Source organism: Schistocerca cancellata, unplaced genomic scaffold, assembly GCF_023864275.1.
Source record: "Schistocerca cancellata isolate TAMUIC-IGC-003103 unplaced genomic scaffold, iqSchCanc2.1 HiC_scaffold_426, whole genome shotgun sequence".
Classification (NCBI taxonomy): Eukaryota; Metazoa; Arthropoda; class Insecta; order Orthoptera; family Acrididae; genus Schistocerca; species Schistocerca cancellata.
The window spans coordinates 1239401-1344223 of record NW_026046443.1 but is presented as its reverse complement, the minus strand read 5'-3'; the positions used below and the strand labels follow the sequence as shown (position 1 = coordinate 1344223).

Below are 104823 nucleotides of genomic sequence, written 5' to 3'. Positions count from 1 at the left end.
TTGTAAAATGCATTTTAGACAGGTACGTGCCGAGTAAAACTGTGAGGGACGGGAAAAACCCACCGTGGTACAACAACAAAGTTAGGAAACTACTGCGAAAGCAAAGAGAGCATCACTCCAAGTTTAAACGCAGCCAAAACCTCTCAGACAAACAGAAGCTAAACGATGTTAAAGTGAGCATAAGGAGGGCTATGCGTGAAGCGTTCAGTGAATTCGAAAGTAAAATTCTATGTACCGACTTGACAGAAAATCCTAGGAAGTCCTGGTCTTACGTTAAATCAGTAAGTGGCTCGAAACAGCATATCCAGACACTCCGGGATGATGATGGCATTGAAACTGAGGATGACACGCGTAAAGCTGAAATACTAAACACCTTTTTCCAAAGCTGTTTCACAGAGGAAGACTGCACTGCAGTTCCTTCTCTAAATCCTCGCACAAACGAAAAAATGGCTGACATCGAAATAAGTCTCCAAGGAATAGAAAAGCAACTGGAATCACTCAACAGAGGAAAGTCCACTGGACCTGATGGGATACCAATTCGATTCTACACAGGGTACGCGAAAGAACTTGCCCCCCTTCTAACAGCCGTATACCGCAAGTCTCTAGAAGAACGGAAGGTTCCAAATGATTGGAAAAGAGCACAGGTAGTCCCAGTCTTCAAGAAGGGTCGTCGAGCAGATGCGCAAAACTATAGACCTATATCTCTGACGTCGATCTGTTGTAGAATTTTAGAACATGTTTTTTGCTCGAGTATCATGTCGTTTTTGGAAACCAAGAATCTACTATGTAGGAATCAACATGGATACCAGAAACAGCGATCGTGTGAGACCCAACTCGCTTTATTTGTTCATGAGACCCAGAAAATATTACATACAGGCTCCCAGGTAGATGCTATTTTTTTTGACTTCCGGAAGGAGTTCGATACAGTTCCGCACTGTCGCCTGATAAACAAAGTAAGAGCCTATGGAATATCAGACCAGCTGTGTGGCTGGATTGAAGAGTTTTTAGCAAACAGAACACAGCACGTTGTTATCAATGGAGAAACGTCTACAGACGTTAAAGTAACCTCTGGCGTGCCACAGGGGAGTGTTATGGGACCATTGCTTTTCACAATATATACAAATGACCTAGTAGATAGTGTCGGAAGTTCCATGCGGCTTTTCGCGGATGATGCTGTAGTATACAGAGAAGTTGCAGCATTAGAAAATTGTAGCAAAATGCAGGAAGATCTGCAGTGGATAGGCACTTGGTTCAGGGAGCGGCAACTGACCATTAACATAGACAAATATAATGTATTGCGAATACATAGAAAGAAGGATCCTTTATTGTATGATTATATGATAGCAGAACAAACACTGGAAGCAGTTACTTCTGTAAAATATCTGGGAGTATGCGTGCGGAACGATTTGAAATGGAATGATCATATAAAATTAATTGTTGGTAAGGCGGGTACCAGGTTGAGATTCATTGGGAGAGTCCTTAGAGAATGTAGTCCATCAACAAAGGAGGTGGCTTACAAAACACTCGTTCGACCTATACTTGAGTATTGCTCATAAGTGTGGGATCCGTACCAGATCGGGTTGACGGAGGAGATAGAGAAAATCCAAAGAAGAGCGGCGCGTTTCGTCACAGGGTTATTTGGTAACCGTGATAGCGTTACGGAGATGTTTAACAAACTAAAGTGGCAGACTCTGCAAGAGAGGCGCTCTGCATCACGGTGTAGCTTGCTTGCCAGTTTTCGAGAGGGTGCGTTTCTGGATGAGGTATCGAATATATTGCTTCCCCCTACTTATACCTCTCGAGGAGATCACGAATGTAAAATTAGAGAGATTAGAGCGCACACGGAGGCTTTCAGACAGTCGTTCTTCCCGCGAACCATACGCGACAGGAACAGGGAGGTAATGACAGTGGCACGTTATGTGCCCTCCGCCACACGCCATTGGGTGGCTTGCGGAGTATAAATGTAGATGTAGATGTAGAAGAGACACTTAAAGTAGTGAAGGAGTTTTGCTATTTGGGGAGCAAAATAACTGATGATGGTCGGAGTTGAGAGGATATAAAACGTAGACTGGCAATGGCAAGGAAAGTGTTTCTGAAGAAGAGAAATTTGTTAACGTCGAGTATAGATTTAAGTGTCAGGAAGCTGTTTCTGAAAGTATTTGTATGGAGTGTAGCCATGTATGGAAGTGAAACATGGACGGTAAATAGTTTGGACAAGAAGAGAATAGAAGCTTTTGAAATGTGGTGCTACAGAAGAATGCTGAAGATTAGATGGGTAGATCACATAACTAATGAGGAGGTATTGAATAGGATTGGGGAGAAGAGAAATTTGTGGCACAACTTGACTAGAAGAAGGGATTGGTTGGTAGGACATGTTCTGAGGCATCAAGGGATCACCAATTTAGTATTGGAGGGCAGCGTGGAGGGTAAAAATCGTAGAGGGAGACCAAGAGATGAATACACTAAGCAGAGTCAGAAGGATGTAGGTTGCAGTAGTTACTGGGAGATGAAGAAGCTTGCACAGGATAGAGTGGCATGGAGAGCTGCATCAAACCAGTCTCAGGACTGAAGACCACAACAACAACAACAACAACAACAGTTCCTACTTCATATCTAAGAATTCATCTATTGAGTAGGAGTTGTCATTCAGAAATTCTTTTAATTTGCGTTTAAATGTTGGTTGGCTATCTGTCAGACTTTTAATACTATTTGGCAAATGACCATAGATTTTTGTGGTAGCATAATTCACCCCTTTCTGTGCCAAAGTGAGATTTAATCTAGAATAGTGAATATCATCCTTTCTTCTAGTGTTGTAGCTATGCACTTCGCTGTTATTTTTGAATTGGGATGGGTTATTAATGACAAATTTCATAAGTGATTATATGTATTGAGAAAGTACTGTGAATATCCCGAGTTCCTTAAATAAAGGTCTGCAAGGTGATCTTGGGTGGGCTCCAGCTATTATTCTGATTAAATGCTTCTGTGCAATGAATACGTTCTCTTTTAATGACAAATTGCCCCAAAATATGATGCCATATGAAAGTAATTAATGAAAAGGCATAGTAGGCTAATTTACTGATACGTTTATCACCAAAACTTGCTGCAAGAAACTATTGTTTCACTAGAGTCTCATAGTGAATAGGCAAGTGGATGTTTACAGTGTCATGGTTATTATTATTGAAGAAAAAAATGGTTAAGAAAATCAAAAAGAAAAAAAATGTGTGTGTGTGTGTGTGTGAACAAATAATAATGTATACATACATAAATTATCAAGAAACATTACTGAATGAACAAAAATCAGTTGACTTCACTCAGATTAAAAACTTTCTGAGAATTTCGTATGCAATGTCCAAAAATCTCTTGTCTATTTTACAATAAAATATTTGAAAACAGGACACAAAAATACTGCAAATTGTATCACCAAGAGATCACCTTTTACTTATTCTTAGATTTTTACAATCAACATTTATTACTTTTATTACAAATGTAATGCACTCAAAAACAAGATACCAAAATTTTGTGATCTGTATCACCTTGGGATCACCTTTTAATTACTCTTTTATTTTTGCAAACAATATTTATTACTTTTATTACAAATGTAATTTCATTTGAAAACAATATACAAAAATGCTGCAAGCTGTGTCACCAGAAGAGCACCTTTTAATTACTCTTCAATTTTTGCAAATAGTAGTTATTACAAACGTTTATGTTCATGCTTAAATTTAAAGATGACTATACTGTCATTTTACGTCCCCTTCTGGTGAAACAAATTAATCACTAGATTCATTTTGCACTTTTGTGGCTGACAGTTACCAATTATTTATGTTTCGTGGCTCCTATAGTACATTTCTTTCTGTCTATCTGTCTTTGCACCATTCTCCTTTTGACACTGACACTTTTATATTGCCATTCAACACACAAAACTTTTGCAAGATTGAGAAAAACTTCCAGAGACTGACCTGTTTGGCAGGCAGTTGCAGCAACAAACTAGGAAATGTTTCCATTAACTTGTGGAACCTAATTCTGCAAGTAGATGAAACTTGCAGAAGTCAACTTGCTGGGGGAGTTTCAACGTCAAACAACTTGCAGAAGTAGCTCCTACAAGTGGCTTGTGGAAATTTACTTGCTAGTGGACACCTGCTCTAAGAATCTTGTTTCCGCAGGTATTTGCATTTAGTTTTTGCAGTGTGTAGCTGGAGTAAGCCCAACAAATACTGCTGATCATGTCTTTCATGAACACCATAAAATTATTTTTAAAGTAGAATTGTATATGCCCTCTCAATAGAGTGGTCCCAAATTAGTCTGTCTTGATATTTGTTTAATCAGTATGTATTAACAGTGCCAGTGGAACATGAAGAAAAACCAGCACTCCATCAGTGACATCATCACCCTGGCCCACACTGACTGTCACTGCCATGCAACAGCACCACTTAGTTGCTGTTGGAGTAATGGTAATTCTTCACATTATGTGGTTCCTGTTAATAAATATCAATAAAAGAAAAATCACACTAGAATAATTTAGCACTGCTCTATCAAACTCACACAGAAAATACCACTTTAAAAATTATTTTGTCTGTAATAGGACACAAAATGAAGCTTTTCATCAGTGCTGAGTGTAATACATACTGATGCTACTGTACATACCCGCTACTAGGGCTGCTGACATTTTAATTAAAAGTATTGGGAACCCAATAAATCAATATTTAAAAAAATATCATTATCAGCCCTTGATATATCGGAAACAGTTTCGATACAGCGATGAAAAAAATTTGGACATACCGTCTTATAAAAATATTGGCTGCACATTGTAAACATACTGCTGGTTTTAGAGCTGCATATTTAAATATTGATTTATTATTATATATTCTGTACAACAACAAGCTAGCAGCCTCCTTATCTACCATAGAGCAAGAATTGAAAGGAAAATGTGTAGCAATAACCACTTTGCTAACATGTTAGTGGCACAAGAAAGGGTGTCCAATGGGTCTGTCATTCGGTTTCATCACATATCCAGTTTATTCAGAACACTTCATGTCAACATCCCTGTTTTTTTCATTTCTGCGAAATGTTGTGTGAAAATTGCATGGTGAAGGCAAACGAGGCAGTTTCTGTTAGTAGCGCCAAGTGCCAATTACATCAGCATTTCCCCTCTCATGTATCCACCTACCGCAAAGACCAATCTTGTCATTTAGATTTTTGTTCATCATTTCCAGCATTTCTTTGAAGAATGCCAAAGAGAAGAAGTAGCACACTAGTTGCATTAAAAACTGTCTCTTAATTCAAATGATGTGCTATTTCTTCACATCAGAAATCTTGTTATTCGATTACCACTGCCAGCCCCACCTCCACCTTCACCCCCACCCACCCCCACACCCCCACAGGGCACCTATACTTGCCACCTATACTTGCTCCACACAATCAAAGAGGGAGAGACTGGACATGATGATAGCTCAAAAAGTAGTAAGAAACATTCCACGAAGGAAAAATATATCTAAAAACAAAGATGATGTGACTTACCAAATGAAAGTGCTGACAGGTCGACAGACACACAAACGAACACAAACATACACACAAAATTCAAGCTTTCGCAACAAACTGTTGCCTCATCAGGAAAGAGGGAAGGAGAGGGAAAGACGAAAGGATGTGGGTTTTAAGGGAGAGGGTAAGGAGTCATTCCAGTCCCGGGAGCGGAAAGACTTACCTTAGGGGGAAAAAAGGACGGGTACACACTCGCACACACACACATATCCATCCACACATATACAGACACAAGCAGACATATTTGGTCTTTCCTTCTATTATAACCATATATATGGTTATATCCCCCTAAGGTAAGTCTTTCCGCTCCCGGGATTGGAATGACTCCTTACCCTCTCCCTTAAAACCCATATCCTTTTGTCTTTCCTTCTCCTTCACTCTTTCCTGATGAGGCAACCGTTGGTTGCGAAAGCTAGATTTTTTTGTGTGCATGTTTGTGTTTGTTTGTGTGTCTATCGACCTGCCAGCGCTTTTGTTTGGTAAGTCTCATCATCTTTCTTTTTAAATATATTTTTCCCACGTGGAATGTTTCCCTCTATTATATTTATATATATATATATATATATATATATATATATATATATATATATATATATATATATATATATATATATAGTTATAATAGAAGGAAACATTCCACGAAGGAAAAATATACCTAAAAACAAAGATGATGTGACTTACCAAATGAAAGTGCTGGCAGGTCGACAGACACACAAACGAACACAAACATACACACAAAATTCAAGCTTTCGCAACAGCCTCATCAGGAAAGAGGGAAGGAGAGGGAAAGACGAAAGGATGTGGGTTTTAAGGGAGAGGGTAAGGAGTCATTCCAGTCCCGGGAGCGGAAAGACTTACCTTAGGGGGAAAAAAGGACGGGTATACACTCGCACACACACACATATCCATCCACACATATACAGACACAAGCAGACATATTTAAAGACAAAGAGTCTTTAAATATGTCTGCTTGTGTCTGTATATGTGTGGATGTATATGTGTGTGTGTGCGAGTGTACACCCATCCTTTTTTCCCCCTAAGGTAAGTCTTTCCGCTCCCGGGACTGGAATGACTCCTTACCCTCTCCCTTAAAACCCACATCCTTTTGTCTTTCCCTCTCCTTCCCTCTTTCCTGATGAGGTAACAGTTTGTTGCGAAAGCTTGAATTTTGTGTGTATGTTTGTGTTCGTTTGTGTGTCTGTCGACCTGTCAGCACTTTCATTTGGTAAGTCACATCATCTTTGTTTTTAGGTATATATATATATATATATATATATATATATATATATATATATATATATATATATATATATATATATATGGGAAAAATATATTTAAAAAGAAAGATGATGAGACTTACCAAACAAAAGTGCTGGCAGGTCGACGATAGACACACAAACAAACACAAACATACACACAAAATTCAAGCTTTCGCAACAAACTGTTGCCTCATCAGGAAAGAGGGAAGGAGAGCGAAAGACGAAAGGATGTGGGTTTTAAGGGAGAGGGTAAGAAGTCATTCCAGTCCCGGGAGCGGAAAGACTTACCTTAGGGGGAAAAAAGGACGGGTATACACTCGCACACACACACATATCCATCCGCATATACACAGACACAAGCAGTGTCTGAATTTTGTGTGTATGTTTGTGTGTCTATCGACCTGCCAGCGCTTTTGTTTGGTAAGTCTTATGATCTTTCTTTATATATATATATATATATATATATATATCAAATCAATATTTTTGAGAAAAAATATGAATATATCAATAGCTTATCAACAGCTGTATCCACAACACGTCAAGGAAGAACAAGATGCGAAGCATACGCCACTGGCTGACAATCCTTGATATAGGATCTCAGTACTTGAGTACCAGCTTACTAAGAAGCCTCTCCAGAAAGCTGCATGATAGTATACATGACACTAACTTTCCAAAGTAACTCAGAAACTATCTGATGGAAAAGGAATTTTACGGTCTTAAGGAGTATCTATTAAGTCAAATTTGTGTATATTGTTCTTTGTAATTAATGGTGCTAGTTAGAGTAATGAATCTGGTTGCACTTTAGGATTATTTCCTAAGGTGCAACTGTTTTGATTACACTACTGAGTGTTTTCTGTGTTCAGTATGACGTATATTACATGCATACTTGCTGTTCATAATATTTCCTATAGTATCATATAAAATTAAATTCAACTGAAGGTCATTCATGAACTAAATAAATACAGATAAATTGGATATAGGAGACATAAGTTGACAATACTGGACAATTATTTTGGATGTTCATAAATCATGTATTAAAAATTTTTCAGTTATTACAATGTGCTAAATTAATACAGTTTATCAGACAATCTCTCAATCGAAAGTTTTAAGCAAAGACATGTATAAGTACTGGGTTTCTATTCCTATTATATAAGTACATCAGTGTACTCTAGAGCTGTCCTGAGCAGTTCTGTTCACCAGTCTCTTTCTTCTGGTTTCCTATACTTAAAGTCAATGCAGTTAAAAATGTCCTCCTCGCTAGTAATGGGAATCGGTTCACCAGCCACACCTGGAACAGTTAATTTATTCACTAGCTAGCTACAATAACTCAAGGAAACATCAAAGCAGCATTAGTGTTACATATTCTTCTAACCTCACAGACTGAATCTCATTCAAAGACATTACGTATGTACTTGAACGTTTCTTCCTAGATAAACTGGGAGTATGTACATCAAAAGAATTAACCTGAGCCTTTAATATTCCTCATCAGTTTTGAGCCATGAGACAGTATAGTTGCCACGGGTCACATTATTCATTAATGAGCTTACAATCCCAATCAGTCAGTAATTAATCATCTTTCACTGCCCTACTAACAAGCAAAAGTGGTGATAACAGTTTACATGAACTTGGAATTATTTATGAATGCTTTTTCCTTTTGAATATAAAATTCTTGAATGGCATGCTACTTGCTTTCAGAGAACAGGGGTCAGTTTGTGAGTTATAGTCACGCTAAGCTATTAATTATTTGTTTTATTTTGATACAGTGTTTCATCAATTCCCACAATTTGTGGCATCTTTTTGGACTTTTTGTATTCCTACCAGTTTTTGGCTTTTGTATTGGTATTGGCATTTTATGTTGAGCTGTACAGATTAGGTGAGGTTTTTGATACTACATTTCATTAGGTCTTGTGATATTTCACTATGTACTGGTCATGGGCATTCAAACATTTTTGAGGAAGGGAGATGGGGGAGGTGGCAAGATTCAAAAATTTCTATTTACGATATAAATGAGTTTCACTTATTACCTAAAAGAGTTTGTCAGTTTTGATACGTGTCATGCCACAACTACTAAATTTTAGTTACACAAATAACTTGTTACATACTACAGAATTGATGGTTATCCATGCACATCTTGAAGCATGTGAGAATCTGGAAATGAATAGAAAATTTATGCTTCAGATCCCAGAGGAAGGATTGGAAGTGCCTCTTTTTTCCCCTCCTTACAGACACATATGGTATTTGTATCATTTTTATACCATTTTTATACTGATATTGGTTTTTGGCTTTCTGTATTGTTATCAGTCTCTTAAGTTGAGCTACATATGTTAAGTGATGTTTTCAATACCAGTTATACACTGGAACACCAAAGAAACTGGTATAGGCATGTGTATTCAAATATAGAGATATGTAAACATGCAGAATACAGCACTTCGGTCGGCAACACCTATGGAAGACAAGAAGTGTCTGGCGCAATTGTTAGATTGCTACGATGACAGGTTATCAAGATTTGACTGAGTTTCAACATGGTGTTATAGTAGGCGCATGAGTAATGAGAGACAGCATCTCTGAGGTAGCAATGAAGTGGAGATTTTCCCTTGCAACCACTTCACGATTTTACCCTGAATATCAGGAATCCGGTAAAACATCAAATCTCCGACATTGCTGTGGCTGGAAAAAAATCCTGCAAGAATAGAACTAATGACAACTAAAGAGAATCATTCCAACATGGCAGAAATCAATCCTTCCACAAATTGCTGCAGATTTCAAAGCTGGGCCATCAACAAGTGTCAGCATGTAAACCATTCAATGAAACACCATCGATATGGGCCTTTCAAGCCAAAGATCCACCCATGTACCCTTGATGACTGCATGACACAAAACTGTATGCCTCGCCTAGGTCCATCGACACCAACATTGGACTGTTGATGACTGGAAACCTTTGCCTGATCGGACGAGTCTGATTTCAAATTGTATTAAGCGGATGGACGTGTACGGTTATGAAGACTACTCACGAATCCATGGACCCTGAATGTCAGCTGGGGACTAATCAAGCTGATGTAGGTTTTACAATGGTGTGGGGAGTGTGCAGTTGGGAGTGATATGGGACCCCCGATACGTCTAGATACGACTCTGACAGGTGACCCATACATACGAATCCTGTCTGGTCACCTGCATCCATTCATGTCCATTGTGCATTCCGATGGACTTGGGCAATTCCAGCAGGACAATGCAATACCCCACACATCCATAACTGCTACAGAGTGGCTCCAGGAACACTCTTCTGAGTTTAAACACTTCCACTGCCCACCAAACTCCCCAGTCCTGAACATGATTAAGCATATCTGAGATGCCTTGCAACATGCTGTTCAGGAGAGATTTTCACACCCCCATACTCTCACGGATTTATGGACAGCTCTTCAAGATTCATGGTGTCAATTTCCTCCAGCTCTACTTCAGACATTAGTCGAGTCCGTGCCACGTCATGTTGCAAAACTTCTGCGTGCTCACAGGGGCCCTACACAATATTAGGGAGGTATACCAATTTCTTTGGCTCTTCAGTGTAGTTGGTTTGCATTACTTTTGTGTTTTTTGCGTCTTTCAAATCAGCCATGGTTTTGTGTTTCCCTTCTTGTTTTGTTTTGTGTATTTTGCTGCATCATGATTTTGTGGCTGTTATTTTAGATATTAGTTTGTCCTTGTTCAAAAGTGCTAATTTCTTATCACTGCCCCATTAACTTCAATATTTTTTTATGTACATTTTTGGCACAATGGGAGCATGTAACACCCTTGGCCAGCATTTAGAAATCGTGTTTGTGCTGCATCTTGGGACTTGTTATGACATCACTGGTCAAAGTCAAGGGATGGTATCTAATGCTCTGGTTTATCCTGTTGATCCATTACCTGTCTCCAAACTAGCATTAACAGAGAGAAATACAGGTCTCTGACTTCCATAATAATGGGCAATTACTAGACTTCCATATGCCTTGAAGCATGAGCATGTCAGAAACATGATTCACCCTATTAGGGCACTGGAAGTGATGGGCAACTTTACTGATAAGTCCCACACGTGAAAAAGTAGTGACTACCAATGAGACTTTTCTTACAGTTGCAGGTTGATTACAATAGATGTACTTATCATTCCTGTAGATCCATAGTGAGGGGATCCTCTAGGATGTAGAACATGTCAGGAAACAAGACTACACAATAATATTTACAAAAAAAGTATGCTTTTGTATATTCCACAGATTCTAAATTAAATGATTTTCATAGAAGTGCAACTATGTCAAAAACCTTACACACATATACATTTAAAAGTTAATGGCAAATTTGCCACAAAACATGTAGATGTTCAAACAAAGGTGCATATGACAACTCTTAGGCTATTGTAGCCACACATCATCAAATAGAAAAATCATTTTACAACACTTATTTACATTGATCACATTACTGCACTGAAGTTGTTCAGATGTCACATTGTACATAATGCTCCCATTATTTGATATTAATAATAGCATGTACACATCACTTGATTCTGCTAAGAAATTTATCAACGGAGAAGGAGGAGATGGCCATCAGTAAATCCTTTGAGCTTCTCTACAACTGCATTTTATTAGTACAGTAGTTAAACGTTTTATGGCTGCTGATAAGTTATTGAAAATGTGTATTCCTGAATAATGGACACCCTTCTGGACCAAAGTAACTGACTTTAAATCTTTGTGAAGATAATTCTTCTTTTTAGCAATGATGCCATGAAATGAATTGTTGGTTTGAAAAATATATTCCATTACGGAGTAAAGATATAAAACTGTAGTTGGTATTTGTTTTCAGAAAATTCTAGACATTAAGATACTAGCAACACAATACAAAAATAAATCCAAATTATACAATATGTTGGGCTGGAATTTATCCATAAGCTTCTAAAATCAAAACATGCTTCCACCTAAGTAAGAAATGGAAGCAACAAGAATTACTGGACCAACAGAGAGCTGTCTCCAGACAACCTTTCCTTGTCTACAAAAGAGAAAAATTCATAAAATAAGTGTTCAGATAAATTCAAAATGATTATAACAACTGCAAACAGCTATAACTATTTAACACATACTGATGTATCAATAACAATTATAGATAGTAAAAAAAAGATAAAAAATTTGCTTGTTGTGCAAGCACAGTAAATCATACACTGGCACGTGCAGAGTGATTCAAATGTGGAAAGTTAATATCATAAGTGATAATGGTGGATACCACACAGAAGGTATTCTGCATGTTAAATTCTAACAGTTGTTCTGTCATCATAGTGCAAAAAAGGTTTCAACAGCAATGCTATCAAGCATCTCCAAATAGCAATAACCTCCACAGATGGCATCAACAGTTTGAAGAAACAGAATGTTTGTGCAACTTGATGACACTGTATTCTGCTCTTGGCCACGTAGATCTCCAGACCTGAGGCAATGAATTTCTTTTGGCGGGTTACATAAAGGTCTTGTGCCTTCTTTGTCAAAATCAACTCCAGAACTCAAAATGTACATTTCTAACGACCCTCGCATCAGTTACTTCACATGTTTTTTTTTTTTTTATGATGGAGTGAAATAGATTACTGTTTAGACAATGTCCATGTGACCAAGAGTAGTAGTATAGAAATCCTATAAAGTATTTTTTTTAAATGAACTTTTTTATTCTCTTTAATACTTATCACTGTGCATTAAATAGTTATAGCTGTTTGTAATTGTTATATACATATTGAATTGTCCTGGGACTCTTGGTTGGAATACAAATAATGGAAGGTCAAAAGGTACACAATCACTGTATAGTTGTAGCATTGAGTGATCAACAGGAACATAAACAAGACTGAAAACATTATCCAATGCCTGAAAGATCAACATCATTTTCATTCCTTTTTATATGCTTGTCAATATCCCAACAAATTAACTATACAGAGAGTGATTACCACCCTCACACCTTCTATTATTCATTAAAAAATTAATGTGGTTATCTAATAACAGTTACATTAGGAGGTACAAATTGTGTGCTGCCACTAGGTGACAATCTCTTTCTTCTACCTTCTCAACCACTATTGATGCAAAGTGAGTATGCAGTCATTACTATCACCTACCATAAGAGTTGTGTGAGAAAAGTAATGAGACTTACTTTTTATCCTTTTTTTTTCTTTTTCTTTCTTTCAAACAACACTATTGCCCCCTTCAAAGAAGTTCCCTCCAGCAGCTATCACTGGCAGAGTCATTGTTCCCGGTCTTGGTAGCAGCACTGAAAGGCGTCAACTGATAGCACCTTTAAAATGTCACTCACATTCAATTTCACCAACACAAAAAAGTCACAAGGACTCAGACCAAGTGAATGGGATGAGCTGTGGAACAACAGGAATGGCTTTTGGGGTCAAAATTCTGTGATGGAAGTAGCCATGTGACATGGGGTGTTGTCCTGATGCTGCATCCACTTGTTTGAAATGTCTGGTCTCACTCAATTCACCCTTTTCCTTAGCCTTTCAAGGAAATCTTTGTAAAACACTTGGTCAACAGTTTGTCCTTGAGGAATAAATTCTTTACGCATGATGCCCATACTATAGTAAAAGCAAATCAACATTCTCTTGATCTTTGATTTGCTCATTTGAGCTTTTTTCGGTCAAGGGGATGTCTCAGTGTGCCACTTCTCATTTTGCCACTCTGTATCATACTCAAAAATCCAAGATTCACCACCTGCGATCACAGGACTCAACCAATCTTCTCCAGAATATCAACATGTTTCTTTGACTCTCCTGCTGCTCAGTCAGGAGACTTTTCGGCACCATTTGGACACAGGTCTTTCCTATGGGCAAAACTTTGGTCAAAATTTGATGTATGGTGAGAGTGTCTACATTTAAAAGTCACCCATCATCTTTATTGTCAAATGTCAGTCTGATCTCACAAGAGTATGCACCTGTTGGACATTTTCATCAGTTTTTGAAGATGATTACCCACAAGCTTGTTTCAACTTTTCAAAGACTGTACTTGTATATTCCCCAAGTTTAACACAAAACCTGATTGCATAACATTGCTCTAAATTCTGCTGTTCCATTTTCATAACATGCAACTTCACTGATGTCATTCTCAAAAGTCACATGATACTTGAACAGAGCATCTAGACGAGGTGAACACATTGGCATATTCAAGTAGAACAACATAGCATTGCCAGATCACTTGCACTGTTGTCAGTCTCGTTACCTTTATCACATACATTGTGGACAGTTAAGCATGAAGAACAACACTAATGTATCAATAAATCATTTGTGAATTTTCATTGAGTTTCTTTCATGTACAAATTTATAAAAAGAAAACTGTAACTCAGTTTGTATCTAAAACTGGACATGTTTTATCAAACTTCTCGAATGCACCATTCTCCAAATATTTTCTGTGTTGCCACAAACACACAGAAAACTTTAGGTTTTAGTGTCGCATAATTGTTTCTTATCCATTGCTAAAAATAAATTCACCATAAACTGAGATAAATTGCAAATCTGAAAAGAAAAAGATCAGTTGCATCATAAATGAATTGGCTACAGAAAGTAAACTTCCAAGTTCCATTTTAATTATGCATTATTTCTCCTCAAACTACAACTAATTTTTAATTATCTCTTACTGCCTTTCACTACAACATGTTACTATATATGTGACTGATGACCACATCTCATACTGAATATGTGACATTCACAAACTGAAAAATGTGGATGTTACCTACATTTTTGGGTTTATTTCATGAATATTCACTGAACCTTTTTAATAATAAATTATGCTTTGTTTTTATTCACTCAGGGGAAGACGAGCATTGAAACATATGGATTAACATACAAGCTGAGCTCTGAAAGCTATAACAGCATCAGTAGCAGGCTATTAACTATATTAAAAGCGAAAGAAAGAACCAAGTTGTCAATTCCCGCTACTATAACAGAACAAAAAATAACACGTAACTGGTGCTTTTCCTCCAGAATAAACTGTATACACACTACACTGAAACACAGGTTTTTCCATTCACCTGACAGAGGTAAGAATAATCAAACACACAAAGGGAAAGTTTAGAGTAATGTACTCTCTTAATATAAAATTATTCCTTACTTTAGTTCCTTCAATTCCTACTATCATTACCACAACTGTATAGACTTCTTTTACCTGACACTCCAAGTTGCTGGATGTCCTGCAGTGCCAATATTTCTTATCACTCCCTTCCAACTTATAATCCCACGCATGCTTTTACGTGTCACATCCCACAGTACACAGACATGTCTAGTGGTGACAAGCCACATATCACTTCTCTTTTCTTACTACTTTCACCTTGACTGGCTACAAAGAAACAGTTTTGCACAGGCCAACAAGAGAGGACATCTTCCTCGCCAACAACAGAGGACATCTTCTTTTTTCCAGATTATTGATTAAAAAGTTTTTGAAACATTAACTGTTTTAGGCTAGTTATAAACATAATTGTAAAATATTAGTTTTCCTGTCCACAAACTAAAATAACTACAAGACAGAACTGAAGAAATTTTGTAATGAGTATTGCTGTAATATATAAATATCATCACTACTTAGTGACGATGTTGTAACTAATATACCTGTGCTTCCAACAGGACGTAATGAATATTCATTCAGTGTAAAGCCCTTTGACAGAGCATGTGTCCTCATCTCTTTGTTGAACAAGTCTGAACCTGTGAAATACAGGATAGCACAGTAGAACTGATCATATGGTATAAAACGGATGTCCAGTCGTCTCACTGGTGTCTCTTTGGATGTCTTTTGAACTCCAGACAACCTGCATGCGCCCTGTAGAAAATACAGACATCTATTACAGCATCAGTATAAAAAACTATAACTACATAAACATAATACTGTAGTCATGAAAAGACCTATTTCCAAGATTTATTTCATTGTAAAGTTTTTGAAACACAAAATTAATATGATTCTTAAAGTAGATGACAAAATCATTTATTGTTGTGAAGGTTCAAAAGTTTACATTTGATGTGAAAATACTGTGTCTAATGACCAATACTTAGAGATTAAATATTGTTTTGTGTTGCAGCAATTAAATTGTGGTGATATTTAATAAATTCAAAGGATTCTTCATAGAAATTAAACTCTAAATAGTACACAGTAGGGAATGATCTTTGATCACTACCTTTAATCTTAGTTAGTTGGAAAAATCCAACAGTGTATTTATGGTCATTCTACTGTCAAATATCACCTACTCTTTGAAACTCAATGAAGAAACAGGTCAGGTACCTTTATCTGATATACTGGTTAAGAAACACGCATCCTGGACAACAATGTATGTAGTAACCTATGCAGGTAAACCTTTCACTCCATGTCTTGAGCCAATTACTATCACTCATGGGGAAACGTCAACCTTAAGTTCCTGGTCCATAGAGCTCATGAACTGTTAGACAAAAAGTGCCTTGTCAAAGGATTTCTGTTCAAACATTGTTACAAGTACACTACTACATTATGTAACTTGCTAATGGCTGCGAGTATTACATCATTAAACGGTCTCTGAACATAATTTACTGGTCATGGATTACAGATTGAAACTGAAGAATCTGCAGAAAGTCAGGAAATTAAGAAGATATGACAATGATAAACCTACTCATTCAGAAGGAACTGCAACATTTCTGTAGTAAACATTAGGTAGGGGCAAAAAAATTTGGCTTGCGATAGCACTTCCTGAAGCATTGTACAGAAAAGTATGCACTATTTCAGCAGGTTTCATTTCCAACAGGTTTCCAATTATAAAGGTTTCCTCCTGGCACACTCTTATTCTGTACAGGAGCTCCTCACAATAGTCGAGGAATTTCCTCTATAATGTCTAATTTATTCGCAAACTCTCTCACAATTTTTTTGTGTGTTATTAATTCTTTAATTTTTTTGTTTATGATCAGCCTCCTGTAAACTATGTATTTACTCCTTCCATTATGAAGTAGCTTTGGACTCACATGGTCCTGCGGCACATGATAGATAGATAGATAAATAAATAAGTAATGGATATGAAAGTTGCTGAGATTTTCAAAGGGGCCATTACACAAGTGACTGGATGAAACAGAGAAAAGGAATACGACAGAAGATGAATGGACAGCTTTGAGAGATGAAATAGTGAAAGCAGCAGAAGATTAAACAAGCAAAAATATAAGGCCCACTACAAATCCTTGGGTAGTGTACAAATTATTGAACTGAATGGCAAAAAAGAGGAAATATAAAAGTTGAGTAAGCAAAATCAAATATAAACATATAAAAATAAGACTGGCAGGATGTGCAAAATGTTGAAACAGGATAGACCCAATGATAAATGCAAAGCCTGGGGGAAATCAATGAGCTACCTATAGGAAAATCAAAGAAATTTTTGAATAAAAGAGAAATGGTGATATGAATATCAAGAGTGCATATCGAAAGCCAGTAATAAGCAAAGAATGAAAGGTGAAAAAGTGGAAAAAATGTATATAAGAGCTATAAAAAGGAAACATACTTTCAGACAATATTATAGAAAGGAAGAGGAAATAAATGAAGATGAGACCAAAGATATCATAGTATTTGAAGCATTCAATGGAGCACCACTGAACCCTGAGTCAAAACAAGGTCCCTGAAGTAGACAATGTTCCCTCTGAATTACTGAGATCCTTGGACAAAACTATTCTATTTGGTATGCTAGATATATGCAACAGGCAACATACCATCAGGTAAATGTAATAATTCCCATTCCAAAGAAGATGGGTGTGAATATTACTGAACCATCAGTTTGATACATCATGGTTGCAAAATACTAATATGAATTTTATTTACAGAAGAACAGAGAGAGTTCTAGAAGCTCACCTTGGGATTCGACAGAAATGTAGAAACATGTGAGGCAATACTGACTCTACAACTTATCTTAAAAAGAAAAATCAAAAAATGGAAAATTCAGGATGGAATAATTACAATATTATGAAAAAGATATATAGCAGAAATGCTGAGTCGCAGATAGGCACAACAAAAAAAACTGTCAAACAAATTAGCTTTCAGTCACAAAGGCCTTCTTCTGAATTAGACAACATAAACATGCACACTCACACAAACACAACTCACACACACGACCACTGTCTTTGGCAGCCTATCTGCAACTCAAAATCTCCACTATATGGTGAGTAGCAATCTATCCTTTTCATAGTATTGTCATTATCTTAAAAAAATATTTTTGTAGCAGTTGTAGAATTAGAGAAAGCATTTTACAATAGTGACCAGAGTACACTCTTTGAAATTCTGAAGGTAGGATTATAGCCTCCCCCCACCCCCCACCCCCGCCCCCACCCACCCACACACACACAAAATTGTTCAATCTGTAAACTGAGCAAGGAGACTAGTGGTAAATAGAGGAATTTGAAAAGGAAATTAAAGTTTAAGAGGAGAAAAATAACAACTCTAATGTTTGCTGATGACATTTTAATTCTTTCAGAGACTGGAAAGCACTTAGAACAGTTGAACAGAATGAAAATTGTCTCGGAAAAAGGTTAAAAGATGACCAGCAACAATATTAAAACAAGGGTACTGGAATGCAGTCAAATTAAATCAGGCAATGATGAAGGAATTACATTATGAAATCTGAATAGTACATTATCAGTTCTCCTACTTGGGCAACGAGATAACTGACAACACTGAGAGTAGAGAGGAAATAATATGACGACTGGCAATAGCAAAAACAGTTTCTGAAAAAGAGAAATATTTTCTGTGGCATCAATGAATAGCCAATTTGGTAATGAAGGAAGTATAGTGTGTAAAAATAGAAGAGATAGATCAAGATTTGACTACAGTAAGCAGGTTAGCATGGTCAACAACCTCATACTCAAATTTTAACCAACAAATTACAGTTCCTTGATATATATGTTTTTCCTAGTCTCGCTGTCAGTATTTTCTGTCTCAAGTGTACCTACAGCACTGCAAATGGTCAATATTCATTCTTCTATTATGTCTTGCAACTTGATTTTCAAGCAGTATATCAACTGACATAAAGTGGAATTTTTCTTGACTCAGTTTCTCCTGCAATTTTGATAGGTTAAACCTATTCATAAAGATTGCACCACAAGCTGTAGTTAATAGTTGTGAAGACAGAAAAACACATCTGGGCATCAATACTAGATGTTACCATAAAAATCTACTTCATTTGTATGGAATAAGCTGCTTAAAAGATAATGTCCTTTCACAAACAACACACTATCATCATTCCAAGCTTTTAATATGGATAAATTCATTCTGGGATGCCATATGAACTTCACTGACAAAGCTCCTAATTTTGAATGAACTCTTTTTCATGGTAGTGGAAGAATTAACACTGATCTGAAACATTCACCACTCCAATGCAAAATACAGTCAGAAAATAATTTTGTGCAAAACTGCAGTATTCTTTTGAACAAAGATTGCTCACTTTTTTGTCCAAATCATGGGATAAATATCAATGAAGCAATAAAGTTTGTCAAATCCTATGTGTTTCTCCTTTGGCAAAAGAGAATGCAGGCTAGCATATATATCTCGGTGCACTGATTACTTTCAGTTACTTTTAATACCATCAGGTACTGCAACGCAGGTATCACAAATATATATGAGTGTCATTTTATTAGTGAAAGTGTAATGTATTTTATCAGTGTAGTGTCCCCCCATAAACCATGGATCTTGCCACTAATAGGGAGGCAATACAGGTAGGTACTGTAGCTGCAACCACAACTGCATATTTGTTAAGAGGCCAGACAAACACGTGGTTCCTGAGGAGGAGCAGCAGCCTTTTCAATAGTTGCAAGGGCAACAGTCTGGATGAATGACTGATCTGGCCTTATAACATCAACCAAAACAGTCCTGCTGTGCTGTTACATCAAACAGCTGAAAGCAATGGGAAACTACAGCTGTAATTTTTACTACGGCATGCAGCCTTACTGTATGCTTGGATGATGATGGATGGCATCCTCTTGGATTAAATATACAAGGGGTAAAACAGTCCACCATTCAGATCTCCAGGTGGGGACTGCTCAGAAGGATGTCATTATCAAGAGAAACAAAAGTGGCATTCTATGGATCAGGGCACTGAATGTGTAACTGGCAAACTGCTACAGAACAAAAGTGTACACAACTATAGTACCAGAAGGGAAACAAATATACATCAAAAATATCACAGAACAACATCAAAAATATCACAGAACAACCACCTATCAGAGGAGCATAATTAACATTGGTGTAATACTACACAATAAGATACCAGAGGAAATAAAAAATACTACTCATCCAATATTTAAAACTAAACTAAAGGCATTTCTAATAAAGCACTGTTTCTATTCTGTCAGAGAATATCTGAATAAGTAACAAAATTAATTGTAGTTGATACCCAATTTTAATAGCTAATACTGTGTATTATTGTAAGTTATCTTTGACCTGTCCAATATGAATTGTACAATTTGTGCTATATGATAAAACTGGACCAATAAAAAATCAAATCAAATCAAATCAAATCAGAGTCCTTAATTGGAAAGGTAGATTAGAAAACTTAAAAAGGGGAATGGGTTGGTTGGCTGGTTGATTTGAGGGAAGGGACCAAACAGTAAGGTTATCGGTCCCATCGGATTAGGGAAGGATAGGGAGCGAAATCAGCCATGTCCTTTCAAAGGAATGATGCTAGCATTTTCCTGAAGTGATTTAGGGAACTCGTGAAAAACCTAAATCAGGATGGCCGGACACTGGTTTGAACCACCATCCTCCTAAATGCAAGTCCAGTGTGCTAACTACTGAGTCACCTCACTTGGTCAAATGGATAGATTAAAGTTAGATATAGTGGGAGTTAGTAAAGTTCGGTGGCAGGAGGAACAGGACTTCTGGTCAGGTGAATATAGGGTTCTAAACACAAAATCAAAAAGGGATAATGCAGGAGTAGGTTTAATAATGCAGCTACCTTGAACAGTGTAGTGAAAGCATTATTGTAGCCAAGATAAACATGAAGCTCACATCCACTACAGTAGCACATGTTTATATACCAACTAGCTCTGCAGATGATGATGAGATTGAAGAAACCTAAAATGCGATAAAGGTAATTATTCAGATAGTTACAGGAGACAAAAATTTAATAGCCATGGGAAACTGGAATTCAATAGTATGAAAACAAAGAGAAGTAAGTGGATATGGACTGGGGGAAAGGAATGAAAAAGGAAGCCACCTGGTATAATTTAGCACAGTGCATAATTTAATCATAGCTCACAATTGGTTTAAGAATCATGAAAGAAGTGGAAGAGACCTGGAGACTCTGGAAGGTTTCAAATTAATTACATAATGGTATGACAGTGATTTTGGACCATATTTTGAATTGTAAAACATTTTCAGGGGCGGATATAGACTCTCACCACAATTTATTGGTCATGAACTGTAGATTAAAATTGAAGAAACTGCAAAAAAGTAGGAATTTAAGGAAATTCGACCTGGATAAAATTGAAAAAAACTATAGGTTCTAGGGTGTTTCAGAGGGAGCATTAGGGAACGATTGGCAAGAACAGCTGAAAAGAAAACAGTAGAAGAATAATGAGTAGTTTTGAGAGATGAAATATTGAAGGCAACAGAGGATCAAGTACATAAAAAGACAAGGCTTAGTAAAAATCCTTGGGTAACACAAGAGATACTGAATTTAATTGATGAAAGGAGAAAAATGTAAAAATCCAGTAAATGAAGCAGATGAAAGAGAATACAAACATCTAAAAAATGACAATATACAAGAAGTGCAAAATGGCTAAGCAGGAACAGCTAGATGACAAATGTAAGGATTTAAAAGCATACATCACTAGGGGGAAATAGATGCAGCCTACAACGAAATTAAAGGGACCTTTGGAGGAAAGAGAATCATCCGTATGAATATCGAGATCTCAAAACAAACACCAGTGCTAAAACAAAAAAGGGAAAGCAGAGAGGTGGAAGGAATATATAGGGAGCTATACAAGGGTGATGTACTTGAGGCAAGATAATGGAAATGGAAGAGGATGTAGATGAAGATGGGATATGAGATATGATATTGAATGAAGAGTTTGACCGAGCACTGAAAGACCTACGTCAAAACAAGGCACTGGGAGTAATTAACATTCCATTAGAATTACTAATAGCCTTTGGAGAGCCAGCCATGACAAAACTCCTCCATCTGGTGAAGCAAGATGTATGAGGTAGGCGAAATACCCTCAGACATCAAGAGGAATATAATAATTCCAACTCCAAACAAAGAAGGTGCTGACAAGTGTGAAAATTATCAAACTATCAGTTTCATAAGTCACTGTTGCAAAATACTAACACGAATTCTGCACAGAAGAATGGCAAAACTGGTAAAAGCTGATCCTGAGGAAGATCAGTTCAGATTCTGGAGAAATGTAGGAATACACAAGGCAATACTGACCCTACAACTTCTCATAGGCAATAGGTAAAGGAAAGGCAAACCTATGTTTTTAGCATTTATAGACTTAGAGAAAGCTTTTCACAATTCTAAAGTAGGCAGGAGAAAAATACAGGGAGCAAAAGGCTATTTAAAATTTGCACAGTAACCAGATGGCAATTATAACAGTTAAGTAGCATGAAAGGCAAGCACTGGTTGAGAAGGGAGTGAGATGGGGTTGTAGCCTATCTCTGACATTATTCAATCTGTACACTGAGCAAGCAGTAAAGGAAACCATAGGAAAATTAGAGTAGGAATTAAAGTCCAGAGAGAAGAAATAAAGGAATGGACAGCGTCTTGAAAGGAGGGCATGAGATGAACATCAACTAAAGCAAAACCAAGATAATGGAATGAAGTAGAATTAAATCAGGTGATGCTGAAGGAATTAGATTAGGAAATGCGACACTTAAAGTAGTAGATGAATTTTGTTATTTGGGAAGCAAAGAGGTCAAAGTAGAAAGGACGTAAAATGTAGACTGGCAATGGCAAGAAAAGTGTTTCTGAAGAAGTGAAATTTGTTAACATCGAGTATAGATTTAAGTGTAAGGAAGTGTTTTTTGAAAGTATTTATACGGAGTGTAGCCACATATGGAAGTGAAATGTGGACAATAAATAGTTTAGACAAGAAGAGAATAGAAGCTTTTGAAATGTGGTGCTACAGAAGAATGCTAGAGATCAAATGGATGGATCACAAAACTAATGGGGAGGTACTGAATAGAATTGGGGAGAAAAGGCATCTGTGGCACAACCTGACTAGAAGAAGGGATTGGTTGGTAGGGCACATTCTGAAACATCACAGGATTACCATTTAGCACTGGAGGGAAGTTTATGGGGTAAAAATTGTAGATGGAGAGTGAGAGATGAATACAGTAAGCAGATTCAGAAGGATTGAGGTTGCAGTAGTTACTCAGAGATGAAGGGGCTTGCACAGGATGGAGCAGCATAGAGAGCTGCATCAAACCAGTCTTCGGGCTGAAGACCCCTTCCCTCATCACCCTCACAAACAACACAAACACAATACAATGCTATACACTACCTGCAAACATCACCTACAGTGGACAATTGCACATACAGAAGACATTTAAATTACCATGAAAATGCTTGTGCACTGCACAGTACGGTAAGTTTGAGCTCACTGGCACGAACTTCCTTCCTGCAGAGGAAAAGATCTGTTCAACAGCCAGAGCACACAGGACTTCCCTATTATCACTGTGCAATGTTGCCTAATGTTTCAGTTTTGTAATACATCACTAAAATTAATCAAATAAAGTTGGGCCACACAGTGTGCCAAAGTGTCTTTTTACACTTTGTGAAAATACAAGAGAAATGACTGAGTATTTGGCAAGATTACATGGATACACTTTCATTGGTAGCTCACATTTTAAGATAGCGAAGGTTTTCTGTGTCCCACGAGATTAAAACAAACACTGTATCTTAGACAAACCAAACAAAAGTTTGTCAACGTGGTGCTCAGGTCCTAGTGTACAATCAACAGAATGTGAGTCCTGTGAACTGGTGTTCGTGTTAGAGGCCACAACCACTAAACTGTGGTGGATTAGCTGGAAAACATACAGATTACATCAGGAGTCCATAACTGCCTGGAGATGGGGTTGAGTGATGTCACAGGATACGTAGAGAGCTAACCATTTGTAAACACAGCAAAATCAGTCAACAGTAGAGTACAAGCTGTCCAAAGAGAAATCCAACTACACAGTGAGGTCATCAGTACTCAACTTCCTATAGCTGAGTTATCTGCTCTGACATACATTGTGGTGGAATTTATAGGCTGTTTGATGGCACAGGGTTCCACAGCACAGTCAGCACCTGCAATGGCCTCTTCTGACTCGACTCCCAGCAATACGCCTATGATGGTCACATTGACATCCTCATCAAAAAGCAGTAGATATGTAGATATTGTATCTCTGCTGGATGAGAACGCAAGGAGTTCCTTTTAGAGAATTGTGGGAAAGTTGAAGATACAATCTAATAAGAAAGACAACCCTCCTGGATTAGACTCATCTCTCCATCAGCCGTAAGTCAAAATTAGTGAGTACGTGAAAAGTTTGTGGGGAGTTCATTAAGAGGGACAATTTATCACACACCATATGATGGCTTGCAGAGTACAGCAAAAAGAAGATCAGAAAGCTGGGTGAAATGTATTGGGGGGAAAAGCAATATTAGGATCCAATGTTCTGGTGATGAGAAGATCCTCAGGGATGGAACACAAGCTTAAATTGGAGATGGTAACTGGTCATTTCCATCTCAGAGGAACCATCACAGTATTCTGCTCAATTAATTTAGGGAGACTACAGAATACCTAAATCTGGATGACCAGACAGGAATCTGAACCCAATCTTCCCAAACGTATGCCCTGTTCTTTAAAACTGCACCACCTAACTTGGTTCCAATCTTCTGGAGTCCTTCGGAATTGATGAAGGGTACTGTAAAAATTAAATTACATCTGTGTGAGTGTAAATTGTAACAAGTTGCTACAGTCAACAGTAGTATACATCCAGCTACTGCAAAAATTAAATTACATGTGTGTGAGTGTAAACTGGGACTAGATGTCAAAGTGAAGAGTATCTTATTTCCAGCTACAAACATCTTTTGAAAACAATGATGATCTAACCCAAAATCAAAAACTACTAATTTACCTTGAGATATGCAAAGCATTATTCATTAAGATTTGATTCTTTTGGAGCAAAGTCATGACAAGCAGTTTTACCAACAAGAATGTCTTCCGAGACAGGAAATGAGTTCTTTGGATGAGTGTGGAACGCACCAATAAAACCGCTTGCACACAATACACCATTACTTCCTTTTTTTTAAGTGAAAATCAGCACTTCTGTAGTATCTTAACCTCTACATTCTCCTGATCAGGCACTACATGGTTTTTTTCCTCTTTGAAAAATTGAGAAGTTACTGAAGTATATCTTTTTGGCAACCTTCAAATGTCATATTGAAAGCTGTGACAGACCAATTGAAAACTTACTACACCTGCTACCTCCAGAGATGCTTCATAAAATCTTAGTGACCTCTAGGCGTGGCATCTGAAGGCAAGTGCCCGGTTACTCAGGGTATCTAGTAAGATACTTATCGCATATGCGGACAAAGTTATCAAAATGAGATACCGCCTGCTAGGTATGCAACACACCTGATGTCAGGGTAACGCAGTTATAATCTTAACTGACTAAAGCTACTAGGAAAAATACCACTACTGACACTAACTTCAAATACGCTATGGTACTTTCACAACTCGAAACAAAATAGACAGATAAACAAATAAAAATGAGTTTCAACTCGTATTGGTAGTACCAGTTACACCTGCCAGGACCTCAACAAGCATGTGAAATGGACAGTCCAATTCTGTTAAATACCTATGCACCATTGCTGGTCAAATCATTACCATTTATGAAGTTAATAGTTTTGGCCATAACTATCTGCTGACGAACATCGTGCTTATGTATTTGGATTTCACATCAGATGATACTGGTCAGCACAGCTCGCAACAGCTATGGCAATCTCACACTTTCTTTGAAAGTTTGTGACTTGGACTTAGTTTTAATTGTGCTGCAGTCTGAAGTGTCATTTTCTATATTCGGGGATTTGGTGTACCTGCAGAGACACAGAAGTTTGATGCCACGGACTGTAACCTGCTTGCATTATGGACAAAAATTTCTCAATCAGTGGCACTAGCGATTAAAGTTGTAGCAATAACAGCAGTGTCATCTTCAGCAGTAGTTATTGCACCAGTGGGTACAACAGAAGCTATAACAGCAACAAATGCTCTTGTCCCAGCAGCAATTACAGTGACAAAAGACATACAGCAACAAATGGTTCAACAAAAGGATTTGGCATCTGCACTCCATATACATTGTTCAACAGTTTTGATGAGTCTAAGGGGACTTGGGATACATATTTACGCAATTTCCTCCAACGTTAATTAGGTTATTGGTACTTTCTCTAAGAATACTCGATCACTGTCATGGTGTAGTCAGTCATACAAAGTGATCCAGAAACTAAGGCCACTCTAAATTCAGGTATCTTGGTAAAATGTTGATTCAATCGTATGATTGGCAAACTCACATTGTGACAGCTCAACTGCACTTTAACTCATGTGCTACAGAAATCAGTTAATCACATGCATGATGAATTGCCAACCTCCAGGACCTCAATCACATATATAATTCTGCTTGTTATGAGTGGAAGGCATCATATGCAGAATTGCTGATCTGAGACGTTGTGATCCGTCAACCTCCCAATGGTGAATTTCACACCAAAAGTCAATTTATTAGCGCAGTCAGTTGGAAATAAGGCATAATCAAAATAGGGGTAAACAGCAATTGTAATGATAGTGAAGAGATATGATACTTAAATTGTCAGGCAAAGGATGATTATTGTGAAGGAGTGGGCAGTAGGGAGCAGGAATGTTGCCTTTGAGACAGTATGAAACCTTTCAGCACTTAAAGAGGATTTTATAGGCAGTATGGTGTTGGGGTTCGAGCATTTTATTAAATGACTTCAGAGATCTCACTGAAGCTAAAATGCACTAACATATAGAATGAAAATAGGGAGCTAAAGGTAACCACTCACTGTATGGCTGTGACACTGAATGGTCATCAAGCACATAAAACAGGAAGAAATCATTGCTAAGCTTTTGGATAACACCCTTCCACAGAGTTATTTAACAAAACTACACACATTCAAACCCATGTCTGTATCGTCCCTGCTGCAGTGCTGCAGAGTACGCGTTGCACAAAAATAACTAACATACTCACTACACCAGCAGCAGCTGATAATTTGCCGTGTGAGCCCTGCCCTTGCTCTATAGCACAACAGCACTTCGCCTGGCTGCACACTTTCTCCACTAACACGGCATGCTTTCTAAGTGGGATGAGGGGGGAATGGGGGAAACTGTATGTTGTGACTCGCCGATTATTCAAAGTGCCGCCGCGCAATTACGCACGTCCTCTACGTGCGGCGCTGTCTGCCAGCCATGCAGCAGCTGCGCCACCTAAGCATCCAGCCGAGCAGCGGCCGCTAGACTGAGACTCAGTGTTTAATCGAATGCCGACTTGTACACAGGTCAACTTACTCAGTGACTTATATGTGTTGTTGTGTTGTCCGAAATATGTGTCAAATTTGACGATTTAACAATTGGCTCACAGGGTTCCATGGCTACCATCGAGCAGCTCTTGCAAAATCTCCTTGAACAGCAAACGCTTCTAACAGCGGCGATTCGCGATTTCGTCGCGGCGTCAAATGCGGGGCGTTTCTCATCGTTGGCTGTACCTCCTTTTCCACCTTACGACGAGACGGCGAAAGACGTCTGATTATGAAAAACGTCTTCGACAGCACTTCTTGGCATTTCATGTCACGGACGAACAACCATGTAAGTCTCTGTTCCTTTCCTGGATTTCACCTCAAATGTATCGGTTGTTGTCGCAATTGGCTCCTTTGAAGGATCCTGCATCTTTGTCCTTTGCTGAAATGTGCTCCCTTCTGTCTGTCTATTTTCAAAAGCAAACGTATGTGGTAGCCTCTCGTGTTGCCTTTTATCGTTGTCAAAAACAATCTAATCAGTCCTATCGCGCTTGGGCTGCTGAACTTCACGGCCTCAGTCGAAAGTGTCAATTTGTTACTGACGTTCACAAAGAATCCTATGCCGATTCCATGGTAGGGAATAGCAAATAGAAGCGTGGGGTGACGTCAGGGAAATACAACCTCTGTGCGCTGTTGACGACGCGTGCGGCGCGTCCCCGCCAGCCGACGTGGCCGTAGTATGCTCCCAAGCGCAGCCTCGGCCTAGCCGTAAACAACCCACTAAGAAACTGCAGCAAAATCCCCGGCAACTTCCTTCATGTCCGCGGTGTTTTACGAAACATTCACGCGAGGATTGTCCCCAACGTTGGGCTGTGTGTCACAATTGCAAAAAGAAAGGTCATGTGTCTTCCGTTTGTAAATCCGACCGCATGCACGATGTTCATGAACATGACACTGATTCTGATTCTGTGTTGTCTGTCAATTGCACTTCTTCCCTTTCAGGGAAGTTATTCCTCACTGTCCAAATCCTTGGTCGAGATGTTCGCATGCAAGTGGATACCGGTTCTGCTGCCACTATAATTAATTCTCAGACGTATCTTCAGTTGGGTTCTCCACTCCTTTCCCCTGTCACTCAGCAATTACGGACGTACAATAAACAGAAGATTTCTCTCTTGGGACAGTTTAATGCTGAGGTATCTTACAAATCCGTCGTTCGCACTGTTCCCATATTTGTGGTCGACCAGAGCAATGCAGAAAATCTTTTTGGTTTCGATGCCTTTCGCATTTTTGGGTTGTCCATAGATGACTCTGTCAATATTGTCTCTGATGCTATTCCTTATGCTCAACTGAATTCCTTGTCGACGACATTTTCGTCCCTTTTTTCTCCTGGGTTAGGCCGTGCAAACGACTTTGAAGCTCATATCACGCTCAAACCCACTGCTCGGCCTAAGTTTTTTCAGGCTCGGCCCATTCCTGTGGCCCTTCGTGATCGGGTAAAACGGGAGTTGGATCGTCTCACTGCTTCAGGGGTCTTGCTTCCTGTCACTTCCAGTGAGTGGTCCTCTCCTGTCGTTGTTGTTGCTAAGCCCAATGGTGATATTCATCTCTGTGGCGATTTCAAAGCCACTGTAAATGCTCAATGCCTCATCGACACTTACCCTATGCCCCGTCCTGAAGAACTGTTCACTAAACTCGCTGAAGGACAGTATTTTTCTAAAATTGACCTGTCGGAAGCTTATCATCAACTTCCTCTCGACGCTGCTTCCCGGCAGTTTCTGGTCCTTAACACGCCTTTCGGCCTCTATCAATACCAACGCTTGCTATTCGGGGTTGCTAGCGCCCCTGCTCTTTTTCAGCGATTCTTGGAACAATTATTGCTCCCTGATCCCGGGGTGTATCAATTACATGGACGACATAGTTGTCACTGGCTCCACCACTGAAGAACATCTTCAAAATCTCCGCACACTTTTTAATGTCTTACAGACTGCCGGTCTTAAGTGTAATCTTCAGAAATTACAATTTTTTCAGGCACCTATCACGTACTTGGGGTTTCAACTCTCTCGGGATGATATTCGTCCACTTCAACACACTGTTGCTGCGATCGATGCCCTTCCTCGCCCTACATCTGTTAAGCAACTGCAGGCCTTCTTGGGGAAAATAGCATACTATCACAAGTTTTTACCGTCTGCGGCGTCGGTGGCTCAGCCGTTGCATCGCCTGTTGCATAAAACCGTGCCTTTTCACTGGTCCGCGTCATGTGACGCGGCTTTCCGGAAATTAAAGACTATGCTGAAACAGGCCCCGGGCCTGGCTACTTATCAACCTGGCCAACATCTTGTTCTTGCCACAGACGCCTCTCAATACGGGGTCGGTGCAGTCCTTGCGCACCGTTTTTCTGACGGTTCGGAACAACCCATCGCTTATGCCTCCAAAACGCTCACGGATGCCCAACAGAAGTATTCTCAAATTGAGAAAGAAGCTTTGGCCATCATTTATGCTCTTCATAAGTTTGGTGTTTTTCTCTATGGCTCAAAATTTAATCTTGTTACGGATCACAAACCACTTGTTTCCTTGTTTCATCCATCAACGTCACTTCCCGACAAGGCTGCACACCGCCTCCAGCGTTGGGCTCTTTACTTGTCCCGTTTCAATTATGAGATTCATTTCCGGCCAACAGCTCAACATGCGAATGCCGATGCTCTGTCTCGCCTTCCCATGGGTCCTGATCAGGCATTCGATAGGGATGAACTTTTGTGTTTCCACCTGGATGTTGCCGAGCAGCGGGTTGTGGACGGGTTCCCCATCACTGGGGACAGGCTGGCGGCTGCTACGGGTTCTGACCCTACCCTCTCCCGGGATTTACGTTGTATTCAGAAGGGTTGGCCAGATCGCCCGTCCGCTAAGACTTCTGATCCGTTGCGGAACTAATAAACTTTGCGCTACCGCCTCACGGCTAGCGATGGTGTTATCCTCCTCTCCACTGACAATGCTTCGCCGCGTGTTGTGGTACCTGCGTCTTTGTGTGCTTCGGTCTTGCGCCTCCTTCACCAGGGGCACTGGGGTGTGTCTCGCACAAAATCTCTGGCGCGCCGTCATGTGTACTGGCCTGGCATCGACTCTGAAATTGCACACATGGTCGCTGCCTGCGGCCCTTGTGCGTCACAGGCCGCTGCCCCAAAGTCATCTTTGTCACCGTGGCCTTCGCCTGAGAAGCCCTGGGAGCGCATTCATGCTGACTTTGCGGGACCCTTTTTAGGTACTTATTGGCTCCTCGTAATTGACGCCTACTCTAACTTTCCTTTCATTGTCCGTTGCACGTCACCTACCACCGCGGCAACCACCAGTGCTCTCGCCCGCATTTTTTCTTTGGAAGGCCTCCCCTCTACTCTTTGTTACTGATAATGGTCCGCAATTTGCCTCTTCTGACTTTGCGGATTTTTGTGCTCGTCACAGCGTTACGCATGTCACGGCCCCGCAGTTCCATCCACAATCCAACGGTGAGACTGAACGACTGGTCTGCACATTTAAGGCTCAGATGCGGAAACTTCTGACTTCTTCTGCTGCTGATGATGCGCTTCTCCAGTTCCTGGCGTCTTACCGTTTCACCCCCATGGGCGATCACAGCCCGGCTGAGCTCTTACACGGCCGACAGCCCCGCACGCTACTTCATCTTCTGCGGCCTCCCACCTCACGGCCTCGGGTGCCTTCACTTGGCTGGTTTACCATCGACGACCTCGTCTGGGTACGGGGATATGGCAGGCGGCCAAAATGGAGCCCGGGCCGCATCTTAAGACACCGTGTCAGACGCCTGTATGAAATCCAGACAGACACGGGTGTTGCAGTGCGTCATTCGGACCAGCTTCGGCCTCGGGTGCCAGCAACGCCTGTTCCGAATGCCGCCACACCACCTTCAGCTCTACCTGATGCTAGGGATCTTGGCATCTCTCAATACTCACAACGCAGCCCTCTCACCGTCATCGCGATGCCAGCACCAGAACGGACGCCACCAGGAGACGTGCCCATGCAAGAACCAGAGGACCATCCTCTGTCCCTCTGTCAGAGTACATCTACCCGCCTCCTCCTCCAACGGACGCCGACACATCGCCCATGTCTCCTGTCATATCAACTGGACTTGCCACAACTGGCGGATTGGTGCATGGGGCCCCAGCAGATTCGACCCCTATGTCTCCTGTCATCTCGACCCATTATCATCGGGGACACTTCCGTCCGTATGGGAAGCCTCCTCCTCAAGACTTTACGGCGAGTCAAACAACGCCTATGGACGTTAGCCATCTCCAGGACACCTCCATCAAGACCAGTGCAACAATTTCAAAGGGGGGAAAAGTGTTGTGACTCGCCGATTATTCAAAGTGCCGCCGCGCAATTACGCACGTCCTCTACGTGCGGCGCTGTCTGCCAGCCATGCAGCAGCTGCGCCACCTAAGTGGCCAGCCGAGCAGCGGCCGCTAGACTGAGACTCAGTGTTTAATCGAATGCCGACTTGTACACAGGTCAACTTACTCAGTGACTTATATGTGTCGTTGTGTTGTCCGTAATATGTGTTAAATTTGACAATTTAACACTGTATTTAGAGGGCAATACACTCACACTGAATATCACCTGGTTTCATATTTGTCAACAACATAAAACACAAACAAAACAAATTTTCACTATTATTTAATTATTTTTGATGCACTGAAGAAATAATATAATTTTCAGCTGGTACTAATTGTTGGAATACGTACACACACAGACATTTCACAGATTTTCGCACTCAGGTTGCCACACAGTCGTGACTTATTTGGTTTCATAACAAAAAAAAAAGCCTTTCACACATATATGTTGACACAAATATTAAAGCATGTTTGCCACCTAACTATGAGGACGTGGAAACAAAGTAGTTATCCTGTATAGTGTAAAAGTATTTATCTTTAAAGCAGGAACTACACTGCACATCAATCTGCACATGCACAGGGCCCTTTCAACTGAAATGGCAAACGATTTCGAAAACAGCCCGAAGACAGATGTAAGAATTGCAGTGTCCTCAAAACATTTAAAAAACTAATCCTTGTAATTCTTCCAAGGTTACAATGAATTCTTCCAACCTCACATCTTCTTTGATGCTAGTGAACTTACGGAACTGGTCTGTGTTTGTCAGAATTTGTCCATTATACAATTCTTTTTAAATGCATCCCATCAAATCAGAAATAAGTTGTTTCTCACCTTGCAATGTCTTACTGTGGGCAGTGTGCAGTCACGTCCACTTAGAATGCAAGCTCTGCAATCCATTCTTAATGTTCTAATTTTCGTTCCTGCACTTCTTTTTCCTTCACAAATTCAACAGTGGGTTTAAAATCAATCCCTTTGACTTAGCCAACATACTCTGCAGTAATACAAGATTATCACAAATGACTGAAGTGGTTTCATAAATTCACTGTTGCTACATTATCCTACATATTATTAGAAAACTCACCACTCCCCATAGAACAGGCTGTTCCAACCAAGCTCCAGGGAGCCGGAGCGCTCCGGAGCGCTCACTGTGGCAGCTCGGAGCCCGCGTGGAGGGGGAACGCTAACTCACTGCCCCCTGGCCGCATGCAGCCGCAACTGACGCAACAATCTGTGTTCAATGACAGTTATGACTAAGTGGAGTAATGAAAGATGTCGTGAAGTTTGTGGATTTTGTGCAGTGTCATGGTATGGATCTTCGCCAATTCAAAGGATTCCTGAAAGATATGGAAGCGGAGTATGAGGATATACCTTACCACAGTACAGTTCGTCGGCTGAGTCGGGGCAAAGTTCTTGATGTTTTCTTTGCTATTCGTGAGGAAATATCCCTTTTTCTCGAAATGAAAAGGGAAGAAATGTGTTCTCTGAAAGACATAAAATGGATATCAGACCTGGCATTCCTAGCTGACATAACCATGCATCTCAATAATTTAAATCTGTCATTGCAGGGCAAAGGGCAGCTAATTGTTGACATGCACGACCATATCAAAGCGTTCATGGAAAAGTTACATTTATTTGAGAGGCAGATGTTCAATCGTCCTGCTTCTTTAAAACTACCTGAAGGTAGTACTTTGGGCGATTACCAAGCAAAGTTAAAGCAGCTCATCACATCGTTTGGAACACCGATGACTTGTCATCGTCACTTCAATTGGAAATTACTGATTTGGAAAATTCAACTTTGTTCAAAGAGATGTACTACAACATGTTGGATTTGACACGATGGTATCGTTCATTACAGCAAAAAACATTTTCCAAGCATCCACCAACTGCCAATTCCATTAGGTGATGATATGTGCAGTTTCAGGCTTCAGGACAGCCCTGAATTGGTCACGGTTGGGTTGATAATCATCAATTTAAGTCATATCCTTCACACTCTCCTGTCCTAACTTCATATGATTCTTTTGTGTGGAGTTATATGAAAGATTCTGTATTTATGGCTCCCCTACCAACGAACCTACCACAATTGCGAGTTCACATCAAAGGTACTTTTGGACTGATTGATCAGAACATGCTGTGCCAACTGTGGGAAGAACTTGATTATCAACTTGATATCTGCAGAATCAGTGGTGGGGCACTTACGGAGCACTTGTAAAATGTGAAGGGAAACAAAAAAAAATTTAGTTTTTGTATTTGTTTGCTAAGCCCTGTGGCAGTACGTCAAATAATACAGCTACAGAAAATCTGTGAAATCACTTCAATCGTTTATTATAAAAGTCTATATATTCTTCTTTCAATGCCACTCAGATCATGTGCATGTTTAGATCTATGTATTGTTGTGAGCAGCTTTTCTCAGCAATGAAAAGAGTAAAAGTAAGGAACGATCGTTTCTTCAGGATGCAACAATGAAGGCCATCCTCGGCATTAATGCTGCGAACACTTTAACGCCTGATATTTCCAATCTTGTAATGAAAAGAAAATGTCAAGCTACAGAGGCCCAATAAATTTAGTATGCAATTTCTCGTAAAACAGTTGTTTCTTATTTATTTCCTGAACATCGTATTTCCTGGTGCAGCATGTCACGATGTCTTAGCAGCTAAGAGTATGAGGTTGTCGGTATTGTACGACACAGCTGGCACATCAAAAAGCTTGCCTTGCCACCTGCCTCAGCCAGCTGTGCCACGCACCAGCGTGCCGGCCCACTTGAATGGTCACAGCGAGCAACACGGCTCCCTGGAGCAGGGAGCGCTCTGCGGCTCACAACAGAGCCGACGAGCTGGAACAGCCTGCCATAGAAGAACACAAGACGTTTGGTACTACTGCAGCTGGACTTCAGATTTCTGTCATGAGAGTGCAGCAGTGAGCAGTTAGGCAAGATGGCACTGAGAAACCACTTGTTGTGCTTGAAATGCATTCACGTCTGTCTGCCATAACATTGAAATGATACTCCAGAAAGAAGTTCAACAAACATCCACCAACTGCCAATTCCATTAGGTGATTATATGTGCAGTTTCAGGCTTCAGGACATCCCTGGATTGGTCACGGTTGGGTTGATGATCATCAATTTAAGTCATATCCTTCACACTCTCCTGTCCTAACTTCATTTGAGTCTTTTGTGTGGAATTATATGAAAGATTCTGTATTTATGGCTCCTCTAATAACGAACCTACCACAATTGCGAGTTCACATCAAAAGTACTTTTGGACTGATTGATCGGAACATGCTGTGCCAACTGTGGGAAGAACTTGATTATCAACTTGATATCTGCAGAATCAGTGGTGGGGCACTTACGGAGCACTTGTAAAATGTGAAGGGAAACAAAAAAATTTTTAGTTTTTGTATTTGTTTGCAAAGCCCTGTGGCAGTACATCAAATAATACAGCTATAGAAAATCTGTGAAATCACTTCAATCATTTATTATAAAAGTCTATATATTCTTCTTTCAATTTCACAGGAATAATGCATGAGACTTTGGAAATTTTACTATATATACCACCTACTTCTTCACGTGCTACATGCCCACAAATTTAGGACAAATGGTTTCTGATATAATGAACGATGAATCCCATCTGTGCTCTTTCACTGTCAACTAAATCTTTAAATTCTTTCTGCATGGTACTATAATGTCAATTATGTGACTGCATAATACATACTGAGAATTATCATCACTTTCTTCTGTCAGTCCCATTCATTGTTAAAGACTTGTGACAATAGACTGCTGGATTGCCTCTTTTTGTGTAAACAGCCATTAGATCTGTGAACATCCTTCATACCATGAACAAATACCAAAGGGAAAACAGTGGTGACACCACAATTCAGCTGAAATAAAGAGAACCATGCTGACCAAAAAATGCCACTTTGGGATACTAAACGGATGTTGTGCTGTACCAGATACTTCTGAGGAGGACTGAGCAAAGCAGAGATCAATAATGAAGTCACCACATATACCTAATTTTTGGTACTTCCTATAAAGTGAATCAAGAATCCTCTCTAGCTTGAACAGAAATGCTCTGAAGTAAAAGTTAGGGGACCTATAAACAACAAAAATTAGAAGTTTAATTTCACTAAACTCAACTGCCCTGCACAACATCCAAATATTTGTTCAGTGCAGTGCCGTGATATGTCTATGGACTCAAACAGAATACTGTTTTTTATGTACATGGCCACTCCCCCACTCCGCAAGGAACTCCTCGAAAAACAGCCAGCTAATCTGTATCCTGGTAAAGGAAGACTCTGAATTGTCATATTATTTAAGTAGTGCTCTGATATACCAATAATGTCATCTATAAGTAATTCACTAACTTCATCTCTAATACCTCTTATATTTTGATGAAATATGCTAATTCCTTCTCTACTAGGATACCTGACCTCCTCTGAAGGTGATTCCTTAATTAGGAGGACTGCCTTTAAGCAGGTATACCTAAAGCTGACTTCAATCTAAAAGACGTGCAGTTCTAACACCAACTACTACAGGAATTTTCCAATGAGTGATTCCACCACCGCCCACTACACTGTCACCTATAAGCTTTGCCAGCCTTCCCTTCCCATACCTATTGAGGTGCAGGACATGCCTAGCGAAACCTGGTCTACTGATAGACTCAACTGGCACCACTGCATTGTGACCCATGCCCTCTGCCATCAGTGCCTTCTCCAGCCCCATGTTAACACACCAGCACCCGCATTACGATAAGGCCGTTCGTGATGCTGAAACAGTTGCATGAAATGCACATTTGTACCACCAGTTTGAGTAGCTATCTTTACCAGGTCACCACTTACATCATGTTCCCCATCCCTATCAATACTATTCCCAGCTCTTCCCACAATCACTACCTGATACTATTTCACAAAATTCCTACAATAACTCTTGCTCGCATGCTGTCAGTCACCTGACCCAGCCCTGCACTAGGCTTCACAATGCTGGCGACCTGGTACTCACTCACCAACACTTCCTGCAACTGCTGGCCCCACCTCTACCATGTGGACTACCTAGCAGCAGAACCTTCTTCTTTCTGTGACTTTGCAACTGCTGAGGACTGCTGCATGTTTCCTACATCTACAGCTGCAAGAGGATCCTCTCCATTCAACTCTAACAGTTGGTCAAATCTATTGCAGATACACAAAATACAACTGTCTGAATATCTCCTCCTCCTAGCTGCCTTCTTGCCAATTGCCGGTTCCCATTCTCCAGCATTCTTTAACCTCCTCAAACTATCTAGTTCCTTCTTTGCGTATTGTAACTGCACCTGAACGGTGCAGATCTTATGCTCCTGCTCCTCTATCAACTTATTTCTACTACAGATTCTGCATTTCCAAGAGAGTATCTTGCTAGAATGCCCACTGGCTTCCCCACTGCATTCCCCCCAATGAAAATACTTTGAGCAAATCCCACACTGTAACCCACTACTCATAAACCTACAACAAATCCCATACTTCTCACTTACAGTAAAATTTTACATTTACAGAAAAAAACTAAATGTCTATTTTACCTAACTTCAACTACACCAGCAGAACTAACAATAGTGGTCTCAAACTTCCCCCTCTACTAAGAAAGCAACAACTTTCATTAATGCTATTCAACCACAAGTAATATCAATACTAACAAAACCTCACACATGTTACTAGCTAAAACCAAAAATCCAAGCAGCTACTGGAACACTCACTGAAGTTAAAACAGGAAATGAAAATTTTACGGAAATATTTCACTATAAACAATAAGAAACATCAGCCGAAAACTGCTGCATGAAATTTACGAAATGCTTCAAAACACAGAAAACTGTAAATAGACAGTAAGCGAACATTTCCAAAAGTTTGGTAAACTGTTATTTCGACACAAACAGCACAAGACACTGTTGAAATCTATTATATTTAATAACAGTATAACAGTGCACAAACAACTTTGTCAGAAATTAACTTAAGAACCACTACAGCTGCAACTGCATGCCGCAAAATGTAAACACACTGCTACCATTTGGACGAACAATTGAAAAATACTAAATTTAATATTTGAATACAGTCCACAAAAAAATTTGACAGAACTTAGCTTTATAGCCGCTACAGCTGCAAACACGCGTCGCAAAATGTGTGTTATCACACAGTGAGGTTGATCCTGCACTAAATAAATGCATACTGCACCTTACAACATGCAGTCACTCCAATATTTTGCTTCATGTTTTGAAAATGATATTTACTAAGTGTCATTTCAAGATTTACCACAATATTCTTAGGCAGAAATAGCCCATTGTGTTTTTACAATATGTGCATGGATGTGTGGGTGTCTCTCTCTCTCTCTCTCTCTCTCTCTCTCTCTCTCTCTCCCCCTCTCCCTCCCCCCCCCCCCTCCCCACTCCAGTATGTATGTTGTTTCTTCAGATAAAAAAAAAGGTATGAGTGTGATTTGCTTACACTTTTTTAAAGTTTACCTCAAAGAAGCAGGCAGACAAATCTGTCCATTTGGGAGCCTACAAAATGTCACCTTGTATTGTGCCAGTCAATCCAGAGAATATGATGATGATGATGATTGATTTGTGGGGCGATGAACTGCATGGTCATCATCGCCCGTAGAAAGTCACAAGTTTTTTCACATTCAAATTTTTTTCACAGTCCAAGCCAGCCACTGTCACAAATGATGAGGATGATGACGATGATGATGAAATGAGGAGGACAATACAAACACCCAGTCCCCGGGCAGAGAAAATCCCCAACCTGGCCGGGAATCGAATCCAGGACCCCATGATCAAGAGGTAGCAATGCTATCCACTAGACCACGAGTTGCGGACGACATGTCTAGACGATGACCAAACTAGTTAGCTAATAACGCAACCTAAGAAATACTGACAGTTGAGCTGACTGTGAGATTTTCACAAGAGAAAGATACCGTTGCCAATATGATTGAAGGCACTGTCTCATATAAGTTCTGTTATGTGTTCTGTAACCTCTCTCAAATCCATAACATTAACCCATTAGAAAAGCTTCTCATATGGTATTTAGTGCTGTATTGAGATAAATAGTTAATTCCTGGTACTAATCAAAATTCTGACCATTTCTCAAAATAATGAAAAGTGAGATACACAACTGCATTCTTTTATGAAGCTGTACAAAGATCCCATACGTCAAAACAGCAATGGGCACCTGTACTCTGCAAACTGCAATATGTGCTTTCAAGGATGGCATTAAGAGTAAAACTAGGGGTAAACTATCAATGACAATGTTTGAAAAGACAAGCTGCCTCAAATAATAAAACACTGAAAATATTTTAAGCAAACGAGTGCAACAGAGTTCCACAGCTGACATTCCTTAATCAAGCAATAGTTGCAATGTTGGCCTACAGGCAACAATGTTCTTGCTGCACATTGCACACTGCATTGCAATGTATCCCTTGTGGCACAGCTTATGAACTGTGAAATGCAACTGTTTCACGTAGTACTTCAATACAAAAGTTCTTGAGTGACTTGTGCTGGCTTTCAAATATAATCATTCCATATTAGCTAGTACCTCCAATCCAGCATATTACACCTATCACATGCTGCTCTTACCACACTTAAAAACATTCTCTGTTATGTCTTCAGGCCTATACAGGATTAATATCTCAACAGCAACATTTACTTTATCATGCAGATTACTGGATTTTCTTAATGGCATCAAACACAATTCCATGATGTATTTTTTTCTTAAAAGAAGACAATTTAATTGGTTCAACTTTTGGTTCTAGGTGAAACGTCGTATTGTATTAACCAAACAAAATACCTTTTTAGCCTTGTTTCACAAACTTTATTATTACTTTACAACATGTGTTACATATTATAAGTCCATTTCTTAATACATAATACACATGTACTAATACGTAACTACTAGGAAATGGGATTATAACCAGAAGCCTAGGTCAACAGTAACAATAAAGTTGTGGAACAAGGCTAAAAAAGTTTTTTGTTTACTTAATACAACTAGGCTTCTTTTTAGGACAAAAACTTGTATATGAAAAAAATTGTAACAATTACAGATATCTGTAGAGTACCCACCATGAATTTACTGTCACCTTGTGAAATGGTATCAACAATGAGACCACATTTCTCCAGAGATGCAACAACATCTTTGAACACTTTTGATTTATTGTGGCTCTTATCTCTGGTGGTGTACATGTAGTCAGTATGAGTCACTAGCACATCAATGTCTCCACTATCTGCCTTTCCCCTCCTGAAATAAATGGGTTTTCATAGTCAAAATTTGAAAATTTAACCACAAACATATACAGAGGCATAGAAAAGAATATGTAGGAGAACAGGGGGTCTAATATAGAAGCTAAATGCCTATGTAAAATTTCATAAAAGTTTCTACCTGTAACTTCCACATATAGTTGCCACATACTTTTCATCATTGTCAGCAAGTTGTTTCTTAATTACAGTTTCAATCTGTTGGATCTCTTCCCTGGGTATTCTCTTCTCAAAGTCTTCTAAGTACCTGAGCCAAAATATAACAGTATGGTACACAACAGAGCAGGACGGTGAAATATTTGAGGAAGTCTATTATTCTCTCTCTAAAACATGGCATTGTTATCACAGAAAATATGCTGACATCTAATAGTTATAAATTTTTGATTATAAATGTAATAGCATTTTCAAGAAAGCACATGCCGTTTTACATTTAGAGAGACTGCGCCTTGTAAAGTTACTTGTTCGCGCTTCTCTCTGTCATAGGCACAATGGACTGAGCTGCGGTGAATTCCTTTCACTGTCTTTCTTTGATCTAATGACATACCAATGCATTGCATACTCCTTGTCCTCTGGTCAGCAACATATTCATTCAGCCCCACCTATGATACTACGGAGAAAACCAGAGGAAGCACACTAATTGGGAACTCCAATTTACCCAGCAGTTAATCACATCCACTAATCAGGTTTGACATTCCAGGCAGTCTGCTTCTGAAGAGCTACACAATAGGTTAAGACATTAAAAATATGTATTAGAAACTAAACACTAAAAACATCAAAACATATGCATAGACACTAGTGACTAATAACATATGATATAAATGTATTAATAATGAAAATAGACAGATATTGATGAGGACAGGTGTATAAATAAATAAATGCTGAAATGTTTGGGTGCACACATAAACAAAAGGAAGGAAGGAAACAAAGAAAGAAAGTAACCATGTTTTGCAAAAGACAGATCTTTCAATACTAAGTTTGGCTGAAAACTATCCCCCCCCCCCCCCCCCCCCCCGCAAACAAGGTCATCATTTGACAGGCAAGAGTTTCAGTATTATACAGATTTCTAACAAGTATCACAGGATCCTAGGATCAAAACAAAATGTTCCTTTTGACATATATCACACGACATATTGTTATTCAGTTGCATGCTAAAGTATAATAGGAGGTACAGTGGTCACATTGCAGGAGATAGCACTGAATATGTGGCGATGTCTCAACATGGACTGGTTATGCCATTCACGATATCCAGGTTCTGCTAAACAGCTACACAGATATTGTGGATATCCTACTGCAAATCACTCAAGTTATTAACTGGAACAACATACACCAGTTTCCATGTGTTTCCGCTGTCAAAATTTCACATTAGTGCACCCAAACAACCATGTGAATAGTGTGCCTTACCAACCATGGATTACATGGTGGGGCAACTGTTGGTGCAAATATTCCATTACTAAAGACAAATTGGGCTTCAATAATGTCAAGGTCTAACACATGACAAGCTAGCTGCCCTGTTGCACCACTCAGTTCTCATTCTCCTGAAAAACTGTGTCATCCCTCCAAGAAACAATACACTGTTAGCATGGATGACCATAGATGGCTTATGCATATTAATACACAAACATATTTGTTTTTTACAACAAATGTATCACTGTAGTATGCTGCAGTAGCAGTTCATGATACAACATGCACACTGCCCACAACTCATAGCAAACCATCTGTACGACAAATGTTCATACGAATTGTTGTCTGTTTCTGATCCTAGGAATCATGCCCCTAATGTCTGGTACAAACATTTGCAGGAACTCTGTAATATGCTCATGTGTAAATCTGATCTAAAACTATCTACTTTGCAATATGTGTTTTATTGTTGTGGTTCTCACTTTCTTTTATCTTTAACACATTACATTTCCTATTTTGATTATATTTTCCTTTCTCTGATTTATTTTTATTACTTTCACTTGTCTTTCTCTTATACTACTATAGTGTTGAGCAAATAAAACTGGCTCATGTGAGTGGATACGACTGGATAAGAATGTATGCATATAACCACATCCCGTGACGTGCACACGACATGTACGCATGCCAAGTGGTCCACACCAGTTCAGAGCGCAGTGCGGGCTGTGTCAGTCTGAGTGGAGCAGTGCAAATGGGATTATGGTACTCACAGTGAAGCAGCAGGTGTTCATTAAGAAAAGTTATGTGACAACAAAGTCATGGAAATAGCATGGTCATTTGTTTGCTGAGAAATTTAATGGTGTCAAAGTGCCAGCAAAGAGTGCCATGCAAAGTTTAGTCTGAAAGTGGTGACAGACAGAATCTGTCTTCGAACAAGTCAAAAATATTCCAAGACACGCCCATGCACCACAAAATGTAGCTGCAGTTCATCAGAAAATGCTTCAGAGTCCTACCAAATCAAGTCAATACCTGTCACAAGAAACCAGCATATCACATCGATCACACAGACAAATACTACACCTGGGACTGCATATTCATCCCTCGAAGAGTCTGTTGTATATGTCTTAAAACCAATAGATGCTCCTCAGTGCCTCCAGTTTTGTGAGTGGCTGTCCACTGAGATAACAATGAATAGCTTGTACATGGATCTGTTCTTTATGTCTGATGAAGCCTGGTTTCACCCGAATGGTTGTGTCAACTCACAGAATAACTTTTTGTGCAGTGTTAGAATCTGCTTAACTTCCACAAAACATTATGGCATGGTCAGAAGCTTAGGGGTTTGATGTGCAGTATCTGCATGCTGCATCACTGGTCCCACCTTCATTCATCAGACACAGTTCAGCGCATTACATTTCCAACATTTTGAAACCATTTGTGGCAGCATTAATGTAGAAGGAAAAGACCTACAGTTACTTCCAACAAGATGGAGCAACTGCCCATACAGCCAGCCGAATGTTGGAGGACATTTATAAAATCTTCACAACCGACAAGAGTTGTTAGCTGAGGTCAGTCTGGCCGTGGCCCACCCTAGATGGCCACCCACGTCACCTGAGCTGTCAGTGTGTAGTTATTTTGTATGGGGAGCTCTCAAGTCTAAGTGTATTGCAACAAACTGCAGCAATTCCAGCAGCCCACCTTTGATATGCCTTCAGCAACTTGCTGACCACGGCCCACAAGTACAAAGAGATGAATAGTGGTCACTTTCAACAACTGCTATAGTCACATTAGCAGTGTATTTCCTTTCCTCTGCTGTGTTTGTAGGTACCCTGGAACTCTGTTCTCTGGACCACTTTTACTTGCTCTACCCTGTACATACAAGTCAGCACTGTTAATGTGCCATGTGTGACAATACCACCAAATATTAAAAATAGTGCAGCTCCAGCATACACTTAGACAATAACAATAAGTAATGCATTCCAAGTTTACAGCTATTAACCAACATTTGTGCTGTAGATTGGTATCGAAGACAATAAAATAACTGTATGATGATTACAAAACAAATATGGCTTTAGTCAGTTATACTATCAAAATAATTTTATAACTATTTATGATTACATTTTGCTCATATACTGATCTATCATTCTCTGTTAATGCACCTGTTATGCAAACATTTTACATAGGAGAGAAGCACATATATACAGATACAGACAGCTGCACATATAAGAGAATAGTTCCTGTCAACATCAACTATGTCAACTGAAACTAACTACTGTACATGGCATATTAATTTATTTTCAGATACTTGCTCACATGTGATTTAACAAAAAATATAAAACCTGGGAAGTGCACAATGGAATAACAACAATATGGAAAGGATGGATTGCTACTCACCACATAGCGAAGGCACGAAGCATTGAGCTAGACACACGCACAATGAAAAAGAATGCTGGAAGTAGTTCATTTGGACAAAGTTCTTCTTCAGAGGTAGAAGACACACACACACACACACACACACACACACACACACACACACACACACACAGAGACATGATCATTGTCTCCATGAACTAAGGCATGATTGCATCTGACGTGAACAGCAGTCTGGCTGGGGAGGGTAGTGGAGGTAATGAGGCAAAGATGAGAGGGAGAGGAATAGTGTGGTAGGTATGGGGGAAGATGTGAGTGCAGCCTGTGGGAGCATGCAAGGATATGGTCGGGACAGGATAGGGCTGCTACGTGCAGCATCAGGAGGCTGTGCTGTGGATGGAGTTTGGGGGAGGGGGGAGTGAATGTGTAAAGTAGGACGAGAGCAGTAGAAAAGGCGAAAGGACTACGTAAATGCGTTGGCATGATAGAAGGTGTTTAGTGAGGGAGCATGGAAGAGGATAGGTGGTGAAGCAAAGGGACTCGGGAGGGTTGAAGCATGGGGTTGTTACGGGAACGAAGAATATGTTGGAGAGAGAATTCTGTCCCCTATGCAATTCAGAGAACTGGTATTGGTGGGAAGAATCCTGATGGCACAGGCTGCAAAGCAGTTATTGAAGTGAAGCACATCATGTTAGACAGCATGTTCAGCGACTGTGTGGTCCTGCTGTCTCTTGGACACAGCCCAGTAGTGGCCATTCATGCAGACAGAAAGCTTGTTAGTTGTCATTCACATGTAGAATACAGCAAAGTGGTTGCAGCTAAGTAGGTAGATCACATGGCTGCTTTCACAAGCAGCCCTGATGGGATAGGAAATGCTTGTGACAGGATTGGAGTAGGTGGTATGGAAGGATGTAAGGGAGAAGTCTTGCATCTAAGTCTGTTGCAGGGATATGAGGCATGAAGCACAGGGATGGGAGCAGCGATGGAGTAGGGCTGCATAACAATTTTATGTAAGCTGGGTGGGTGGTACATTACCACTATGGGAGTGGTGAGGAGGATAATAAGAAGGATTTTTCTCATTTCAAGGAACAATGGGAGGTACTCAAAACCCTGAAAGAGAATGTATTTTATCTGCTCAAGTTTGAGTGGCACTGAGTTACAACAAGAGTGCTCCTTTGTGGCTGGACAGTGGGAATGTGGGGGATGATAGGTGACTGGTGAGATGACACATGTTACATCTGTTTCTGAACAATGTTTAGAGAGTAATTCAGTTTGTGAAGGCCTCAGTTAGACACATGGAGTATTTGAAGAGTGACTGGTCACCACTACAGATGCAACATCGACGAGTGGCTATGCTTTATGGATGTGACTTCTTGGTGTGGAGCGGGTAGCATCTGTTGAAGTTGAGGTATTGTTAGTGGTTGGTAGGTTTGGTGTGGACACAGGTACTGATGTAGCCATCCTTGAGGTGGATGTTGACACTGAGGAAAGTGGCTTGTTAAAGTGGCTTGTTGAGCTGAGAAGGAATGGTGGAGAAGTTGCTGAGGTTCCAGAGGAATATGGATAGCGGGTCCTCAACTTCAGTCCACATCAACAAGATGTCACAAATGCATATAAACTAAGTAGGTGGTTACAAAGGCATCCTCTATGTGTTCCATGAATAGGACAGTGCCATGCACGTGCCAATTGCTGTAACATGGATTTGTTAGTAGGTGATGCCTTCAAAGGAGAAATAATTGTGTATTGGGATAAGGCTGGTCATGGTGACCAGGAACGAGATTGTAGGTTTGTAGTCAATCTGGCATTGGAAAAATCAGAGTTCAATAGCGGCAAAGGTGTGGACATTGGAGATGATAGTGTGGAGAGAGGTGGAATCAAGAGTGATATGTATGGCATCGAGTGGTAAAAAAAAGAAGGAATGCATACAGTTGGTGGATGAAATGGTTGGTATCTTTTGTATAGGAGGTTATGTTAGGTTAGGGGTAGTAGGCTGAAGGTGTTCATCCATGAGAACAGAGATTTTCTCTGTGAGTGAACAGTAACCACCCACAATTAGCCATCATAGGGGTTCGGTTTATGAACTTTAGGAAACAGGTAGAAGGTAGGAGTGTGGGGAATGATGGGAGTAAGGTACAGAAATAGACTCAGAGGAGAGGAGGTACCTATAGACCTGAGGAGGAGCTGGAGATATGGATGGATTTCTGGAATGGGGTCACTGTGGCAGGGTTTGTAGGTGGACGAATCTGACAGCTGGCGGAGTTCTTCCGCCACATAATTCCTGCGGTTCATAACCACAATGGTGGAGCCTTTGTCAGCAGGTACAGTTATAAGGTCAGTTTAAGCTTTTAGGTGGTGGACTGCAGCTCTTTCAGCAGATGTGAGGTTCGTCTCCATGTTGAGGGATTTGGGGTAAAGGAGCGAGGCAAAGTTGAAAAGGAGTAGTAGGGCTGAACCACAGTTTGTCGGAGGTGTAAAATTAAGTCAGGCAAAGTTCTATATTGGTTTTGGGTTGAGTCTAACTGGTAGAGTTCATCATAAAAACTGTAGGCTCCAGGAAAAGGACAGAATGTCTTCAACAAGCCTGACTGAATTTGGAAGTGAAGCAAAAGGTAAGGCCTCTGGAAAAGAGAATTTTACAGATAACAGAGAGAAGGTAATGCATGGGGGCTGATTTATACGGTATTGCAGGAGTAGGTCAGTAAATGCTATGGACCAACAAAATTTGAGCACACAGAGATCACTGTCGAAAGACGGGTTGCAGCCGAAGATCCCATCTTTGGTGGTCAGGCCATCTTAAGAGATTCCATGAGCTGTGCAACAATGCAGGAACTGAATGTGGGACTGTGCTTTGGTTAGAGGTAGTGAAACTTTTCTGTATTGGCACAGATGGAAGGGGCAAGGATCCATAGTGGATGATAAAAATGCAAAACATCCTCCTCACACAGTGGTAAGTTAGTTACATTTTCCATAGATCGTCTGAAAGGTTCTTCTATCAAGTGATGTGGAATGAGTCAGTTTAGAGGGTATGTATACAAAATTAGTGCTAACATTAATGAACACTTAATGTTTTAGTCCTACTCATCCCACTAAACTACAAAAACAGTTTTTTTATAAAAAAAATACTGGCTACCAGTTTTTACATAGAAATTCATTAATGGAATAGAAGGAGTTGTCCAGGGAAATGATTTTAGGTTAGATTTACAATTTGCTTTGCTAACCATCTGACACTTTATGTTATTTGGCAAATGATCAAAAATTTTTGTTGGTGTATACTGAACTCCTTTCTGAACCACTGACAGTTATTATAAAGGGCAATAAAGGTCATTTTTGCCTCTGGTGTTGTAGATGTGGACATCACTGTTGATCTCAAATTGTGAAGGATTATTTATGAGAAATTTCATTAGCAAACATATATGTTGTGATGGTGCAGCTAAAATGCCTAGCTCCTTGAAGGGGTACTATATCATGTCTATTGTTGAACACAACATATTACTCTTACTCCTCACTTTTGTGCAATCAATACCTTCTTTGTAAGTGATGAATTGCCCCATAAAATTATTCTCAGACATTATTGAGTAGAAATATTCAAAATATGTCAGGAGGTTGATTCATTTGTTTCCAAGATTAGCAATAAAACTAAGAGCAACAGTGGCTGAACTTAACTGTTTGAGGAGCTCAGTAATATGCTTCTTCAATTTCAAGTTTTCATCAACATGTACACCCAAAAATTTGGGCATTCTACCCTATTTCTGACTCCCGCCCACGTGTTACGTCAATTGTTGGTAAGATTTTACTTTTACATAACCCAATATGTACACTGCATTTTTCCCCCAAATGTTATTCATAGTCCATTTTCTTAGACACACATTATACTTATTTGCAAAATATCATTTACAATCACTTCTGTTGCTTTCTTTCTGGTGGGGCTTATCATAACACTAGTATTGTCTGTAAAAAAAATGCCAATTCTGCTTACTGAATGTTAAGTGGAAGGTCATTTTCATATATAAGGACTAATAGTGAGCATAAAATTGAACTGTGTGGGACTCTCTTTGTGATTTCTCCTCAGACACTAACATTTTCTACTCTGCTTACATTGTCTGAATTATTCAGCACAACCTTCTGAATCTTGTTTCTTAATTATGATTCATACCAGCTGTGTGTAAAACCATCAATACCATAACTTGAGTTTAAGAGAGTAACATGATCTCTGGAATCAAACACCTTGCAAATATCACAAAAAATACCAACTGGCAATATTTCATTTTCTAAGGCATGTACTATTTGATGAATGAATGTGTAAATAGCATTCTTAGTTGTGCAACTCTTCTGGAATACAAACCTAAGTAAATTGTTTCCACTTAAGTGTGAGACTAATCTTGAGTACATTACTTATTGGAATATTTGTGAAAAAGCACTCAGTAAGGGAACTGTATGATAACTGTTTAAGTCTGTCTTGTTACCTTTCCTACGAAATGGTTTAATAACTGCATATTTTAAACTGTTAGGAAAAATTTCCTGTGCCAGTGATGCATTCCATATACCACTAATGTTATTACTTATTAAGTCGGAAATACTTCTCAGAATTCTGCCTGAAATTCCATCAACACCACATGAGCTTTGGTTATTTAGAATTTTTAGAATTCTGTTAATTTCAGTATAGGATGTAGGTACTACATCTAGTTGCTTAAAGTTTAGTGGAATAACATTTTTATATTGGGTTGGTGCATAAGTTTACAGTGTTTTTTCCATAAGTTTAATAAACACAACAAATACACATAACAGAGACCTCCGTCATCAATACATCCTCCCTCACTATTTACAACAGTATGTCACTGTTGGGATAGATTGTTGATTTCTCAATTGTAGATATCACACAGTTCTGAGGTGAAGAACTTGTCAAGCCACCACGTTCAGAGTGCATTTTCATCCAGAAGCAAAGTTCCTTAAAGGTTGTTCCATAAAGAGTGGAAAACGTGTAAATCTGAAGGTGCAAGATCAAGTGAATAAAGTGGGTGTGGAATGACTTCCCAACCCAACTCCTCTATAGTGTTTATGGTCAGTCTACCAGAAAGCAGGAGGGCATTATCGTGGAGTAGCATTACTTCACACAGTCTTCTTGGTCATTGTTCTTGGAATGCATGAATGTACACAGATCTTTGTACGAGGAGTTGCTGTTGTCTCTGAGCTCAACCATTCCTTTCCTGTAAGGAAATTACATTAACATAAAATTACACACATCACAAAAAGTTTTGCATCACACTTGTTCCCAGAATTCCTGAAGATAGACATTTACTGTGGATATTGTATAACATCTATTAGACGGAGAGGGTCCGACAGCCGATCAGTTCCAGTCATTCCACCAGGAAGGAGGCACACGGCTCATGTTGTCTGTAGTTTAACCTTGCCTAGACGGTCAATACCATGGTTCGATCACGTCGGCATTGTTACTTTGTGTCAGGAAGGGCTCTACACAAGAGAAGTGTCCAGGCGTCTCGGAGTGAACCAAAATGATGTTGTTCAGACATAGAGGAGAGACAGAGAGATAGGAACTGTCAATGACATGCCTTGCTCAGGCCACCCAAGGGTTACTATTGCAATGGATGACTGCTATCTATGGATTATGGCTCGGAGGAACCCTGACAGCAATGCCACCATGTTGAATAATGCTTTTTATGCAGCCTCACGATGTCGTGTTATGACTCAAACTGAATGCAATAGGCTGCATGAGTGCAACTTCACTCCTGACGTCGATGGCGAGGGCCATCTTTGCAACTGCGACACCATGCAGTGTGGGACAGATGGGCCCAACAACATGCCGGATGGACCGCTCAGGATTGACATCATGTTCTCTTCACCAATGAGTGTTGCATATGCCTTCAACCAATCATTGGAGACGTGTTTGGAGGCAACCCGGTCAGGTTGAATGCCTTACACACATTGTCCAGCAAGTGCAGCAAGGTGGAGGTTCCCTGCTGTTTTGGGGGTGGCATTCATCTTCATGGGGACAATTGCGCCCCCATCGTGGTCATCTTGTGAATGACTTTCTTCAGGATAAGGACATCGCTTGATTAGAGTGGCCAGCGTGTTCTCCAGACATGAACCCCAACGAACATGCCTGGGATGGATTGTAAAGAGCTGTTTATGGATGACGTGACCCACCAACCAGTCTGAGGGACCTATGCTAAATCGTCATCGAGGAGTGAGATAATCTGGACCAACAGTGCCTTGATGAACTAGTGGATAATATACCACAACAAATACAGGCATGCTGGGTATTAGAGGTACAAGTGTGTACAGCAATCTGGACCACCACCTCTGGAGGTCTCTCTGTACGGTGGTACAACACGCAATGTGTGGTTTTCATGAGCAATAAAAATGGTGGAGATGATGTTTATGTTGATCTCTATTCCAATTTTCTGTACAAGTTCCGGAACTCTCGGAACCGAGGCGATGCAAACCTTTTTTTGATGTGTGTATTTCTTGTCACCAGTAATGATCTGGATAAGATCAATATTGTTCATAAGACAACTGATGATAAGCAAGTACAAATGCACATATGGCCATCCACAAAGTTTTTTATTTTGGCTTTGTGGTACTCATGCACATGATTTTTTTAGCCTTCCCAACTGCATGCAAATGTCGCATAATGGTGAAATGATCACAGTTCATCACATTCGGCAGTTCTCACGCACACTGACATGAGTCATCGTGGATTAATGCATTTAAACAATTCATCAAAGCCAAACAGCCTTTCTGACTGTGAAGAGTCACTAATGCCAAACTAGTCCTCCTTCAAACAAGAAAACTATTTTATCGCTGTGTACCCCCATATAAGAAGATAATGTTTCTGGCTACCCCCACTGCTGTCACCCTTCTATTAAACTCAAATAGAAGAACAAGTCAAAATCATTGCAATTTCTCTACTTGACACTCCATTTCCTAGCACCCACAGCTCCACTCACAAAATTACAAAGTGTAAACTTATTTAGCAACAGTGAACTACAAATAAAAAATGACATTCAAAAAATGAACCCATAGCAACTAGAATACCAACATGCAAAACAAAAATGCCACAAATTTATGCAGCAACCTAATATATTCTCTTGCTTCCATAACTGAACCATTTAATCCTATTTTTGCTGCTACATTTATAAAGTGACTGTTAAAAGTGCTTGCCACTTGTGAATTATCCGTCACAACATTGACATTTAGTTTAATTGTTATTGTATAGTGACTGGATGTCCTGTCTCCTAATTTTTTAGGAAAGTAACTTTCAAATATTGACACAAATTTACTGTAGAATAAACTGAATCTGACATTAGCACATCTTTCTACATTACATTGGATACATACTAATTGTTTCAGACTGAGTACTGTCTACAAAAATGTCATCAATGTCCTACTATCTTGCTGTATGTGAGTTGGAATATTAGCTACTAAAATTGAAAGTTTCCCAGAGGGGATTTGTAGACTGTTACAATCATCAAAGAGTATTCTGCAGTAACAACTCACAAACAAATGCTTCTGGTTTCTTATCAACACAAAACCTACTTGTTTCAATGTTTGACTTTTTGTCCAACTTTTACACATGTTGCAACTCCTCTGTTTTCCATGTTAAGTCTACATGAAAATGATGCAAATGTATAGTTCCTGATATTTAACTTCTCCATCTCTTTGGGTACATGGTGATCAGACAGTACATAATATCTATCACTTCAAATTTTCCACATCTTGTAAGCATACAAGAAACTCATCTCTCTTATTTTTCAACCTTTTAATCTTCTGATGAAACAAATTAATTTTATTTTTCTGGAAACTGTTACATATATTATGCTCCTGTCCTGCTCTAATTTCTTTCAGTACTATCTGTAGCCTAATTCTAGCCTATAAAATGTGCCCCTTTGACTCCAGTAATCACAAAGATTTGGACTTGGCTGCTTGTGCCTCCCTTATTCCGTCATCGACCCAAACTACGCAATACCCTTGTCTGTCCCTATGCCACCCGTGCTCCAAACCACTTGTCTCATGGATCATACTTCTGCAACAGACCCAGATGCCAGATCCATCCCAAACATCCTTCCACTACTACCTACTCCAGTCCTATCACAAGTGTATCCTATCCAATCAATGGCAGGGCCACACATGAAAGCAGCCATGTGATCTACCTAATTAGCTGCAACTACTGTGCCACATTCTACGTGGGCATAGCAGCTAACAAGATGTCTGTCTGCGTGAGTAGCCACAGCCAGACTGTGGCCAAGAGACAGCTGGATCACAAAGTTGTTGAACATGCCCACTAGTACGGTGTGCTTCACTTTAACGACTGCTTCACAACCTGTGCCATTTAGATTCTCCCCACCAACGGCAGCTCTTCTGAGATGCGCAGTTGGGAACTTTCTCTATAACGTATCCTTCACTCCTGCAAGCCCCCTTGTCTCATCCTTCCCTAGTCCCTGTCCTCCAGCACCTGTCCCTACCCTCACTCCCGCTCCAGTACTACACATGCCTTGTATCTCACCAGTTTACTTACAGTCCTTTCCTCTTCTCTACTTCTGTCTCTTCCACAACCACCCTGCCTCCCCCACCTCGCTTCTGATGCTGCATCTAGCAGCCCTATCCTGTCCTCGCCACATCCCTGCAGGGTCTCACAGACAGCACTAACATCTTTCCCCATCCCTACCATGTTATCCCCCCCCCCTTTCCCACTCTGCACCTTCCTTACCCCCACAAACCACTCCAGCTAGATTGCTACTCACACCATATGCAGATGCGTATTAGTGCACAGAGACAGTGACTGCATGCATGCACGCGTTTGTGTGTGTGTGTGTGTGTGTGTGTGTGTGTGTGTGCGTGCGTGCATGCACGTGTTTTCTAATTCTGAACAAGAACTGTCTCTGAAAGCTGAAAAATCTTTCTAAGGTTGTTTTTTTTTTTTTTTTTTTTTTTTTTTCCCCCCCCCACTGTGCTTGTCTGTGACACAAAGCCTCCTCTATGTGGTGAGTAGCACATCACCGCTAATCAAAATGGCTCTGAGCACTATGAGACTTAACTTCTGAGATCACCAGTCCCCTAGAACTTAGAAGAACTTAGAACTACTTAAACCTACCTAACCTAAGGACATCACACACATCCATGCCCGAGGCAGGATTTGAACCTGCGACTGTAGCGATTGCGCAGTTCCAGAATGTAGCACCTAGAACCACTTGGCCACTCCGTCTAATCAAAAGTATCATCATATGCAAATATCTCCTCTCTACTTAGCATTGTTTCGAGATTGCAGCTGGTCAACATTTTCTACCAAGCACGATATTTCATCTGGCCACCTGCCAGAAAACTACAAGTGAGCTGTCGAAGACTAACACTGACTACCTATTCACACAATTAATTAGCACATTGTCTACGTTCCGTGCTTGCACCATCGTCATACCTGCAAGACAAATCACTGAGGCAGTAAATTTCCATCAAGGCAGTGCGGTCGGTCTTGCTGATACAGTCATGACACATGTGCAAAATGCTTACTGTGTGCAAATAAAATGTGTGTGACAGGTAGACGAAGGCAGTCTTCAGTAGATCACCTGAAGGTATCTGACAGGTGCCCAGAAGAAAACCAGGCTGCACTCCTGAAACATCATTCAGTATTAAGTATGATGGGAAAATGTAGATGAAGAAAATCTCAAAATTCAAATCTCCCTCTTGTGTACACTACTAGCCAGATTTATGCTTGTACACTAGTAGCAGCCCAATCTCTTCACCAGAACTATTTTGTCACCCAGTACTCAGATTTACAGTTTGCAAATCATGAATCTACTAATAATATACAGCCCTGAAACAATCTGCATTATCACACACTAAAACTACAATTTTACAAGTATGACACAAAGTAAACTTAGGGTACGTCAGTCTTCTCACATGTGATACAAGTACTATTGAGTGATATCAAATAAATATCAAGCTAATCACCCCTTCTTCAAGTTTTACATCCTTTTCCAGATAAGTTTCCTAATGACTGCCATGCACATTACAGGTAAAAACAAACTGGATAATGTATGTTTTTCATGCAATAATTTAGTTTCTTTAATTTTCTCTATATTACCGACTTAGCTATTTCAGTATACAGTTCATTAAAAGTATAGACATCAGATAGAAAGTTCCTGGAGAATCATAAACTTGTGGAATAATGCGAGGACTTTTTCTGGATAAATATGGAATCTCAAATGTCTCTGTACCAACTTGGGCGCAGAAAAGAGAACTACAACAAATCATTACCAACAACCTGGTGCTGTCATCTCAGCAGCATAATACTGGAAACTATTTCTATCCTTTGTGGCCCTCTTGTTAAATTACAGAGAGACATCTCAGTGGCTACCATGGGTAAACAAATTGCAAATCCAAAGTTCCAAGGTTTAGTCTTCAGTCAGTCCTTTTTTTGTGATCACTTATCATTACTACTGACAATGTTTTGTTAACATGAAAAATCCACATTTAACTGTAAGGTTCCCAATAGCTGACAGAGTGAATTAGTTCAAATGTTGGAGGAAGACAAGAGCATACCACTTCCAACAGTAAGGTGCTGAAACATTCAAAACAATGTCTGGGTTGAGAACAGTTTTACCCTGTTTTCCATACAATATAATAGGAAGTTCTAGTACGTGTCAGTCTCACATAAATTAAGATGAAACCTGAAGTTTAACTGTACAAGGCAAATTTAACAGTTACAACAACAGAGTAAGTGACAATTATGATACCAGACTAATTTAGCCTTATTTCAACAGAAGCACTAATAAACAACCCTACTAAGCTCACCTCAACCCAATAAGCTGGTGATGATTAAGTTTCTCTTTGTTTTTCTTTAAATCTTCAATGCTTTTAATACCAGAATCAACAAGTTCTTTTGCTTTTGCTGGTCCTATACCTGAAACTCTTGTTAACTCATTTATTGCTTTTGAAGAATCATCATTTCTAATCTGAAAAAAGATTAAGGAAAAAGATGAAATTTGTATTTGCCCATAGAAACAATTGTGCTTTACTCCAATTGAAAAATTATGTTTTCCGCAAGTCCACTAAAAAGAGTTACGTTCAACACGGAGCTTTCAAAAACACTTACATTTTCCACTTTCCGCAGCTTCCCTGTCTCCAGGAACTCATCTATCTTTTTGGCAATTTTTTCTCCCACTCCCGGCAGCTTTCGAGCTTCTGCACCAGATTTGACACGTGTAGGGTGTGCCGCAAGAGTTGACGCCGCTTTACGGTATGCATTATACTTGTGGATATTGCGACTAACATTTCGCTCATAATCAGCCAACTCTAAATCAAAATGAGAGATATGTCACGTCAAGTATTCAGAAGTAATCGAGCAGAAAAAGTAAGGTTGTACTTCATTCTGTTTTATTGGCAGAATCTTCAGGGGCCTTGCAGCTAAGGTGAAAACAGTGGTTATTCTACAGAAGCATCTAGTATGAATATTACTTAAAGTTAATAAACAAACATCTTGCAGAAGCCTCTTCAGTGCCCTAGAGCTTTTTACACTTACATTCCAATACATACACTAATACTACTTGTGATTAAGAACAAGAATAAATTTAGGATGAATTCAGCAATTCATACTCACAATATTAGAAGGTATAATTTCCAAGCAGACAAAAAGGAAAGTCATATAGCATGAATGGTTGGGAGACCCCAAAGGGTAGGTTCAGCCACCTAATTGGGAAGATTTTCCCTTCTTCACACCTGTATGCCCTTTCCTACATGAAGTATGAGAGGTGTGTGGGAAAGTGTATTTGTTAAATGAAGATGAATGTAATGGGTGTGTATGTGTGCAAAGTGTTGTTTCATACTTGTGTTGGAGATAATGAGAGGAGAGAGAGGGTGAAACCCAGTGCTGGCACACAGCCTATTCCTTTTGAAGAGCATCAACGGGGCCACCATGCTTAACATCCCCATTCGATGTGTGGATCACCATCAACAATGTCGCGTGCCCTCACTTGATGACACACTGCAGAACAGCTTGAAATTTTATCGAGGACATAGGTACAGAGACTAGTGATCAGTGATTTTACAGCACCAGCCCACCTGTTCTCTCTGCCGTAAAGTCAAGCATTAAAGTTTACCTGGACCATTACCCATGCACGCACTAGCCACCTCCAACGGTGATTAATTTAAGTAATTTGATGAGAATCAGTGTACCCATACCAGCACAGTCATCAACTCCAAACAGGCTATGAATCAGGATATAGAATGGAGTTTTATATTATGGTGCAAAAGTGCTAAACAGATTGTCAGTGAACATCAGACAGGAAATTGCACATTTCCAAATATTTAAAAACAAAGTAAGAGAATTCCTCATTAGCCACTCCTTTTACAATTTATCAGAATGTCTGTACTCAAGAATGTAAATATTGAATAACTTTCATATTTGTATTAGTGCTCTGTGCAAAGCTACATAAATTCTTTGTCTGAAATATTGGATAAAAACAGAAGCTGAGTAGACCATGAGGAGGAGCAGCAGATTCTTTCAAAGGAACTGTTTTTCTCCTAACATAAATATATGTTGTCATCTAGAAGTAATCGCCTCAATTATCAGTTTGAGTAGATTAGTGCTAGTCATTATTTTTGTTAGTATATATTACAGAAGTAGCCAACAATGTTTCTTCCCCCTCTTAATGTATAACTTGACTCAGTCCCACATCCCTGAGGTTCTCCTTGTGATGGGATTGACATAACAAGATGTGGAGATGGATGGATGGATGAATGATTATGCTACCAAACTCCTTTTATATGCCTATTGTAATCCTGCTGAACAAAAATTTGAATTAACTGTAGCTCTATCTTACTTTTTCACCCTCTTCCTCCCTCTCCCCACCTTTTTATGGAAATTCAAGTGGAAGACAAGAAAATGCCATATCACTCAACAGAAGCTATAGAGAAATCCTTTTCATTTTATTTAAAAAGTATATGCTGTATTCAGTACTATATTGATAAGCACTCTGAGGCCTTTCTAAGCCTGTGGTGCAGTCATCCACTGCAGTGGGCAACTGTTAACGTTGCTTCTTTGGTGCTGTTAATTAGTCCTGAGGCTCAAAATGCATGCAGTCCACTCCAGTGGATACTCCCTGCTGGTGTTGTGCCCTGGGTGCATTTGCAGCCTCAGGACTAACCAAAATTGTCAAAGAAGCTACATTAACAACTGTCTACTACAGTGGACAACCACTACACAGTTCATTCTCCTTTTTATCTCATCTGATAATAATTCAGTTGTCTTCAACTGTCCTGAGTATAAAAACCCATCAACTGGTTCTATGAGTTTATTGTAGATATATAAAATTAATTTTTCAGTGTCTTCATTCTTATTTTAGTCTTACTAAATTTGATTTTGAAGCTTACTTTCAAACTTCCTGCATTAAGTTCATGCACTTAGTTTTGGAGTGAATCTGCATGGCAGCATAGAGTTCAGTGTCATCAGCCAAAACAAATGTGGACAACCACTACACAGTTCATTCTCCTTTTTATCTCATCTGATAATAATTCAGTTGTCTTCAACTGTCCTGAGTATAAAAACCCATCAACTGGTTCTATGAGTTTATTGTAGATATATAAAATTAATTTTTCAGTGTCTTCATTCTTATTTTAGTCTTACTAAATTTGATTTTGAAGCTTACTTTCAAACTTCCTGCATTAAGTTCATGCACTTAGTTTTGGAGTGAATCTGCATGGCAGCATAGAGTTCAGTGTCATCAGCCAAAACAAATAATCTTCCAATTATATGTATTTTGTCTTCGTTTTCAATAGATTAGGAATCTGAATCCTTTCTCAGTGACTACTGAGAAGAGTTTTGGTGATTTGAAATCCTGTTGTTTGATTTCTCTTACAATTTTGAATTTCTTACTATCCTGATGAAGGCGTAGCACAGAACATATTTACTTTTTGGCACAGTGATGCAGAATTAACCAATACCTTACTTTTCAGGGGCTCTACATAGCAATTTTGATCAATATGACACGAATGCTTTCTCAAAGTCTATGTAAACTAGAAACAGGCAATTCATACACACTGTTTTGTTCTATACTTTTGTCTATTTCACTCTAATTATTTGTAATCCCAGCTTGTTCCTTGTGTTATGGATTATGGGAAGCTAACAGCCAAGAGCTGCACACAATGTGCGAATGAACCTCCCACTTCTTTCCTTATAAGCCAAAGACTGCTTTATTTTAAAGACATTGCCATAGCATATAAATAATGATTAACAACAGTTTAAGCAATTTAATAACATTTTTGTACATAATTTATGAATAAAGGTAACAACTCACTGAATGGTATAGGTGTTGACTTGCTGACAGACACGTGTGTGTGTGTGTGTATGTGTGTGTGTGTGTGTCAGTGTGTGTGTGTTGACTTATTGGCTCCACTATTCAGTAGTTTTCAGTTTTGTTTATGTGGCTATTACCAACTCAGTGCCTCCACCATTCAGTGAGTTTGTTACCTTTACTCCTTAATTATCTACAGTTCACCATAACTTTCCATTACCATATTATTAAGTTTTTTCTAGTCACTGTGGTATGATCTTTCTCTTCAATGCAAAGAAATAAAAAAGTTACATATTACCAAGAAAAACTTATTCTGTCAACAAACTAGAAACTATATTTTACTGTCATATACAATAATGTTATTGTTGTTGTTGTGGTCTTCAGTCCTGAGACTGGTTTGATGCAGCTCTCCATGCTACTCTATCCTGTGCAAGGTTCTTCATCTCCCAGTACTTACTGCAACGTACATCCTTCTGAATCTGCTTAGTGTATTCATAACCTATCCATTTCCCTTTTTAAATTTTCTAACCTACCTGCCTGATTAAGGGATCTGACATTCGCTGTACCAGCACAGCAAGGCCGTTTTGGTTAGTGTTACAAGGCCAGATCAGTCAATCATCCAGACTGTTGCCCCTGCAACTACTGAAAAGGCTGCTGCCCCTCTTCAGGAACCACACATTTGTCTGGCCTCTCAACAGATACCCTTCCATTGTGGTTGCACCTACAGTACGGCCATCTGTATCGCTGAGGCACGCAAGCCTCCCCACCAACGGTAAGGTCCATGGTTATTGGTATTGGATATGGAATGGAACTACCAGTTAGCTGAAGCTTTGAGTCGATCTGCAGTCAATCTGTGCTCCAAGCAGAAGAGCACCACACCACAGAAACTAGGCATTAAAATTCAATTTACAACCCAGTATGTGTTAAATTCGGCACAAAGTGTTCAATGGAAGTAACTCCGTCTACTGAATGAAATCTATGTATTTATCCTTTGATCATTGTTTGGAAGTGGTGCTGAGTAAGTTAATGCATTAATAAAGGCATACATACATATATACAAGTTATGAAGATTAAATGTTAACAAAATTACCACATGGATAATCAGGCAGACCCGGCAACAAAATAGAAGAATTATCTACATCTCAACTAAAAATTCTAAATATAGAATTATCAAAGAATATGAGTCACAATTGGATTAGTTTAGTTGGTTGATAATGTCATTCTCGTCAGTTACAGGCCCCATTGGTGCAAAAACAAAAGTTACAAGTAACTGAAGACCACACCAAAGTAGTTCACAAATTCTGTTGATAAATGAAGCAGAAGACGTAAATAACTAAAGTCTCCACATACAGCCAAGGCACCCAGGCCTTGTGACTTCATTATATTTTATATTGTGAATGCAAATCAGTTTACCTCCTTACTTTCTTCAGAATGAATTTTCATTTTTCAGTAATGTGTGCTAATATGAAACTACCTGGAAGATTAAAACTGTGCGCCAGACCGGACTCGAACCTTTGCCTTTTGTAGGCAAGTGCTCTACTGACTGAGCTACCGATACAGGACTCACAACTTGGTATTACTTACTAGCAATTCTGGAAGAAGGACACATCATAAACATGACTTAAACACAGCCTGCAGGACTGTTTCCTGGGTGAATTCTTTACTCTACACCAGATTTTGCACTGATATAAGACTTCCTGGCAGATTAAAACTGTGAAAAGAGCAGGACTCAAACTGGGGACATTTGTCCTTCACAGCTAAGTGCTTCACTGACTGAGTTACCCAAGCACGATTCACGACACTCCCTCACGGCTTCACTTCTGCCAGTACCTTATTTGATATTAAGGCTCATACCAGCACATACTCCATGCAGAGTGAAAAATTCATTCTGGAAACAAACCCCCAGGCTGTGGCTAAGCCAAGTCTCCACAATATATTTTCTTCCAGGAGTGATAGTACCACAAGTTAAGCAGTTCAGCAGAGAATACACTGTGATGATCATTTGCGACAAGTGACTATTATGTGCTAGATGTGAACTTTAACCCGGATGCCTAATTTATTTGAGTAAACCACTACAAGCAGTGCCATGTCAGAACCCTTCAGAGGCTATCCAGCAAAACCCCTGAACCTTAATTTAAAGAATTTATCAGAGATTGACTTCAGCACAGCCTTAGCGTTGTTACTACAGTGCAAATCTGACAGAGAGAATGACATCATCACAAGCTATGGGTTACAAAAATCCATTAGATCACCATATTCTTTTCTCAAAGCTGCTAGTGCTACATAATTATGGAGAGGAAGTCTCTAAGGTTTACAACAGAAGTGAAGACATACTAACATGTGAGCTGCCCTTAAATGAATGCTCAAATGGTACAACTGGAACAGCACAGCTCAAAAAGGTATTGTATTGTTCATGTCTTGGTCTAGCACACAGTTTTCACCTGTCTTACATGCTGTTACAATTTGTATCACCTCATACAAAGTTATCAAAATCTTATGAACAACACTGAAGCTAAGTCAAATCTGTAAAGCATAATCTTAGATCAACATAATTAAAGTAGTAGTTAACTCTATGCTATGTTGTACAGTGAATACGCAAGACATACCGGTATTTAAAATAAAGACATACATGTTACACTGGTATAAAAAAGGGATGTATGAATGCTATTCAAGGTACCGCTTTAGAATAAGCAATTTTAATTGAAACAAGTTAACTATGAAAATAAGTAATTGGAGTGATCAGAAGAATGTGTGGATTCTTGGTGCTGTACAAACACTTGGGGCACTTACTGTGAACATGAAAAGGTGTAATGCAAACAATGTGTGATGTATATCCCCTGGCCTCCAGTAACTACTACTTAAGCACATTAACAACTATGAACGAAACATTTATTCCTTTTCATGTTTGTCACTGACAAAAGGTCACAATTTCAGAACATTGAAATGGAAGCAATGAAAGTGATAGCTGAAGGGTTACACCAAGAAAGTATTTCTACCACAATTTCTCTAGGTTAACCCTCAGTTGATATAAACTGAAAACCTTTGAGTAAATAGTACATATGCTTCAGTGACTGCCTGTCAGTCATGGAAACTCAGTAATACAGTGCCAAAAAATCAGGACATGGGTGAATGTAGGCCTAAATGAGTAAGCTGTGTAAATGAAGTGTAGTTGGGGTCATCGTTTCATTAAGATGGCTGGGCTGTAGCCACAGCTGAAATGTCACTGTGACAACGGAATCCATTTCATGACATAAGTTGAGGGATATGCTTTTCAATGACTATCACATGGTGGGAACATGAGTTGGACAACTGAACTTCCTCACCCAACCACCACTTGAGTGGCAAATTAGGAAGACTTAAAAGTATATTAACTTAAATTGAAATTAAAGTTTCTAAATGACTACTATGAACAATTATAAAATTATGACTTCAAATTCATGACTGTTTCTATGCCATAGGGCAGTTTTCAGTTAATATCTACATCAACACTCTGCAAACCACTGTGAAGTGCACAGCAGAGGGCACCTCCCATTGTACCAGTTATTAGAGCTTTCTTCTGTTCCAGTCACATATGGGTCATGGAAAAAATGACTGCTTAAATGCCTTTGTGCATGCTGTAAGTAGTCTAATCACATCTTCTTGATCCCTAAGTGAGCAATACATAGAAGGCTGTAATATATTCCTAAATTCCTCACTTAAAGTTGGCTCTAGAAAGATAGTTTGTGTCTATCTTCATGCACATGCCAGTTCAGTTATTTCAGCAGGGATCAATATGTAGAAGGCTGTAATATATTCCTAAATTCCACACTTAAAGTTGGCTCTAGAAAGATAGTTTGTGTCTATCTTCATGCACATGCCAGTTCAGTTATTTCAGTATCTTCATGATGCACTCGCTTGGAATGAACAAACCTGTGATAATTTGTGCTGCCCTCATTTAAAGCTAGTTGCCAACATTGGCACCACTTTGAAATCTTATCAAGATCTAACTGAATATTTGCACAGCTTGTTTCAGACATTACTTCATTACACATAATTGTATTGTCTGCAAAAAGTCAGAAGTTATTATTAATATCATCCGCAAGGTCAAGAAAATCTAAATCCTATGTCTATTGAAGACTCTGAATTAAGGATAACTTGCTGTGTCCTCCCTACCAAACGACCTTAATCCTGCCACAAATTTCAGTTGATACTCCACACAATTTTACTTTTGATTATAACCACAGGTGTGGTACTGAATCAAATGTTTTTCGGGATTCGAGAAATACTGCATCTACCTGACTGCCTTGATCTGTGGTTTTCAGTATGCCACATGAGAAAAGTGAGAGTTGGATTTCACATTATCTATGTTTTCAGAATCCTGGCTGGTTGGCATGGAGGTCATTCTGTTCAAGGTAGATTATTACTTTTGAACTCAGAATATGTTCTAAGATTCAACAATAAATGCATTTTAAGGGTACTGCACGGTAGTGTTGTGGATCACTACTGTTATCCTACTTGTAGACTAGTGTGGCTGTGCTTTCTTCCAAGTAACAGGTACAGTTTTTTGTTCCAGGTGTAATGTCTCTTGCAGCGGTCTCTCTGCGATATTTTCAGAAATTTTATAAATTATATAACTCAGTACATATCTCGAAATATCTCTTCTTATCTTACCAATTATCAATGCAAAGTAGTTTCAAGCCCAATTATTCCTTGGAGCATCCATTTACTCCATGGAATAGCTTCTCTGCTATCTATGTTTTCTCTTAGGAAAAGAATGAGAACTTCTTGCCGATTAGTCGTGAAAGAAGGAGCATGTATATGTATGTATTGTTGGGCTGGTCGCCATCTTGATGAGATTCTGTATGAGAAGGAACTAAACTAAAGTAAGTGTGTTCGCATATTATTTAAGTGATTATTATTGACAGTGTCTGCTTACTACACTGTGTTGCACGGGATCAGTGGGGAACATCTGATTTACACTGGACGAACCTGCCGTTTTGTATGCTCAAGATATCCAGTTATTTCAAATAAATAGGCTAACACGGTCTTACCAGCAGATCTCCAGTCTTCCCCATGTGATCACCGAAAGTTAATAATTATTACAAATGTTTCCAGGAGATCGACTGACAATTTTCGTCGCACCGAGACTTCGAAATTGCTTCACTGCCTTATGGAATTTAAGTTAAGCTCAATTTAATCAGGATAGAACAGTATTGAACTGTGTGAATGTGATAAGCCTGCTTTGTGAATGAAAATTCCCTTAATATACGCATGTTTTTACTATCCTGATCAGTGAAGCTAAATCAGGTGGGTGTGAGAGAGGAGCCACATTTCAGTACAGAATCTGATAGGGATTCCGTCAGGCCCAGGAGCTTTGTTCAATTTTAAGGCTTTCAGCTGTTTCAATGTCACTGACACTAATATCTATTTCACTAATCCTTTCAGTGGTGCGAGAATTAAACTGAGGTAATAATCATGCTAACATTTGAAAGTGGAATTAAGTACTTCTCATTTTGCTTTCCTACCCTCAATTTCAGTTCCTATTTTCTCCACGACTGACTGGACACCAACTTTGGTACCAGTAATAGCCACTGCATACAACCAGAGTTTCTTTGGATTTTGTGAAAGATCTTTTGACACTATTCTGGTATGGTAGTCACTGAAGGATTTAAGGATTGAACTCTTGACAGTAAAACTAGTTTAACTCAACATCTCTATCTACAGCCTTCTGCTTCATTTTACACCTGCTATGCAGCAGTCACTGTTTTTTATGAGTTCCTTTACAGTGACTGTATCCTATGGAGAGTCCCTCCCAACACAAACAGTTCTACCGGGCACGTCTGTCAGTTCTTCTACATGTTCCTGTTCAGAGCTAAAATTAGCTTTCGCCCACAGTCTTCGTCAGAAAAGTTTCTTTCTGACTAAGGATGTGGCCAAAAGCTAACGCGTAAGTGTATTTTCATTGTGCCTTTCATGACCAACATTAAGTTTGATATGATTATAGATACAAGTCACTCTTGCAAATAAACAGAATGTAGCTATGTACTCACTGAGATTTTTGTAAATCAACTGACACACAGTACATAAAAGTAAAGAACTGTAAACATGCTCCAAAACGTGCAAATAATTAAGAATGATTAATTATTGGTGTTGTCTCACTAAGCTCAATGACTGCTTAAATGTACGGGTTAACACAAAATGAAACCCTCTACCACATGTACACTTAATATGCATCACATTCTTCACATGGCAGTTCTCAATAACCTAATGAAATCTAAGCTTCTTTTCACAAAGTAGAGTTCACTTTTCAACGTGCAGGAAAGTTAGTGATGGAGTACCTCAAAGATGTGCAGCTTATTGTTCTTGATTTATCATATCATTTCTCAACGTCAGAAATCGTGTGTTCTGAGAAGGTACAACAGTTGCTTGCATCTTAAAATAACAAAACCTAGATACAGTATAATGTTATAATGAAGAGGATGTGACACTGAACAAACATCTTGAACAAATTTCCTAGAGTATTGTGAGATGTTTATACAAAATAATGAAACCTTGTCAAAATAGTAAGCATAAGTTCAGTAAATAAGGTTCTGTTAGAAGAGTGATTATGGACTGCCAAATACTTAGCCCAATGTTTTTATACACTGAGTTTAAAAAAAAAAATAATAATAATAATAATATATATGCATTAAGGCATATGCCATTTTCCAGAAATAAGCATAGAAGAAATGAGCAATTGGAATGATGACACAGATCATCAATGTGGAATTATGAAGTCCTGAACATTTTAGTCAATTTCAAATCACAATTATACACCCTATTCTCTGAAATTATAAAGCAGTTTTGGTCTGAAAACTATAGTGCTGCAGGCCTACTTGGTATGGTCCCATCGCAAGCCATATGTCCTTCCCTTTCTTTAACGTTTTGAACTAACCTACTAAATCAGTTACAGGAGGACCTACAGTCTAACATGGACTCCAAAACCACAGTGCAATTTGGCATTTTTGACTAGTAATTGCCAGAGACAATAAGTGACATAGAAGTGAATATCAAGGCATTATATACGTTAAACAAGTATGTCAGATTACAAAAAATAACCCTCATTAATTCATTAACAGAGTTCTGCAGACTCCAATAAGCTCTACCTTCAGGGATATGGAATGAGTCAACATATACAGTAACAGAAGACAAAGGCAGCAAAGAAACTTAATGAATATACTGTTTTAACATTAAACTATTACTATTCTGCTGGGTTTCATTTACACTTATGCTATCTAAATTTAATCAAATAAATCAACAATAAAGTTATTCTTTTGAAATGCCTTGGCATCTATTCCATTTTACAATAAAGCTGCTGTTTATCTGTCGTTAGTAGGTTAAAATTTGCTTGATTATAATGAAATTTTTCAAGGAAAATTTTTTTTACAACTATAAATACTTAGTCACATCTACAGAATAGTCTAACTTGCGATACAGGTTTATAACAAACACTGCTACTTGCCATGTGTCTAATAGCAATTATTCAATCCTTGAATCTAGACATTCACATAAATTGTAGAGCAGTTAATGAGATACATTTTTAATTGAAAAGAATTCCCAACTTCTTGCCTTTTGCTAGACAAGAGTTTGTTAACTATCTGACCACCACATTACACAATTCCATTCTGAAACCTGGGCAAGAAGGAAAATATTGTAACACACCATTTTCTTACTAATTACTTCTTTTGACCAAAAAACATTATTTTCCAATGAATTATTTGAAGGAATTGAGAAGTTAAAAATGCATCTCTTGATTTCAGACTGAAATGAGAAAATTGTACTGTCTATTGGTTTATACTACAATTAGAAATACATTAGTTCTTCAGACTGATATAAGTCAGCCATTTTGTTTTATTTTGTGTACTGTACTTGATGTTTTCGAGTATAAATAATATTTCTGCTGCTGCTTCCTTGTTTCAGTAGAATCTCGGATAACCCAACATTTGGAAATTGGTTTGGCTAATAAAGACATAATGTTGAACAACGAAATTTATCTTCAACTACATTGCAGACTAAAGAGGTAAACCTCGATGTTGAAGAAATGTATATTTTCTGAAAATAAGAACATATAACGTAGTAGTATAGGATAGGCGTGATAGGGAGGCGTAGTAGGAGATAAAATATAAGCCCTATATGGAATCGAAATGCAGCGCTACGTTACATGCCAGAAGTAAGTAAACTACACATAATGGGGCAGCTTTTTGCTTCTGTGTTCACCAATGCTGATTTCTTTACGGCACAAATTGTTAAATACAAACACAACAAATCGGTGACAATTCCATCATTGAGCTCACCCAGTAATAATTCGCAAATATCATGATTAGGATTGTTTTCACTAGACTGGGCCTTTCTTTTACTCATATTTTAACTGCAGAGTAAAAACAATACAATATTTAATTCAACGTAATAAGAATTCGTCTCATGCAATTCACTTTGAACTTTTCAAAATACCAAACAATAACACAGAAATCGACATAAGTAATAAATCGATATTTCAAACAAACATATGTCAATTGCTTGGTATCGATATCACCAAACGCGGATAAGAATCGTTTGTGGGTAAAAGGCATGGTAAAAGGTCGTGTTTCCAAAACTCGAACTTTATTATGATTATTGGCATTTATTGATTTTTGTCATTTTCAACATACAACTGTCTCACAAGTATATAATTACCAAAAAAAACACAAGGATTCATTAAGGTATCGAACAATATGTCCTCACAATGCACAGATAGTATTATGAACGCTTGTAAGACGTTTAAACTCAGAATAATCGTTTGGATTTTGTTCAAGAAAAAAGTTATAGAAAAACTTTAGCTTCATATAACTTATCCTTTTTTCGCGCGCTTCCTGGCTCGACGACTGTTCTGAGAAGCTTATTTTCTGTTTCGTAAATTAATAATATAGTCTTTAAAAATGACGTTTTATTTAATATTAGTATGACTTCTTGTCCTGTTTTTTTTCAGCTGTTGTGATGGTGAGTGATGATTTAAATTGTACGGTGCTAATACGGCGATGACCTTGACCAGCTGCCATTACAGCAGCGTTGAATGAATATCGCATGGTCAATAATAGAACTTGCATTCATCCTAAATTTATTACTCCAAGTCCCACGATTTAAAAGGAACCACTGCATTAAAAAGGCCATAAATGCACTGAAATATCGATTCACTGTCAGGCATCAACCTGTTTACATCGAGTCAGCTACCATACATCACGCCGATTTTCCTAGGTCACGTCATTAAGATAACTCCACTTTCTCTTCTTGTTAGTTATCAAATAATTAAACATTAACCTTTTATATTCAAGAAATAGAATTTTAATGGCGAAATTGCAACACAACTTTTACATATTTTACATGGTCTGGTTTTAATGTTCCATGATCGTCGCATTTATTTAGACAAGACAGTACAGAATAAATGTTAACGAAAAATGAACTGGAAGAAAAGAGCAATAGAGGAAACTCAATTACAAAAAAGGGAAAGAGGCGAATTATTAACAGGAATCTACATCATATTCTTATTCAAGATAATAACAATAGCATTTTTTCGTCATTTATCATGTGTGTACAGCATTCAACATTAACATCTTCGTCCATTACAAAGAAATTTTTTTGTAATTTCAAATAGTCCGACTTCTAATTCTAATTCTGCAGTAATTTTTGACCACAAGATGGCTGTTCTAGTAGGATATAAAAAAGGATATATCTATAGAGGCAAACATAAGCCACTACAAGGCAACGGTGAGGAATGTAGTATTATATGCTGCTGAGACGATGACACTAGGAAGAAATGGGGCAGAAGAACTAGAGAAAGAAGAGAGAAAAATACTGAGAAAAATACTAGGTCCCAAAAGAGGTGGAGATAGGTGAATGCGAAGATCTGGGGAAGAATTGTACCGGAACATGAGAACAATATCTGGGGAAATCAGACTCAAAAGGTCAGGGTTTGCTGGACATGTAGTTAGGATGAGTATGGAAAGAACGACAAAGAGAGTGTGGGAAACAACAGGGAGGATAAGGGGAAAGAAAGGAACGAAGTGGGTTGTTGAACTTCCGAAGGACTGGTTGGAATGACAGAGAGGAATATAGGAAAAGATTAGAGTGTCACCAGTGGAGCCGACAGGAGAAATGGAAATTGAAGATCTCGGAAGAAGAGCGGCAGAAAAGAAGAGAAAGAATGAAGAGCTTCTGGGAGAAGAAGAGGAAAATGCAGTCCATGAAGGGGTTACCCGTGGTCCTAGAGAAGAAGAAGAAGAAGAAGAAGATATAAAAATGTAATGGCGGAAGTCACACCACATTGTTATATGCACGATCTTTAATTATTGATTTTGTTAATTGTAAATATTAAGCACTATTACTATGTAGAGACTTTTTGGACCATAAGTTACTTACATTTCTTATAAACATTTTTTGCTTACATTTTGTGTAATGGGAGAAATAGCAAAGACTACTCAAATGCCTATGGGAGAAAATCGTGATGTGGAAATTGACATCGAATAAAGTGAATTAGCTTATGCAGAAATTTAAAATTCATGCATTTCATAACATAATCTAGAATTTTACTCTGAGACAGACGCTGTAATTGGTGACCATTTATGTGAGGGTGAAATTCACACAGAAAACATTTTCTGTAATGTAACTGTTCAGCCCAATGATGTTTTATATGACGTAAATGCTCCAGTGGACGATATATCATGTGAATTTAGCGTCCGAATACTAATCAACCAGTTGATCCAATTATGCATCTGTTAAAAAGTTTGCAGACAGTGGAAGAAAGTATAGAAGGCCTCAAAATTGAACAACAAACGAACTTTAACAACCTATCAGCACAATTAGAAAAACAGTCCAACCATTTAATAAAAATGACTAATAATTTAATATTTTGTCACTACAGTGTGATCCTTTCCCAACTGAAGTTGCACAGTTAAAAACGTCTCCAGATGTCATACATTCTCTGGCAAAGGTACAAAAACAATTAATGGATACTGTGAAGGAGTTATAAAATAAAGCTGACTCTTTTGTGGAAGAGCAGGGAGCTATAAGTACAGAAAGAATTTGATGATCAGTGCACACACATTGTTGATGACATTTCGTAATGACCTCCACACAAGACAAAGATATTAATAGCAAATTAGATTCAGGATTAGGACACGTGGAAAATGAATTGGTCACAGCTGCAATGTCTGCACAGGACAATACCAGTGAATCAATAAAGTCAGAATTGGAACACATAAAATCTACTTAAATCAAAGATTGCCAAATTGGCGAGATCAAGTTACAATGCAAGTCACAAACACACAGCAGAAACTGTCGGCAGTTAGAAGAGTAATTCAAGGCACCCCTCCAACAGCTTATAGAAGATTTGATAGTTACAAAACTCCTGTCATGATGTACAGTAATGAAATGAATTACAATGGGCTATTGCCGAATTGTTTTCTGTGAAAAGTAGGGATTACACTGATACTGTCCTCTGTCTTCCTTGAAGCACAACAGGCTATATTCAGGATGATGGTGGCCTTTGGGCAACGCAAACGCCAGAATCTTGCCAAACATATGAACAGTTTCAAAGAGTATTTAGATCTAAATACTGGTCAGAATTAGACATGGGTAGTAACAGGTCCAAAGAAACGGTTCACCAAGATGAACGAAAGGACCGAGGAACGAATTCTAAGAAACGGTCTTTCATAGTTCATTTTGGTCGCGGTAGTCTACTTATAGTTCCTGGGAATGAGAAACCGTCGGTCTCGTCCCCCCAATGGCACTTCAGCCCGTCTCGTTCCAGCCTCGGTCCCGTTCTCATCTCTATCTCGTTCTCCCTCGACCGCACTCGCCGTTCTTCACGTGGCCACTCGACGCAATTCCACTGCCGACTGCTCCTAGTTAGTTCAGTATCTAATTGTTCATTTCGTTCATTGCGCTCGTCCATTGTACATCTGTTTCAAACTGTTCTTGAACTCTGATTCTGGCTATTCAGCCTCGACGACTGGTAATTAAAAAGTACTTAATAGTTACGTAAATTACATAAAAATTAAGTTGTATGTATTAGATACATCTTTTCAAGTATAAAAGGGCATATCAGCTCACATCACTATTTCGATCAACAGCAGAAGATATATTTATAACAAGGCAAGTTTTTTGTTATATATGTATTTGGTTTCATAGACTTGAATTAACAACTAACTTTCAATAATTAGCTTAATTTGTAGTGTAAGAAAATTCATATAAAACGATTTTCCTGTATGTTTCATATGTAAAACACTACGTTTAGAGAGACTCTAATCTTTTTTATGTTTGGTTGTTTCCAATTTGCATTACGTACTACTTTGGTTTCTTTGCAAAAAGAAAAAAAAGAAAAGTGAGTTGTGGATCATTTTGGCTCAGCAGGAAAAGCCATAAAACCGTATTTACTTATTATCTCAAAAATATTTGTTCAGAAGGAGCTCTCAAACCAAAAATTTTATTACTGTGACCTTAACTGCTCCATTAACTTTAATAATGCAACATAAAAACCTACTTTTTACTAAGAGCATGAGGCAAATATTTTAAAACTATTTTTTATTTTAAAACTATTTACTGTTCCATAAAGTGTCTACTTTACCCAGAAATTCAGAGACCAGGTGAAGTATATATAGGGTGTAAACGATTATTGTTTACAACATAGCATAGTTGTGTAGAGGAAATCGAGACGAAGAATTTTATACAAAAAAAAATTGTTCAAATAGCTCTGAGCACTATGGGACTTAACATCTGAGGTCATCAGTCCCCTAGAACTTAGAACTAATTAAACCAAACTAACCTAAGGATACCACACACATCCATGCCCAAGGCAGGATTCTAACCTGCGACAGTAGCAGTCGTGCGGTTTCGGACTGAAGCGCCCAGAACCGCACGGCCACCAGCGGCCGGCAGAATTTTATACAAGACACTTATGGTATATTAATTTGGGAAACAGGCTTACAAGACTACTTGAGCTATAGCCCATGCGTGTCGCATGAGATTTTCATGTTCTCTTCTCCAGATCTCTACACGCAAACTATTAATGCTAGAAAAAACGAATAGGACCTCTTATTGTAGGAAATTTAATGTAGTTAAATATCATATTGGGATAAGTTTTCGCTAGAGGCCATGGTATTCCACTTATTAAAGCGAAACTTAGAAAAGTGACTTTGAAACGTTTTAACATATTACGTTAAACATAATTATTAGCATTGAACTAGCAACAGATTTCTCTTTCATTTTATTTTCAGGTACAGCTGTGTAAAGTTTATATTTTAAGTACAGTAAAACGTAATTGTAAAATTTCATATTCGTTCCACTCATTAGCATGGCTGCCTCACTGCCCATGCTCGTCTAGAAGATCTGATAAATAATTGATGGCTAATTCCATTCACAAACCCTTCCTCCATCCTCTTTCTTTCACTTATAAAGTTAAGATGATATTCCAGCGTCTTTATGTAGTCGCCACTGTTGCTGTACAAAGCTTCTGATTTTAGTATGCCATTTCTGAGCTCCTGTGTCGGAAGTCACGATATATATAAATAAATCTTCAATTCCTACACAGTTAGTATTGCACTTTAATGCGTAGATAATGTGATGCAGACATCAGCAAATTGCAAAAGAAAACTATTAATGTTTGTTTGATAGACGGCTCTTTACTGGCCAGTTATTTAATGCGAGTAATTCCCTTGCGAATGTGAATTATTTTATGTAACCGAGCAGAAAACAAAGATTTTGCAGTCTCTACGACCTTCCCTCGAAAGCGAAAGGCGACTGTGTTCTGGAGTGGTCGTGCTGGGTCGTAAACAGGTTTTGGTTCCATAAATCCGTACTTCCGTCCGCACTGAGTCTGCTGGTCTATCTGTTAGTCTTTATCTGAGCTTGTGGCCACCAAGTAACATTGGCTCATCCAAAAAGCGAGTTTTGTTTAAATACTACTCAAAGTATCTGCTGAGGTTAAACAGTTTGGCATAAAATATTAAAATATAAAAAAGTATTAAATACCTATTTTCTAGGCCTTCCCTGGTGGCATCCTGACTAGAGATGGGCAAAGTCGTTCATCCTTGGGAACTAGTTCATTGGTGAACATTCCTTTTTGGGAACCGTTCATTTTTACACGATCACCGTTCATTTGTGCGTGGTATATGGTTCTTAAGAAAAATGGAAAACTAATAGTGTTTTAGCCATTTGGAGCGTTATGTGGCCGATGGTAAGGAATTAATATAGGGTGGCTTGTATTAACAAGCCGCTCTTATGGGGGGGGGGAGCAACCCTTCCTGATTTTTAAAGGAAGAAATGAAGTTTAAAAGCATCCAGGTTTTAACGTCTGTTTTGGGCAATGACACAGCTTGCTCAACACTCACCTCTTTAGTGACTTCATATAAGATTTAAAGTAATATAGTTGAATGTTCTATGCTATCCCTCTTCTTTGGCGTCAGTTTATGTTCATCGTTTCCGACAACAGCTATAGTGGAAATTATGGGTAATTTGTTTCCAAAAACACGTACTAGCATGACAAAAAGCGAGTTCCATCACTTGGGGACTTCTTGTTTTAGTTTTATTACCGGCAGATTCATTTGCACCTGCGTTTCCTGGAGTTTATTCATTGCAAGTGAACTTTTCTTGAAATACTGAACGAGACATTTAATCTTTTCGATCACCCTCTCGAATGGTTTTATACCCAATTTAAAAATTAAATGTATAGTGTGGGCGTAACAGGGGATGTGGGCCCATTTACAAATTTTGAGCACAGCAACCATGTTAGCTGCATTGTCGGTTACAACTGCCACTATTTTGTTGTTTATTTCCCAGTTGGTCGCTTCTCTTTGTAGAAAATTATCTATGTTTTCTGGTGTGTGCTGAAGTGAAAATTCCAGGCAACCCAAGACATTCAGATAAAGTTTCGTGCTATTATCCATACAGTGTGCAGTTTTCCAATAAAACTTTGATTGTTCAAGGAAGTCCATGCGTCAGTTGTCACAGGGATTGCTGTTTTCGAATTCAGTTTTCCTCGTAAATTATCCTGCAGTTGATTGGGTAGTTGTGGCAGCAAGCTGGTGGGATGGGTTTTCCTACTTGCAAGCTGGTAATTGGAGCAGAGCAGGGAAACAAACTTCCCAAATTCTTCCACAATGCTGAAGGGAAGGTATTTCTTAAAAATCATTTTAAGTAACTGTAAGTCGATTTATTTGCTTTTATAAATGGGGAGGGGCTTAATAAATCTGACAAAATTTGTCAAAGATGACTGTCCTCCTCCTATTGAAACGGGTTCAAAGGTGGCAAATGCAGGCATCCTGCTGATCAGATTGTTCGACGATAGCGAATCAACATCGCTGACGGATTCACTCACAGAAGCCGAGAAGTTAGAGGATAGGGTGAATTGCTGGCGAGACGTAGTTGACATCATAGTGCTTGTTTCAGCACATGTCGACGATGGAGATCTAGATCGAAAATCCGTCCTCTCCAGTGGCACTGTGGAGTGTTTCTTTATAAGATGCGCTTTTAAATTACCCTAGGAACCTCCAGCAACACTTATGATGGCTTTGCAATATATGCATTCTCCTCTATCTACTTTTTTTATTGTAGTGATACTACAATACAGCAATTGACTTTTGTAATACTATTATTATTTCATTACTAATTCACCTTAAAAAGTTACCTTGAAAAGTTTTAAAGAGAATCTCTGTATTCATTGTACAAACCTTTACAAATAAATATTGATATGTAAAACTGCACCTGATTAAAATAGCTGGAAATTGAATATCAGGGAATGGTGTTGATCGAGTCAATGATAAAAGATTCGAAGTATCATTATGGTTGCTCTTATGACAGTTTTAAAAGCTATGATTTATGTACGACTGCATGATAAATTCATTGTTTGCCTAAAGTAGACATATTGTTTACCTAGAATTTCTTAAGTGAATGCGTTTTCCTCATCGCAATATTCATGTGACGGGCCAGTAAATACGAGCATACAAAAATGTTACTCGGTGGCCACGAGCTCAGATAAAGATATGCTAAAAATTCCAAAGGCGAAGCTGCCTTTAGACATTCGCTAGAAATTAGTGCATGTACCAGAAGATAATCTAGAACATTTTGTGTCCATACTTGACTCTATAGACCTGATCTATGAAGATGGAAAGGTCAGTTGTGATAACAGTAATGGCCACAAACATGCGCCACAGTCAAATCAGCTGCACATGCAGAATCACAGCTCAGGTCAGCCACATGCCTATCATAATGCCCAATTGATGTCACCTCCTACATTACCTGGGTACTGAACACCAGCCAACGTATATAAATAAAGTCAGAAGAATATTGAATAATCGGTTTCCTCCTGGTTATCCAGGAAATGGAGTGGGTAGTTTTATAAAAATAACAGCAACAGTTACTGGATCCACTTTATGCAAACCAGGACAAAGGGGATATGAATAACATTCACCCACAGAATAATAAGATGCCCCATGCTCTGCCTAATAACAGCTGGCAAAATCAATGTCTGTTAGTAAATATTACTGAAGTGACCAATGAGGCACAGCCAGCTACTAACAACGAAATATTTTCAAACAAATTGCGACCTTATTAAGTCCACCAATGATAATTGCTTAATGGGATGGAGGCAATCACATTCCTCTTTTAAGATATAATGATGGAATTGATATAAGAGGTGTATTGGCAATGGATCAACATACGTTTTCTAGTAACTCACGAGTATTAGTTCAACCTTCAATTAAGGCTGTAGTAGGGGAGATCCCTACTTCAGTCATTCTAGACACAGGTGCCTCTGTTAATGTTATATAATAGAATTTATTTAACAATATTAAGGAGATAAACAAAGTGCTGACTTACTAGTTACAGAACTGCCATATATCAGAACTCTGTGTACAAAATCGCAACTTGTCAGGTGGCAGACACTGGTGGTTGTCACAATAAGAAATGGAGTTATATTATACCTGATCCTCATTTTGAGGGGTGCCATAGTGGAATGTTTAGTTTGCATGGAGTTTTTCTGTTGAAAGAGCGGAATATTAGTCTTTATTTGAGGAAATGCTATCTTTGCACTGAGAGCAAAGCTGTTGTGGTTGATCTCTATACAATCTGGATGTATAAATTCCGTCTCTGGGTATAGAACTGCAGCATGTCTGCAGATTCATGTGTTTGGTATCATTCGCCATGCTGCAGTTTGGTAAACAAATTTCCATCAGTCTGTAAGTGACAAGGAACTGCAGACTAATTTCTTGTTTTGAACTTTATGCCAATATGTGTTGTAATAGGCTGATGTGGGAGCAGAATCGAAAGGTATTTTCTCTTGATGTTCTAGTGAAAGTTCCTGACACCCATGTTGTAGTTTGGTGAGAAACGAAATATGAGCATCTATGGCTGACACGACCAGACAGCTAAAGTTCAGCATCCAGGTAGTTTAGAAATCTCTGTAATTATACAGGTAAATACTACCAGATATTACGATAAAATTAGTGAAAATGTAGAGTACATCTGAAAATAATTAGTGAAAATGTAAAGTACATCTGAAAATAACTTTCCTGGTCTCTGTGGTCAGAGTGAAAACAAGAAAACCTACATCCATGATAAAGTAATGGAATCGTCTTATCCCAGTTTAGAAAGGCCACTAATACTAAAAAAAATATTTATAAAGTACTTACAAGTTTCTGAAGAAAAATCAGGTATAATAAATGCTTATGTGTACCTCATGAACATGAGGGCACATGAAACATTTTGCCAAAAATCTTACTCTATCCCTTGGGTGAATCAAGAGGCTGATGCTCGAGAAATAAGACAAATGCTTCATTGGAATGTCATTGAAACATTTCAGTATCTGTGATGTAGTCCACTACCAGCAGTAGATTAATTCGTTTAGTTCCAGATGTATGTAACATTAACAAGATATTTGTGCCAATGTGAGAGCTTAGAGGACCTATTGCAGAAATTTCATGATGTACACTTTTTATCATCAATCTCAGATCTTCCTACATCAGATTCTGCTGTGTAATGAATCTAGGTAGTATATGGCTTTTGTCCATACTATCAGAAGTTACTAGTTTTGCTTGTTTCTGTTTGGACTCTATGTAAGTTCTAGTGTTTACTGTTACACTAGAAGGACCTGTTAGAAAAAGCGACACTGTTTGTTGATGATATCTTAATTGCTACTACTATGTAGGAGGAACATCTTCATTTGCTTGATAGAACATTACATCAATATTCACAGGCTGGAGTGACAGTCAACCTACAGAAATCAAAGTTTGGTTGGGAAGAAATTAAATTTCTAGGACACATTATATTTTCTCCAGAAATAACACCCATTTCTAGTAAAACAAGTGCAATAAAGTATTTTCCAACTCATAGAACAAAGGAGCAGTTAAAGATGTTCATCTGTCTCTGTTCATTCTTTCATCATTATGTTCTGATTCAATTGCTGAAAAGCCCAGCACTGTTAGGTTTATTAAAGAAAAATGTAATATGGTTTTGGATCAGGAATAATATTTTGATACTATAGGAAATGCATTACTAATTTCTGAAATCCTGTGTCATCCTGACATGAATTTAGATTTATGTACTGCAATGGAACCACTTTTTTCTGGACTTGGTGGCCTGTGTGTTTCTGATTCCTGAGTAAAATAACAGACATGAAGTTAAAATTATTAGTTTTGAAAACTGAACACTTTCATTAATGTGAGTGTGTTTTTTGACTACTATGCTAAAAGCTCTAGCCGTAATATGGTTGTTCAAGTAATTTAGCTACTACAGTTATCATAAAAACGCTAAAGTATTTTGTGATTACCAACCATTAAACTTCTTGTTAACCTGTTAGCTACTTCTTGCTAGAATTGCAAGGTGGACAGCATTCCTTCATGAATATGGTTGTGAAATAATGCATGTGAAAGGTAAAGACAATGTAGTAGCAGATGCCTTGTCACATCTACCACAAAGTCTAAATGATATTACTGACTTATCTAAACAAATCACTGATTTCCAGATTCTTTTAATCAAAGACACTCCAGATAGGCAATACTATCTTTATATGTGTGCTAACATGGCTACAATTCAAGGTGCAGATCCTAGATGGAATAATGTAAAAACAAATTCATCTGAGAAACTCCTATAACACTACAAATTATAGAATAACGTATAATTCTACAGATGTAATGCTCAATGCAATAACTGGCATGTGTGTGTGTACCAAATAGTTGCAGGAACACTTTAATTTGCCTTATTCATTATGTTTGGGGGCACTACAGTGCAAAAAATGTTTGCAAAAGCTAAACCTTCATTCTTATTTTCTGAATATGCGAAGATATTTAGAACAGTTGTTAAAAATTTAAGATCCACAAGCAAGTGTTGCTAGAAGGAACTGCATTCTGTATTACCAACACAACTTTTACAAATGGTATCCATCGTCATTGCAGGTCCAGTGCCCTCTGTACAATGTGAACTTATGTACTTATTTGCACAGTATGACCTTTTTTCGAAATAGTTCAAGTTATAAGCCATAAAGTCCACAGCAGCGTCCATCATTATCATTATCAGAAAGATTCGTAGATGCTATATGCGAACAGTTTGCAAACCTGTCACATTTCTAACAGAAAACACATCAAACTTCACATGTAAAAAATGGAAAGACTTTGTACAAAACTGTAATATCACACATATTTTCATATCAAAATTTCATCTGCAAAGTGATGCCATTGATCGTATTTTCCAAGAGTTTAATCGATTTATACACATATATGCAAGCCACATAAAACACATTGGGTAGAATTTATCAAATCTTTTGAACTCACAGTAATTAAATTGCTGATTTATGCACCTCTTATATACTGCCAGATCTATTAACCAACAGCAAAGAAGTCAACACTAGGATAAATTCACTGCCATACATGCCCAAGAAAAGATAAGGGAGACATTAATTGTACCCACCGAACATGCCAGTATCAGAAAGACCACCTTGAACTGAGAAGATGTATAAGGTATAAATTCTTTGAGTAGTGATTCACATGAAAATGTGCTATAAAGAACTTAATATGTACAGGTAAACAGTAAAACCACTTTTTAAATAATGATTGCGCTAAACTATCAAGCGTTTGTAAAGAAAAACTAGAGAGTAAACCGCTATGTGATTAGTTTTACTGTAGTAGACCAATTTTTTATGTACAGAAAGTGCTGCATTAAATTCTACATTAGCATGTGACATAACGCCATATTTTCCTTAGAAGCCAGCTGTACATTCATCAAGCAACACCAAAAAATAATTTATGTACAGTAATTAAATTTTGGGAATTTACTCGTCTATGTAATATATTTATATGATTAACATTGTAAAACCACAGGTTAATGTAAGCATAACATAAGTCACTGAAAATGTGAAACTCTGGTACATTAATAACCAGTGTGGCAGCCACAATGTTGAATGCAGGCATGCAAAGTTGCATGTATTATGTTGTACAGGTGCCGGATGTCAATTTCTGCTATGGAGTTCCATACCTGTTGCACTTGGTTCGTCAGTACAATGACGGTTAATGCTGTTTGAGAATGATGTTCGAGTTGTCATCTGATGATGTCCCATATGTACTCAATTGAAGACAAATATGATGATCAAGCAGGCCCAGGAAACGTATCAACGCTCTGTAGAGCATGTTGGGTGACAACAGCCGTATGTGGGCGAGTGTTATCCTGTTGGAAAACACCCTGTGGAATCTGTTCATGAATAGCAGCACAGCTGGCCAAATCACCAGATTGCAGACAGGTTGTGTGGTACAATTACGAGAGTGCTCTTGCTGTCAAACAAAATCGCAACCCAGACCATAACTCCTGTTGTAGATCCAGTGTGTCTAGCATGCAGACAGGTTGGTTGAAGGCCTTCAACTGGCCTCCTCCTAACCAGCACATGGCCTTCACTGGCATTGAGGCAGAAGTGGCTTTCATGAGAAAACACAACAGACCTACATTCTGCCAACCAGTCAGCTCTTGCTTGACACCACCGAAGTAGAAAGGCTACAGGTTGTATCACTCGGAGCTGTCCTAGAAGTAACCGATTTGTAACAGTTTTGTGTCAAACAAACATCCAGTTTCCTATAGCTAGAGACTACCAGCCTTGCTCATGGAGTTTTAATGAAGCAGATATTCTGCAGCATTGTTCCTAGAACAGATTGTGGTCTCCTGGTTATCAACCGATTGGAAGGCCAGAGACAGCCAAGGTTCTGCGAGAAGCTAGACTGTGATTTCCTACAATTGCGCCACAGGGTTGAGAATTATAAGGTCCCCTTAAGTGGGGCAGGTGTGCACTACACATAGAAGCTACTACCCAGTTGAGTGTCAGTGCACACAAGATTAGTGACTCTCCATCCAGTCCAGATAACGATGGCGGTAGGAGACCCAGAAGTTTCAATATCCAAAGAAATACCACCAAAAGGCAAAGAAATACCACACAACGGCTAGAGAATTAACATACTAGTCGTTACGTGCCAAAGGATTTGCAACGAAATGCCATAATTTGAAGTGCTCCTAAAAAGCAGTGGGGCTCGGATTATGCTAGGTACAGAAAGCTGGTTAAAATCTGAAAATGACCGCAGTGATATTTTTGTGGAAAATCAAAGTGCATTTCGAATGGATAAGTTCCTGGGAAATGGAGTTGATGTTTTTGTTGCAGCAGACAAGAAACCCAAATTCACTGCAATGGAAATTGAAATTATATGTAGATTGTTTAGGCAAGACTTAGTTCAGTGGGTAAACATAAAATTATAATTAGATCCTTCTACTGATCTCACCCCACTTCAGTGAAATCGTAAGTATTCGTATGTAAGTTCCCCAATCACTCTAAACACCAGAGTTGACTTTAATCATCCAAAAATCGATTGAGATGATTTCAGATTTTTTAGTGGTGTGCCTGAAAGACATCTTGCGAAAAATTACTAAATGCCTAATCTGAAAACTGCTTGGAACATATAGTTTTGAACCCCACTCATTATAGAAACAGAGTCAATGGCAACAAACAGACCAAGTGTCCTTGAGGATGTCCGTATCAAAAGGACAAAAGTCAACTAAAACAAGTAGAGAGACATAAGTGTTCCTTAAACTAGATAAAGAAGCAGTAGTGCCATATTTCAGTGAGGAACTTGCAAATTTTAACTCAGGAGTATTTAGAGGAACTATTGGCAAAGTTTAAAAGAATAGCTGACCATGCATCGGATATGTATGTACCCGGTAGAATAGTTCACTATGGGAGGAATGATCCATGGTATACAGCAACTGTAAAGATTCACATAAAGAAAGAAAGACTAATGCATAATAGAGGCCAGCCGGTGTGGCCGAGCGGTTCTAGGCGCTTAAGTCTGGAACCGCGAGAGCTTTACGGTCGCCGGTTCGAATCCTGCCCGGGCATGGATGTGTGTGATGTCCTTAGGTTAGTTAAGTAGTTCTAAGTTCTAGGGGACTGATGACCTCAGAAGTTAAGTAGCATAGTGCTCAGAGCCATTTGAACCATAATAGGGATAAAATGAAGTGTGTGGCTCTAGACAGAGAGATGCGGAATGAAACACATTAGTCTGTCAAGAAAGCATTGCGTGACGCTTCTGCGACTACCACAACAGAATATTGTCGAAAGATCTCTTGCAAACCCATAGAAATTCTGGTCTTATGTTCAGACTATTACTAGCACTAAAGTTAGCGCTAGAGTATTGTCGAAAAATCTCTTGCAAACGCATAGTAATTCAGGTTTATGTGCAGACTATTAGTAGCACTAAAGTTAGCGCTCAGTGTCTCAGGATCGAGACAGGAACTGAGACTGAAGGTAGCAAAGCAGAAATGATTAACTCTGTTTTCGAAGGGAAATCCGGGTTAGTGCTCCAGTTTATTTCTCATGCCACAGAAAAGATGGGTGAAATAGATACCAGTGTCAGTGGTGTTGAGAAAAAGTTGAAATGATTAATATTGAACAATTCTGCCAGGCCTGTTGGAATCCCTATCAGATTCTACACTGAGTTTGTGGCCGGATTAACTTCTCTAATAACTCCAATCCATCGTAGATCTCTTAAAAAAAGGACTGTGCCCAGCAGAACATATTCCCTCTTCAAATGTAATGAGCTACCTTGAAGAAAATGACCTCCTCGATGCCAACAAGCATGCAAAACTCACTTTTCTCACATGACATACTGAAAGCCATTGCTCAAGGCAGTCATGTATATACAGTGTTTCTCGATTTCAGATACGTGTCTGACTCAGTACCACACGTACGATTATTATCAAAAGTACAATCACGTCAGATATCAAGTGAAACCTGAGACTGAATTGAGAATTAACTTGGTAGGGAGGGTGCAGCATGTCATCATGGATGGAGAGTCTTCGAAAGATGGATAAGTAATTTCGCGTATGTCCCAGAGAAGTTTATTGAGACCCTTGTTGCTCATATGACTTTGAAGACAATATTAATAGTAACCTCACACTTTACAGTTTCCTAACCAATTGACAAATATTTCTGTCAGAGAACAAAAAAGAGAACGTTCTCCTCTTTAGAAGACTCTGACAGAAAAGTGGCTACTTCAATCCTCATTTCTATTTTCCCTCCAAAAACCCTGGTACGCAAACATACTCATATTCTTTTAAAATATAACGCTTTTACCCATTCTCACTCTGTAGTGAAGCCTTCATATTCAGTATCGCCATCTCACTGCCTCTGTCTATGTTTGTCCATCTCCTACTGCCTCCTTTTTCTCATGCGGGCAATTTCTTCTGTTCTGTCTCTCCCACTGTCACTATCTTCATCCCTTTTTCTCGCACTTCCTTACCACAGTGTGCTTCTCTCTCAATTTCAGTGTCTTTCTATCCCGCTGCCATTGTCTTTGGCCCATTCTTTTCCTCTCCGAGTGCCACCGTATCTCTCTTTCTCGGCTACAGTCTGCTGTCTTTCTCTTCAATCACTATTTTCTCCTCTCCACAGATGCCGTTGGGGATGGTGTGCTCGAGGTTTTGACCCTGGAACAGGAAACTTTAATACGTCGGTCTAGGGAAAGGGAAATTTGGGCAATTTATTTCGAGTAAAAGTTCACCAGTTTGGGGATCAGAGCGCCCCTATCCATTTCCACTTTCTCCTTCCTGTTTTGCTTCCACTACTACTACTCCTCCTATCTCTCCTTCTCTTTCACTGCCACTGTCTCTCACTGACCATCAGTATCTCTTTGGCTCCCATTGCTAATTTCTTCATCCATCTCGATTTCTCTTTCACTGCCACTTCCTATCTCCTGCCATCGCTGTCTTCTCCCTTTCTCACCCAGTGGCACTGTCTCCTCTCTCTATCACCAACGCTATTATCTTTCAGAACAAAAAAGCACTAATGTGTATGCATGGCAAAATTTTTGTTGAGGAAGGGGGCGGCAGGATTGAGGAAGCTGGTTCCCCAGTTTGAGGATTTTAAAGAGGAGCATGCTCGCCTTTTTTGTGCTCTGACAGGAGCACATTTCAACTGGTTCCCACCTTTTCCCTGTCAGAATGTGTCTGCCACTTATATAAAACGAATCCTGTATGTCAATACAGGTTTGCGAGCTCATTTATGTACTTTGACACATTACATACACAGACACGTATAAACAACAAATAAGTAAGCATAATATAAGGTTAAAACAAAACATTCCCATCCAACACAACTTGACTTTACACTAGTTTAGATAACGCACATTTTTAAACATTTTTAGGCTACACCTCCAGTACACAGAGAAAACGCTTTGTTTGTCTGTAAGGTATGTAAGGTAATTCCACCACCAGGTGGCATCATCAAATACTTTCCACATCAAGACAGTTGTATAGCCTTGAAGTGCTCATTACACGGAGACAGCACTTCATAAAGTTTTGTTGGTGAAACAGTGGCAACTAAAAACATAGTTTGGTGACTTCAGAACCCCTGCAATGATGCCAGAAACCTTGCCATTTCTGCATTACATCAGTTAACACTGCATTTACGCCTGAGATCGGATATTATGTGCATATTTTACGTGAATAAGGATTGTGATTGAGAACCTCTGGATTTCTGTAGCGGACAACATCATCGAAAAAATTACAGGGTTTCCTGAGAACATCATCTGAAGAGCACATGTTGAAACTTTGACAATCTGCCATGAATATAAATTATAGAAGTGGCGTTTCCTGTAACTGCTGCTTTTCATGTCCAAAAATCATGGCTTTTTGGGTGATCTTTATCATGGATAAATATTTTCGAAAACGGAAAATTGTAGTTTCTATATAAATGTCTAAAGTATGTACAATTAAAATTTGACGCATTTTCTATGATTAGTTATTTAGATAATTGCGGCCGATGGTACAGAAATGGCTAAAAACCAATTTTTGTATCTCCAGATCAAGGTAATGGATAATGATATCGAAAAAGGTTTCGAATCTCCTCGAGGACATAATCAAAAGAATATATGGTAAAAATTTCAACAGTTTGAGAAGTGGCCATGGGCACAACTGGCACTTTTCGTACCCAAAAATCAGGTTATTCAGAGTTTTCTCGGGAACCGCCCATGAACTGTAGGGTAGCTACAGTATGCCCGAATGGTACACAAACGATCGCCAGGCCAAGGGCTATCCAAAACACTTGACCACTTATCTCTACAATCAAGAGAACTCGAGATACGACCCCTCGAAGAATTAAATTTTCTCATGCGGCTGTTTGGAACATATTTGTACTCCACACTGTCATGCACAGACTGATAATGAAGCACTGTCTGAAAGATGCTGTACAGATATTCAGTCAGATCTTGATAAGATGTAACAGTGGCTCACAGGTTTGTCATCTTGCTTTAAATGTCCAGATATGAAAAACTGTGCACTTTACAAAACGAAAATATGTATTATCCTATGACCATAATCTCAGTGAGTCACAGCTCAGACCAGTCATTTCATACAAATACCAGGTGCAGCAACTGATTGGAATATGAAATGGAATGATCACATAGGTTTACTCATAGGCAAATCATGTGGCAGACTTCGCTTTATTGGTAGAATACTAGGGAAACGTAATCAGTCTAGAAAGGAGACTGTTTACATATCATGTGTGGGACCCATCCTCGAATATTGCTCAACTCTGTAGGATCCATACCACATAGTACTAAAAGAGGACAATGTAAGCAGATAAGGGCAACACAAAGGGACATAGGTTTATTTGACTTGTGGGAGAATGTCACACAGATGATGAAAGAACTGAATTTGCACACTCTTGATGACTGAAGTAAACTAGCCCAAGGTAGGCTACTTACAAATTTTCAAGCAGTGGCTTTAAATTAAGACTCTAGGAAATAGTATACAACCACCTACTTACCACTCTCGTAGGGATTCTGATGACAAAATTACATTAATTGCATTTTACACAGAGGTATTCAGTCATTCTTCCTATACTCTATGGAATGGAGTGGAAAAGTGCCCTGATACTGTAATTGGTAGAATGGAGCATATCCAGAGACACATAATTCAAAATGGTTTGCAGAGTTTAGATGTAGATTTAGATTCGCCTGTTGTTGTTGGGATACAATATATTATTCCTTTATATTTCTCCACGTTTCATTGTAAGTAACCCTTCTTCTACTTTTATGATGCACATTACGGTCTTGATAACTTTCCATATTGTGTGCTGATCTCACAAAAGATACTTTCACCTTTCACTGAATTCCATTCTCTTCTCTTTGCCACGTTAGGGCAAGGTCCATAACAACTCTAACTTATAAAATTCGCTCCTTTTCCTCTTAGCATATCTCCCTCTTCCGTATTTCTATTTATCTGAAATTCCTATTGTTGTCATCTCAAATTGCATTATCCATTTCATAATTAACTATTACTCTCATTTTTCCTTCTTCACTTCACTAATTATCTAAAACTTTTCCTTATCATTGTCCATCAAAATTTATGAATTCACCCAGTGAAGTCCTTTCTCTTTCACACACACACACACACACACACACACACACACACACAACCCAGAAAAAAAAATCACCTGTCTCAGTTACTCTCCTCCACCAACATACACTACTGGCCATTAAAATTGCTACAACAAGAAGAAATGCAGATGATAAACGGGTATTCATTGGACAAATATATTATACTAGGACTGATATATGATTACATTTTCACGCAGTTTGCGTGCAAATATCCTGTGAAAGAAGTACCCAGAACAGCCACCTCTGGCTGTAATAACGGCCTTGATACGCCTGGGCATTGAGTCAAACAGAGCTTGGATGGCGTGTACACGTACAGCTGCCCATGCAGCTTCAACACGATACCACAGTTCATCAAGAGTAGTCACTGGCGTATTGTGACGAGCCAGTTGCTCGGCCACCATTGACCAGACGTTTCCAATTGGTGAGAGATTTGGAGAATATGCTGGCCAGTCTAGCAGTCGAACATCTTCTGTATCCAGAAACGCCCGTACAGGACCTGCAACATGCGGTCGTGCATTAACCTGCTGTAATGTAGGGTTTTGTGGGGATCGAATAAGGGTAGAGCCTCGGGTCGTACACATCTGAAATGTAATGTCCACTGTCCAAAGTGCCGTCAATGCGAACAAGAGGTGACCGAGACGTGTAACCAATGGCACTCGATACCATCATGCCGGGTGATATGCCAGTATGGCGATGACGAATACACTTCCAATGTGCGTTCACCGCGATGTCGCCAAACACGGATGCGACCATCATGATGCTGTAAACAGAACCTGGATTCATCCGAAAAAATGACGTTTTGCCATTTGTGCACCCAGGCTTGTCATTGAGTACACCATCGCAGGCGCTCCTGTCTGTGATGCAGCGTCAAGGGTAACTGCAGCCGTGGTCTCCGAGCTGACAGTCCGTGCTGCTGCAAACATCGTCGAACCGTTCGTGCAGATGGTTGTTGTCTTGCAAAAGTCCCCATCTGTTGACCCAGGGATCGAGATGTGGCTGCACGATCCGTTACAGCCATGCGGATAAGATGCCTGTCATCTCGACTGCTAGTGATACGAGGCCATTGGGATCCAGCAGAGCGTTCCGTATTACCCTCCTGCACCCACCGATTCCATATTCTGCTAACAGTTATTGGATCTAGACCAACACGAGCAACAATGTCGCGATACGATAGACCGCAATCGCGATAGGCTATAATCCGACCTTTATCAAAGTCGGTAACATGATGGAACGCATTTCTCTTCCTTACATGAGGCATCAGAACAACGTTTCACCAGGCAACGCCGGTCCGCTGCTGTTTGTGTATGAGAAATCGGTTGGAACGTTTCCTCATGTCAGCACATTGTAGGTGTCACATTTTAGATGGCCATTTAGTATGTAGCCCTATAGAACACAACACCAGAACACAGTTAAAGATGTCAAAGTGGAATGGAATTCTGCCTGAAGGTACTTATATTGAGCATGTGTTTACATTATTCACCAGTCCACTGTCAGTTACATTTCAACCTGGTTGTCTTAAAATAGTGAGAAAAAAATAAGCCAACTGCCAAGAAAAATAATCTCACATCTGCGCACAGCTGGTTCAGACCTGATCTAGTAAGGCTTAGATTTCTGTTAATGATTTTCTATGACAAATCAAGGAGTATTGATGCAGAAAAAGCAAACTATATAAATTTGAAGAACAAATATGATACCGGTTAAGCAAGTATAAGGTGAATGACGATTACATTAATAAGTTATAAAATAAATATAAATCAGCCTGAAGACTCATATCAGTAGAAGTATTTTATTAATTCTGGGAATATGATTAACAGCCTGTAGTGATATCAAGACTCATCTGGGTAGATGTAAAGATATTAGCGAAAATGATTTTTTGTGATGTTGGCAGTGTGAATAACACTACTGCAACTGAACATAGCCATAAATCTGACAACATATGTAACTCAAATCATCGAAACTCCTGTAGATAGTGAATTTTCTGGTACATTTTGTGCATGCAGAGTAGTCTCTGATTCCTTGTTGCCTCTGAAGTAAAAACAAATGATAGCTGTAGAGCCTCCTTGCAGTGTTATGATTATATATGGAAATCAATTGCTCATGTTGCATTGAGCAAATAAATCGTATTTACACATGACATTTCGTGACCCTGAATTTCCAAACCATGTGCCGAAGTGATCGCATCACAACACATGTTACATAAGTTTTCACATCAAACGCGCCATGGAGAATCACTCATGGACAACTACATCATATAATCGCCGCAGGGCTCTATTTAGGTCCAGTGCTGTATACAGCCTTCACAGCAGACCTCTCAGAATCACTGAAAATCAATAGTGCTACAGACACTGACGATACTATGATTCTCACATGTAGCAGGTGGTCAGCTATTTGCTGTCCAGCGTTGACTGCAAGATATTTGCCACCAGCTTGAGGCATCAAGCAACTACTGGCTATCTAGAACAAAATCCTGTGCCAACTTTCTGGAACACTATCTGCTTGACTTGGATTTTGAGCCCTATGTCCTTGAGAAATGCCAACATGTGGCGAGGAGACCCTACACCATGTCCCAACTTTCCCATAACTCCGTCATCCACCATCTCAGGAAGAGAAATGACGACCATGACTGTTACGAATAGCCAGTCTGTCGACAGGCTGTGCCCTCTGACGTCGATTTAACCTTCGATAAGACATGCACCCAAAACAATACCAAACACATGAGAAGCTGAATTATGTAGCACACCCCAAGACTATAGTAGGCAAGCCCTAGGGTTGATACTATGGTACTCTTGTTGTGGATTAATTGTCCCAATCTGATGAAAGATGCATGCCTGCCTGCTTGCATCATGTAATCAATGCCTACCATGACAAACAACAAGACCCTGCAAGTGTTTACTTACCAGCAAAGAACATCATCCTCAGTACAGTTGTGGTGAAACCCCTGCCCTTCTGGCTGGATAATCCGGTATTCTGGTTTGCCCAACCTTAGGGCCAATTCGTCTTGAGCCACATCACCTCAATCAAAACTGAATATACTGTAGTTATGTGGTAGCTGCACTAAACAATCAAATGGCTATGGAAGTACAAGTCAACCTAGTTTCACTGCAAGGCACTAAAAATATACCTCCATCAAGCATTCGCTTGCAATACACATGTTGCAGACAAAAGTAAAGCGGATTGAAACATTGCTCTGCACAGAAGAACTCAGCAACTGAATACCATCTCAACTACTTCATCATCTCCGCATGTTGGCAGCCAGCGCAACTAATAACGATATTCTGTGGAATGCATAGTTGTCACGCATGCCTCCAGACGCACAGAGAATACCTATAGTTTGTGGCAGTGCCATCAATGCTCCATCAAAGGGCGTCAAAACCATCTTCACCAGAACGAATACTTCTCTGGAAACACTGCAAGCACAAGTTACTGAACTGTCTGAGCAAGCTGCAGCCCTACAGATACGTGTGTTGTGACGTCGACGCCCTTCCAGGAGAAACAGGCAGGTGGCCACCTGGAAGAATAGCTGTTGGCATCACAAAAAATTTGGAGTTGCGCCTCGACAGTGTCGACCACTCTGTGACAAATGCACACCGCGGGAATTCAGTAGCCGTGGCGATTGATTTAAAATTGGACCGTTAGTGACTGTTTATAACAGAGCGCCCTACCAAACAGCAATTTGTCCTTGATACAGATGCTGATCGCTCAGTTTACCACTCTTCTCGTCTTCCACGGAGGAATACCGTTGGAAGTTACCTGTGTACTGTGAATGGATCTTCCATCACGAAATACATCTATAGCAACTTACATCTAAACCTCAATCTTTGACGTGAATTCGTATGGAGATTCGTTATGATGTACTCGATTGTTAGAGCACGTTTCTTATTGTTCTAGAGCTTGCGCGCAGATCTTCGCAACCGATGTGTGCTTGGCTCTACAAAGCAGTTGCCTAGTCACAGATACCTATACATAGGTGATTGCAAGTAATTCACCATACAATAATTTGCTTTATCAGATAGCTGAACTCACCTGTCCATTGCCTACTCCAGCACCAGCTAGACACCCAGCGGTCCATCACATCGTCATTATGGCAGGACCGCTAGTTCACACACAGCCTCATTGTCAGCGACGAGAAGAAGTAAAAAGCGCAAAGCAAGACTCATCTTTCATCTTAGTAGATGGGATCCGTCGTCCTTCAAATAGTAGCTGGGCCTCTCCACTCTATATTGTCACTAAGAAGCATAATGGGTAGCGTCGTTGTGGCGACTATCATCAGCTTATCGCCAGAATGATATCAGATCATCAGACTTAGTTTTACTCATTAACAATAATAATTTATCATATACAGTTACATCAGAAGAAATACCCAAAACCTGTGGTTGCATTCCATTTGTCAATTAGGAGTTTACGAATTTGTGTGAATGCCATTCAGACTATGCAATGCCGCCCAGAAGTAGAGGAAGTAACTAAACAGTTCGGGTCCAGTTAGGTCTACACTAATGACCTAACAGTAAGTCATATAGCGAGCTGTTCACTAGACTGCAATAACTTGTTTTAGTGATTAATCTGCAAAAACGTATCTTCAAAACGACAGAAATAAAATTATTGGGGTACCTCATCAACATACAAGAAATCTTCCATTTAAAGAAAAAGTGAAAGCTGTTCCTCAGTTTCCCCAGCCCTCTAAATATAATAATCACACCTTTTCTTGTGTTTGACAAACTTTTATCGACTTTTGTGCACAACTGTACATTGTTGGCAGCACGCCTCAATGAAATTCTGCCTGATCTTTTCATCATGCCACTACAGTGGAATGATGAAAAGAAAGAATCTTTGGCCAGAGTGATATCTGCTACTGCAGAGGCTGCATTGTTAGCTCGTCCTCTACCCGATGCAACTCTTGCAGTTAAGATGAATGCACCATCAACTGCAACCGGAGCTGCCTTACAACGACATGTGAAACATGACTGCCAACCTATAGTTTTGTTCATCAAAAAATTATCAGCACCGCAACCAGACTGGTCATCGTGTGACCACGAGCTCTATGCACCATATGTCCCAATCAAAATATTTAGGTACATATTCGAAGGTACACATTTTATGCTTCTCACAGACCAAAAGTCAATTGTGTTCGCTTTCCATCAGGAGCCAGATAAGGCAATACCGCGCCAATTACAGCATTTGGACTTCATTGTGTAGATAGTCAACATGTTGAAGGTGGGAAGAATAGAGCAGCTGATGCACGATTATGTATTGACGCCATCGCAAAGAGACTTGATTTCATAGCACTTGCCAACGTCCAGGAAGGAGACAGCAAATTGAAGGTATACTTTATACCTTAAACATCGTCAGACTTGCAGCTCCGACGCACTCAAATAGCGTGTTGGAATGTTCCGCTGTACTGCGATGTGTCAACACCGTAAGCGCGGCGGTTCGTTATGCCAGTTTTTCACAGACACGTAATTTCCCCTCTTAATAGCCTCTCCCATTGAGGAGTAAGGGCCACTGTACGACTTGTGAAGAGAGCATTTGTTCTCAAAACATTGAGAAACATTGCAAGGGACCTGTTCGCCAGTGCAATGTTTCTCAGCGCAATAACGGCGGACTTGGTGTGTAGACAAACAATTCGACTAACACATCAATCAGTATTACTATCTTCATTCACTGCTCTGCAAGGCCTGTGTTGCTGTTCCAAAAGAATAGCAGCCATTCATTTTTTACGACTTACAGTCTGCAAACAGGTTTTCGTCTCACATGGAGCCATTCAGAAACCTCTCCAACCACCATATGATGCTCCATACACGGTATTGGCATGTCACGATGAAACATTCGATGTTGACATCAATGGCTCTTCCATCACAATACCCGCTGAAAGACTCAAGCCAGTCTCTACCCCACTGGTACAGATACAGCAGTCTTCCTTAGCTAATGTCTCCAAGTAAGCCTCAAGTCACAACTTGTCGTTGACACTTGGGGTGGGGGGAGGGTGATGTTGACAGTGAATCCTCTGCTACATTTTATGTGTGTATAGTGTAAGCTCGGTGAGTCGTCACATTCCCTCTACACTAAAAACAAATGATAGATATAGTTGCTCTTTACAGACTCACAGGTAAAGGTTATAAATAATTGCTGATGATGTGTTGAACAAATAAATTATATTCGTGCATGACATTCTTTTCTACTAAACTTTGAAGTTGTAGCCACTGTCTTTAAATGGAATGAAGTAAAAGTAAGCGAGATTACAAATGCAACAGCAAAGTTACGTCACTTAAAATCAGATGACATTTATAGTCTTTCCAATTTTTTGATCAGAAGATTGTTGTTATAATAGTACGAACATCTGGATGTTTGTTGGTGGCTGTTGCCCTTCATCCTTAAAAATGGCAGTCGTTACTCCTCTGCACAAAAATGTTGGCAAGTTTTGTCCTAATAATTACTGCTCAGTCTTTCTTGTACCCATCCTCTCGAATGCTTTGTCATATTGCATACAGTTTGCATTTACAGTTTGTAAATAATGTTATTAGTGATCACTATATTGGTTCAGGGCCAGCTTGTCAATAGTAAAATCAGCTGAAAATACTGTTTCCTTTACTCCAATCGATATTATCTGTTAATGCTATATTTGTCGATATCAGCAAAATATTTGACTCTGTCAGCCATAGAACTCCGCCAGAAAAATGCTACTACTTTGGTTTTAGTGACTCAGAACTATCTCTGATCAGATTCTACCTGAGTAACGGAAAAAATTGTTAGGTTTAACAAATAAGATATAATGTCTAGGATATCACGCAATGTTTATCACAATGGTCAGTGTTTGGACCTTTTCTCTTGATGACATACATGCAAATGTCTTGCCCACCATTATGTTGTGTAAATCCACACTCTATACAGATTGTGCCACTTTTATACAGTTGGAAGACTTAGAGGCATTGAAGAAGGAAAGAAGAGATCATCTCAGAACAGCCAGTAAGTGGTTCCAAATCAATGAACTGCAAATATGCTCTTTGGCTTATGTATTAAAGATGACAGGAATGACTCTACTTCACCTAACCTTCTTAGGATCCATCTTGACTCCAAATTACCATGGAAAAATCACACTCATTATATATGTACTAATTTAGCCAATGTTAAGTATTTTTTAGGTAGGGTAAGGTCTTGTTTTATCGATAAGCTACTTCTTAAGATATAATATGTTCCTTCCCACACCCACTTGAGATATGCCAGTTTGTTATGCAAAAATTCAATGGAGCAAAACAAATTCTCATTAGGCAACACAAGGCAATCAGGTGAATTTGTGGAGTCAGAAACAATGAGTCTTGTAGACCATACTTCAAAAAACTAAAAATTCCCTTTTTATATTACATTGTGTAATATACACAGAAAAAAACACAGTTTCAAACCATAATTATCTCTCCAACAATATCACACAAATCTCAACCAGCACATCGATATCAGTCACTGGACTTAATAAAACTGTGATATTTACAAACACATGTGGGTAAAACTATTTAGCATGTTGCCAGTACAGGAACACATTGTATCACTAAGTATGTTTAAAAATAGAGAAAAAGCATATTATAGAACAGAACAGTTTAAAATGTGCCCTAAAGATGATCTTAAGTACTATTAATAATTTCATTTAGATTAAACTTATTAATATGGATTTGTTGAGTACATCCTATGCAGTATGCTGCATAGCCAATAACGACCTGAAAATACATTTTACACCATGTATGTTATTTATGTACTTGTATATGTAACTGTATATATACAATATAACAACATTTATTGCATTTTAATACTTAAAGATAGATAGTAAATAAAAATAATAATAGTAATAATTTAATATTTTCAACTTTTGTATCATCTCATTCAGTAGCTTCAAATTAATTTGCTTCAAAATGACATGTGCAAGACAGTACTAAGTGCACGAATCAGAGCTATTTGTAATTGGCAATTGAGCTGAGCAGAGCTGGCAATTGAACTATTGTATGAGAAGAAGATATTACTTACTTATGCTTAAATCAGACTATATTTCAGTAGATATGCTAGTATTTATTTGTTTAGACAGTTTTCATTTCCCCACAAAAATGCTCTTATATTTTGAATCTAAGAAAACATAGGTTTATATTGAGAAAGAATGAATCTAAAACAAACTTTTATACAATATATGTCGATGGAATTACTACAAAAAGGGCCTAATACAACAGGTATAGCAACAGTTCCAAAACATATTTTTTGATTAGATGCATGAATTTCAATTCATAATTTCGAATACTTCCATTTGAATCAATGCTTCATCTTCATAATCTACATCTTTGGATTAACCAATGATAACTGGTTCTTGGTGTGGCTTTTCCACCATGTCCAGGAATATTATGTTCATGAAATTGGCTCCACAGATACGACCCCTAATTCGATTTTTCCTTGTTTGGTGCGATCTGCGCAATCCACCTGTCTTTGACTGGTCAATTGCACCTTTGTTGTTATACAACAATTAATTTGGGTCCAGTCCATTCATAAAGGTCTATGTCTGCTATCTGTTGATACTCAGGTTTGTAGGCAATTTGATACTTCTCATCTGGAATAAATTTTTCTTTCAGTTTCTGTTTCGTTTCCGGCTGTGAGTTGTCACTAACACAGTTTGTTGCCTACGTATACTGCTATGTTGAATACAGAACTTCTTTGATTTTTCTGGAAGATACAAACTACTATGTTGAATGTGAAACTATGTAGATGTTTCTGGTCAACTTAGGGGTTAGCTTTTGGTCTGCTGAAATTAAAACTTAGTAGAGAATTATCAGTTTTACATTGCTACTGCAATTTTCCTGTTTAACTCCCTAGACTATTTTCTTAAGGCTTTAAATGCTTAAGTCTTTTACTGTACTCCTCTTTTACTCAACCATAGGAAGTTTAAAACAAAATTTCTGTGTCAAGTTACTTTTAAAAACGTAGTAACTATATTAAGTGATCAATATCTAACTCTTATTCAGCAACTAGAATAACTAAGTGTATTGTACTGCATTACTGATTTGTCATGGTAGATAACTTTGACATGTCCACCCTTAACTGACAAGAGAGCCTTACAGAGGATGCTTTGTTTTTGTAAATCTGTTTTTGACTTCAAAGTTCAGTTGATATCAATCGTTATGCTCCCTTTTTATTTTCTGTTTGTGATTGTAGATCATCTATTGCAGAAAGCCAATTCTGTGAGCCATTAGACTGCACATTTTCAGCTTACGTTGATGGATCTGATTCCTGCAAATCTTTTGCATTGTAAGATGGATAATATTCCATCTTCTGTAGTCTATTTATCACGAAAACTTTCAGAGTTCTCGAACTTATTGAGATGGTTCGCGATCATTTTCCAGTAAAAACTGATACGTATTTTTCTGAGAGGCGTTTTGCTGGTATGGTGTCCCTTTAGTAGTATTCCACCTCAGTATTTTGTGGTTCTGACATAATTTTCTCTGATTTTGTTCGATTTAATTAATTCTTCTTCTCCTCTGTGAATAAAATAAATATTCAACTTGGTTTCAATGAATCACAAAAGGTTCCTGGCTTGTCATTTCCCTTCTAAATCCTTTCTTGCTTAAATATTATGTCTCTGGCTTCCATATTTCTTTGTTCAATGGGTAGTAAAAATGGATTCACATTGTTATCTTCACAGTTTTTGACAAGTATGCACTCAGCACATTTTCTGTCCCATTTGGGCGTATTTGTTATCAGTTTGTAGACATGCACACTGTTATCGAATAATCTCAGGTTCTGTTTCTTCTCTAAGAAAGCTTCTCCTGGAATCAAACAGTTCAAAGCTTTTGTTGAAAACCTTTTAATAAGACAAGCTGCGGTGGGGATCGGTTCTCTCCCTAAATTTCACAGGTAATTTCACATCAAATATTAAACATATCATGTTTTCCATTGTCAGTCTATTATACTACTGGCAATATTATTTTGCCCTGGAGTGCAGGGTTAAATGCTTAATTCCTTTGGCCTTCAAGAATAAGTTTGGTTTCTCATTTATGTCTGGTCTCTGAGGTCATCCCTGGGTCACTCTAGTGAGAGAAAGTTGAGAAGACCAGCCTTGCATGTGGAGTTTGGAGTTTCAACGAAGCTTAAAATTGGCAGAATTTTCTCCAGAACCTTTGGTTCTGAGTCGAGTGGAAGGATTGAACCAATGATTTCCAAGGTCCTGTGACATGCTGGGCCATGACTTCCTGGACTTGCGCCATAGTTTTGAGAATTGTAAGACTCCCCTAAATAGTCAGGTGTACACTATACATTCCAGGCTGCTACTTAGACAGCTGGCTGTGTGTGGGGAGCACCCAAGACTTTTTTAGATTAGGCGATACTCTATCAAATCCAGGAAACGATAGCTGTAGGAAACCCAGAAGTATCAGTTTAAGATAGATAGAAATGCGTTCCACAGGTGAGAATATTAAAATACAAATGGTAAAAAGCCAAAGAATTCGCAACAATGTGCCAGAGTTTGAAGTGCCCATGAAAAGCAGTGAAACTGATAGCAGTGAGATTTTTGGGAAAATTTAAGTGTATACCGAAAGGATAGGTAAATAAGTATTGGAGATGGTGTATTTGTCACAGTAGGCAAGAAACTCAAATCCACTGAAGTGGAAATTGAAGCAACATGAGAGACTGTTAGGGGAAGACTCAATATCAGGGGTGTGCATAAAATGCTAATAGGATCCTTCAGAACAGAAAGATTTAGATTTAGGTGTTCCTTTTTCCCACACACCATTCGAGAGTGGAATGGTAAAGAAATACTATGAAAATTGCAGAGTAACCATGTAAATGTAGATATAGATGTTCTGTCACCCACCAGACACACATCCTGATGACTTTAGAGAAAACCTCAGTTCACATGTAGGTTAAGTTCCCCAATCATACTGTAATCATCGGTGGAGACTTTAATCATCCAACAATTAATTGGGAAAATTACAATAATGTTAGTGATGGGCATGGTGAGACATCCAGTGCAACTTTACTAAAGGCCTTCTCAGAAAGCTACCTAGAACATATCGTTAGGAACCCCACTCGTGATGCAATTACTCTGGATCTAGTGCCAAAAAATACACCTGACCTCTTTGAGGATGTTCACATCGAAACTGGTATCAGTGACCATGACATGGTTGTGGCAATAATGATAACCAAAGTACAAAGGACAACTAAAACAAGCAGATAAATATAAATTTTCAGTAAACTAGATAAAAAGTCAGTAGTGTCATATCCCAGCGAGGAACGTTCAGCACAGGGCTGGAGCATGTAGAGGAACTCTGGTTCAAGTTTAAAAGCGTAGTTGACCATGCACTGTACAGATATGTACCCAGTAGAACAGTTCATGATGATAGGGAACCTCTGTGGTATAACAGTCAGCTTAAAGAAACTTCCAAAGGAATAGAGATTACTGCATAATAGGTATAAAACATATCGTAGTGCTATAGATAGAGATATGCTGAATGAAACATGTTTGCCTGTCAAGGGAGTAATGCATGAAACCTTCATTGACTACCACAGCAGAATACTGTCAAGTGATCTTTCACAGAACTCAAAGAAATTCTGGTCGTATGTAAAGCTTGTTAGTGGCACCAAAGTTAGTCCTAGCGAATGAGACAGGAACTGAAACTAAGGAAAGCAATGCAAAAGCTGAAACGCTTAACTCAGTTTTGAAATGTTCCTTTGCAAAGGATAACCCAGGAGAATCGCCCCAATCTACTTCTCGTATCAGTGAGGAAATGAATGACATAAGTATTAGTGTCAGTGGTGTTGAGAAACAGTTGAAATGGTTAAAATTGAACGAAGCTCTAGGGCCTGATGAAATCACTGTCATATTCCATACGAAATTGTGGCTCTGTTACCCCCTCTTCTAATTACAATCTATTGTAGATCCCTCAAACAAGACACTGGAAAAAAAGCACAGGTCACACTCGTGTATAGGAAGGGTAGTAGAAGTGATCCACAAAACTACCGCACTATAGACCTGACATCTGTTTGTTGTAGAATCATAGAATATATTCTGAGCTCAACGTAATGAGGAATGTTGAACAGAATGACCTCCTCAATGTCAACCAGCAAGGATTTCGAAAACATCGATCATGTACAACCAAATAAGCACTTTTCTCGCATGACACACTGAGAGCTTTGGATCAAGGCAACCAGGTAGATGCTGTATTTCTTGATTTCCGAAAATTATTTGACATAGTACCACATGTATACTTATTGTCAAAAGTACAATCATATGGGGTATCAAGTGAAATTAGTGACTGGATTGAGGACTTTTTGGTAGGGAGGATACAGCATGTGATCTTTGATGGAGAGTAATTGTGAGATATAGAAGTAACTTCGAGTGTGCCCCAGGGAAGTGTATTGGGGCCATTGCTGTTGATATTGAATGTTAATGACCTCACAGACAATATTACTAGTAAAATCAGGATTTTTGCAGATGATGCAGTTATCTATAATGAAGTAATATATAAAAGAATGTGTATAAATATTCAGTCAGATCTTATAATATTTAAAGATGGTGCAGTTATTGGCAACTTGCTCTAAACGTTCAGAAATATAAAATTATGCACTTCACAAAACGAGAAAATGTAGTATCCTATGACTATAGTATCAATAAGTCACTGTTTGAATCGGACAAACTCGTACAAATACCTGGATGTAACACTTTGTGGAATTGGTTAACTCATACAAATAACTTGGTGTAACACTTTGTAGGAATATGGATCACATAGATTCAGTCATAGGTAAAGCAGATGCTAGACTTCAGTCTATTGGTAGAAAACTGGGGAAATGCAGTCAGTCTACAAAGGAGATTGCTTACAAATCACTTGTGCGGCCCATTCTAGAATACTGCTCAAGTGCGTGGGGCCTGTACCAGATAAGACTAGCAGGGGATATTGAACATATGCAGAGAGGGAGAGCACAAATGGTCACAGGTTTGTCCAATGACAGATGTAAGATATACCGAGAAAGTCTATCAACAAAGTTTCAAGAACTGGACTTAAATGATTACTCTAGGAATATACTACAACCCCATATTTATTGCTCACATAGGGATCATGAGGATAAGATTAGAATTACTGCACGCACAGAGGTATTCAAACAATAATTTTTCCAATGCTCCATACATGAATGGAACAGGAAGAAGCCCTAATAAGTGATACAATGGGATGTACCTTCTGCCATGCACCTCACAGTCGTTTGCAGAGTATAGATGTAGATGTAGATGCAAATCTGAATGCGTTGATTCCAAAATACTTTTACCCTTAGAAGTCGAATGTGGATAGGAAAGTCTAGCTTTCTTACCTTCTATGAGTCGATTCTGAATGACTGATTTACATTTGATGTCACTGAGCAAAGAAATGTTTCCATAACGTCGTAGTGCTATGGGTTTATGTCATTAGACCAGAATGCAGAGATTTCTTTAACAATGTGATCACTTTGCTGATGCAGTTTATACATACATTAATTAAGCATGCTGTACCTATCAATTTCTCCTCTGTATCATGATTATTCTTCTTAAGGCGCCTTCTCCTGATGGAGGCTAGTGATGCACATAGCCAAACTGGATGTGATGTTGCAAAATGGAAGACCTCTTCTGACATGCAATTATACCATCTCTGAATATCTTTCAGCTACAATTTCATTCATCTCCCAACAGACATTTACCCTTCTATTTTTCTGTTCAACGATAAGTTGTAATAATTGATACCTTTCGCCTCTTCTAATGTGTCCTAGATGTTGAGTCTTCCTTTGTTTTATAGTGAGCAATGATTCTTTTTGCTTTTTCATGCAATGAAGGCTTTCTAAGTTTAAAATTTTCAGCGCCCAGTATTCATAAGAGACAGTGATATAGATACATTTCAAAAGCATCAATCATTTTCTCTAGATATTGGTGAACGATATAGCTTTCGCACCAATAGAGAAAAATAGTGAACGTATAGCAATGACTTTTTCCCATTCTCAGATGCATACTAAGATCTGACCTTACAAAAAGTTGTTTCATGGTAATAAATTGTCTCTTGGTCTATTCTATTCTAGATCTGATCTCTCACATTGCTTATCTATAACAGTGTTCAAGTACTTCAAGAAGGATTCTTGTTTAATCTTTTTTCCTTTCACTGACAAGGTTGCTTGAATTCTTCTCTTAGAAAAGACTACAACTTTGGTCTTGGAACTATTGGCAAACATGCCAAACTCTTCAGTGAATGAGACTATATTGTCTGTCATATGTTGGAGGGCAGGTAGATTATTTACTATGGCAACAGTGTCATCTGCAAAAACTAATATTTTTAATTATTTTTCGATCTATAATGATCCTGTTAGTTTCTTCTACCAACACTAGCCTGAAAATTGTTTTGGAGTATATGTTAAACATGATTACAACTCGAGAAATGACTGAGTAGCCCTGTTCCACTATTATGCTTATGTGAAGCTAAGTTATACTCATTTGTCTGTAATGATTCAGTGTATCTACAACTTGTTCCTTTAATGGAAAAGTCCTCACCATTAGCTACAACTAATTGTGAACTGAGCTCTGACTTTCTGAAATTTCAGTCACGTATGTGTGTCACATATCTCATCTGTCATGCACTGCCTCAGTTGCTCATATGGTAAATAAGTCTCTATAGGAAGCTGTGTTTTCTCTCTTCCTTTTACTTTATACATTACATGTCAATGTATTAGCGCTGAAGGAATTCACAATGTCAGCACTCTGTATCTATGTCCCTGACCTATTTTTGCCAACTTTCCTTTCATCTGATCTAATACTGAAGTCTAGTCGGAGCGACATGTGATTTTCTTTGCTTCAAATAAAAGGTGCTGTCTGTAATCGTTTGGAATTCTCTAGTCTTTCAGGAAAACGTAGTTATAGAATGAAACTAAAAAGCAAATATTTATTTGTAACACAGAAAGAGTAAAACACGAACTGTTACACAAAATAAAAGTATGAAACAACTACAGAAACCGTCTATAGGAACAGCTGTAGCAAAGGAACGAAAGATGAATGCTAGTAGAGCCAAAAGTATGGATACAAATTCTTGGTAGAAATTAATTATTGCATGCACTGCGCACATTCAGATCTGCCATTACAACAAAATCCTTTCGAAGTAGCTTCATTCCAAAAACGAGCACCACTCTTGATTGGCTGGATGACATCATGAACATTAGGCAATCAGCATCAGCATTTCAGAGCAGACTAACAGCATGGGGCTATATTTAAGTTCTAATTAGAAGGCGAATAAATAAATACATAAATAAATAATTTACAGCTTCAAACCATTTACTTATAGCGAATATGGCAGACTTCATGTAGAGAACCCACAGATAAATTTTATGGTGCTATTGACAACATTGGTAAAGACAAAACTGCACTTGTGCTAAGAGATAAGTCCTTTTTATGCTGCCTGACAATGGCATCCTATTTCTGATTTATACGTTTTTGTGGTATGCTATAATCTGGGTTAGAATGATTTGAAATGGTCACAAGACAGAGCAGTGCAGTGCTTCGTAATATGAAGTGACTTCTCATAATATAATTTTGGGATCAGTATCTGCTACCAGAATACTAACAGGATGAACCAAAAAGCACTGAAGTGAGTAAAATCCATTCCTACACATTTATATCAACTCACTTTCACTACTACATAGTAGTCTGCGTAGTTCAATTCAAGCTGGATGTTATGGAATGGAATTGAACATCGAAACATTCCACAATGCATTTAAAAGAGTGGCAATAACACAAATGATAAATGGAACAGAATGGGATGTTAATGCCAAAGAGTCTTGGGAAGGAAGGCTGGTAGGGGAACAGCAGCAGTATCAGCTCACACTGGAAGTTAACCTCTTAATTTTGCACTCATTCATGTTAAGGCAGTAAAGTTTGTGCATTTCTGTCTTCTTAATCTACATTTTATTGTTTGCTTATTTTTCGTGATACTTTGTGAAGATTCCAGGAGGACTTTGGTATTTTTGCTATGAATAATCTTCCATAAAAGGTGCCAAATATTTGAAAGCGAAAAATGCTTTAAGATAGTCAAAGACTAACCCTACAATGTGCATAAACGAGGCCATAAATTTACAAAGGAATAATCATAAAAAAAATCTTTATTTACGAGTCAGCTATATGGACAGTGAAAAATATAGTTGTTTTTGACGTTATTTGGAATTAGAAAGAAAGCAAAACGCAACTGATAAGATAAAAATCTCTAAAAGCCTCCTGAATATTTTTGTTGTGTATGTATATTTATGTTTTCTTGAGAAGATAAAGGTTGATGTTTGTAAATATTTCGATGTCCCTTTCCATAACAGTGTGGAAAATTTCCTATACAGCCTGTCTCAATAACATCAGGTATAATTTTTGCTTTGCCATTAATGTTTGGTTGGTTTGTGGACTTGAAGGGACCAGACTACTAGGGCCATAGGTCCTTTTTGCCATTAATAAAATCCATAATCCCAAGTTCATTATTTCTGGTACTGTATTACCACTTTTTATGGCATGGATGCTTTCTCATAACCTCACTTTCACTATTAGGTATCACACAAAGTGTCTCATAACCTCATGTTCACTGTTGGGTATGTAATGAACTAAGCAAAGTGACATTACATTGATATCTATTTCACAATGGCATATATTTATATTTTGTTCCATTCACGTCCAGACTCCATTGTGAACAGATTTTTAAGCCTGGTTTCTGCAGGCATGTTTTACTTAAATCTGTATCCCCCACCACTAGCCTTACATGCCAGTTAGCGTTTCCACACACCAAAGTTGGAAACATAATTTGTGCAACTTTTAAGACGGCGACAAGTGGAGTTATTCATATCAGAGTTACGCCGCCTTCATTTAAAAAACTTATTATCAGGTTGACAAAACTAAAACGGACCCACAAATGTTGGGTACAGAAATGGGCATCTCACAGGAAACGTTTGGGGCCATCCAATACAGTAACAAGTAAGCTATCTGCTGAGGACCAAGTTTTGTTTGTGAAGGAGAGACGTTTATCCATTTTTGGCAGATTCATTTATTCTTCGACAAATAACATGTAAAGAATTTTGAATCGTAATACGTATCAGTTTTTGAGATTATAGTATTACATTAATAAAATTATTAACAGAAATATTCACAGGAAAAATATACAGGGTGTTACAAAAACGTACGGCCAAACTTTCAGGAAACATTTCTCACGCACAAATAAAGAAAAGATGCTATGTGGATATGTGTCCGGAAACGCTTAATTTCCATATTAGAGCTCATTTTAGTTTCGCCAGTATATACTGTACTTCCTCGATTCACCGCCATTTGGCCCAATTGAAGGAAGGTAATGTTGACTTCGGTGCTTGTGTTGACATGCGACTCATTGCTCTACAGTACTAGCATCAACCACATCAGTACGTAGCATCAACAGGATAGTGTTAATCACGAACGTGGTTTTGCAGTCAGTGCAATGTTTACAAATGTGGAGTTGGCAGATGCCCATTTGATGTATGGATTAGCACTTCTGCGAATGGTTCATCCAGCAATGTGTCAATCCTAGTTTCAGTGTTCTCTTTACGGATGAGGCTTCATTCCAACGTGATCAAATTGTAAATTTTTACAATCAACATGTGTGGGCTGACGAGAATCCGCGTGCAATTGTGCAGTCACGTCATCAACACAGATTTTCTTTGAACGTTTGGGCAGGCATTGTTGGTGATGTCTTGATTGGGCCCCATGTTCTTCCACCTACGCTCAATGGAGCACGTTATCATAATTTCGTATGGGATACTCTACCTGTGTTGCTAGAACATGTGCCTTTACAAGTACGACACAACATGTGGTTCATGCACGATGGAGCTCCTGCACATTTCAGTCCAAGTGTTCATACGCTTCTCAACAACAGATTCGGTGACTGATGGATTGGTAGAGGCGGACCAATTCCATGGCCTCCACGCTCTCCTGACCTCAACCCTCTTGACTTTCATTTATGGGGGCATTTGAAAGCTCTTGTCTACACAACCCCGGTACCAAATGTAGAGACTCTTTGTGCTCGTATTGTGGATGGCTGTGATGCAATACGCCATTCTCCAGGGATGCATGAGCGCATCAGGGATTCCATGCGATAGATGGTGGATGCATGTATCCTCGCTAACGGAGGACATTTTGAACATTTCCTGTAACAAAGTGTTTGAAGTCATGCTGGTACGTTCTGTTGCTGTGTGTTTTCATTCCATGATTAATGTGATTTGAAGAGAAGTAATAAAATGAGCTCTAACATGGAAAGTAAGCGTTTCCGGACACATGTCCACATAACATATATTCTTTCCTTGTGTGTGAGGAATGTTTCATGAAAGTTTGGCCGTACCTTTTTGTAACACCCTGTATACTCTAGTATTACATACTGATGTTCATGTGGCTGTTTTAAATTCACTGTACAGCAATAAGTATTTCCAGAATGAAATTCCGCAAATATCCCCCATCATGTGGCTAAACCATATCTCCCAAATACTCCTCTTCTTCCAGGAGTGCTAGTCTTGTAATTTTTGCAGGAGAGCTTCTTTGAAGTTTGGAAGGTAGGAGATCAGATATTAGTAAAAACAGAGCTGTGAGGACAGATCATGAGTCGTGCTTGGGTAGCTACGTAGGCAGAGCACTTGACCACAAAAATCAATGGTCCTGGGTTCGAGTCTCAGTCCAGCACACAGTTTTAATCTTCCAGGACTGCCAGACTGGTGATGTGTTGTGCAATACCACTAGACACCCAAAACCAAGCAGGCCTCTATGGAGTAGAAACATGCTGATTTCTCCAGTATGAAAAAAATTCAAAGTGAGTGCTGGTAGTAAAGTACTTGTGACAATGTTCTGGGATATGCATATTATGTTGCTGGCAGACTTTGCTGAACACAGGACCACTGTGAATGCTGTAGTCTACACTAAAACTATGGTTAAGTTGCATTGCGTCCTTCATGACAAAAGTCCCAACACACGATGTTAAACTTTTCATGACGATGTTCACCCCCATGTTTCTTCTCCTGTCCATGAGAAAATCGCCACATTTGGGTAGGAGGTGCTCCAGCATCCACCATACAGGCCTGACTTTGCACTATCAGACTTTCATTTCTATTGTTACATGAAGAGCTTCCTGGCCAATAAGCACTTTGTAGCAGACGTGGAAGTGAAGTCAGCAGTCCACAGATGGCTATGCTCCAAGCAAATGGGCTTCTATAAAAAGGACGGACTGAAAGTACTATAGTGATGGGAGAAAAGTGTTGAGAACGTTGGTGAAATGTATGAGATTCGGTAAAAGATTTAAGTTAATTAGTTATTTTTTTTTGTTTTTCCACCTATTGAACTTGTTAGTAATAAAATTATTGTAAATTACTTTTCGATCTACCCTCATATTTTTAGAAAATGTGTTGGAGTATACGCTGATTGTGAATATGCTTTGTGAAATGGTGAGTTGGATGGAGGGGGCAGGGCTATGTATGTACAAAAATAAGAACACACAATTAACATAGATCCCTCCCCCAACTCGCAATTTCACAGAGCCTATTCACAATCAGCATATTCCCCAACACAAGTTTCAAAAATAGTACTGTAACCTAAAGAACGATAGTCAGAGCGTAAAACAGTCAATTTTGTTGACAACATAACGTAAAATAACGACAGTAAAACGATAATTTGATATTAGGCTTCAAAATAACACTGAAAATCATTATTAATTGCAGATGTCTTACTGGAGGACAATAATTGGGACAATAATTAGAACTGTACTGCGAATATCAGGCAGCCATATGAACACCAGTATGTAATACTACTAATGTTTCTGTTAGTAGTTTCACTAATGTAATACTGTAATCTCAGTAATTGTTATGTATTACC

General features: G+C 38.8%; 1 protein-coding gene across 1 annotated transcript; it reads right to left on the bottom strand.

Annotated features, from left to right (window-relative positions):
• Nucleotides 1-7820: 7820 nt before the first annotated feature.
• Nucleotides 7821-66482, bottom strand: LOC126124768 (DNA polymerase beta-like). Its single transcript, XM_049915114.1, has 7 exons — nucleotides 66315-66482; nucleotides 54807-55006; nucleotides 54506-54666; nucleotides 40062-40184; nucleotides 39746-39920; nucleotides 15394-15601; nucleotides 7821-8085 (listed from the first exon to the last, which is right to left on the bottom strand). Exons 1-7 carry the CDS (start codon nucleotides 66379-66381, stop codon nucleotides 7991-7993), a joined length of 1029 nt encoding a protein of 342 aa, XP_049771071.1. The 5' UTR covers nucleotides 66382-66482; the 3' UTR covers nucleotides 7821-7990.
• Between the last annotated feature and the right edge of the window lie 38341 nt (nucleotides 66483-104823).

What these genes read in the sequence shown, in the direction of transcription:
- LOC126124768 (XM_049915114.1), bottom strand. Translation starts at nt 66,381, where the DNA reads ATGAGTAAAAGAAAGGCCCAGTCTAGTGAAAACAATCCTAATCATGAT. An exon ending in TATTTGCGAATTATTACTGG is followed by an intron (nt 55,007 to 66,314) that starts GTGAGCTCAATG and finishes ATTTTGATTTAG; the next exon opens with AGTTGGCTGATTATGAGCGA. An exon ending in ACTATATGTGGAAGTTACAG is followed by an intron (nt 39,921 to 40,061) that starts GTAGAAACTTTT and finishes CATTTATTTCAG; the next exon opens with GAGGGGAAAGGCAGATAGTG.